At 32.3% G+C, this 144,179-nt stretch overlaps 7 protein-coding genes, 3 long non-coding RNA genes and 1 pseudogene across 12 annotated transcripts in view; 6 read left to right on the plus strand and 5 right to left on the minus strand.

Moving 5' to 3' along the window:
* The first annotated feature begins 9,715 nt into the window (after positions 1 to 9,715).
* LOC108480996 (diacylglycerol kinase 1-like) lies at positions 9,716 to 17,043 on the plus strand. Of its 3 annotated transcripts, none has more exons than XM_053030535.1 (13): positions 9,716 to 10,282; positions 11,472 to 11,679; positions 11,765 to 11,887; positions 12,049 to 12,177; positions 12,703 to 12,788; positions 13,475 to 13,598; positions 14,163 to 14,211; positions 14,849 to 14,931; positions 15,319 to 15,386; positions 15,847 to 15,921; positions 16,016 to 16,103; positions 16,192 to 16,308; positions 16,430 to 17,043. In XM_053030535.1, exons 2-13 carry the CDS (start codon positions 11,482 to 11,484, stop codon positions 16,757 to 16,759), a joined length of 1,470 nt encoding a protein of 489 aa, XP_052886495.1. In that variant the 5' UTR covers positions 9,716 to 10,282; positions 11,472 to 11,481; the 3' UTR covers positions 16,760 to 17,043. The 3 variants fall into 3 exon arrangements, with proteins under 3 accessions (XP_052886495.1, XP_017639643.1, XP_017639642.1); XM_017784154.2 differs by having other exon boundaries at positions 9,716 to 10,255; XM_017784153.2 differs by lacking the exon at positions 9,716 to 10,282 and having other exon boundaries at positions 11,461 to 11,679.
* A 30,666-nt stretch (positions 17,044 to 47,709) lies between these two features.
* LOC128290200 (uncharacterized) lies at positions 47,710 to 48,881 on the minus strand. Its single transcript, XR_008279844.1, has 2 exons — positions 48,846 to 48,881; positions 47,710 to 47,882 (listed from the first exon to the last, which is right to left on the minus strand). It is a non-coding gene; the product is annotated as an uncharacterized LOC128290200 (long non-coding RNA).
* An 18,424-nt stretch (positions 48,882 to 67,305) lies between these two features.
* Positions 67,306 to 68,047, plus strand: LOC108482184 (uncharacterized). Its single transcript, XM_017785299.2, has one exon. The coding sequence runs from the start codon at positions 67,551 to 67,553 to the stop codon at positions 67,848 to 67,850; it is 300 nt and encodes a 99-aa protein (XP_017640788.1). The 5' UTR covers positions 67,306 to 67,550; the 3' UTR covers positions 67,851 to 68,047.
* A 12,319-nt stretch (positions 68,048 to 80,366) lies between these two features.
* LOC108480749 (uncharacterized) lies at positions 80,367 to 81,353 on the minus strand. The gene is made up of 2 exons (XR_001870680.2): positions 80,963 to 81,353; positions 80,367 to 80,662 (listed from the first exon to the last, which is right to left on the minus strand). It is a non-coding gene; the product is annotated as an uncharacterized LOC108480749 (long non-coding RNA).
* Positions 81,354 to 91,285: 9,932 nt separating this feature from the next.
* LOC108480184 (vesicle-associated protein 4-1-like) lies at positions 91,286 to 94,269 on the plus strand. Its single transcript, XM_017783083.2, has 7 exons — positions 91,286 to 91,782; positions 91,875 to 91,945; positions 92,230 to 92,311; positions 92,398 to 92,516; positions 93,366 to 93,443; positions 93,542 to 93,661; positions 93,744 to 94,269. Exons 1-7 carry the CDS (start codon positions 91,530 to 91,532, stop codon positions 93,801 to 93,803), a joined length of 783 nt encoding a protein of 260 aa, XP_017638572.1. The 5' UTR covers positions 91,286 to 91,529; the 3' UTR covers positions 93,804 to 94,269.
* A 4,754-nt stretch (positions 94,270 to 99,023) lies between these two features.
* Positions 99,024 to 100,404, plus strand: LOC108483110 (uncharacterized). Its single transcript, XM_017786324.2, has 2 exons — positions 99,024 to 99,371; positions 99,443 to 100,404. Exons 1-2 carry the CDS (start codon positions 99,234 to 99,236, stop codon positions 99,632 to 99,634), a joined length of 330 nt encoding a protein of 109 aa, XP_017641813.1. The 5' UTR covers positions 99,024 to 99,233; the 3' UTR covers positions 99,635 to 100,404.
* LOC108483109 (cyclic nucleotide-gated ion channel 4) lies at positions 99,842 to 107,355 on the minus strand. The gene is made up of 7 exons (XM_017786323.2): positions 106,525 to 107,355; positions 105,632 to 105,847; positions 104,410 to 104,723; positions 104,206 to 104,314; positions 102,193 to 102,429; positions 100,660 to 100,746; positions 99,842 to 100,567 (listed from the first exon to the last, which is right to left on the minus strand). Exons 1-7 carry the CDS (start codon positions 107,173 to 107,175, stop codon positions 100,052 to 100,054), a joined length of 2,130 nt encoding a protein of 709 aa, XP_017641812.1. The 5' UTR covers positions 107,176 to 107,355; the 3' UTR covers positions 99,842 to 100,051.
* An 11,674-nt stretch (positions 107,356 to 119,029) lies between these two features.
* Positions 119,030 to 119,862, minus strand: LOC108482752 (uncharacterized). The gene is made up of 2 exons (XR_001870931.2): positions 119,615 to 119,862; positions 119,030 to 119,352 (listed from the first exon to the last, which is right to left on the minus strand). It is a non-coding gene; the product is annotated as an uncharacterized LOC108482752 (long non-coding RNA).
* Positions 119,863 to 135,327: 15,465 nt separating this feature from the next.
* Positions 135,328 to 140,410, plus strand: LOC108481881 (double-strand break repair protein MRE11-like; annotated as a pseudogene).
* Positions 140,411 to 140,709: 299 nt separating this feature from the next.
* Positions 140,710 to 142,015, plus strand: LOC108483044 (chlorophyll a-b binding protein 13, chloroplastic). The gene is given in 5 exon segments (XM_017786228.2): positions 140,710 to 141,001; positions 141,066 to 141,168; positions 141,171 to 141,226; positions 141,302 to 141,616; positions 141,618 to 142,015. Coding segments are annotated over 5 exon segments (786 nt in total). The 5' UTR covers positions 140,710 to 140,884; the 3' UTR covers positions 141,813 to 142,015.
* Positions 142,016 to 142,037: 22 nt separating this feature from the next.
* LOC108483042 (myosin-2-like) overlaps positions 142,038 to 144,179 on the minus strand; it is an 11,783-nt gene continuing 9,641 nt past the window's right edge. The window contains exons 21-25 of the mRNA XM_017786227.2: positions 143,954 to 144,083; positions 143,615 to 143,728; positions 143,415 to 143,530; positions 143,038 to 143,253; positions 142,038 to 142,833 (exon numbers count right to left, since the gene is read on the minus strand). Of these exons, the coding sequence (XP_017641716.1) occupies positions 142,390 to 142,833; positions 143,038 to 143,253; positions 143,415 to 143,530; positions 143,615 to 143,728; positions 143,954 to 144,083 (1,020 nt within the window). The 3' untranslated portion in view covers positions 142,038 to 142,389. The remainder of the gene's footprint in view (positions 142,834 to 143,037; positions 143,254 to 143,414; positions 143,531 to 143,614; positions 143,729 to 143,953; positions 144,084 to 144,179) is intronic.

The following is a 144,179-nucleotide window of genomic DNA, read 5'->3' on the forward strand; positions in this document are numbered from 1 at the left end:
CCAGACATATCCTAACATGATTATACAAAAACATCTTTGAATTCATGGAGTAACTCAATGACGATTCACTTTGCATAATCCGATATTTACCTTTTGTTCACAATGTCCACTGACTCTTTGTGGAGTAGGATCTGTTTTTCATTTTATTTTACCATCCTTAACAAATCAGGAAATAAGCTACAATCTCTGTCATCTTCAAAGTCTTCAGATCCGCTTAAACACATATCTTACCCCAAAAGGGAGTCAGTTACAGCGCTGCTCATGTCGTTGATATCTAGGGACCTATTGTAGATACATAGGCATATTTCCAAAGAATAAATGATTCTAAGGATGATTATTTGTATGATATGATTATGAATGAAGAATAAAAGCATATTTAAAAGATAGTCGAAAGAACAAAAGAATATGTCACGAATGAAAGAACATTTACTAAAAAGGATGCATTTTGATTGAAATAAAGATTTTGAACACAAGCCTATTTCACAAAAGGGTTCTTATTGCCCTTAGGCTTAAAACAACAAGCGTGTCTTGAATATTACTCTAGATTAGCTCTAAAAATACAAGGATCTCTTCCATAATCCCATTATTCAAAACACCCCTAATTACATAAGGGTTTGGAAACTTCTATTCCCTGGTTTCCTCTTCAGATATATCATTCAAATTCCCTGATATTCCTTCTAGGTTTTGGACTTGTTAAAGGCATCGCAACTCTTTCACCCCCACTTTCAAATATTGCATTTACTTTATTGTCAGAGCAATTGGGTTCTGAGGAATCGTCGAACTTCATAATTCCTATTTCAATGAACCTTTCGACCAACTTTTTAAATGTAGTGCAGTTTTCGATTAAGTGCTCCATTATTCTCGCATTGTACTCACATTGAGCATTCTCATTATACCATTTTGGGAATGGAGGTTGCATGGGTTCCGAGTAGAACGGAGACACCACATGCACATTAAAAAGGTTCTAATACAACCCCTTATATGACATCGGGATAGGTGTAAATTGGAGCCTTTCTGTATTTGGCCTTGAGTTAAATTTTTGCCTTGAAGAGCCTCGATAGCTAGTGGTTATAGCCCTTGACTGGTCTATGTTGACTAATTTGAAAGGCATGCTCATGATGTTCACTTCATTCTCTTTATTTCTCGGGGTTGACCTTGTAATGCTTTCTGCCACATCTATCCTCCCACTTCTTACCACATTTTCAATCATCTCACGGGAGATTATTATATTTGAAAAGCTCAAAGTAGTGCTTCCCAACATCTAGTCAATGAACGGGGCTTTCAGGGTATAGATGAAAAGTATTGAGGTCTCATTTTCCAAGAGAGGCGGTTGGACTTGTGTTGCTATCTCTCTCCATCTTTGGGCATATTGCCTGAAGCTCTCACTTTGCTTCTTTTCCATAATCTGTAAAGTGATCCTATCAGGAGTCATATGACTATATTGTTTCATGAAAGCTTGTGCTAGATCTTTCCATGAATTGATTTGAGTACGGATCAATTGGTTGTACCATTTGGATGTTGCCCCGACCAAACTTTCTCATTGTTGACATAGCCTGCCATTCGTCTGAAGAACATAGTGATATAAGCTTCGGGATTGCTAGTCCCGTTGTACTTCTCAAACTCTGGAGTTTTGAATTTGGGGGGAAGCCCCAAGTATGGAACTAAACTCAAATTCTTAGCATCAATTTCATAGTAATAGTCAACACTTTCCATTGCCTTGAACTTTTCCTCTAACCACTTGCATCGGTATTTTAACTATTTCGAGAGCTCCACCATTGTCTTTTCTGTTTATTCATCGAGATCGGAGACAATGGGATTAATTGAGTTATTCTTCGGATTAGAGCCTGAGCCGTCTTGGTAATTTAGAGGCGCTGAATCACCAGCCTAAAATTGTTGGGGCCTAATTGTAATAGATGGCCTTCATGTGTACACCTCAGTTTGTGTCTGATAATTTGTCAGCGTAAAATCCGCGGGGTAAGGAAGCTTCTCATTGTCTTCTCCAGCATTGATCATGGAGCTTTTCCTTTTTTCTAGCCTCTTAGTCAACAGTTGGGACAACTGATTAATCATATTCTTTTGAGACTCTAGCACTTGGTCTCTCATATCTTGCCGTACCCTCGCTAGTTGCTCTTGCATTTGCCTTTGTAATTGGTCTTGCATCTCTCTTTGAAGTTGTTTAAGTCTTTCCAATCTTTGGTCCATATCTTTTATCTTAGCACGGGTACCGTAACGACACTTGGTTGATAAGTTCTTATCGGTTTTCAGATTAACTAAAATATTTCAATTAATTAAGGTCCTTTTTTGTGAAAATCAAATGCAAATGATGCAATGATGCAATGCAATGCAAATGCATGGAATGGATACAAAAGAAAAAAGGTGTTGATTCTAAATTCAATTCTATTGGAACAAATTTTCTAGAAAACAAATTCCTTTACATAAAAAGGATTACATATGTAGCCTTTCCCACATGTTCCAAGCGAAGACACCGATTTTCTTTCTTCGTAAAAGTCAAATCTCACGAACTTCCAATAGATGCCTCCACTAACTCCTTTTTGCTTGATCCAGACCGCGACTTATTATCCTCACGATGTTGATTAGCTCCTTTAAGAAAGTAGGGATTCGATGACTCTCGAACAATCTTTATCAGCTTGAATCTTTAGGCAAAGTCTTATTTTCCTCCACGAACTATGAGCTTTCTTTCGTTGTGCTTACTTGGACCATATTCAGACAACCGTATTATAGTTCACTTTATCAAGAAATCCATTTTCTCATGACAAACTGTTCTATTTAGCAATCAAATATGAATCAACACCTATTTTCTATGATGATGTAATGCAATGTAGTTATAAACAAAACAAAAACAAAGCACGTTAGTACAGAAGGAATAAATAACAAATAAAGCACCTATTCGGGTGACCACTAAATTTAGGCATGGCTTTACCTAAGGTGGGTTCCTAAGTCTCTCTATATGCAGTTCAGTTCTTGAGAAAGGGTACCTGAACCAGCAGATTCCTCAATCCTCACTTATTATAGGCTCATATGAATCAAGTTCAGTTCAAAGGAATACATTTTCCTATGGTCATGCGGAGGTGAAAACCTCACGAAGACATAGGTACGAATGTATCCCGGAAGCAGTCCACTAGTCCATGCGAAGGTGAAAACCTCAGAAGGCATAGTTTCTCACTCCCACTTAAAAGGTGTGACCAAAATGGTCATGCAATATGCAATGCAAGAGTATTCTAGCAAACATAGGGATCACAAGAAAATATGACAAAAGAATCACGATTTTTAAATCAATTTTCAATTTTCGACAAAAGGACAGAAAATAATCAATTTTACGGCTTGACTCTCTTATTGGTCCCCAGTGGAGTCGCCAAGCTGTTGAAACCATTTTTATTTTGGAAAACGGGGATTGACTTTAAAACATGGTAAGGAGTCACCACAAATCCTTTTTATTTAGGTGTGATCGGGTCACCTTGTGATCAATCATTCTAATAAAGCATTTTGGTTTATTAAAACAATATTTTTGGTCTATGAAAAACTAGAAAATGGGTTCGGGAGTCGGTTACGTGCGAGGAAGGATTAGCACCGTCGTAACGTCCAAAATCGATACCGTATTGATCAATTAACGTCATAATGTTGAAAATTTGGAAATGATTTTAAAATACAATTCCTTTAAAAGCGTTTAGATAACTTGAACTGAATGTCGAGATTCTCTCAGAAGGAATAACATATCATGTCTAGCACGATTGGATACAACATTTCAAACCCTCAATACGAGATCATCCCATAATTTCTAAAACTCATGCATTTGAAATTTCAAAAAGGATATTTGGCTATTTGGCCAAACGGTAAATCAAAACCCAACACGATTGGGCATGATTTATCGAACTTTCAAATACGAAATATTGCCTCATTTTAATTTAAGAAAACATGAATGAAATTCCAAAAGGATATTCCGTATTTTAGTCGAATAAAAAATCGAAACCCAGCATGATTCGACACGATTTATCGAACTTCCAAATACGAAATATTGCCTCGCTTTAATTTAAGAGAACATAGACGAAATTTCAAAAGGATATTTTGTATTTTAGTCGAATGAAAAATCGAAACCCAGCACGATTGGGCACGATCTCTCAAACTTCCAAACACGAAAGATTTCCTTATGTTGTGGGGGGCTCAAGTTAACAATTATAAAAACCGTATCAAAATATACTTGTTCGGTTTGTTTGGAAATAAAAGACAATCGACATTTAGAGAATATGAGAATCATAATCATGATGCATTAACAAGAAATACAAACATAATTACTTGCATGAAACAAATATGTAACTATAATATAAAAACCAAAAATGACACATAATACACAAAACAATATGAAAATTTGGAACCGACATAACACAAAACAATTTAAAACCTATATGAAAAAATTTACAAAGGAATAACACACGCTAGAATTCAAAATACCTCATATGTACATAAAACCGATAATATATAAACGATTATTAAATTATATAATATGCAAGAAGAAATTAAATAAATAACATACAACATAATTTCAAATAAAACCAATTAATTTGACCAAGATATATATGTAAAATGAAAAAATAAGGTAAATAACGATATATCTGAAATACTAATATATGAAAGTATTTAAAATAAACAAAATATACAATAAAAAAGATTCCTAAAAGAAAGTCAAATTGTACATAAATAAATTTTAAAGAAAATATATATAATAAATCTAAAGAAAATATTTACATACAATAATATGAAAACGATAATGTATATAGAATAGAACTAATTTTCATAAATTATATGCATGTAACATATATAAGAGTATATAATATCATACAAAATTTTTAAACAATATTATATAAAAGGAAATTTTAAAATAATAATTTTATAACTAAAACAAAAATAAATAACAACGAACTTATCAAGGTAATTCAAAATGTATACATAAAAAAAATGAATGCCAAATGAATTTAAAGAAATGATGACTGAATTGTAAAGAATATAAAAACATGAATTTTAAAGAACTCAATGGAAATAAAAACAAAATTAAGGGGATAATTTGTAAACAAATAGAATTCCTAAAGCGTAGACAAGAACTAGAATGAAATGCGCCCAAATGAATAGGGATTTAAAATACAAGTATTCCAACTCACAAAAGACAGTATTTAAATGAGGAGCAAATTGAAACGATGCGCAAATCCTTCTAAATAAAAACCGATATTCAATCGCTGTTTTTGTATTTGTATTTAGTATCTCCTCCCTTTTCCTCCAAAAAAAAACCCCCTTTACAATAGTTTTGAATCGCTTTTATAGCCAAATTTTACAACTGATTGCCTCTTTCTTTTTGTAAGCAAGTGGAGTAATGGAGTTAGTAGGGTGGTTTAGTGGGGTGATGGAGTTAGTAGTCGGTTTAGTGGGGTGCTAATTGGATGGTTGGTGTTTTGGGCTCTGCTTGTTGGGCCCGGGCAAAATTTGGTCTCTACATAAACATTAAAATAATGTTAAGATGACTATATAAAAATTTTCAATAAATAAAATATGCATAAAATTATTAAATATTAATATATTATAATATAAATATTTTTAAAAAAATTAAAAATAATTTGGGTGGACCTAAAATGGGTTTGGGCTAGTCTTTTGCAAATATGGGTGGGTTTTGGTAGAATTTTAAAGCCGTATTTTAGGTCGGGCCGGGCTCAGGCAAGCATAAAGTATGTTAATATCATAGTTAGGCTCGATCCGGCCCATGAACACCTCTAGTCACATGGAAATTGAGTTTCTCGACACAAATTATTTCTTATTGTTTAGAATTAGTTTATTTACTTTTATTTATTTAAAATTAGCCTCTTTATTTTCTGAATTGTTGATTTTCAATTGTTTGGGTGACTTTCTCGATTAATTCAATTTAAAAATTAGGCATAATCACAAATTTAGGAATAATCTCAGAGTGTTTCATCATCACACATTAATAGAATTCAAATTTAAGGACCAAATTAGATAAATTTTTGAATACATTTCCACAATATTATTTTATTTTTTTACAATGATTATTGATAAATAAAAATAAATACCACAAGCTTTTCTAAAAACATTCTGGTCCACACAGTTCATTTCAATAAGGGACTAAGAATTTATCAAATATAATTGTATTTATTATACATGCAAATTTTTAATTAATCTAATATATTTATCATATCGATCTAAAAATTGTATATTTTAATATTTATTAAATGGTTGAAAGCTTTTACATGAAACAAATATTTAGAAAGTTTTAATTTATGTCACATTTGACATACATGATTTAGTATGGATGGAATATAAAATATGACAGTTGAATCGTTAAAATATTAATCGTATAAAAATATATGAAATGGTGTAAAACTAATTTAGTTTTACATAGTGTAAGTGGAATCCTCCCATTATTATTATTATTATTATTATTATTATTATTATTATTATACACTAATAAGTGAAACTAAAAAAATCTCAAAACTTAAAATAAAAAAATATAATTATAACAATATTTATTTTATTATTTTAAAATTAATTTATCTAAAATTCTACCTATTTTAATTTTAACCATCCATGTTTGACCACCCTATATTTTGTCTCCTTCCAATTTTCACTCAATGAATGTGTTATTTGTATTTATTATTAAAATCCCATTGACTAAAAATTTAGGGGTTGATGGTTACCTTTAACCTCCTTATTAAATATGTATGTATGTAAGTCTATGTCTGTAAGCTGACATGCTAAGACTCTCAATTAAATTAATAAAATTCTAAATTCAACTTTAATACCCAATTATTGTTAATTATTGTTTAAAAGGTGGGTTTAGTTTAATTTATATTATTTTTAATTTTTAATTTAATAATTTTATGTATAGTTATTTTAACATTTTTAATGTTTACATTATATTAATATTATATACTATAAACTTAATTTTATGAGTTATAAATTACATAATATATAATATAAAAACTTTAAAAAAACAAGTAGGGCCCCTGTTTTGAATGAGCCTATTTTTTTATCCAAGCCAATTTTTTGAACTTAAGATTTTTGTCCAAACTCATCCAAAATTTGGGCAAACCTTCAAGCTTGGATAGGTAGCAGGATTCATGAACAGACTTACTCTAAACATATGTCCTCTTTTTGGATGTTCATGGGATGAGTCATGGGCTCCTGCAAACACATAAATTGACATGTACTTCTTAAGTTATATGTCACCTCGTCAAGATCTTTCATTCAGCATGATGGTGGATCAATCAGCCTTACATGTGGCGTGTAAAGTTAGACAATGTTTTTACTTGTAGTCTAATGGTGAGTCTTTCAATGAGATGAGGCGAGGCGAAATTTGGTGAATTTTAACAAGATGTATAACAACATCAACAACAACAAAATATTGAGTGCAGTATTAAGATAAATTACAATTATAATGAAAGAACTCAAATTTAAATCCTAAAAATAACATTGTTACGAAAATTAGACATGAGCCTCGAAAAATAAATTTTCATTAATGAAATGGAGGATATCAATTAATTATAATTTATTTTCAAAGAAAAATATTATATTTTATAAAGAAAAAATGTCAATATCAAACTGTTAAACCTAGCTATTTCCTTTAAGACTAAGCAAGCTTAAAGCTTGTCTTTAACTGAGACTTTAGTGTATGATTATAATAATTTACTAAAACAATTAACTCAAAATTTTTTAAACAATAATAATCCTACCTTTATGTATCTAAATTTTGGCACATACAGAAAATATTAATTATTGGTTAGAAAAAGGAGTTTATTCCTTTTAATTATTTGTAATATTATATTCATTAGGTAAAGATTAGTCCAATGCATGGAACTTGCTTCCTTATCATTCCCATTTGTAAACAAAGACTTGCTGATGCACATTGGCCAATTATTCAAGAGAAATATATATATTTTTGTCTTTCCACTGTATATATTGTCCTTCAAAAAAATAATTTCAAATTGTGTTGGTGGGATTTTAGCATTATTCTAATAATTCAACTGGGATTTTAGTATCAATATAATAATTCAACTGAGATTATTGGATTTTGGATAAAAGATATCAAGACTTGATTGATCCAAGGAAAATTTTGAATGTACCAAAAAAAATTATCATTAAAAACTGTTATTACCAATAATAGATAAGGAATAACAATGAATTACTTGGCTCCTTGAATGAAGTGTAATGGAAGGTATGTAGTCCAAATTTAGAAGTGTTCTCCGCTGTAAACCGAGTTTATACCTCTAACTTCAAAAATAGAGAATGGTTTTCATAGTGCTTGAATCTTAAGCATGTCAATACTTTCAACATGATGGTTACTATATTGTTAGGTATTTATTGGAGTGAGCTTAATGATTAATTATCAGCATTTTGTAAGTCTTTTAAAAAAATAGACATTGACTACGAGTTTTAAAGTTGCTTCATATTTAGGGTGAAAATTGAATCATCGACCACTGGTTAAGGTAAGAGAGACATTTACCATATCACCTAATCCCAGTGATTTTTTTTTCATATTTCTTTCATTAAAAAAATGTCACGTGTATTCTTTTTTAAATATTTATTATTTTTAATATTTTACTATAACTCTATCAGACACTTGTCAATCCTTTGACCTTGTTTGTGGAGTCTAAAAGATCCATTGGTACCAAATATTTTCCAATAAAGTTTTAGTTGAAATGATAGAAGACAATGAAAAATATGATGTTTTGGATGTAGATCCCATAAAGCACATTTTCTAGATTTCACATGATTTAAAAAAAAACAAAAATATCCCTACAATAATGGTTATTATTTTATGAAAGAATGATTTTAATAATTGCTCAATTGAATTGAAATATGATTGAAGGGTGACATTAACTTATTAACTCCTTAAATATAAATAGATAGATTTTAAGGGCATTTTTATAAATAACTTGGATATCACCTCAAATCCAGCTTTCATCAAAAACCCAACAAAATCTTTTTTTAAAATTTCCCCCATCGGAATCCGATTTCGAAAAAAACCCATCGAATTTGTTTTGTTTTTTTTTTTTTTTTTATCCCTAGTTAAGTCCAAAATTTCAAGATGACAGTCAAATTCAATATATGAACACTTTTATCCAAAAGTTTGGAAACAAATAGATTGGGCCATTTCTTAGATAGAGAAAAGAGGCTTATCTAACAAATTTATGGGCCCATCGTTGGCTCAAATTGAAGGGATCTTGAAAGTGACAACCATAAACAAAAAAAAGAAAATGTAATAACAAGAACGAAGTCGCCACTTCATTCCCTCATTTCAGATTTTCGGTTAAAATCAACTCAAAACTACACTACCAGAAAATGTTGTATGAAATCATTGCATTATCTTCACAAAATATCATTTATTTCTTATAAAAATTATTAATGAATTTTAAAATCCCAAAAATTTGTTTAAATCATTTTATTATTTATTTTGAAAATCTTAAATTCCACAGATAAAATTTAAAATGTAACACATACTCATACTAAAATTACAAAAGGAATAAGACATGTGATAATATTTTTATTTTATTTGTAAAATTTAAAAAATCGATAGTAATATATCAAATATTAACCTTAAAATAAAATAATATATTTAAAAACTCAATAAATAGTTAAGACTTTTTTTTATGACTTTTCTTAAGAATATGAATAAATTTTTGAATAGGAAAATGGCATATCTGATATATCCTAACGACTTCATTGGATGTTTTTCCAATTCACTCTGCCTACCCGTTACTGTCCCAAACTAAATCAACCAATCATCTTTCCCGATTTCCGCCCTTAGATGACGCGTCACTCTCCCGTTCTCTTCCTTTTCAGTAAGTACTGGACCCGGCCGCATCGAATCACTAAGCGTTGGTTAACGACTTAAATGGTCGTACCCCGGGGTCGTTCCATTTTGTCAGTTGGCCAAACACATTTGAAATGGTAAAACGTCTAAAACGACGACAATTTAAGACAAAAAAGGACGACGGCTGCCACTGGAACGATAGGGAAAACCGAAGCTTCTCCCTTCTTTGTTTGTAATTTCTTATTTATTTGCACTTTAGTTATTTGTCTTCTGATTCACACTTGATCTCATCTCCCAACCGATCCGCGTTTCGAATATTTGCGATTAAAAAAAGTTTCAAAAAGACGATGAAGACTTGTTGATTTGCTTTTTCAATCTCCAGCTTTGATTGATTCCTACGGGTTATCTTCCTTATCTTCCTCTGCAGTACGTTACTGTTTCTTTCTTCATCAAGTAAAGCATCATTGCTTCTTTTTTCTTTTTATAATTTAAACTTGTGTACATTTATTTGTATGAAGAACGTAGATATTTCTTGCTTTGATTCTGTTTGATTTATTTAAAACCAAAAGTTAGAGCCAAAAGAAGACGTGTATTAGATATTTTCCTCTCTTTTTTTGCGTTATTATTACTATTGTTGAAGAGAGAAAAAAAAAAAAGGAGGGAAAAACAGGGGAAGCACGCATTTGAGAATTTTGAGCTAGTTTTCGTATATGTTTCATGATAGAAGAGAGGGAAGTGAAGGAAAAGCCAAGAGAAACAAAGAATTTTGAATTTTGAGAGATTTGAGCTTTCTTTAATTGTTTTCTGAAGGAGGAGTTAAAGAGCGAGCCAAATGAGCGAAAAAGAAATGCTTATTTGAATTTAGTTTTTCTTTTTTTCTTTGTTTTGAAGATTTTCAGTTCATTTATGTGTTCTCTTTAGCTTATATCAGCTGGTTCAGTGTATGATAGAGAGAAAACTGAGGGTCAACGAAGTGGAACTAAGCATAAATTTAATGATTTACGTTTAACTTGTGTTGCATATTATAGTTTTGTTTTCTCTGATCCTTTTTTTGTTTGAGAAGAATGGCATTGATTAGAAATTTGTCATTTTTCCCTGGAAAGGGCTTGGTAGAATTGTCCTTGGAATCGCAGCTCATGGCTAGAGATATTCGTAGTTTTTTTTCTAGAAGGTTTAACTGTTGTTTGTTGCTAATTATTAATGCATATGATTTAATTTAATTTAGTTTAATTAAGTTAAAGTGATAGTCGGGTTTAGATTCTGCTCATTCCATTGTTTAGATCAGCGCATATTGGAATCTTCTCCCTGTTTGATTGAATTCCCAAATTTAGTTGATTATGTCATTATCTTTGGTGCAATGCAATAAGAATTGCATGCTTAGCTATATTTGTTTTCTAGTTTTTATGCATTTATCTTTCCCACCATAATTCTATCTAAGCTAAAAGGAGAAAGGATTTTCATGGCAGTTCTAAGGTGCTCAAAGAGTGGCATAAGTTTTTTTGGCCTATCGATATGTTTTTCAGCAAGTTTATGTTGCATAGCTTTTGATACTGATGCACAGGGTTGATACACCAGCATGATAACTGTGTACTTGTAGCAGTATTCTAACTTTTTTATCTTTCCTTACATATATGACCTGCAGTTGGGACACGATGATGGGCGATAGTATGTTGAACCATATATTGAGTGCATACTACATCCCAAATTATATACTTGTTCCTGAATCAGAAGCAAAGAAACCACCGTGTGTACCTTCTTGTCCAGTCTTAGTCTTTATCAACTCCAAAAGTGGTGGACAGCTTGGAGGGAATCTTCTTTCTACATATCGTTCTGTTCTTAACACCAACCAGGTATTATCTTCCTGCCTTAAAGGATAATGCAAGTGTGACTATAAAGATCCACCTTTTGAATTAAACTCGACTGATTGATCTTCAGGTTTTTGATTTGGGAGAGACGAAACCTGATAAGGTGCTACACCAAATTTATGCCACTTTGGGATCACTTAAGCAGCGTGGAGATGGTTTTGCTTCAGCTATTGAGAGCAGCTTGAGAATAATCGTGAGTTGACATGTTAAGTATATTTTTATGTTTACTGTCAGGTTTTTTGTCTGCCTTTACTAATTTACATGTTACATCACATACATACATGTGTATATGTAGAGTGTGTCTATGTTATACATGGCGCAGTTGATGTCTAAATTGCTTAGGCTGTTTGCTAGGTTGCAGGTGGCGATGGCACAGCTGGCTGGCTTCTTGGTGTAATATCCGATCTTAAACTGCCTCATCCACCTCCAGTTGCTACAGTGCCTCTGGGAACTGGAAACAACCTGCCTTTTTCTTTTGGTTGGGTAGGATGATGCTTACTTGACTCGTCTAGTTTATTTTATTAATTGTTAGTTCACATCGGTCTTGAAGATTGTTTTTTTCTTTATCTGTTGTTGCCTTTCGTTCTAATGATATCATTTGACATGTGAATCACGAACTGTTTCTGGTTGTTGTCATATCTCTTTTCCATGAACAAGAATGCTGGTTTTCTTTTCTGCTTCTTTCCCTGTTTTGTTCTCAATCTCTCATCAATTGTTATTACCGTATTGGCCGAAAAAACAACAAAATTTACAATCCATAATATTTTGAAGCTGAAAATTTTACATCTATACTGCTAATTTTGTTCACTTAATCGTTGTCAGTGATGCCAAACTGTCTTTTCAATCCCCTTAAAAGAAAGGATTAGTATAAGTGGTTGCCATATGTTTTAGTGATCATTACTAGTATTTATTGTTTCCAAAATGTTTGTTCCACATTTGACAAACAGTACTAGAAGAATTGGTTCAATTGAGTTAGATTTTCATGCCTTTTGTTCGGTTAATTTGCAGGGAAAGAAAAATCCCGGCACAGACAGACAATCCGTATTCTCATTCTTGGAACAAGTGAAGAATGCAACCGAAATGAAAATAGATAGGTAATATACTATTCAACAGCCGTCTCTTTGTTTTTATGAAGCTAATTAGAAACATAGACACACGCTTCTATTTACCTATCTTTTACTTCCTGATAAGCAAGCAAGTCATGGTGCTTTATATTAATTAAGGTTCAGGAAGGTGCGAGACTGTGCCTCCTCCTAAATGAAAGAGAGTTTTTTATGGCATTGGTTTGCTTGTTCACAGAACTTGATTACTGGAGATTGTTGTTGTGTTGCTAGTGCTACAGTTGTTAGTTGTTATGAGCTTTATTCTTCTTGTTTGCAATCCCCCTAAACTATGTTTACTGGACCACTCAAAAATTTTCCACCAAACTATCTCCCTAATGGTTTTTGTCACACTTTAAGCTCTTACCCTTTTAGACTTCTCTTATAGTCCTCTCAAGCCTTAGTGCTCTACACTGGTGTGCGGTGCTATGAGCCTGACAAGAAGTTCATGTCTGCAAGAACTTGTCTATATTCAAGATGAACATGGAAAGGATTTTTTTCTTGTTGAAACTAGACTTAAATGATGGAGTCATTTATACTAGCATTTCTTCTTTTCCTTGCGTTTTGATCTGGTTCACTTTTATCATGTTGTAATGGAAAAGAAATTCAGTTGCTTATGTGTTGTAAGTTTTAATTTGCTTTAGATTATTAATGCTACGACTCGTTCGATGAAATTTCAGCTGGCATATTATCATGCGAATGAGGGCTCCGAAGGAAGGTTCTTGTGATCCCATTGGGCCTCTTGAATTACCCCATTCTTTGCATGCATTTCATCGCATCTCTCAAACAGACAAACTGGGTATGGTATGTTTCTGTTTTCTCCTTTATTGCCATTTTTTTGCTGAACTACTTTTTCTTTTTGTCTTCTCCCATCTGTATATATTCTGCCTACAGTAATTCCTGAGGAGTTTTTAGATAGGTCAGTTGTATGGTAATACTGCTTCTGTACCTGTTGGTTTCTTTTTCTTCAAACTATTCTTGACTTCTTTGATATTTGGTGGATGATGAAATTCTAAAAACGAGCAATCCTGAAAGGCATTTTATTTTTGTTGCGTGATGGCCTCATCAAATGAGGTTTACATCTCATCATTTGCCCTGATCCTCTAGTTGTCAGTTTAAATCATTTTTATTTTAAGATAATTGGTGCATTCTTCTTGCCATTTTACATAAAATCATTTTGTATAAAATTTATAGCGAGATCTATGGAAGTGGTAATATTGCCAGTCAAAGGTTCAAGCTGCTAATATGGGGGTTCAAATCACCATTTACATGTTTGGGTTCCGATTTAATGTTTACTTGCTTCATATGAATTGGGGTTGCTTTATATGCTTATTGGCAAAAATTTAAATGGGTGTTCTCTCTTCTCAGGATGGTTATCACTCATTTCGTGGAGGATTTTGGAATTACTTCAGCATGGGTACGAAATATAGTTCCATGCAAGAATTTCACAATTTGCAGCATTTTTTTTATTATAAAAGAACAACTTTCTTATTTGTTTATGATATGTAGATACAAAGATAAGTATCTCCGTATTATTACTCACTCAAGCATTTAACGAGTAGAAACATAGCAGCGTCACCGTGATTACCTATCTGTTAATATCTTCAAGATAGCTCTTGAGTCCAAACATAGCAGTTTTCCAAGTTAACCTGATAAAGATCCATCACATATCATTTTGTTCCTGACATGATGGTCAAATGTTGCCTGGCCTGTTAATTATATTGAAATGGTTTCCCCACCATATATTTGGTGCAGTTGGTCGTTTGAGGCACATTTTTGTAGTTAAGGTGCTAATGGGAGAGAAAGTGATCGAAAAATTATGCTCACTTAATTGAACCATGTTTTGCCGTTCTTATTTAGATTTTTTAATGCAGATTTTTCCATAGAACTGGAAGTAAGCCTAATAGCTGTTTTGCATTTACATATGATTGTTAGTAGTTGGTTATCTCGATATCTAGATCTAGATCTTAGTGAAGTAACCTTTATTCTGAATGCTATAATGAGATCTTAGTGCAGTAACTTTTCAATTCACCAATAAGATTTGTTTTGGTCAGGAATGGATGCTCAAGTATCATATGCATTTCACTCTGAGAGGAAATTGCATCCAGAAAAATTCAGAAATCAGTTAATTAATCAGGTAAATATATCTTTTCTGCTGTGATAATGGCTGAAATGTGAAATAATCTTAAAGTTGTCCAGAATTTTAATTGTGTTTCAGCCATATTTAATCCTATTTTGAGTTGGAAGTTCCTATCTGGAAATAAAAAAAATCCATACTGATTGTACAAATTCCCTTCTTCCTCTCCCTATATGTTCATGTATTGGATTGGATATAGCTTCATAGGTGTTTATACAAGTACGTTACCTTTCATGCACTATTACCGAAAATGTACTTGTCTGCTAACAATATACTGTTTTACATAATCTTTTGTTAAGTTGTCTCCATGGTTCCTTTCACTTGTATGATCATTCTTAAGTTTGTTATGCAACTTACACGAGTGTTTCTTTATTTATGGTGAAGCAGGGTACTTACATAAAGCTTGGATGTACTCAAGGATGGATGTTTGGTTCTCTTTTTCGTCCATCTCCAACGTGAGTCTACTTATTGATGTTTGGTAATATAAATTCCTGTCCTATTTAGACGAATATGTATGATGACTTCATCTTTCACACACCTCAGCTGGCTAATTATATTTTCTTTAAATTTTTTGGTAGTGCTTTGATTAGGGAAATTAATCATATCGTATAAAATTCATAGGAACATGTATGATGGGTATCAATTTGTGCTTCAGTCTCAAGCTATCCATTTTTTAATGTTAGACTAACTACTTATCTAGTAAACAAAAACCTGGTAGATTTGCTCCATGAATTTTGCTTATATGTTATAGATTTGTGGTTTTCTAGCTCGTTAGTCATATCCTCATTTTCTTAGAGCTCTATTTTCATATGCCTGATTCCAAATGGATTGTTATATTATGTTTTATTTCCTGAGTAAAGCTTGTTGAGCCATCTGGTTGCCATTGTATATGAGAATGTCTCGGTGTCAATACAGGAACATAGCTCAAATAGCAAAGGTTAAGGTTATGAGGAAACAAGGCCAATGGGAAGACCTCAAAATACCTAGAAGGTCGAAATCATCTATAACCTGGATGCATATTTAAAAGATCATATAATCAAAACTTTGAATTTCTCATTATAATTGCACTTTCTTCTTAATACAGCATAGGATCTATCGTCTGCCTCAACTTGCCTAGTTTCTCCGGTGGATTCAATCCTTGGGGAACACCGTATAGGAAGAAATTTCTTGATGTCCGTTCTTATTTCCTTCTTCATTTTTTTCTGCTGTAACAAACTGATTTCTAACCAGAAGATTTTGATTGGGGATTCTGGTTTACAGAGAGGCTTGACTCCTCCTTTTGTAGATGATGGCTTAATTGAGATAGTCGGATTTAGAAATGTCTTGCATGGTCTTGTTTTGCTTGCTCCAAATGGACATGGGACTCGTTTAGCACAGGTAGAACAAGAAGGTTCACGACTTTATGACAAAAAAACAGTTTAAACCATTTTAGATATCTCTTCTCATATCCTTGTATTATTTCCCGATTCGATCCCGATGTTTCTGTCTGCAATTTCAGGCCAATGCAGTCCGATTTGAGTTTAAAAAGGGTGCAGCCAATCACACATTTATGAGGATAGACGGAGAACCATGGAAACAACCTCTCCCGGCAGACGATGAGACAGTTGTTGTGGAAATATCACACTTTGGTCAAGTATGCATGCTTGCTACCCCATTATGCCGCTCCCGAAGCATGCACGATCCCTCTTCGCCAACTGCTTGCTACAACGAGGATAACAATAGTAGCGACGAAGGAGACTCTCCTGATGATTTGGAAGAAAAACGGAAGTTCGGTGCAGCTGACAGTTTTAAATTCCCAGATGAATTTGATATATCTTACCTCAGTTAAGCTCCTTCCTATATCCAATTCTGCCTTGCTTTTTTACCTTGTTTGATATTAGCCATTCTATTCTCGAGTTGCATCTCAATGCTGCAATCATAGATCTCTTGCCCTTAGAATAGATCGTTTTATCAGATCATCAAAGTGAGTGATGTTTTGTTAAGGTAATTAAATTTCCATAAATTTCAATTTTCAACTATTAAAAAGCTTGATAGCTTCTTTTTTTTTTGTTAATAGTGGAGTGACTTTTAACCAATTCTAATGTAAATGAAAAACCCTACTTAAGTTTGAAACTTTATTCTTTGATTCATGATTAGATTATAACTGATAATCAGCTAGTACACAGTCCAAGCTCAAATGCCTCTTCAAAAGACAAGGATTTGAACAAAAATATAAATTTAAAAAATAGGTTTAAATAAAAAAGAATGTCCATTTTCTTGATAGGCTGGGCCTCAAGTAGGATTTTTTTTACTCAAGTCTGTCCTAGCTCAAATCATTATAAACTTCTTTTTTTGTTGCTATTTTACTAATATTTCGCCATTACGTTACTACTATTTTGTTGTTATTATTTGGATATTGTATAACTCTTGTTTTATTGTTAATTTTCCTACTATTTTAGAGGCATTTGCTTAGTGTTATTCAAGTATAAAATTTTTTTGCAATGTATTTTCAATTTGTTGGTAAATATGTATTTTAATATTTTTGGAGTATTTGATGTATTATATTTTTAAAATGTTTTTATATAAAAATAATAATCTAAAAAAATTTAATACTGACGGACCAGGTTGGGCTCGAGTTTAGCATTTTTAATTTGGGTTTGACTTGTGTAGAATTTGAGGCTCATTTTTTTAGTTGGGTCAGGCCTAGAAAATTGGCTTAAATATTACATCGACTCGGCTCAAATTTAGCCCGACTCATAATCAAGTGTATTCATGGTAAAGCAAATTGGTAAGTGTTTTGAATTGTGAAGCATTTGTAATATGTAAATATCTATTATAATAACATTATGTAGGCCTAGTTTTTCAGAAAAAAGTTTTTTAAAGTATTATCCATTAGATAGTCAATTGAACTCAAACAGTGTCAAGTATTGACCCCTAATGGGAGGTTTGTCCCCTATACTTTGCCAAAAGCTAATGTTTGAGAGTACGTTAATTGATGGATATACGACCTGTAAGATCACTTAATATATCTCATTATTGCTCAGAGTTTGTTTGTTCTCAACTATTTTAATTAGGATATAATATAATAAGAACATGAAAATTTAAAAGGTATAATGTTAAATTTAGCCTTTAATGTTTACATCTTAAGTCAATTTGACCCTTATTCTATTTTTTGTAGCTAAATTTGAGCATTAACATTTTAAAAAAAAAGTCAAATTACTTTTTTAACCAAAATGTTAAGTAAAATATTAATTTTTTAACGATGTTAGTGTCGCAACCTATATGGTAGCCCACGTGTACTTTCATGTTGACATGATACTATTTGTCTTATATGCAATATCAACAAATAATTTTAAAAATAAAAAATAAAATATTTAAAATTCAAAAAATATACAAAAAGTTCATAAAAATTCAAAATAAATTAACACGAAGTACATGTGAATTGTCATTCAAGCTACCTGTTTAAAAATTTAACATTTTAGTTAGTATTTTTGTTCAAAAAGAAACAATTCAACTCTTTCGATACGTTGATGGCCAAATTTAAATTTTTTTTTAAAAATTAAGTGTCAAATTTAGCTCAAAAAAGAATAAGGTTCAAATTGATAAAATTATAAATGTTGAGGGTCAAATTTAACATTATTTTAATTTAAAAATTAAAAAGTATTATATTTCATTAAAAACCATTAAAATATATTTGAAATATGATAAATGAATGTGAAGAATAAAAAAACATAGATAATAATATTTTAACTTCGTTGTAAAATAAATCTAAGTTAGTAAGAAAATAAGAGGAACAATAAAATATAAATAAATTCATGAAATTGTTATATATGATCAACTCACTCAAGTTCAAGTCAACTACTTTGACTGTAAAAAAATAAAAATAAAGACTAGCTCACTCTACTTATAATTGAGGGGCTGCCTCAGTCAAAAGTACTCGGTAAAATTTGCATGACCACCATGCCCCAGCTACCTCTTCCATCAACATGTATTTCTTGCGAGTTTGGCATATAAACACTCATCCAGGACCATAAGCCTCCTTATCACATCTATGTGTATATGTGAGACATCATGATTCAACCACAAGCTCGCTCTCATAAGACGCCATTCTAAGGATTCACTTTAAACCTTTTTTATTTATTATATCGTTTTAAAACACATTTTTTTATAATCCACACTATATTATTTATCTTCTCTTTCTCTTAAAGAACTGAATTTACTTTTAACGGCTCAACACCTCTTTATGTGAATGTAGGAGCAATAATTGAACATCTCATTTCCTAGTTGCATTACCATTTCTTTTTTCTTGCAAGAGGATAAAAGAAAAAGAAATCAATGATGTAATTGACATTAAGAGTGTTTAGTCGATTAACTGATTCGAACTACCATTAATCAAATTAATCAGTTTTTTTAAACCTTCAATTGTTAACCGAATAGAATTTTTTTCAAAAATAATTAACCAAATTAACTGAACTTTTTTTTTGTTAAAACAAGTATAAAACATATAAAAAAAATTAACCGAATTAATCGACCGATTAATTTATACTTCTAAAAAATTAACCGAACTGACCAACCCTCGATTCACTTATATATTATAATATTATTTATTAAGTTCAGTTAATTCAATTAACCGACCAATTTTGAACTGAATTAACCATTAACTGAATTTATAAAAAATTATTAATCGACCCTAAATAAATTAACTTGATTAACTGACTAAATTTAATTTCGATTTTACCCGATATTTGCACATCCCTAACTGAGACGGTTGTGAATTGGATGTGAAGGGTTCATCCTCGTATACAAAGGAAGCAGAAAAGCTAAACCAAAATCATTTTTGTCCTTTCTTTTCATTGTTTAGTATTATATAATACCACTAACCAAATCCCAATATACTACACTATTCAAGGTTGATTTATTTGCTTACATTTTTTAACTCATTTCATTAGTCGAATAATGAACAAATTTGCTTTGAAACCATAGGTTGTTTCCTTTAGTTTGGGCAAAACCATCTCTGGTTTCCTAACATTTACCTCTATATAAGAAACCCTTATCCACCTCTCCCGTTATCAAATTTAATTTGACTCATCGTCATTATGGGTTCAGTTATATCATAAAAATTTAAAAACTCAAGTAAAATCGATCTATAAAAAATAGAAAAATATCATTGTTGAGTATGACTTTTATTTCAATCAAATTTGAGAAATAATCTTTCAGTTAAACTATGTTAATTTGTTTCAATCAAACTCTAATTAGTCTAGATTATTTTATTACTATTTGACCTATGAATTTAGCCTATAAATAGGCTATTTTACAACCTTAGAAAATACACCCATTAGAAATTAGAACTCATAACACATTTAAAGAATTTTGTGTTTACATTTTGAGGGTTCTTTGTTTTCAGATTTTTGGGGTTTAGTTTTTATCTCCATCTTTTGTACTCTTCATTCTTTTTCCATTATAGTAAAATTATCTTTGCCCGTTGTTTTTTATCTTCTTTAGAGGAGTTTTTCCACGTTAAATTTGTATGTTCAATTTCTCAATTTGTTCCGCTATTTTTTATACTTGTTGCTTAATCGGGTTGATCTCAACAAGTGGTATAAGATCTAGTTCAATTTTCATAGATCAACCCATTCAGATATGGCAACAACAAGGTTTGAAATTGAAAAGTTTGATGGTGAGACAAATTTTAATCTGTGGCAAGTTCAGATGATGGCAATTCTAGTTCAAACCAGCTTGAAAAAGGTTGTTACCGGGAAAAAGCTTGAGAATCTAAATCAAACAGGATGGGAAGATCTAGATGAAAAGGTATTGTCTGCAATCTAGTTGTGCCTCGCGAATACGGTATTGCAGGAGTTATTGATGGAAAATACCTCATCCGCCTTGTGGAAAAGGTTAGGAGCTCTTTATGCTACTAAGTCTCTAGCTAACCGGCCGTTTAGTGTTGAAACAACGTCTTATGTTTCGCATGAACGAATGTGAACCTATTAGAGATCACATCAGTTAATTCATTACTCTTTTAAATGATTTAAAAAATATTAAGGTTTATATTGACGACGATTGATAAACCATAATATATACATATTTTTACCCCATGCTTGGCATATTTATGGATGATTTTTCCTTGGTTTTAGTGAATTTGATGCTCATAATCCTTTAATTTCATGTTTTATACTCAGGAGAGCTTAGGATAGCAAAAAGTGCGAGAAATGGGCCAAAAACGGACAAATGGTGCCTAATTCAGTGTTTCACACGGCCTAGGCACTTCCACATGGGTGATCCACACGTCCGTGTGTGACACACGGGAAGATCACACGCCCGTGTGTCATGACCGTGTTGACACAAAACCAAGTCAAAATTATACACGGCCTGAGCACATAAAGTCTATATAAACATGCTAGAAGAGGATTGAAGGCAGACACGGAGAATAGAAGGCAGAAAATACTCGAGAACATCCATCGGAGTCAGCTCAGAAGGAGGATCTACATCAAGACTGAAGATTTCCATCCAATTTCTAAAAGTTCTTCGGGTTTCTTTATGTTTTGTTGTTTCCCAAGTTTTGAGATATTTTCCATTATTATGAACTAAACTCCCTAAATACCTAAGGGAGATAAAACCTAAGGCGAATCTTATTACTCTTTGAATTATGATCGTGTGATGTGATACATGCAATAAGTTTTATAATTTATGAATGTCTGTTCTTGAAAACTAACTATTATCACGACAAAGGCAAGCGCACCTGATCGAACAATAGTATAGCTTATGGCAAGACCGGGATGTCGAACCCAAAGAAACTAAAAGTACTAGTATTAACTTTCTTTTTATTATCTAGCATAAAAATAAAGGGGTTTGCTTTATCTAAACTAATTACTAAACTAAGAATGCACAAAAAGTAAATTGGGGAAATAACTTTTGGAAAAACTGAATGATTTGGACAATACCTAAGGGAAAAATCCATCTAGACTTCACTTGTTATTGACTCTGAATCAGACAATTTATTCACTTAACTTGATCCATAGAAATCCCTAATTTATATTATTATCTCTCTCGAGACTAACAACATCTAACCCTAGGTTAATTAATTGAAATCTCTTTCTAATTAAAACCCCTAGTGTTGCATTAACTCGATCTATAAATTCCCTTATTCTGGCAAAATTATGTCACCCTATCTCTAGGCGTGCAATCAACTCTACTTAATTATGTTAGATCTACTCTTAGATAGGGACTTTTGCTCCTCTAAATAAGCACATCAGTACTTGAATCAATATCCTGGAATATTAAAACAAGAATTAAGAACTAGTAATTAAGAACAAGTCAAATATTTATCATATAATTCAAATAATAATAACAAGATTCGTTTTAGGTTTCATTCCCCTTAGGTATTTAGGGGGTTTAGTTCATATTTATGAAAGAAAACATCTCAAAAGAATAATGAAAACAAAACATAAAGAAAACCCAAGAACTCTTGAAGGGAATTGAAGGGATATCTTTAGTCTTGAAGGTGAATTCGGCTTCTAAGATGGATCAATCGACTTTTTTCGAGTAATTCCTTGCCTCTTACTCTATGTGTGTCCTTTAATCCTCCTCTAGTATGTTTAAATAGGCTTTAGAATGCCTAAAAGCCCTCCAAGGTGGCCTTTTCCGAATAAAACTCAACTTGGGCTCGACAGGGACACGCCCGTGTGACACGCCCGTATGCAATTTCTTCAATCAGTGTTCAAGGCTGTTAAATAAACACGGGCGTGTGGTCTACCCGTGTAAGGAAGTCCAGGCCGTGTTGATTTTCCATGTTGGCCCATTTTCTCTGTTTTTGGCCCGTTTCTCACTTTTTTTACTCTTTTATGCTCACCTAAGTATAAAACATGAAATTAAAGGATTAGGAGCATCGAATTCACCAAATCTAAGGATAATTCATCTAAAAATATGCTAAGCATGGGATAAAAATATGTATAAATTACAATTTATCAAATTATATGATAAATACTTGTTCTTATTCTTAATTGTGAGATTTAACCCTTGCTTTAATATTCTAGGATATTAATTCAGGTTTTTGATGTGCTTATTCAATGTCCCTGTTTAAGAGTAGATCGTTCATAATTAAGCGGAGTTTCATGCAATTCTAGAGATAGGACGACATAAATCTTCCGGATTAGAGTCAAATCTAATAAAGAAATCCATAAATCGAGTTAATGCGACAATAAGGGTTTTAATTAGAAAGAGATTTCGATTAATCAACCTAGATTCAGTTGTTTTAAGTGTCGAGAGAGATATTAACATAAATCAGGGATTCCTACAGATTAAGTCAAGTGAATAAATCGTCTAATTCAGAGCTAATAAGTGAAGTCTAGGTGAATTCTTCCTTGGGTATTATCTTCTCCATCGGTTTTCCAAAAGTATTTTCCAACTTTAATCTCTGTCGTAATCTTAGTAATTAGATAATTAGTTTTAGATTAAAAATTCTCTTAATTATTAGGCTAGATAATAAAAAGATAGTAATTACTAGTACTTTTAGTCCTCGTGGATACGATATTTCTGGTCTCACCATAACTATACTACTATTCAATAGGTACACTTACCTTAGTCAAATTTTTATTTAGTTTCACAACCCATCAACGATGAAAATCAGGCTATGCTATTATTATGCTCTTTACCCCATTCATACAAGTCTTTTAGGGAGACTCTGATTTATGTCAGAGACAAACTCTCATTCGAAAATGTGAAGGGTCATTGTTGAGTAGGGACAAACTTGACAATGAGTTTGGTTTGGATAGCAAGGCAAATAAGCAAGCTTCCATTTTGGTAGCATCAAAGAAACAAGATAAAAGGTGTCGCTATTGTAAAAAGTTAGGTCACGTTAAAGTAGATTGTTATAAACTGCGAAATAAAAGAGTTTTTGAGAGTATCAAGGAAGATATAGCTAGTGCTAATTTGGCCGATGAAAGCAGTGATGATTTCTTATTAGTGTCAAAGAGCGATAACTCCAAGCTCAAGTCTGAGTGGATCCTAGATTCGGGATGTTCTTTCCACATGTATCCCAATAGAGAATGGTTCTCCACATACAGTTCGGTTGAAGGTGGAATTGTGCGCATGGGAAACGATTCATCTAGTAAGGTAATTGGTATCAGTACTGTTAAAATTAGGATACACAATGGGACGATTAGGACACTCTCAGATGTCAGGTATGTACCTGATTTATGAAAGAATCTCATCTCCTTGAGTATTTTAGACTTGAAAGGATGCAGAATCAACATTGAGTCGAGCAACATCAAAGTATCTCATGGAGCTCTCGTTTTGTTAAAAGGTAAAAGAACCAAAAATCTTTATATTCTGGAAGGTTCTACAGTGACCGATGAAATAGGATGTCCCTCGTCCGTTACGGAGTCAAAGTCAATTCGTTTAGAGGGGAGGCAACTTGGTCATAGGAGGGAAAATGGTATGACTGTTTCGTTGAAGAGAGGTTCTCTTTTGGATGCAGGTTTTAAAAAGTTAGGGCACTGTGTTCGTAAAAATCAGACCTGGTTAATTTTGATTTGGCAGTATACAAGTCGAAGGCTAGAAGTCTTCCAGTTTCTAAGCACAAATTTGACTCAGTTAATTCCCTGCATAGTTCAAGATAGGCTCGTGGCGAGCTTCGGTAAAGATGGCATTGTAGAAATATGAGTCAAGGTGGAGATTTGTTGAGTATGACTCCTATTTCAGTCAAATTTGAGAAATAATATTTCAGTTAAACTATGTTTATTTGTTTCAATCAAACTCTGATTAGTGTAGATTATTTTATTATTATTTGACCTATGAAATTAGTCTATAAATAGGCTCTTTTACAACCTTAGAAATACACCCATTAGAGATTAGAATTTATAACATATTTAGAGAATTTTGTGTTTACGTTTTAAGGGTTCTTTGCTTTCAGGTTTTCAGGGTTTAGTTTTTATCTCCATCTTTTGTACTCTTCGCTCTTTTGCCATTATAGTAAAATTATCTTTGCCCATGGTTTTTTATCCTCTTTGGAAGAGTTTTTCTAAGTTAAATCTGTGTGTTCAATTTCTCAATTTATTATGCTATTTTTTTTACCTGTTGCTTAATTGGGTCGATCCCAACAGTCATTTTAAAAAGAAATTATCATATTAGATCGATTTTTCAAAAAATTATGGGATTAGGTCGAAAAAATGAAAACGCTTCCAACTAGAAACATTTTTCATTACGGCTACCCCATCCAACGGCTTTCCCAACCCAACAACTATTTAAATAGTCGTTTAAACCCCCTTCCCCCAATGGCTAAATTATTTTTTCCTGTTCAAACCCCTAATTCCATCCATTTTTCAATTCAAATTTCAACTCATCTCTCTCTCTTATTCTCAAATCTCTTTCAAATTACTCTTAATTCCCTCTTAATTTCTCACTCAATTTTTATTCCTCTCAACTCTTTTTTTTTAATTAAATTTGCATTAAGGTTTTTAAATTAATTTTTATATTACAATTTATTTCGTATTTATTGAAATTAGTAATGGCAAAATCTTTAATTCGTTTGGATGGCAAGCACATTTCAATCGATCAATTGCAAATGGTAAGATTTTTTATTATATTTAATCTAATTTAATTTAAATATTTTCTTATTATACTGAAATTTAATTTTTTTTATGTTTTTTATATATAGTCGGAAGATCAGATTTTAGAGACGTATATTTGTAATCTACTCGCTCCTCCATTGTCTTTAATCGAACCATACTTGATAAATACAAGATTTTTGCACGTGGCCCGTATGGGTAAGGGGTGTAAATTGGACCCTATACTTGTAATCGTGTTGGTGGAAAGGTGGAAATATGATACGCACACATTCCATCTTCCATGTAACAAGTGTACTATCATACTCGAGGACGCGCAGTTACAGCTCAAGTTACCGATGGATGGGCTGGTAATGACTGGGTCAGTTGTTGTAGCTGATTGGAGAGATGTATGCGAGCAACTTTTATGAAGGTTCTGGACACGATTTATGGAGCCTGAATAGATATAAATTGGTTGAAAAGAAATTTTGGTGGGCTAGATGTGGAACTGAGTGAAGTTGAAAGAGAACAACACATTTGGACGTACATCCTTATGATCATTATGTGTCTCTTAATGCTCGATAAATCACAAAATCTTATCCATTTAAGGTGGCTCCTAAAACTCGTAGACTTTAGAGAAGTGGGCAAACTCAATTGGGGTTAGTCGTGTTGGCGACGTGGTACCGAGAGATGTGTTAGGCTACAAAACCATAGAAATTTAAAATCGGTGGTTGCATGCTACTGTTGCAATCATGGGCATGGTATCAACTGTTATTTTTACGTCCTTGAGCGAACTACCCTTATACATTCTCACTCGTAAAAACGTAAAATTCATTATATAATATATTTATCATAATAAAATTATTTAAAATTTAAATTATTGTGTTAACATATTATTTTAATAGGTGGAACCATGAGCCAAGTTATGTGGGACTACTGGAAGAGCTTCAAAATATACGACTTCTGTTAGATCAACGATTGAAAGTGGATGTATGTATTTTTTAAATTTGAATTATATAATATAAACACAATTGATTTAAATATTAATAGTATATATAATTAAATTTTTTATTATTTTAATATAGTTTGAATGGACGTCATACTTCTATCTGAGAATTCAAAAATGTATCCTATCCGAATTCTTGATGAATCCCAACATCTGGCACGTGAAGGTTCCATTAGTAGTGTACGCTACTGAGGAGATGCACAAATCAAATAGAGTTAAGCGGCAGTTTGGGTTTAGGTAAACAATTCTGTCGGTACCCCAAGACATCGAAGATCTACAACATATTGACTTACAGGGGAGAACCGATGAAAATTAACCTACATTCCATGTAGAATATATCAACATTTGGAACCATAGGTACGAGTTTTTACCTAATCACGAATGCATTATCGCTCTGGAGTTAACCTACGATTCGTAGTACTTGCCATGGTTTATACACCATGGCAAGCCATATCTACTAGCGGAAGAGGCGAGGGGTAGACAACGTCATATGAGAAAGCCATGACGGGTGCTTAAACATCCAAGGTCTATAGCAGCTGGCAAGGCAGGTCTATCATTTACACCAATACTAGAACAAACATCAATGGTTGTACCAATGTAACACCCCCTAACCCTAAACCGTCGCTGGAACAGAGTTACGAGGCATTACCAAATAATCAAACAATTTATGATTAATCGAACATATTATATTATAAAATAATTACAAAGTCTCTTAATTGGACCCTCAAGGCCCAAAATACATATTAGAGGGGAATTGGGACTTGTTCGTGTGCTCCGAGGATTTTTTTTTTTTTGAACTCAATATAACCCCTTTATAAATATCTAACCTTCCCTGCAATTTCAAACCAGAAATCCAAAACCAATATTTCAACGAATGCAATTTCATGTTTAATCGTATTAAAATCATACCTATAACATTAATTTGATAATTTACTTTATGAACATTTATATTACCATTAATAATTAAATTAGAATTTCATTCATTCCATTCTAAATTTAGCACCAATTATACCATGTACATCATATAAAATTTCATACCATTTCTTCAGTTTAAACACCAAAATACCAAATGCCATTCTTTACAACAAAAATCATATAGCATTTTAAAGTGACCAAAATAACACCTATGTACATGCCACTTTTTCCAAAAGAAGAATACATCACTGAGTTTTGCACTGGAGTCGGGATCGCCTGAATGCTGAACCGAGACTCTAAACACCTATTAACCTACGCACGAAAATAACCGTACACTGAGTATTTTATACTCAGTGGTATTACCATAATTCAAATTATAAACATAATAATCATATCGTTAAATCATATAACTTTTTTTTTATTTCACGTTCCATTTTCACATTTCTTTCAATGGCTCAATCAATTCAGTTTATTCAGTTTAGCATTTCCTTTAATTACCCCTATTAACAGACTCAAACTTTAGCGTATACATGGATCCAACCAAACACTTCAGTATGGCACCCAGTGCCTCATCGGATAGTTCGAAGCTAATAATTGACACCCAATGTCTCATCGGCCAAGCCGAAGTAAGTTGGTACCCAGTACCTCATCGAATCTATCCGAAGTAATATAGTGACACCCAGTGTCTCATCGACTCGAGGTCGAAGCATCTCTGAACTCTTCCAATCCTATGTCATGCCACCTATATCCGACCTAGTCTGAGTAGTTAATAGGGTATTCAAGTCACATATATACCTCAATTCAATTACAATTTCTCACATTTTCAATTCAATTATTTTCCACCTTTCAACCAATATTCAATTCACAAATTCACACATTTTCACAACTCAATACATTTTCATTCAATTTAATATCAGCCACAATTTGATCCAAATTCACTCCCGCTTTCAATCAATATACAATTCAAATACCAATTCATATCAACTATTCAATTTAATTCCCACTCATCTCAATAATAATAATAATAATAATAATATTTACCTCATATTTCATTTACCATACACATAAATTAAAATTTAACATTTAATAATAAATAATTTGAATTATAGTAATACAAACCTGAATTTATTCGGTTACTCCTCGACAACTTTTTCCTTTCCTTTCGATGCCGATGCCTCGGGTTCCTTGTTAGCTACGAAAATAATAATAATTTTCACTATCAATTACAACATTAAATTATGACAGATAATTTAATTTTTATTCAATTCATACTTATTCCCAATTTAATCCTAACTAAATTCACTAACTTTTGTAACTCAATTCATACTTCTTTTCTATTTAATTTTTGCTATATTCAACTCAACTATTCAATTTTCACAATAAAACCCTAATCTAAACTTCTTTCAATTTAATCCCTTTATCACAAAACTTATAGTTTTTTTACAATTTAATCCCTTTATCACTTTTAACTTGAAATTCATTCAATTAAACCCCTAATTCATATTTTTGTTCAACATGAACTATATTTGAAAACCTATGAACTTCCAAAATATTAACTTAATTTTATCAAAACCTTATTTTAAAAATTCAAAAAAATCAAAATTAAGTAAAAAGAACTTAATTGACTTACCTTTTCAAAACTTAAAGCTTCAAATCCCTAGTTTTTCCTTTTTCTTTTCTTTTTCTCTTTTCTTTCTTTCTTTTTTGTTTGCTATTCTTGTAGCACCCCAAACCCGGCCCAGAAGTTATGGTCGGATCCAACATGCCACATCAAAAAAAGTAAAAAAAAAATTTCCATTCTAAGTCCGTAAAATCGTACTTGATGTTAAAAGATTAATTCATTAAGGGTTAAAGTGAATGGAAGTCATGCACCGTAGGAAACCGGAAAGAGGTGGTGAGTCCATCGGATCGCTATACCAAGCTCCCTTCGGATCCAATCTTAGACATGCATACCGCCATTTCCACACCTTAACGTCATGGATATTTCTAGGAAACCGATTCGATTAAGTCATTTTAGGAAAAGTGATTAATTTTGGAAAATACTTTCATTGGAAGCTTTGCTTGTTGTCGTGTTATTTTGAAATCAACTGTTGTTTTTGAAAACGCGCCTAAAGCTATCCAATTTCAACAGTTAAAATAAGTATTACCTATCTTAGTAATACATATTAAAAACCATAAAAATAAATAAGCGGCCTTATTACATTTAAAAGCCCAAAACCTCAAACGTAATTAAAAGGATGTCCAGTTCACCGAAGAAAATCAAACTTTCAGAGCGGGTGGCCACTCAATTCCCTCACGACTCCAAGCCTACTATGGTTGGGGATTTCTGCGTGGATGAAAATAAAAGGGTAAGTTTGGGGAAACTCGGTGTGTAAATTAACCCAACCATAGCTGTGATCAGCTCAAACCACGAAATAGAATAAGTTGGCCTTAGCCTGAGCGAATTGAGAATAAAGCCCATAGGCCCATAATGAGCGTAATGCAGATATTACATGTTTATGCGAAACCCAACCATATCCAACCGTATACACCCCAGTACAAACCTTACACCGTGTGGGAGACAACTCGACCCACCCAACCGCTACACACCACGAATTTGCAGCATGGCTGCTGAGCGAATAATGTGACAGAGTCACCAGATACAGATAATCGTGGCAGAGCCACCAGAACAGATATATGTGGCAGAGCCACCAGATCAGATATTTGTGGCAAAGCCACCATATCAGATATTTGTGGCATAGCCACCAGAACGCTTCCTCCATAATATAACCCATGTCCCCATGCAACAGATATATAATCATGGCATACATCATACAGAATCAGATCGCTATGCTTTTCAGTCAAAATTAACCCTACGGATATAACGGTAATTTTGCACCTAGGGGTATAACAAGAATTTTCCATACATAGGGGTATTATAGTAATTTAGCTACTTTTAGAGTTTTCATGCATATCCTAACTATTTACGTACTATCGAACACTTACACAATACTTACGAATTGGGCCGTTGGGCCATGAACCCGATCTTTGGCCTATTAAGCCCAAATTATCAAAATGTACTGAAATCGCAGCGTCTTGCAGTTTATTACTTTAGATTACCAAATATACAAACCCAACTATCTTACGAGCATTCGCACACTCGCAAATTCCCAAAATACGACTTTTCGGCATTTCGCTTTTCGCTTTTGCCAATCTAGTCTATGAGAGGGTGTCGATTACACACATTGTTTGTGACGATATCTTGACGAGATCCACACTCGAACCGCCTACAATTGGATTACTAACACGTTAATCTAACTATTCAAATACAAACTACGTATTAACCCTTACAATATTCGGCCAACCACACCTACAGATCATAGTAAGCTTATAAGAAATCAATAAGCAACTCATTAACAAATTTTTGTCAATGTTTACCACATAATCATAATTTCACTGCAAGCTGTTTTCCTGAGCAACAGTCACTAAATCATTTATAACTGGAGCTACGAAACTCCAAATCAAGTTCTGTTAATTTTTCCTGAAAATAGACTCATATATCTTCTATCCATAAAATTTTCAGAATTTTTGGTTTATCCAATCAATACCAGATTTTTCTCAAAGTTTCCCATGTTTCACTGTTTGACTAATCTGACCACTCTTCATTACGAATCAAATTTCTCATTGTACAGAATTCAAAATATGTTCTTGTTTATTTCATTAGAAACTAGACTTAATAAGCTTTAATTACATAATTTATTCAGCTTCTAATTCATCTCCCACAATTGATGGTGATTTTCCAAAGTCACATTACTGCTGCTGTCCCAAGCAGATTTATTACCAAATCACTCTTTCACACATACCTTGCATGCATGTTATTTAAACATGTATATCACCAATCAATCATCACATATCTATGATTTTACTTAAGTATAATCTCCATTTCATCATTTTAAAGCACAACATGTTAGCCGATTTTTCCCTTTAGCATCTAAGGCACATGCATGTTCATTTGTTTGGCTCAACTTCACCTATCTTTCATTTTTCATCAAAAGAACATGAAATAACAACCATTTCCTTCATTTTAATTCATGACTAAATGCTCACAACACAACTAAAAATCAAAATATACTTCAAGAGTTAAGGTAGAATCAAGAAGAACTCATGAACCTCAAAATAGAAGCAAGGTACCAAGAACTTACCTTCAATTTTCCTCCTCCTAATGACCGAATACTCAAGAGCTTTCTCCTCTCCTTTCTCTTCTCTAACTTTCAGCTATGATGAACAAAGATGGACAAAACTTTGTTCTTTTCACCCCTTTTCTTTTAATAAAACTTCATATTTCATCCATTTAATTCTTTAATACAAAAGACATGAAATTCTTATCATGAAACATTTACCTAACCCATTATCATGGAACATTTACCTAACCTATTATCAGTTTGTATCAATTCGTACCATAAATTATGGATATCAAGTGCACATTTTGTCTACAACAACATGATGGCTGGCCACTTCATGTAAAATGGGAAGTTTGTCATGCAAATCCTCCTATTTTGCACTCCTATTTATTTGGCCACTTCAATTTAGCCTATAGCATTTTCAAACATTTTCACATAGGTCCTATTTCATAATTTCACTCCCTTTTTCTTATGGAACAAAAATTAACTAAAATTACCGGGTTCTATCTTAAGCTTGGGCCTTCTAGAGGCCCACTAACATAATTAAACCTATGCTAACATTCATAGGATTCCCAAAATTTGGGGCGTTAAAATTCTGTTCTTTCTTTCCTTCTTTGTTTCTTTTCTTTTATGTTTAATATATATATTTATTCTTTTATTTTATTAATTAACTTATTATATTATATTATAATAACATTAAATATATTTTATATAATTAATCATATACATACAAATACACACACATATATATATTTTACTACATTTGTACACCATCAATACCATACAATTGTTATACTTTTAATTTATTTACTAATAAAAATCTCCTACTATAATTATTTAATTAGTAATTATCTTTTACTTAATTTTCAAATAAATAAATAAATATAATACAAATGTATATATTCACATTATTACAAGTGTTACTATCTATTTTATTCATTACACAAAAATCTTACAATTTAATTATTTTATCTAATAAAACTTTTACTAATTAAATAAAAAATATAACAAATGTATATATTTCTATTAAGACACTTGTATTAAATCACTACCATACATTTATCTTTATTTAACTTATTTCATAATATAATAATAATTAATATAATTTATAAATTAATTTAAAACATTAAACATATAAAAATCTAATAAAAATATTAGATTTTATCTAAGTTTGCCGCCTTATTTATAGTAATTTGGCTTAATTCCTTTTTGGCCCTTTATACTTTCTTTTAATCTATAATAAACTTTTACCCTTTATTCAATTTAGTTCTTTTTGCTAATTATTCTAATTTAAGCTAAATTCACCTAATTAAAACTTAATGAAACACACTACTAGACTCATAATTACTCCTAATAATTATTTACAAACCCGGTTTATTAAGACGGAGGCTCGATACTTTACTTTTTTGGTGCCCGTGAATCTTAGGTCATTACAACCAACCTCCGATCAGTACGGCTTGACTTATTCTGGTGCTTTCACTAACACCGTTATTTTTACACAACCACCACATCTTGAACCACATTTTTCTATTTCTACATCGACTCTAGGTATTATTTTCAGACTGCCACCTCCATCCCTAGCATATTACATGCTGATGCCATTGTCGTTTCAGATGACGATGGCATATAGGTCCTCTATGTTTGGGGCATCGATTGGAAGTCTAGTTATTTTATCATCGGCATATGAGGCATAATATGGTGATACGCCTACGACGATGGTGTTGTAAACACCTCCGGGATCATTGTTCTGACAATGTGGACTATCTTTGCAATTGCCTATTCCTATAACAACGAATTAGCACATTGCAATCAACCATGAATGAAGGCGAAAAAGATTAAAGGCCGAGACCACAACCTATACCCGAAGGCAGATGTAACAATAAAGACGATGAGGTCGATATACAACTTAAACGAAGAAGAAATCTATCTTGCAATTGACGACCACCCCGTTATGGCACACATTCTGGTCGATGATATGATTTTTTTTTTTTTTTACTTCTCATGTAAATCTTAATTGTTTAGCTAAGTTGCAGTCGATAAGATTGTACCGATATTGGATACGAAATGTTTTTAAATAAATAATGTTTTTGAATCAAAATTGATATTCGTTGTCATTTTATATTGTTAAACCAAATTAAATTCGGTTTGCACTAGAAAAATGGAACAAAGTTTTATATTAAAAACTTATAGTTACAAATTACAAAAAATTTAAGTATGAATGAAAGAATCAACAAATGGATTTTAGTTAAAAACTTAATAAATAAGTTAATAAGGTGTTGTCCTTGTAGTATCTTGGTGTAAACATAACAACATTGTATGCCCTGGGTTCCTACAAAACCCGCATGACCTTGAATGGTTTGTCTTCTCTCGAATATCCATGTTGTCGTGTATCTGAGTAGATTCCGATCGACCTTTTGATTTGCGGCTCAATGAACTATTGGGTAACAACTTGAATGGAACACTCGATACCAATGGTTAATATGTTCATCTAGGACCGATGGGAATTCATATCTTCGAATGTTATACATGTGTTGTAATTTGTACATTTCGTCAACAAAGCTCATGTTATCCAAACAAACGGAAGAACATGCTATAATTGCAAGAGCACATGGAAAACGAAGTGTGTCAAATCTCCCACAGTCGTAGGTTTAGTTTGTCAAGTGTATATGGTATAGGGTTAAATGAATTATAGCAAGCGGATCGGTACCGAACGAATGTATGAAATTAAAGTCTATATATCTAGTAGATCCGTATAGGCGATCATATAAAGAGGATGATTTTAGATCTAAGCAATTTGATGAATTCCTTCAAAAAGTTCATATCAAAATAGTACTAGTTGATGAGAGTTACTCCGGAAACAAAAAAAGTAAAGTCGAATTTTTTTGGTTATTCTCTCAATTCGAATAAAATGCAACTGGATCTAGTATGTATCAGTTGGCGATCAGAATATATAGATAGAATTTATAGTGGGATCTCGAAAAATAAGGAATTTTTGCACGCTTTCTCGACAATTCCTTAGTTGGGTCTGTAATGGGCCAATTTTATACGAGTCCGAACCCAAACAAAAAACCAAACAAAAAATAAATAAAAATTCCAAAATATTAAAAGTCCAGTCTGGTAACAATACTAGCCTAAATTGCAGGCCCAAAATTACAAACCCCCAACAGCCCAAATAAAAAAAAAACCTTAATGGCCCAACAAGCCCAAAACCTAAACTGTTTAAAAAAAAAAGAACAGAAACCCTAGCTATCGCACCCTAAATCTATAGCCTCTGCCACTGCCACTCCTCCACCTGCTCCACTAACTGCTCCTACAAAGATTAAAACAGTAGACAAGTATTAAAAAATATGAAGAAATCGGCTATAAAAGTCAAATCTAAATGTATTGGAGAGGACTTTTTTTTGGGAAAAAAAAGAAGAAAACTAAAAAAATACAAGAAATCAACAACAAGAGGTGATTTTTTCTTTTTTGAATATAAATATAAATATATATACTAACTGAATATAAAGAGAAGAAAGTTAGAAGCTTTTTACCTTTTTTTTGGTCGGTGATCGCTAGATCTGGGTTCGAGAGACCGAAAAAAATAGAGGGAAATTTTGAGTTTTCTGGCCACCATGGACGACCGCTGCCACTGTGGACCGCCTCGGCGGCGCCGATGGCCGGACCTTAGGTCATTTCAAAGAAAAAAGAGGGATTTTGGTTTTTTTTTCTTTCTGAAAGCTGTTAAAATGAATTTTTTTTGAAGTTATTTTTACTTAAATAGAGGGCTAAAACGACGTCGTTTTGGCCTGAAACCTTAGACCCCAAAACGACATTTTTTGGGAGGCCGACCCAATCCAACCCGACCACTCGACCTAGGATCCGTGTGTTTTTTTAAGAAGGGATATTCACGCTTACGGTCCTTCTGCCTTCTTAGTTATTTTATTTAGATCCCAATTCTTTTTTTTCCTTCAAAAATTATATTGTTTAATTTTTTGCTTGTTTCAATTTAGTCCTCATTCGTCTGGCCCTCCCGGGAATGACATGTGTCCCAAGGGTTTGGGATAACTTCCCTTTTAGTCCCTATTTCTTTTCACTTGCTTCATTTTAATCATTTACTCTTTTTTTAATTATTTTTTATTTACAATTTATACCCTCATTTTATTTTGATTTCAATTCGATCCTTGGTTTATTGAACTTCAAATTTTTTCTTACAAACTATTTTATTTATTTATTTATTATTTCTTTATTTACTTTTTTTCTCTTAAAATCAAAGTGTTTATACCTTTTTTTATTTGTGCATTTGTTATTTATTGTTGATTTTATTTTTTGTCTTGTGCACTTGTTATTTTATTATTTTATTATTATTGTTAATATTTTCACGTAATGAACCGAAAGTTACGGTATCGAAATCGAGTCTTGAGTATTGTTTCGTGAAATTAATTCATGAATATTTTATTAGAAATATTTATGAATTATAGTTGAGTGGTTGATTAATGTTTGATTAAGTTAAGTAGCTTGAATTTAGAATAAGGACTAAATTGCATAAGGTATAAAAGTTTAATTATAGATTAAAGATTAGTAAAGGGACTAATCTAGCAATTAGACCCTAAGTGACATGTGTGTGTTAATATTGTATAACATGTGTAATAGTTGGTAAAAATATTGAATGTGTTAAAGTAGTTTTTCTTATAGATTAAGTTATTTTATTAGAATAATATTATATTATTAATATTATTATATTGAATATAGATTTATGAATAAAGGAAAAAAAAAAGAAAGAAAGATAGAAAGAGTTACAGAGAGTAAACGTGAGAAAGAAAGAAAGAAAAAGAAAAGGGAAAATTTGAGGATTAAGGCCCTAAAGCTTGATTGGTAAGTTGTTTTAGCTCATTTTTTTGTGATTTTTATGTTTATGGATGCCTAATTCAAAGTTCTACATGTATGAGGTTAAAATGAAGAAAAATAGTGAATTTTTAGATGTTTATTAAGTTGATTAAATTGAGGATTATGGGTTAAAATGGTAGAATTTTAAGTTAGAAGTGATTTGTTAAAGGAATTTTTAAGTTAGGTTTAACTAGGGACTAAGTTGTATAGAGCTCAAAATTTATGTTTTATGATGATTTTTTTTATGAGCTTGAAATTGTTAATGAGTTGATTAAATGAAAATATGATGATTTAGTTAAAAAAAAGATTAGTAATGGGAAAAGGACGAAATTGGAATTTTTGTAAAAGTTTGATAGAAAGTGAAAATGTGTTTAATGAATTAGTATATTGATGATTTTTAATTGTATGGTTGTTTGTAGCTAACGTAGCACCGAATACGTCATCAAAGAAGGGAAAAGAGAAAGTGAACGAAGATATCGATTAAATTCGATAAATAGTGGTTTGTATTTCTATAAACCGAGCTTAATCGTTATTGCTATATTTGATAATTATATTGTGTGAAAATGTAAATGAGGTAAGTATTCTTACCATATTGAAATGAATGTGATTTTGAATACCCTATTAACAGTGTCGAGCTAGTCGGATATAGTTGACATGTCATAGGAATTGGAAGTATTGGAATATTCCGACATTGAGTCGATGAGACACTATGTGTCGACTACTGTTAAAGTTCCGGATTTGTTCCGATGAAGTACTTTGTGTACTATAATGTTAAAGTTCCGGATTTGTTCCGATGAAGTACTTTGTGTACTACAATGTTAAAGTTCCAGATTTGTTCCGATGAAGCACTATGTGCTTATCCCGGAGTGTGAGTTGGATCCGTGTATCCGTCAGTGTCCGAGTTATGTTAATAAGGGTAAATAAAATAAAGATTATTAAAGTACTAATTGATTGACTGTTATTGAAATGTGTTTGAATTACCATGTTTTAAAGTTGATTAAGCTATTGTTTATAGAAATACCACTGAGAGTATTCTCAGCGTATGGTTTGTTTCCGTATGTAGGCTAGGTACGAAAGTATAAGGACTCAAAGATACAAGTCGATCCCGAACTCAAATTGGTGAAGTTTCTATCTTTTGGAAAATGGCATTGTACAGGATGTCTTTTGGTCATTTTGAAAGTACCTAAGTTGTTAAGTAATATTTTGGTATGTTTTGTAAATGTTACCAAAACCTTAAGTATGGTATGTTTTTGATATGTAAGTGAAGAGAAATAAGAGGAAGTGATGGTAAATATTGTAGAGAGAAGAAATGAAGATGTTATAAACTTAGTTATCAACATTTTATACTAAAACAGATTTGGACAGTAGCAGTAGTCCAACTTTGAAAATACACCAAAAATAGTATAAAGTGAATTATATGATGAATAAAATATGTAATTGAAGCGTAATGGATCTATTTTTATATGGAAGAAACAAAATAGGTAAAAGAGTTGTATTTTATGAGATATTTACGTTTTGGTGAAACAGGGTTAGAGCAATTTCTGGATTCCCTGTTCTGCCTTTATAAATTCACCATAAATTGTGTATAAATAATTAGAACTCATACTTTATATGTATGGATTCCTTATTGAGTCTATTTTTAACTAAAATAAACGGCATAGTCATTGGACTTCTGTATAGGAAATAAATTTGATTCGTAGTGCACAGGGGTTAGAGTAGCCGAACCCTGAAACATGGGAGACTTTTACTAATAAACTGTACTAATTGGCCTGACCAAAAATTATAGAAAAATATTAGTAAGTAGATATATGAGTCTAGTTTTAGGGAAAATTTACAGAATTGGATTTTGAGTTTTGTAACTCGAGATATGATTTTTTAGCGACCGTGATGCAGATGGATAGTTTACTACGAGAATTGTTTAAGTGCTAAAATAAGTTTAGTAATGTCTCATGCTCGACTCCGGCGACGGTCTCAGGTAAGGGGGTGTTACATTTCATGTTATTTTATTTATCCTTTTTAAACATGCATTTCCCATTTTCATATTTGTTTTAAGTTACTTTATCGTTTTAAATACATATCGTTTAAATATTACACTTGTTATTATTCAAAAATCTTCAAAATAAGGCAATACTCCGTACTTGGAGATTCGAGAATCGTACCCTAACTTACGGGGTTTCGATTTGTCTCGTTGAACCTAAATGACTGAATACCCTTTTAAAATTAAAATACATGAGATTAAAAAAATAAAAGGCAAGCTTATTCTCAAGGGTTCAAGGTGTCGTGTCTTAACTTACGGGATGTGACATTTTGTTATCTCGAGATGAGAGGGTGTTTAACGTACGTTTTGATTTATTCAAGCAATTTTTAAAGTAAAAATAACATTAATACAAAGATGGATTGTATTTTAAATTCTTTTTGAATTTTCAACTTTCGACATTAAGACATTAATTAATTAATTAGGTACCAATTTTGGGTGTTACGAGAGTGCTAATCCTTCCTCGTACGTAACTGACTACCGAAACCTTTTTCGAATTTTTGTAGACCGAAAAATATTGTTTTAATAAATCAAATCTTTTATTAAAAAGATTAAAGTATGAGGTGATCCGATCAAAAAAAGGATTGATGGCAACTCCCATTTTTGTTTTTTTAAAACAAAAAGTCGATTTCAAAAAAAATGATTTCGACAGGGTCTATCGAACTTCGTAACCTGAAATGATAAGTCTTCGAGCGAATAACACACTGGATGCATGCAGTTGACTCGTGTTGTAGCCTTCCTTCATCTCTCTTTACACCAAATGTGGTCACCCTTATCTGTTCAACATATTTTTCCGCTTGCTTTGGAAATTGTGTTGCTAAATGAAAATATGTTTATTTCACAACTGAGGTTATCAGTAAATGACGCGTCCCCTTTAATACAGAATTGATGCATTCCGTCAGGTTTGTCATCATGTGCCTATATCATAGACCCCTATTATACGATTGTGTCAACTGGTCAAAGGGTGTGTTAGAGAGGTAGTTTGCACCTTCCTCTCTAATGACCCACAAGTTTTCCATCATTTCATGGAAACAATGTTTGACAAGCTTGTACCTTATCAAGAAAAATGAATAGTTTATCCATTAATCCCAACATTTTTTGACCGGTTAAATATTAGACAATTGAAATAGTGGCGAATACATACCTATGTTAATCACTAGTGTGCACTGTGCTTCAGATTCATGCTGCCCATGGTAGTTCACCGCAACATGTCTTAAATAATACCTATGGTGTGTAATTGCAGCTAGTATTCCAGGTCCCCTGTCGAAAATGACACATATATCGGGTTAGGGGAAAATATGTCTCCTTAACCTAGACAAGAAAAAATCTCAATTATCTATTTTTTTCTTGGCATTATTGCAAAGACAATTGGTAGGATTTTTCGATTTTCACATTTTCCACAGCCAACAACAACCGATGCGTATATATCCCATACATAAAGGTGCCGTCAATTTGTACCAGTGGCTTACAATACTAGAATACCTGTCGATATTGCTTGAAAGTCCAGAAGAAACGATAGAACACTCAGCATCTATGGACCAACCAATCGTTGTAGTACGTAGGCATCATTTCCAGATCAATAATGCAACCTGAAACGTACATCTCAAGTACCTGACACCACTACCGAAAACTATTGTACGATGCGTCCTACCCATTATGCATCTTTTCCAATGTTTTTTGCGTTGCAATCCACACCTTGCAATACGACAGTGTGTAATTCTATTGGCTACGGATTTTTGCAATTAAAACTGTCATAGCAATTGTTGGACTCGCTTTCGCCATAAGTAGTATTATGTTCGCGATCATATCTAAATCCAATTGTAGATGACCCTGTGAAATACCTGTAACAACACGAGTACGTTAAAATTAGGAATTTAATACCCCAAATGTAAGATAGTTTTGATGCATTACCCGCACCAACACACATATTGCTAATACTCTAGAATGACATATTTTTATGTATTAATTATATGTTTATTTGTGAGTATGATCTTACTAATTTAAGCTATTTATGGCTTTTTATCTTATAGGAACTAAATTGAAGGTAAAAAAAATTTGGGGGTTAAAAGCGTGAATTTAAACATAAAACTGGCCAGCATACAAGAGGTGGTGCCAAAAATACAAATTGTGGAATATTTGGGGCAAAAGTGCAAAGAAGAGATTTTATAGCACAATACTCTATTTAAATTCCAATTATGTTAGGATAATTATTAAGGATTATTATTTAGATTTAATTTTCGTTTTTATCTTTATTTATCCTAGCTTTTATCTTTATTTATTTGTATTTATCTTTTAGAATTTAATTAGGAATAGACTAGGTTTCCTAGTACTATAAATAGGGGATAGAGTAACACAAATTTCACTAATCTTTTTCTGTAAACAATCCCTCTCCCAAAAAGCTCTAGCCTTTATTCTTTTCTTTACTCAATAAAATTTCAATTTTATTACATTTATTTCTTTTTTCCCCAAAAATCATGAATCACTAAATTTATCTCATCAAAGGTTGACGAAAATCCCAAAAAAGGGTTCATGAGGTTTAGAATTCGCACTTAGCCTTCTCAATGAGTATTTATCGCTTCTCCACACTACTGGACTGACGCTTTCGTCCATGTCTTTTCAAAGGTGATCTTTTCATCTTATGCAAAGGCATCCGCTTTGTATGTTTTGGGAAGGTTGCACAGTCGATTCATTAGCTTATTGCGTCAGAGGTTGGCGAGCTCAAGAGACAAAATGGCGTGGCATTCGCCATTGAGAAGTGATGATCTAGCACAAGATGGTCCCACAAAAGCAATTGTTGGCTAGAGTCAGGTTCCTCTAAATCGTAAGTCTAAAATCTTGGAGCTGGTGGTCATATGCGTCCTTTTCCACTATAACTGGCTTATTCTATTTGAGAAGGATTACCTAAAAGCCGAGGATTGAACCTAAGGCGGATCGAGGCAACCAGAGGCTGGAATCTCTCCATAATAAAAACTCTCTTACTCAACTCTGTCTTTCGTTACAATTTTAATTTTAATTTTTGTAATTTCAATTCAATCAAACTTTAAATTCTATTTTTTTATTTTTTTCCCAGGTACGCAGGTTGTCTTAGGCACGACTCTGTCCGGGATTTCTACGAACGAGAACTTGTGCAAATCCAATCCCTGAGGATTTGACTCCACTTCCCTTATACTATTCTTTTCATTATTTTATAGGGATAGAATATTTTTTGTGCTCTCAACGACTCATCACGTATGCAGGAGCGATATATTTCTTTATAGTCTACAAACTCATCTTCTTTGTAACAGAAGCCATGATTTTCCATGCACATCTATTGTCTCGCATTTAGCCTCGAATTTGTCAAGTCGAGATTTAACAACATGGAAGTTTACCCCATTCTTTATGTTGTATCACTTCACTACAACGACAAAACCATTTTTAGAGGAAAACTCATTCTCCACTTCTAAATCATCTTAGGCTTAGTTTGGATGGACAGTGTGTTTACCTCCGGTGAGGTTAAAAACAGCGGTGGTAGTGATATATAATAGAAGTTTTTTTAAATTATTTTACTTTTTTAAAATTATTAAAATATGTAAATTTATAATTCATTTAATAAAATATTGAAATGTATCTTCCAATATTTTATTATAAATATTTTAATGAATTAGATAAAATGATAATTATTTTTAATTTTAATTTTTATAGTTAAATATTCTTTTATAACAATGATAAATATTATTTTCACAAATAGTAACATTATACTTGGATCAAATTTTGAAATATTTAAACGGATGATTTTAATTAAAAAATATAGTAACATAAGACATAACAAGTTTCATTATTACTAGAAATTAGGTTATGATACAAAATATTATTACAAATATGGATTCATTAAACTAGTTGCAATGGTTTCCCTTAACATCGCGATTTCAAGGTCACTTTCACTGTTAGAAGAACTCGATTCACCTCTATCAAAATGGCCTGAAAAGACTTGCATGTCGGGAATATTCTAAATTCTCGAAAATCCTCATCATTTGACCAAGCATGTCTTCGAATGTAATTATGCAAAACCATTGTTGCAATAACTATTAAAACTTGCTTGTTGAATGAATAACTTGGAATATCTCTTAATATTGGCCATTTTTTTTCCACACTCCAAATGTTCGTTCAATCACAGAGCGTAATGAAGAATGGGCATGATTAAAGATTTTTTTTTCCCAGATACTTGATGATTACCTCGATGAAAATCAGGTAAATAATATCGTTCCCCCCTATATGGACCTAGAAAACCTGCCATTTGTGGATATCCTAAATCCACAAGATAATATTTTCTTACAAAAAAGTAAAACATAATATCAAGTTTAAAAATAAATTAAAAATTTTAATATTTTTTTATGTAAAAATTAATTAAAAAATTAAAGTTTAACTTGGTGGAGGGTGTGGAAACTTTAATTCTTGTTTTCTAAGTGCTTGCAAAAAAATTCTACTATCATGTGCTGTTCTTTCCCAACCAGGAAATGCAAAAATAAAGCACATGTTGAAGTCACAAACTGCCATAATATTTTGAGTTGGTTCACCTTTCCGTCCGATATAAGGTATTTGACAAAAAGGCAAAATGCATGCTTTTATGTATGTTCCATCTATGGCCCCAATACAATCCTTTAAAATAAATACAAGTAATGAGATAAAAGTTAGAAATAATTTATATTTTAAATATATAAAGATTGTGTAAATTTTACCTTAAAGTGAAGCCAATATCTTGTATCATGTCGAATATGGTTCGGTACTTCCTCGAATTAACCTTCAGTGGGTTAAATCGTGTCTATTCCCATTCGAGCAAATATATATAATATATCAGTAAAAATTCGACTAACAGTTTCCCCAGATCGTTGAAATCTCTCTGTTGCATTTGAATTTGATTCTCTATTTCCAAGAATATACAATGATAATGATAATTTCTCCATCGCCGATACTTTCCCATGCTTTAAGCCATAATTTGTTTGCAAATCATGAAGCTGTGAAATACATTTTTTGGCATCCTAAAACTATTCATGCAACGATCATCATGCCCATTTAATACTTCGTCCACCCACATTTGACCTATATAATTTGAATCCATACGCAGTTGCATAGTGAAATAAGTTTCATGATGTACCAATACACTGCTTAACACATATTCTTCCTCTTCATGATAATTGTTGTTCTCAACTTGGGTAACAATTGTGGCTATTCTTCGTTGAGCTTCTTCACTTAATTCAGGGGTATCATAATTCATATAAAAACAATTATACATATTATTAAATTCATCCATAACCTGAAAAAGTAATCAAATGAAAATAAATTAATATTTTGTGACATTCTATACAACACAGAAACTTGAATAAAAGCATAGCATAAAAATACCAAACATAAAAAATATCATACATTAGTTTTACATATAAAAAAGTAGTATAGTTATATTACAAAAATAATTCTAAGAAGCTTATGGTGGAGGTGGTTGATGGTATGGTTGGAAGGGAAATGAAGATGTTGCTACCAAGGATGAAAATGATGCATGTAGCGACGTGAAAATTTTTAACTTGGTCGCTAATTGTGGCGATTTAGTGAAAACTTGAAAACTGAAGTTTGATTTGAAATAAATAAAAAAAGGGGAGTCGCCACCGATCCTTTTTCCTAAGTGTGATCGGACACCTAATAAATAATCTTTTTTTTAAAAGACATTTACTCTAAAAAAATGAAGGCCAAATTTAGGTCTACGTGAAAATCTAAAGAAAAATTAGGGTTCAGGAGTCGGCTACGCGCGAGGAAGGTATTAGCACCCTCGCGATGCCCAAAATTGGTATCTTATAAACATGTGTTGTCTTGATTTTAAAAAATATGAGTTTAATGTAACATTTAGTCGTGATCTAATTGGAAAGACGAGAAATTTTAGTTTTTGGTTTTTTAGAAGGGTATTCCGTCTTTAACACGAGCCGACAAATTCCATCCAACATAGCGATGAAATTCGATGACTTAATGTTAAATCGGTACATTGCCTTGATTATTGAAATTAGTTAGAAAATACAAATGGGATTTTCGAAGTAATGTAAAACAAATTGAGATGAAATAAATGGAAGAACTAGAAATATATTGAAGCAAGTAACAAATATGACAATAATATTAAAAACACTAACAAATGCATGCAAGATTAAATGTAATTATATTATCAAACACGAGAACACAACGAATATACATATGTAAAAAATAACATTAAGATTATATACGTAACAATATATATAAATATTGTATTGAAAGCATACATAACGTGTATAAAAGATATATGTAATATGATACATAAGTATATTAAATTCACATACATAACCATAATATATAAAAATATTACAATAAAGTTGAAAGTGATACTATGTGCAAATATATATATGTATACATATATAATAAAAATATACACTAATATTATATAACAAGTAATATTAAAATGATGATATAATATATATAAAAAACAAATATAATATAATAACAATATTAAAATAAAGTAATTAAGATAATACTATATATATATACGCACATAATACAACAAAAATACATATACATATATATATGATAAAGTATTAGAAAATGCATACATATATTAGGGATAATAATAGTAAAAGAAAACCATTAACAATGCAACATAAATAGACGTAGAGTAGTGGTATATACAAAATATTGCATTAAGATATTTACATAGTATATGCATATAATATAGTTATTGAAAATATACAATATATATATGGCATTAAAATGTACATGATAGTTATTAAAATATATACATGAAGTAACATCAAAATATGCAACTAATAGTAAAAATATTAAATAAATAAGAAAAATACATGATATTTAAATACATACGATATACATATTAGAAGTGATAAAATGCTCAGACGATACATAAATACGTATATATATAATAATGACGTAAGAAATACTTAATATATATTATTTGAAATATATGCATAAAAATATAATGTTAGTAAATATACATAATATATAATATTAAAAAATAATAAAAAATATTGACAATATTTCAAAATATATAGGTATACACTAAAATGCACATAATTATATTGAGATCATATGTTTTAATATATGAGAAATATATATATAGAATACAATATTAAAATATTTACATAATATACATTTTAAAAGAACTAATAATAATGTTTCATAAATATATAAATATACTAAATATATACACATATATGTACATAATACAATATACACCACTACATACATAAAATATAGTAAATATAATGCAAATATAAAGATTATAATTAATAATAATAAATAATGAAAATGAAAAACAAATAATTTAAAAATAAAGCAAGAATATAACAAAGGGACTAAATCAATTAAAAACAAAGTTTGGGGCTAATTTTAAAGGAAAGCAAAGAGGAAAGGACTCATTTGAATGCGCATAAAACAGTGAGGGGGCTAAAAGAGCAATTTCCAAAGCCTTTAAAACGATGCGCATCATAGAGGATCAATTTGAGAATCATAACAAATTTCAGGGCCAATTTATAAATAAATAGAAACTGAATTGTAAAACGCCTAAAAAACGGAAGGACCATACACATAAATATCCCATTCAATCAAAAACACGCGGATCCTCTAGGGGGTCGGGTCGGACGGTTCGGGTCATGCTCAAAACGACGTCGTTTTGCGGTTAAAAGGCAGCCCCCAAAACGACGTCTTTTTGGAGGGCTATAAAAAGCCCAAATCCTAAAAAATAAATCAGTTGTGCTGGTAGGAAGGAAAAAAGAAGAGGGAGAGAGGAGGGTCGTTTAAGTTGCGTCGGCGCCGTGCCACCGTATTACAGTGGTAGGAGAGGTAAAATTTCAAATTTTTTCTATTTTTTTATTTCGCTTGTTTATCTTATTATTTTATTGTATTTTAATATGTATAGGTGATTAAAATAGGTTTTAAAACGAAATAGAAATATAAAAAAAAATCACATTTTGGTCTTTTAGCTTCTGATTTGTTGATCTTTGATATTTCGTTTGCTTTGAACGTTGTTATTGAATCTAAATGCTCAATAGACTGCCATTTTGATTCTGGATTTGAAATAATTTTCTTATTTCTTTGTGTTTTCAAAACTGCCGAACCCTCTACAATGTTTTTGAATCGGGTTTTATAACCCTTTTACATCCTTTTTTACTGCTTGTCATGTCTTCTGTTTTGTCCTTGCAGGGGATGGGCAAACGGTGGAGCAGGTGAGTCAGAGGGTGGTTGGCCGGTGGTGTCAGTGGTTGCGGCGCAAGTGGGCAAGTGGGGGGTAGGTTCTGCTAGGGTTTCTGTTTTTTGACTTGGGCTTAGGTCTGGTTGGGCTAACGGGTTGGGGTTTAAATGTATGGGCTGTGTAATTTGTTGGGTTTGATGGGTTAGTGGGTTTTAGGGGTTTAAGTGGGTCTGATAAGTTTGTATTGGGTTGAGGGTATTGATGGGCAATAGTTTTGTAAGGTTAGTAGGTAAGGGTTGTAATTGGGTTTGGGGTTAGCTTGGTAGGTTGTTTTGGGATTAATGGGCTAATGTTGTAAATGCAAGTGGGTTTGATATAAGTGAGTAATGGTTAGTGGGCTTCGGGTATCTTGTAAAGGGCCCAAAATTGGCCTGTAACAGTTGCCCCTCTTTGCTCGTTGTCGTGTAACGAAAATAGAGCAAAGACATAATGAAAGGTGTAACACTCCAAACCCGGCCCAGACGTTACGACCGAATCCGACGTGTCACATTGAAGTGTTTTTCGAAAACCATGTTTTCATTGAAAACCCTTCTTGATGTTTAGAAACTTTTACCGTTTAAACTTGAATAAAACCTTAGCCTTATTTTTTTTTCTAAAATGTGATGCATTGTAATAATCAAAGCATTGTTAACAACCTTGTAAAATCTTATGGGAAACTTTGAAAACTTGTAAACCTTTGTAGTGGCAGAAACATGTTATTTTAAAACAGCTTAAGTATCGAGAAATCAAACCTTCTTTGTTATGGCTTAAAGTGAATGGAAGTCATGCACCGTAGGAAGCCGAAAAGAGGTGGTGAGTCTATTGACCTGCTAAGTACCAAGCTCTTCATGGATCCAATCCTAGACATGCACACATCCATTGCCACACTTAAAGCATATTGTTTGTCCACGAACAACAAATTAAGTTTAAGTCTATTTAAAATATTTATTTCCTTTGAAAACATTTACGTTGCGGAAGCTTTGCTCGGTAATCGTGATATTTTAAAAATAAGTAACTTTGATAAAACGCGCCCTAGAGCTAACCAATTTGATAACCCAAAATATTAAAAATAATAAAAAGAGCGGCCTTATTACAACTTTAACCAGAATAAAAATAATCAAAATAATAAATGCAAAACTTATTTTAAAGAAAACAAAACTTAATCTTCGTGGCCACTCTGAATCCCGCCCAGCTCCAAGTCCATCGATCTAAGGCTCACCTGCAAAGATGGGAAAAAGGGGGGGTGAGTTTGGAAAACTCAGTGTGTAAAGTATCCCAACCAGAGCCCAAATCAATTCAAGCTTTACTGGGCCTAAGCCTTATTCAGAATTTAGTGTTAACTGAGCCTTAGCCCATATCAATATTAATCTGGGCCATAGCCCCTTACAGTAACAGAGTATACTAGGCCTAGCCCATATCAGTATCAATCTGGGTCGTAGCCCTATTACAAGTCGAGATATATTGGGCCTTGCCCATATTAACATAGTTGGGCCCATTTTAATACAGTTGGCCCATAATAAAACAGTCTCATATGATTAATGCATGATAACCCCATCCAACCCTGCACTTGCCTCCGTCCATCCCTACACTTCCTGTGGGGAATAAATCACCCACGCCATCCCTACACTTACAGTGTTAGCACCGATTATGCACTAACTATAATCCGCAAAAAAGTCGCTTATATCGTAATATGTGGCACGACCACCGTAACAGGTTCTTCCTCCATAACAAAACCCAACCCCATGCAATGATATACATGTCATGGCATATAACAAATGTAATCGAAATATCATGTATTTCACCAAAATTAACCCTAGGGGTATAACGGTCATTTAGCACCTAGGAGTAAAACGGTAATTTTCATACTTAGGGGTAGTTTAATAAAATTTACTATTCTAGAGTTTACATACATATTCTAACCATTAACACATTAACAGAGGCACTTACCGAGCGTTTTTACAGAATTGGGCCAATTGGCCCACTAACCCGTTTTCGGCCCATTAAGCCCAAATATATCGAAGTGCACGAAATTGCGCACTCTGCAATCATACTGCTTGCGATTACCAAAATTAACAACCAAACCACCTCACGAGCGCTCGCACGCTCGCAAGATCACAAATGCCGGTTTTTTAGCTTTTCAGCTTTTGCAGATCTAGTCTATGAGTGGGTGTCGTTTACACACCTGTTTGTGACGAAACGCTGACGAGTTCCACACACGAAATGCCTACAATCAATTACTAATACATTAACTATGAATCCATAGCAACTTATCTGCAAAACTCCTTACTAAAAATCGACCATTAACACTTTAGGCACTAGTGTTCTTACCTTTGCCGAAAAAAATAGACTAGATCTATTTCTGGTCGTTCCAAATATCCAAGCCTTCGATTAGTAGCCTTTAATCCACACTATAGGAAAACAAATCAGATATCACCACTAAACCTTTTGAGTACAATCAACAGGCACCCTTTTCATATAGGGGTTTTTCGGCTTTTACCTTAATTCATGAATAACGAAAGAAAGATTCGAGCGTTTACCTATATTGTTATGACACTACTCCCAATCGATTGTAGATCCAACTACCGCACAAGAAGGGAAAAATACTCAACCAAGGGTTCGTCCTTTGTAGTACCTCAAAGTAGTAAGATTTCGGTTTTGAAAGAAAAGATACGAGGATTGGCTTCAATGGAAATTCGGCTAACCAGTTTGTTGAGGATTTAAGAGAGAAAAGAAGAAGAATATGAAGGATTTAGGTTGGCAAAAAGATAGGATGAGAATTAAGAGGAGAAAGAAAAGAGAAGAGGGGAAGAGATGAGAGAAGGATAGAAAAGAATAAAAAATAGAAGAAGGAAAAAAAATAAATCCTAAAGGCCTAAAATATTCGGCACTCTTTAGCTATGGCCGAATGAGTGCATTTCGGCATAGGAATTCTTTTTAAATTTCAATTTTCTAATTTGCTCCTTGATTTTTGGCCAAGTTTGGAGTTTGAATTTCATTCAAACTCCCCAACCGATCAGAGCACCTTATCCACCTACTTGCACCGCTTGAAGACGCTGCTAGGAGTCCCGGTCGACTCAACTCCTTCCCCATGCGCAGCAAAACCCACCACTCAAGCGAGATGAGGCTCGAACTCAGGACCTCGTCGCCCATGCGCCCACACCGAGCTGCCAGCCACTGCACCACGCTTCTCCTTTAGTAATATATGGTCATAATTAATTATAAACCTTACCGCTTGATTCGACCCACTTAAAAAATTAAATGAATTCGCTGCATCTGAGACTCGAACTGGGCCCTTTCTATATGCCCAAAGACGCTACGACCATCGAGCCACAGACGCTTCTTGTGACATAACTCGTCGCAATTATTCTTAAACCTTACTTTAGTGCGATCGGCTTATTAAAATAAAACAAGCCTTTGCGTGTGCCAACCTCGAACCTAGGCACTATACCACACTCCCAGCCTCATCACTGGGCCGAGCTTCCTTTGTGTTACCTTTAACCCCAACTTTATATAACACTTCCTGCGTCTTTCCTCGATATAAAGAAAAAATAAAACTCTTTTGCACATGTTGGGAGTCGAACCCCAACTCTCCTTCCCACTACCTAGCATGCTTAGCCACTAGGCAGTGCTCCTTTATGCTAAAACTCATTGAAGTTATTAATAAGGCCTCATCGCCTGATTCTCTTAAGAGGCAAAATTTGAAAATTTCGCTAAAGCTATGGGTCGAGCCTGGACTTTTCCCATACTATAAGTCATTCATATTTTATTTAAAACTAAAATAATAATAATAATAACCATAATAATGAAAATTTCAAATACGATAATATATATATATTTTTCCTAATAATAATTATAATTTCCATAAATCAATAAAATAGATATTGTAAAATTTTCTAATAATATGTTAATTTAAACACTAAATTAACAACAATAATTTTATAAATATATTTGTATCTAATAATTATAATGATAATAATTTTCATAAAAATTAAAATATTAGTAATAACATAAATATTTTATCAATATATATATATTTTTTTAAACACTAGTAATATTTAAAACTTCTCAATATTCAGGTTTTCTTCTATCCGAATCCCAGACTCAAAGCCCAACTCTTCTAGGCCCAATTTTTGGGGCGTTACAAAAGGCCACAAAAAGAATAGTATTTATATTGAGCATTACTCTGGAGAAGATTTAGAAACTACAAGGAGCTCCACAGCAGTCTAATTGTTCAAAACAAATCCAGGAGGACAAGGGCGTATCGTTGAAACATCCTTAATTGCATCACTTCCTTTGTCAATGACATTTATACTGACATTCTGAAGACCCCTTTCAATGTTTAACAATGTGCTTCGTGGATTGTCTTACTCGGGGTATATCATTCCTGTAGATGTAAATGTTTTTAACAAATGAGAGTACGTCATGGGCTCCCATTCTATTTCTCGGCCTAAGGTTCTTGCGATCCTTCTTTCCTGATCTCTCTTCCATTGTTTTCTTCTTTGACGTATGTCTAGCTGGAACCCCAAACCGTATCGGGCCATGTGGTGTACTGGCTTTAGAGCCCTGACTATTCCTTGCTAAAATTTTCCCAAACCTTTCCTCACTCGGGCTCATCTCCCCACGGTTAGCTTGATACCCATCCTGGTATTTCTCGATAGTTTTGGTACGGAAATTCTGTTTCCCTCAGCGATGAATGTGGCATTGACAAATTCAAGAGATCAGAAAGAACATTCCATAGCATATTTACTCACTTCAATGTATGGTGCGTCGGCGGAAAGAGATGCTACAATGTCTTCTTCTCCCTCGACAGTGACCAAACAACCATCCATGATAAATTTCACCTTTTGATAGAGGGATGACGGAACTGCTCCGGCAGAATGGATCCAAGGTCTTCCCAAGAGGCAATTGTATGATGGTGTAATGTCCATGACTTGAAATTCAACATCGTATATATAAGGGCCCACTTCTAGAGGGATCTCAATCTTTCCCATGACCTCACGCCTTGTCCAATCGAACGCCCTTACCGTGGAATGATAGGGCCTTAAATAGGACAAATCCATCAGAATTCTGGAAAGTGTGGACAAAGGCATGACGTTGAGTGCCGACCCATTGTCGATGAGCATGTTCGGTATTATATAACCCTTACAACGGGTTATGATATGCAATGCTTTCACTGAGCCTCTACCATTGGGCGGTATTTCATCATCACTAAAAGAAATAAAATTATCCGCATTCAAGTTATTCACCCACCTATCCAGCTTTTCAACAGATATATTGTTTGCCACATAAGCTTGATTTAACACTTTCAGCAGAGCATTCCGGTGTGGTTTTGAATTCAATAGTAGAGATAATACCGAGATTCGTGCTGGCTGCTTACTCAATTGTTCCACCATATTATACTCACTATGCTTGATAAATTTTAAGAACTCCTGTGCCTCCTCCTCGTCTACAGGCTTTTTAGCTTCTTGTTCAGGCATAGTTTCATGCTCATCTTCGGTCACGTGCATAGGTGCTTTTCCTTTCTGTTTCAAGTCACTGTTCTTCTTCACTGGTTCGACCTCTTTCGAATAATATCTTTCACTACGAGTGAAATGACCTACTTTCCCAATGCTTCTAGTCATGGCTTTGGGTTTCTCATCTTCAGGTGTGATGATATTGATGTCGTATTTCCATGGTACTGCTTTATTGTCCATGTAGGGGAAAGGAGATGGTACATCGATTATCACTTTTGGTTTCACCGGCTCCTTTTTTGAGTCATAATAAATTATTAACGGTCGGTCAGTGCTATAAGGGAGACCTGATGATTGGCTGTCAGAGGCACATACTTCTCTTTCGTTGGCCTCTTCCCTTTTGTTAAGGACTTTAATCTCTTTATTATCCATCCGGTCTTGAAACAACCTTTTAAATTCCTTACACGATTGAATGTCGTGTCCTACAGTTCCATGAAAATCGCAAAAACTTTGACCTTCTTCTCCGAGAATTCTGTCGGGGTGACAGAGCAATCCTTTCTTAACTAATACCTTTCAGATTTTCTACAGAGGCGTCCTTATTTCCAAAACATATCTTCTGACTTGCTATCCGTCCTCGTTCCCTACTGCACTTACATTCCCTTCGGTGTGGTTTGGGAATGGGTTTCTAGCCGTACCGCTAGTACCATCAAATCGCAGAATGCCCGCATCGATGAGTCCTTAAACTCTCCTTTTGAATGTAAGGCAGTTTTCCGTAGAGTGCCCCTGGTTCCCAGCATGGTATGCACAACTAGCATTTGGATCGTATCATTTCGGGTATGGAGGTTTAAGGGGTGCCATGTAATGGGGAGATATTAATTGCTTCTCCAAGAGTTTTGGGTACAGTTCCCCATACGACACGGGGATAGGGGTAAATTGCGGTCTCTCGGGATTGGGCCTTGCTAGTCTTGGTTCATTTCTGGGTTGGATTTGAGCGGGTAGAGTGTTTTATGGGAATGCGGTGACAGGCCTTTGGTTGTTTGTGGCGTATACAGGGTAGGAATGAGGTTATGCTTGGTAGTAAGGGGTCTGAGGAGGATAATAGAAATTTGGAGGAGGATAATTTCGAGGTCGGGTTGGTTTGGATATGGATTAGGGGTATAACGGCTTCCCATTCCCACCATATGGGCTTCTGGTTTTTTCTTCTTCATGGGCGCTACCCTTTTTGAACTTTCTGAACCTTCCATCCTCCCACTTTTGATGGCATTCTCAATAAGTTCTTCGGATATTACGATATCCGAAAAATCCTTCGTAGCACTTCCCACCAGCTTGTCATAGAATGGTGCTCTTAGAGTATTGATGAAAAGGACTGTTATCTCAGTCTTAGTCAGTGGAGGCTCCAGTTGGGCCGAGATATCTCTCCACCTTTGCGCATACTATCTAAAGGTTTCTGCTGGCTTCTTTTCCATCATTTGTAGAGTCATTCGATCAGGCACCATATCTAATACATGCTTGTACTGCTCACAGAAGGCTGACGCCAAGTCCTTCCAGGATCGGATCTTTTCCCTATTAAGTTGGTTATACCACAGAAGAGCCGATCCTACTAAACTATCCTGAAAACAATGTATGAGTAGCTTATCTTCGTTCACATAACCCGTCATTTTCAGGAAAAATATTACAAGATGCGTTTTTGGACATCTTGTCCCATCGTACTTTTCAAAATTAGGCACCTTGAACTTTGGAGGCAGAACCAGATCAGGCACCAAACTGAGCTCTTTGGCACTCAATGCAGAGAAGGCTTCAGTACCTTCTATCGCTTTGAGTCTTTCTTCCAAACTCCTATATTTATCCTGAACATCGTGATCATCCATTTTCAACCTGGCTATCTCTGCTGGATCGTCTAAATCTGGAACGAGCGGATCAGCAGGACTAGCCCCCAGGTTTGATATAAACACTCCCTGTCCCAAATTAGCAGGTGGTACAGGTCGTTGCTCCAGGCCTGTAGGTTCTCCTTGAGGGAGTTCTCTTTGCATTACATGTGCGTAAGGTGGAGTGAATCCTGGTGGATAGAGCGGATCTTGATCGAAGTTAACCCTTGACTGCGGTTCCACGACATCAGGGTTCATAGGTCCTTTTCCTTTTACTAGAGCTGACATCATTTCCATCATCTTGGCCATTTGGTCCCTTTGTTCGAATGATTCTTCTCGAGATCTCACCATTAAGTCTCTTGTCTCTTGCTGTGACTTAACCAGTTGTTCTTGTAATTCCCTTTAGACTCTTTCCATCATTTCGATTCTTTCATTGAACTCAGCCTCCAATAGTTGTACATGCAATGAATGAATGAGTGCATAAATGAATTTCAATCATGAAATAAATGCAAGAAATGGGTGTTGATTTCAAGATAGCCCCTATTTAGGCATTTCATTCATCAAAAGAGTTCATTACAAAATATTTTTCCATTTTCGATTCAACCATTACACAAACTTCCTAGCTATATCGCCATATTTCTTTACTCGTGCTATGAATTCTGATATGTTCGATCTTCGACTTGGAGGGAATTGGCAAATGAGAATTTCAGCTTCTTCCAATAGTTGTACCACGTGCATGGCTACTTTATGAATTTCATTGATCAAATAGCTAAGTTGCATTTCTTTTTCTTGGAGGCCCTCTTCGTAAGCACGAATGACTCTATCATATTGACTATTCTTTTCTTCCAAAGCCTCCAAGAGAGTATCTAACTGTTGTTGACGATCTTGCAGCATATCTTCTAATTCCCGTATTCTCTCCTTTAACTCTCGGCTTTCGGACTGACTAATCGTAAGTTCAGCAGACACAGTTTCATATTCGGCGTTCTTCCTCCTTAGTTCAATCATAGCCCACGCAGCCTTTTCCTCCTCTTTCTTCGCTTTTCCTTTCCAAAATTCCATCCTGCCTTTAATGTTGCTTATTTCTTCTTTCCATTCTGCTGATGACTTGCCCAGCCCACTGTTTTTTATTGTGCCTCTTAACTTTTTATTTTCCAGATGGAGGTCCCTTAAGTCATTTCTTACGACTTCAACTTCTTTTTGCACTTTCTCGGTTCTGGATCTTTCAATCTGAACATCGATTTTCAATTGGTAGTTTTTCTCTTGAAGAGCACTAAGGTCCCGAGACATCTTGGCCTTTTCTCGTTCAAATTTTTGTCTTGCCATTTCTAGCTCAGACGACATTTCCTCCGAGAAAGGATTCTGGGCAGTGTAGCTTGTTGACTAGATTTGCTGACTATTCACCCGTAGCTTCCTCCATATGTCGTAATCTTGGGTGAGGGTATCAGCATATAGAGTCAATTCTATCAGATAAATTCTCTTCCAAGACTTTGCGGTTTCTCGGACCCTCTTCATATATCCCTCGCCCGCAAAAGCAAACTCAGACTGTGCTAATCCTCCTGTGGCGGGTATGAATTGTCGCGAAGAAAATTGCCTTTGGACTAATAGCGGGGTATATCTAACTCCTCCCCATAACCCGAGTAGTGGTACCCAATCTTGATTTCCAACCTTATATAATAGAACCGAAGGGCGGATCCACGGTGCTCTCCACGTTATATCTTCGGTGCGAAGGTTCTGAAAAACTGAGACCCAATGCTGTTCAGTGACTTCCTTTGGCCATTCTTTCTTAAGATAAGCTTCCAACGGGGAAAATGTTTTTGAAAACATATGGAACGGTGTGCGCTCTACTTTCCAGAAGTGGCTCAAAATCCAGACATTTAGTAACTGCGCGCATCTGATAAAGCGTCATTTCCCCATTTTCCTACAACTGTTTAAGGATCTAAAGGTCTCGGCTAGGATAGTCGGGACAGGGTTGATTCCTTGTTTTAATTTTTTGAAAAAATCCACCACCGCAACTTCTATGTGTCCAAGAACTTTCGGGAAGATAATCAAACCGTAAATGGACAAAGCAAATAGATTTACCCTTTTCAACATGTCGGGATGGTTCAGAACCAAATCTCGTCGGGAAGACCATGGAATGCAAATAGTTTCATTCTTCTTCTTTATCTGTTTTTCGGCCCATGCGTCAGTCATGTTTGTCAATCTCACTAACTTCTTCTTGAAGGTCATCGGTTTAGGCTCCTTCACATATACTTTATAGAATTGCGCATTTTCAACACGAAGCAAAGCAACGTACTCCTCTATAGTCAGAGTCATATCTTCATGATTGAAGGTAAAACATTGGTAAGCCGGATCCCAAAATCTGACCATGGCTTGGATCAATCATTCGTCTACGTTGACAGCAATCAAGTTGGCTATGTCCCATATCTTTCAATGAAGATACTCCTAGTGTCCGAATCCCACTGATTCTAAACCCGAACCAAATCTTCAAGGTTATTCTGGTGAACATTCACGATTACGTGCTCGGGCAGATTGGCAATACATCCCTCCACTAGACTATCCCCTTTTTCTTTCTGAGTTTTAGAGACCAGTCTCGAACCACGACATTCTTCTCGGTTGTTTGTATAATTGACTCTTCCATTAGAAACCCATTTTTTGGCAACCAATCTCTAGTCAACACCTTCCTAATATGATGCCAATAATGCATGATGGAAAATAAGAACACAGACAAATATCTTGGTTAGTACAACAAATATGAATTACGGAAAATCAAAATAGAAAGTGTAAATGTCAAACAAAAAAAAAGGGAAGAGGCGTTTCTCCCATGTATTTATTTTGGTGACTATTAACGGACGGAGGTTCGGCATGGCTCTAATTAGGTGGCTCATATGGTTCACTATATGCGGTTTCGGTTCTAGAGGGTACTCGAATTATCCGTACTGTCATCTACTAAGATTAGTACGAAGCCTCGGTCGTAGCCCATCACAGGTTCACGAGTTCAATTCGAGGGATTACATTTATTTATGTCTGTGCGGAGGGACAAGTTAACTCACGAAAGCATAAGTCATATGTAACCCGAAAGTATTCACTAGCCTGTGCGGAGGGACGAGTTAACTCACGAAGGCATAGTGTTTACTTTCACTTAAACGGACGGAGCCCAGGTATAGAGCTCATGTTATGCAAAGATGCACGTGCACGGTGTGTGGGGAGAAACTCGCAAACCTTTGCGTGTATTTAAAAACTAAACTACAAAAGCTAAAAAAGCTTAGAGCTGAAAATCAATAAGATAAAACAAGTTAGAAGGATATTTACAACATGATACGAATGCATGATTTTTTTGAAAACAATATTTGAAGATCGCGGCTAAATATTAATTTGAACAAGGAAGTTCAAAAATTTTGACAACACGTGTTTAACTCAACTCGACTCTCAAAAGTACGTCCCCAGTGGAGTCGCCATCTGTAGCGACGTGAAAATTTTTAACTTGGTCGCTAATTGTGGCGATTTAGTGAAAACTTGAAAACTGAAGTTTGATTTGAAATAAATAAAAAAAGGGGATTCGCCACCGATCCTTTTTCCTAAGTGTGATCGGACACCTAATAAATAATCTTTTTTTTTGAAAAGACATTTACTTTAAAAAATGAAGGCCAAATTTAGGTCTACGTGAAAATCTAGAGAAAAATTAGGGTTCGGGAGTCGGTTACGCGTGAGGAAGGTATTAGCACCCTCGCGACGCCCAAAATTGGTATCTTATAAACATGTGTTGTCTTGATTTTCAAAAATACGAGTTTAATGTAACATTTAGTCATAATCCAATTGGAAAGACAAGAAATTTTAGTTTTTGGTTTTTTAGAAGGGTATTCCGTCTTTAACACGAGCCGACAAATTCCATCCAACATAGCGATGAAATTCGATGACTTAATGTTAAATCGGTACATTGCCTTGATTATTGAAATTAGTTGGAAATACGAATGGGATTTTCGAAGTAATGTAAAACAAATTGAGATGAAATAAATGGAAGAACTAGAAATATATTGAAGCAAATAACAAATATGACAATAATATAAAAACACTAACAAATGCATGCAAGATTAAATGTAATTATATTATCAAACACGAGAACACAACGAATATACATATGTAAAAAATGACATTAAGATTATATACGTAACAATATATATAAGTATTGTATTGAAAGCATACATAACGTGTATAAAAGATATATGTAATATGATACATAAGTATATTAAATTCACATACATAACCATAATATATAAAAATATTACAATAAAGTTTAAAGTGATACTATGTGCAAATATATATATGTATACAAAATATACACTAATATTATATAACAAGAATACTAAAATGATGATATAATATATATAAAAAGCAAATATAATATAATAACAATATTAAAATAAAGTAATTAAGATAATACTATATATATATACATATATAATACAACAAAAATACATATACATATATATATGATAAAGTATTAGAAAATGCATACATATATTAGGGATAATAATAGTAAAAGAAAACCATTAACAATGCAACATAAATAGACGTAGAGTAGTGGTATATACAAAATATTGCATTAAGATATTTACATAGTATATGCATATAATATAGTTATTGAAAAATATACAATATATATATGGCATTAAAATGTACATGATAGTTATTAAAATATATACATGAAGTAACATCAAAATATGCAACTAATAGTAAAAATATTAAATAAATAAGAAAAATACATGATATTTAAATACATACGATATACATATTAGAAGTGATAAAATGCTCAGACGATACATAAATACGTACATATATAATAATGACGTAAGAAATACTTAATATATATTATTTGAAATATATGCATAAAAATATAATGTTAGTAAATATACATAATATATAATGTATTAAAAAATAATAAAAACTATTAACAATATTTCAAAAATATATAGGTATACACTAAAATGCACATAATTATATTGAGATCATATTTTTAATATATGAGAAATATATATATAGAATACAATATTAAAATATTTACATAATATACATTTTAAAAAGAACTAATAATAATGTTTCATAAATATATAAATATACTAAATATATACACATATATGTACATAATACAATATACACCACTACATACATAAAATATAGTAAATATAATGAAAATATAAAGATTATAATTAATAATAATAAATAACAGAAAATGAAAAAACAAATAATTTAAAAATAAAGCAGTAATATAATAAAGGGGACTAAATCGAATTAAAAAACAAAGTTTGGGGCTAATTTTAAAGGAAAGCAAAGAGGAAAGGACTCATTTGAATGCGCATAAAACGGTGAGGGGGCCAAAAGAGCAATTTTCCAAAGCCTTTAAAACGATGCGCATCATAGAGGATCAATTTGAGAATCATAATAAATTTCAGGGCCAATTTATAAATAAATAGAAACTGAATTGTAAAACGCCTAAAAACGGAAGGACCACACACATAAATATCCCATTCAATCAAAAACACGCGGATCCTCTAGCGGGTCGGGTCGGATGGTTCGGGTCATGCTCAAAACGACGTCGTTTTGGGGTTAAAAGGTAGCCCCCAAAACGACGTCGTTTTGGAGGGCTATAAAAAGCCCAAATCCTAAAAAAAAATCAATTGTGCTGGTAGGAAGGAAAAAAAAAAGAGGAAGAGAGGGGAGGGGGAGAAATCTGACCATGGACCGGTCATGGTCTGTCATTGGACCGTCGGCGGCCAATAAATACAAGCCATCGTACACCTGTGGTAGGAGAGGTAAAATTTTAAATTTTTTCTCTTTTTTTTTTTATTTCGCTTGTTTATCTTATTATTTTATTGTATTTCAATATGTATAGGTGATTAAAATAGGTTTTAAAACGAAATAGAAATATAAAAAAAATCACCTTTTGGTCTTTTAGCTTCTGATTTGTTGATCTTTGATATTTCGTTTGCTTTGAACGTTGTTATTGAATCTAAATGCTCAATGGACTACTATTTTGATTCTGTATTTGAAATAATTTTCTTATTTTTTGTGTTTTCAAAACTGCCAAACCCTCTACAATGTTTTTGAATCGGGTTTTATAACTCTTTTACATCCCTTTTTACTGTTTCTGTCATGTCTTCTGTTTTGTCCTTGCAGGGGATGGGCAAACGGTGGAGCAGGTGAGTCAGAGGGTGGTTGGTCGGTGGTGTTAGTGGTTGCGGCGCAAGTGGGCAAGTAGGGGGGTAGGTCCGGCTAGGGTTTCTATTTTCTGACTTGGGCTTAGGTCTCGTTGGGCTAACGGGTTGGGGTTTAAATGTATTATGCTGTCTAATTTGTTGGGTTTGATGGGTTAATGGGTTTTAGGGGTTTAAGTGGGTCTGATAAGTTTGTATTGGGTTGAGGGTATTGATGGGTAATGTTTTTGTAAGGTTAGTAGGTAAGGGTTGTAATTGGGTTTTGGGTTAGCTTGGTAGGTTGTTTTGGGATTAATGGGTTAATGTTGTAAATGCAAGTGGGTTTGATATAAGTGAGTAATGGTTAGTGGGCTTCGGGTATCTTGTAAAGGGCCCAAAATTGGCCTGTAACAATGCAAATGGGTTTTGTATACTCACGTCGAAGCCACCAAACCCTAAAATCTGGATCTAAGTTCAAAAACACTTCTCGTTTCACCGATATTTGGAACATTTTAATGGCAAAATAGTACAGTTCATCTTTTTTTGGAATTTCATCTCCCAAAGCACGCAAAGCATCCATTGCATTTGAAATAGTATATTGAGAGTGAGGAAAAATAATTTCATTCACAGACTTCCTTGGACTAGCCATACTATCACACAATTTCTCGATCTGAGTAGTTAATGTATTTCTTGATGATTTTCTACTTGAACTTGATTTTTTTCCTTTACCGTGTACAACCCCAAGTGTTTGTTTTCTTTGATTAGGAGTTTCTTGAGAAGGGTTTTATGGCACCTCATTAGGAGGAATACCTTCATTCTCATTACTATGTTCATCTGAATCACCAAATCCCTCATTAGGTGTATCATCTCCCATAGGAACCCCACTTGGAAGAACACCAGACGAAGGTGCCCATGCATTCTCTTCGGTGGCTACAATGCCACCAAACATTTGCCACATTAACTTATTCAATCGTGGTGCAATTCCTTTCTTCTTAAATCCTTTAAAATCAGGATTTTCCTACATAACATGTTAAATGTTAAATGTTATACTAATAATTTTATAATTCTAAATTATTAATTTCAATAAACTTTATGCATTAAAATAATGATAAATTTAACACTAACCTGTATTTTTTCAGACCATCATTCTTCGGCAGCATCGACCGTCTTCTTAGATGGACACCATCCAATACCTGTAGATTCCTTAAGCAACTCCCTCCATAACCTCTATTCCTTTTTTTATTGTATCCCACTTATTTTTCAATTGAGGTTTTCCATAATTTTTTTGTGTTTTTACTTGAAAAAGAGCAATGACATTTTCCCATCCTTTTGAGTTTAGATGAGTTGTCGGTCTATTACCAGTATTGACTTTATTCACGCAAAGTTCACAAAATATCAACGTCAGATCATCATCCCAAATAGCTTTTGTTGTTAATGTACTATCTCCCTCCACAAAATTTCATGTCTTTACCATTTATTATTATTATTTTGATTTTTAATGTCAAACGATATAAAACCATAAATATATAATTAGATATAATAATATAGTTTCATAAAAAATAAGAATAATACATCACAAATGGATGAAAGCCAAAAGATGAGCACTAAAGAAAAAATTCTCAAAGATCTGTGGTAAACAATAACGAGGATATAGAAAGGATAATTGATTATGACTATCTTTTCAAAATGAATAAAGGCATTTTTAGAGATATTAAATTACCTCTTACTTTTGGATGAATTTAGATAGTTGCTCTTGTCGCTGCAGACATTAAAATCAAAAAGGGGAAACATTAGGATAAATAAAGAAGAGACAAAAATCACTAACAGATGTACCATGTAACAATAATAGATTTAACAACATATGACCACTACAATTACAAGTTATGATACTCTTTGGTTTTTTTTTTCAAAAGAATATTTATTAATTCTAATTTCCTCCTTGCTTACTTAAATCGGATCAGCTCTGAAAATTTTGGAAGGTAATAAATGAGTTTGAGAAAGCATAAAAAGACTTGATGAATCAAATTAAGCATTCGGCTAGGGAGAAACATGAATAAGATTCAGTAGTGTTGAAGCAGTGTTAATATTGTACAAGGAAAGCATTTTTATTGGAAAAAGAAATTGCATGTGCATGCATGTACTTGTCATTTTCTGCAAAAAGAAAAAAAAAAGGGTTTGCTAAGTTGAATTTATAGTTCAAGAAATTAATATGAGATGGCAAGTCTTATGTTGGATATGACTTTCAAACTTTTGAGCCAATCCGTCAATAGTAGGGAAGCCTACTCTGCTTCAAACTTCAGCAGCAAGGGGCTTCATAACTATATGAAATATAAATTAATTATTTTGGTTAAAAAAACCCACTTTAAATTCATAATCTTTGAAAATCTAAATAGCATATATGGAGGAATAATATAATAAATAGTAATGGAGGAATAATATGGAGATATGATTTGAAAAGAAAGGACTCCTTTGGCCATAAATATTCCAAGTCCTAGAAAATGCCAATTGGAATTCTCACCTTCCAGAATCTCACTTTGTTTCAAATGCTCCCTATCAACTTCCAAGTTTGAGAAAAGTCTGCTTTTTTTTTTGTCAATATTTTCTTCAATATTAAAATAAGCTATTGGTGCATCATCTTTACGGTAGGGTAAGAAACATGCAGAAGAAGAAGAAATCATCCTTTTGTGCATGCGTTAAACCCGCAACTAAAGGAGATCATAAATATATACCTTTCTAGATTTGTTGTTTCACATATTTCTTTTGTGACAGAGGCTTCATTCTATACTTATAGATTATACCAATCTCAGAGAAAGAGGAAAGAACTAATTCATTACCTGGACTTGGCAGTTTCGACGGATTTCGACACGGGATACAGATCAGATCCTGAACAAAATGGTGGACACAGTGGTGGCTGATAACTGAAGAGAAAAAGAAAAAGAAATCGCAGATATGAAAAAGAAGAACCAGCACAAACACCCCATACAATGGTAAAATAAACAGTTGTTTTCTTCCCAAATCTAAAAACAAATGAGGTTGGGAAAGAAATCAGTTTAACTTTCAAGGATAAAATGATAAAATAATAAATAAAAGTATGGGTATTTTTGTCTGTTAAAAATACCCACTGCCCCAATGCCCTTAATGGCTGTTGAAATCTCCAGCCCCTTTTCAGCACAGCAGTGAGGTTGAAATTAATTTTCACTGAACTGTAATGCTGAACTAAACAGCATATCAATGAGATTAAAAGCATAAACCTACCCCAACTGCACCTCACTGGTGCTAAAAGTCAAACCAAATGAGGCCTTAATCCAATGAAGAACTCACATGGTATGATCTTTTGTGTAGGAATTCTACAACTTTCAACTCTCATTCTGCTAAAAAATCCACATTGTGGGTCGGAGGTGAGTAATCCTTGAACAGCAGATCTTATTCAGAATCTTTGCTTAGACCTTCACTGCCTGAACCTTCATTTTCTGGTTCAGTTGAAATCGGCTTTTGTTTAGAAAATAATGCAATTGTTGAACCATCAACCCCTGGCTCCAAGATTGGACCAACTTCAATTCAGTACCCTCTTCATTCTTAACTCCACCAAAACCTTTAGGGTTGGATATCCCTTCGCTGATGGACGTTATTAGGAGTACATCATCCCTTATAGTATATTTGTCAAAACAACCAAAATCATCTGCTGATTGTCAACCGCTGGAACTTGATGTCATTCCCCTGTAAATGTTCCAGCATGAACATCGGTTGATCGAAGTTCAAATCAAAACCACAACTGAGTGTCGTACTGGGATCCAATATTTTGGGTTACTACCAAAACCTGACTGTTGGATGTGTTGCCTGTCGCAGTTGAAATCTAAGGCTAAACCGATGAGTGTCTTCCCATTGATGATTATGAGATATCATAATAGAAACTTTCTAACAAAGAAGTGAGCCACCGCACAACTACGTTGTTAGACTCTTAACTTGTTCTTCTATTCCGACCTCTCAAACTGGAACTTATGTCAACCTTTAATCGCCTTCATCTGTGATTTCAAACTTCACAATAACTTGAGTATTGGTGATCCACTAACAATATGCACTTGCACTATCGCCTCCATCCCCCTTGCGCCTCTAATTTCGAAAGCGTCATATTTGACAAGGTCAACCGAAGCACAGAATCGATATTTTAATAAACATACTCTCATCTGGTTGGATCCGACGATTTTTTACCTAATTCTTACATGTAGCTCCGAAAATTGTACGTTAGGGTTGAAATGCAACCACATTGTGTTTTCTGATTTAAAAAAAACCCTATTATCGATGTCACAGACTTCATTATCGTAATAAACAACATTAATTCGTCCACTCATTTTCAATGAAATAACTTGTTTCACATGTTCAAAACAAAAGCATTATGCAAAAAAATAGAGTTGTAATTATATATGAATAAAAAAAATCAAACCTTACTTGATGTAATTACGTGTTTGCTCCAAATTATGCCTTAGAAAATGCCTTGCAGTTCCTCTTCTTGCGATTCTTCTTGCCATTTTGTTTGCTCGAAATTGTCTTATAGCACACAATGCTGAAAGTCATCCTTTTATAAAGTCGGGGTGAGTGGCAATTGATTCAGAAAACTTTCTTGGGTGAGTGGGAAGTTTGCACGTGTTGAATTTGGTAGAGGGAAAACACTCCACATAGGGCGCATTTTTAGTGACATGTCAGAAATATTCATTGAAAACGCGCCCTACGTGGAGCGTTTTCTCACTACCACTTTCAACTCCTACAATTTCCCACTCACCCATTAGGTATCCCGAGATAATTTTTTTTGAAAAATTCTGGTGGACTTTAACTTACCGTAAGTTGCGAGTGATCAAAACTCAGTTGCATTAAAAAAATCAAAAAAAATTACAAACTAAGAGTTTTGATTAGTTCGAGTTTCGATTTTGAATCGAATTAAATTTCACAATTCGAATATACGATTGTTGTAAATACTCTTTTAGTACCTGTCATTTTTTAAAATTACACCAAATTTGGCAATAGATAATTTCAAATTTTAAAATATAATATTAGATATTTTAAAATATATATTTTAAAATAACTAAAAATTATAAAAAGTCAAAAAATTATATAAAAAATTAAAAATATAAAAAAACCCTAAACCCATAAACTCTAAAACACTAAAACATACAAAACCCTAACCCTACCTTAACAAAAATCAAAACTCTAACCCTAAAATAAAATAATCCTAACAGAAGAAAAATACTTCCAATTGGAAGTGTTTTTGTCTTTTCAGCCTAATCCAATAATTTTTCAAAAACCGGCCTAATCCGGTCATTTTTTTATAAAATCAGCATTTATGAGAATTTTAACCAAATCTGGTTTTATCTTTCTTTTTTTCTTTTTTTAAATTTTTTAAGAATTTTAATTATTTATTTAATTATTGTTAGACCAACGATTGAATTGATCGAACTGGTTGAATCGAGAACTGGTGGTCTATCCTATTCAACCATGGGTTCAATTATTAAAACACTAAATATGACACTTTGAGATTGTACCATATCATCATCATCTAATTTTTTTTCAAACTCAAAGTGCCACATCACTAACCTTTTAGATTTTTCAAGTTTAAGGATCAAAATGAACTTAATTGTCAAGTTCAAAATGGACCAAAAAAAAAGGTACATGTACCAAAATGAACCTAATTGTCAAGTTAATGGGCCAATATAGACCTACTTGCCAAGTTTAGGGGCCAAAAGTTACATTATCCCCTGTTTTTTCACTGTCATTAACAGAATGGGCTTAAATTAATAACTAGTTTCAAGTTCAAAGGTGAAAGTGGATAAAAAAAATTCAAGAACCAATGTAAACCTACTTACCAAATTCAAAGGCCAAAAGTTATAATACCCTTTTAATTAAATAAGCTTATTATTTTTATTAAAATAATTAATATCATATTTTAAAATTAAAAAAAATTATTACCCGTTGAATTTAATGTTATTGTTGTTGTTGAAGGTAGATGTAGAACCCATAATTACAAGTAATACATATAACTACAATTAGACTCAATATAAGGCACAAAATTATAACCAATATTGTGGAAAATTTTATTTAAATTCACTCATATTTGTACAATAACTAATCTAAGCCTATATTATTTTTTAAAATTTAAAAAATATTTATATTTATATTATTTATAATTTATAATTTAATCATTTTATATATTTTTCAGTTATTGAAATTTTATATATAATCAATTTGACATTTTTAATGTTTAGATCATAATATTATATATTATCATAAATTTAAATTTCATGTGTTCGAAATTGTATATTATATAAAAATAACATAATATAATATTGTACAAACTTTAATAAACGACCAAATCAAATTAAAATTTAAATATTAAAACTCAAACTGAGACCTGTTTATGGGTCGAGTTACTTGTCTAGGCCCAAAGACCCGCCTGAAATTTGAGAAAGCTTGACAAAAATATCAGGTCCGAGGACTTGGGAAAAAATTAGGCCCATTTAAAATATAGTTCGAGCTCAAACTTAAACATTCAAGAATTGAGCCTAGCCAACCCGCTTTTAAGTTTATAATACTTTATATTATATTATTTTTATATATTTTATAATTTAGAACACAATAAGAAATAAACTTATACTAAATATATAATATTACTCTAATATAAACATTAAAATAATTAAGATGACTTTATAAAACTTTCAATAAATAAAAAATATAAATTTTTATTAAATATTAAAATAATATAATATAATTTTAAAAAATTTTAAAAATAATATGGACGAGCCTAAAATAAGTTTAGATTAATCTATTGCAAATATAAATAAATTTAGACAAAATTTTATATACATATTTCGAATCGAATCAAACTTGAACAATCATAAAATATGTTACTAAGCTCAACTCAACCTAACTTATAAACACTTTTACTCAAACTCAATCCGTATTTTAATAATTTTTTTAGTCCTAATATTTAATCTAAAACCCTTCCAACTTTCCAACGAAATCCTGGAACTTAAACAGAGACAGCCGTCACATGATGAGGTCGAAATACATGTAATAAAATTTAAATAGGGACGCCAAGTGAGGATGGTTCCTAGAATCTTTCTATAAAGTCGATTCCAAGACAGTCACATGTTCAAGCCATCAGTTTATATTTTCCAACGCGTAAAACTCAAGAATCTCCTATGGCATAACCCACCCACCCTTCAAGCCCCTTGGTTTTGTCTCCCAAAACCATGGGTCCTGTTCTTCCCCCCACCTTTATATATAAAACCAAACCCACTTTCCTATATAAAACCAAACCAACTTTCCTTTCACCAACCAAAAATCTCAATCTAAACCTCCAAGCAAAATCCCATCAAAGACCCATTTTTGAAGAATGAGCAGTGGAGCAGTTTCAGCAAGCAAAGCCTGGATTGTGGCAGCCACAATCGGAGCAGTTGAGGCATTGAAAGACCAAGGCATTTGCAGGTGGAATTACACCATTAGGTCACTGCATCAACATGCCAAGAACAATATCAGATCTTCTTCTTTCTTTTCTTCTTCTTCTTCTTCATCTTCTTCTGCTGCTGCTGCTGTTTCAAATAAGTTGAGGGAGGAAAAGATGAGGAAAGCTGAGCAGACTATGAAGAAAGTTATGGATTTGAACTGTTGGGGTCCTAATACTGTTAGATTTTAATGTTCTATGCATTTGGTTCATACAAATTACTACAGTTTTTTTCCTTTTTGTTAGAGAAAAAAATTTATAGAGAGAGATGATCTGAATTGGTGTAAATCAGCCTTTTCAAAAAATTTTCATATTATGTTGGATCTTGTTGTATTGGGGATTATCATATGAAAAAAATTTATGAAATACATCTAAAGTTGGGTTGTAAACACTTTCTTTTCTCTGAATTTCCAATCTTTTGGTTGGATTTTATACAGATTGAATCTCTAAAATCTTTTCTTTTTCTTTGTTAGTTGAGGATACAGTTTTGTACTCCATTAGAAATATTAGTACTCCATTAGAAACTATGGTAACTGTTGTATATTATATACTATTAAAGTTTTATATTATTACATCAATCATATATACATACTATGTCTATATAAAATGGAAGAAAGAAAGTAATTGAAAATAGGTGTCTCTATATGTAAATAGACATGATAACTATGTAAATAGACATAATATAGCCATAGATATCTCTTGATATTTTATATGTGAAAAATAAAATAGAATAAAATAAATAAAAATAAAGAACACATAAATTTTACGTGAAACCCTTTCGGAAAAAAACCACGGGCGAGAGGAGAAGAAAATTCACTATGTCGAAAAATTTTTACTCAAATACAAGAGGAATAGACTATGTCTATTTATAGGCTTGCAAAGCCATATTCTAGTAGGATTGAAACACCTTATCCTAATCAATATAAAATAGATGGAGTTTAATAAGGTTTAAAACTTTATTCTAAAATAAAATAAAAGAAGTCTAGTTCTATATGGATTTTACTTTTATTTTATTTTCCATCGTATTTTATTTAAATAAGAATTTGGGTCACTTAATTCTAACAATCTCCACCTTGACACAAATTCTCAATGAACAAGTTCTTCATCGCGAACTTTCAATAAACAAGTTCTTCACCTCTTCCAAAAAACCCTTAAGGGTTTAACTTCAACAATGAACACCAACCAAGTCTAAGCAATGCTCAAACTTGGTTATAGGAAGTGACTTAGTCATCATATCTGCAGGATTTTCATGAGTGCTAATTTTGCTCACAACAATATCACCACGAGCAATAATATCACGAACAAAATGATACCGAATATCGATGTGTTTTGTTCTCTCATGAAACATTTGATCTTTTGTAAGAAAGATGGCACTCTGACCGTCACAAAATCTGTGTCTGATTTGAAGGTCTTCATTGAGTTCACTAAATAGTCCCTTCAACCAAATAGCTTCTTTACAAGCCTCATAATCGCCATGTACTCAACTTCATTGGTAGACAAAGCGATCGTAGTTTGCAAAGTGGCTTTCCAACTAATTGCACAACCTCCGATTGTAAAGACGTAACTCGTGAGAGATCTTCTTCTATCAAGGTCTCCAAGAAAATCAGCATCAACATACCCTATAACTCCATCTTTAGTTCTTCCAAACTGTAAGCAAACATTAGTAGTGCCTCGTAAGTATCTTAAAATCCATCGAATCGCTTTCCGGTGTTCTTTACCAGATTCGCCATGTATCGCTAATCTGACTTGATCGCATATATGATAACGGGACGTGAACAAACCATAGCATACATGAGAGATCCTACTTCACTAGAGTATGGAACATGTGACATGTACTCAATCTCATTATCGATTGAGGAGATAAGGCCGATGAAAGTCCGAAATGGTCGCTAAAGGAGTACTAACAAGCTTAGCACTCTGCATATTGAACTCGCAAAGAACTTTCTCAATGTACCCTTCCGACTTAGGTACAATTTACTTGCTTTTCTATCTCCGAGAATCTCCATACCAAGTATCTTCTTTGCTGGTCCTAAATCTTTCATCTCAAATTCTTCACTTAGTTGGGCTTTAACCTTTCTTATCTCTCTTTATCTTTTGTTCTATCAACATGTCATCAACATAAAGAAGTAGATACACAAAAGAACCATCACTGTTTTTCTTAAAGTAGACACAACTGTCAAAACTACTTCTTTTGAAATCATGAGAAGTCATAAAGGAATCAAACCTCTTGTACCATTTGTCTTGGTGATTGTTTCAAACCGTAAAGGGACTTTTTCACAAAGCAAACATAGTCCTCTTTTTCGAGACTATAAAACCCTCGGTTGTTGCATGTAAATATCTTCCTCAAGTTCTCCATGCAAAATGCGTTTTACATCTAACTGCTCAAGCTCCAAATCATGCATGGCAACAATACCAAGCAAAGCTCGAATCGAACTATGCTTAACAACCGGAGAGAACACATCTCAGAAGTCCACTCGAATTTGATCAGTAACCCTTTGCAACAAGCTTTGCTTTATATCCGGTTCTTCAACTCCTGAGTCCTTCTTTCTTTTTAAACACCCATTTACAACGAATGCCTTTTTACCTTTAGGAAGTTTTACAAGATCCCATGTTCTGTTTTTGTGGAGTGATTCCATCTCCTCTTGCATAGCAAACATCCACTTTTCTCGAGTCTTCACACTAATCGCCTCGAAATAATTAAATGGCTCTTGATTCAGCATCTATATCTTCACCACATTTAAAGCATAAGCAACTAGATCAACCTCGGCATACTTCTTTGGAGGTTTAATTTCTCTTCTTGTCCTGTTTTTGGCGATAGAGTATTGCGGTGAAGAAGCAACTCTATTCTCAATTTTTGTACTTGGCTTGAGGAGTTGATTCGTATTAATCGATGCTCCACCGCTTTTGGTTTTCTTTATTGGAAGAGTCTTTAAGAGATAAGTTAGGTAGCATAGCGGTTTCATCAAAAACAACATCTCTGCTAATCACAACTTTTCTATTTTCAGACACCATAACTTATAGCCTTTTACACCACTTTATAACCAAGAAAACGCATTTAATGGATCTCGGTTCCAATTTTCCATTATCAACATGAGCATACGCAGACACTCAAAAATCTTTAAATCGAATAATTAGCGGGATTACGGACCATACCTCTTGTAGAGTCTTTTTCTCAATGGCAACGGATGGAGATCGGTTGATCAAAAACATGCAGAGAGGTCGCTACGCCCAAAATGACTTGGTAAGTTGGCATTTGACAACATACATCGAACCTTCTCCATGATCGTTCGTTCATTCGCTCGCAACGCCGCTTTTTGTGGAGTATGACGAATCGTCAAGTGTCTCATGATCCCTTCGACTTGCACAATCTATTAAACTCATCGAACGTAACTCTAAGCCATTGTGCATGCGGAGGTATTTTATCTGCTTTTCCGTCTGCTTTTCAATCATAATTTTCCAAGACTTAAATGTGGAAAACACATCGCTTTTACGCTTCGTGAAGAACGCCCAAACTTTTCGGAAAAATCATCAATAAAGGTTAGCATATAATTAGCTCCACCTCTCGAAGGCACTCTGGGCGGCCCCCACGAGATCGAATGGATATACTCCAACGTTTCCTTCGTGTTATGGATTCCTCTAGTGAATCGAACTCTCTTTGCTTCCCAAAACACAAGTGCTCACAGAAATTCGGTTTGCAAATTCCTTGCCCATTAAGAAGTCCTCTTTTGCTTAATTCGCCATGCCATTCTCACTCATATGCCCTAGGCGATATGCCAAAGTTTAGTAATATCATCATCGACAAGGAAGAGGAAGCGACAATTGCATCACCAATAATATAGAACCTCAGAAACATATAACTTGGCAATCTTTCTTTGCCCTTTCATCACAACAAGGGACCCTTTGAAATCTTTAAAACCCCACTTTCACCGTGTGTATCTGCCCTTTTGAATCAAGAGTACTCAACGAAATTAAATTTCTTTTCAATTCGGAACATGCCGCACGTCACTAAGTGTTCGACAACTCCATCAAACATCTTAACTTTAATTGTTCCAACACTGCGATTTTACATGAAGCATTATTTCCCATCAAAACAACACCTTCGAATCTTCGTTTCATAAGTTGTAAACCAATCCCGATTGGGACTCATGTGGAAGGTGCAGCTGAATCAAGTATCCACTCTCGCTTACTTTAGAATCATTGATGAAGCAACTAGAAGTTCACCATCGCTGTAGTCTTCTACAACATCGCCTTCACCGAATTTTCCGGTTGTTTTCCCTTTTGATTCGCACCTCCCTTTTAATCTTATTTTGTAGCTTATAGCACTTTCAGATTTAATGTGCCCTTTCTTCTTGCGAAGTTGCAAGTTTTACCTCTGCTTGAAGATTTCGATCTACCCTTAGATTTACCACGAGGATTCCGTTCTGTGTTCTACCACGATCATCATCAACATTCCGGTCTTGTCTCCCACGAACAATGAGACCCTCTCCCGAGTTGGGTTTAACCACAAGATGCTTCATCTTATCATACGAGGTTAAAGAATCATAAACCTCATCAACTGTGAGAGACTCATGGCTATATAAAATCGTGTCTCTAAAGGTTGAATAAGACGGGGCAACGAACAAAGTAGAATCAACCCTAGATCTTCCTTATCATCTTGAACCTCCATGGCCTCCAAGTTTGAGAGAATTTCTTTAAACACCATTAAGTGTTCGTGTCTGACGCACCTTCCTCCAAACGATGAGTATAAAGACGCCGCTTCATATGCAACTTGCTTGTTAGAGTTTTCGACATACATATTTGTTCTAGCCTCTTCCATAATGCAATGGCGGTTTTCTCTTTCATCACATCCTGCAAAATTTCGTTGGACAAATGCGATGTAATTGTGTTAATGCCTTTCGATCCTTACGCTTCTTCTCTTCATCTTAATGTCGAAGGCATCTTATCTATCCCTAGCGGGGCATCCTCTAGATCCATCTGCAAGAACCGCTTGCATCTTAATTTGCCACAACGCAAATCGGTGTTGCGATCCAACAATGAATTTCATACTTCAAAGACGCCATTACCGTGATCGAGATGAATAACCCTAAGCTCGATACCAATTTGTGAAAAATAAAATAGAATAAAATAAATAAAAATAAAGAACACATAAATTTTACGTGGAAACCCTTTCGGAAAAAAAACCACGGCAAGAGGAGAAGAAAATTCACTATGTCGAAAAATTTTTACTCAAATACAAGAGGAATAGACTATGTCTATTTATAGGCTTGCAAAGCCATATTCTAGTAGGATTGAAACACCTTATCCTAATCAATATAAAATAGATGGAGTTTAATAAGGTTTAAAACCTTATTCTAAAATAAAATAAAAGAAGTCTAGTTCTATATGGATTTTACTTTTATTTTATTTTCCATCGTATTTTATTTAAATAAGAATTTGGGTCACTTAATTCTAACATTATATATATAAACACTAAAAATGAGAATTGAAATATGAAATTGAATTATAAGAGAAGGAAACTATTAAAGTATTTTTTGTTCTTGTATGTAATTGGATTTCATTCTTATTTAGAATAATTTTTAAATTTATTTTGTTCAAGTAAACGTTTTATATCTGGAGAATAATATTTCTTGATTTGTCTGCACATGGAGGAGAAATAACTGTTCTTAAAATAATTTTTAAAAATGTCTAACCTTTACAAATATTAATTTCGGATCCAACCAAAATTTTTATGTATCTATCAAAATATCTAAGGATAAGCTCTTAGAAATTTTAATATTTCATTGGAAATTTAGACAAAAGCTTGTAAATACGGATTTTGGTACACCAAAAATTTTAATGAAATTTCATAGAAATATTGGTACTCTGCTAGAAATTTTGATATAAAGTTGTAAATCCAAATATTAGTATACCAAAATTTCTAACAAAGTTTTATAGAAATATTGGATTCCATTAGAAATTTTGGTATATATCAAAGTATGCTATGAGAAATATTAATATTTTGTTAGAAATCTTGGTAAATGCTTGTAAATCCGGATTTTGGTGTACCAGAATTTCCAGCGAGGTTTCTTAAAAATATTAGTATTCCCTTAGAAATTATGGATATATCAAAATATCTAAGGTTAAACTCTTAAAAGTTTTGATAAAACTTGTGTAACATGATTTTGGTATACCAAAATGTCTAATCACCTTCCATATAACTATTGATATTTTCTTAAAATTTGTAATATAATTCAAAATATCTAAAAAGTTACGCTTAGAAATTTTAGTAATTCCTTAAAATTTTAATATCCTTAAAATTTTGGTATTTAACAAAATATTTAATCATATAATCTTAAAAATTTTGATATTTCATATTTGGTTCATCCCAATTTTTTTTTTTTTGTTAGAGTTTATGTGACTTGAATCCCATCACTTGTTGAATAAATAAATACAGTAGCAAAATAAAGGGATTTGTGGGATCGAGAGGTCGAAGGCCATATCACACAAGTTGAGTTCATATAGAACTATACTTCTAATATTTGACTTTGATTAGAACAGGTTTTTCAACCCTTAAATAGATATAGTCGAAACTCTTTTTATATAATTCGTTTTTCAACATTAGTAATTTCTTCTTCTCTGCCCGTGATTTTTTTCCCGAAAATATTTCCATGTAAAATATAATATGTGTATTCTTATTTTATTTTCTTATTATTTTATAATCATTCTATTGCAGTTATGAACATTTATTATAACATTTTCATATAAACATAATTGGTTATTTTAATTAAATTTTTTGGGGTCGTTTGCAGGGATGAAGTACAAAACCCACTCGAAGGAGGTCATAGGGTTGGCCAAACATTATTAACATCTCATAATGTCAATTTTAATGTCAATAATCTATGCTAATGCCTTAACCATGACTTTCTTTTCTTGAATATAATAAACTTGAAAATGTAAAGGTTAAAATATGTCATAAGTCCTTCTATTTTTAAAAGTTTGAAATTTAATTTTTATACTTTTTAGATTTTAAAATTTAAGTCTAATTGTTAACATTACTAAATATTTTTGGTTAAATTTGTTGGTGTAAGATTTTGAAATAAAAACAATACACTATGTAACTAAAAATATGATATTGTAATTAACACAAATTTAACTAAAAATTAACTATGTTAACAGTAGAATATAAATTTTAAAATCTAAAAAGTAGAGATACTAAATTCTTAAAACAAACATATAAGAACTAAATTTCAATTTTTAAAAGTATAAAACTTATGCCATATTTTAACCAAAAATTGAGTACAAAATCTAAATAATAGGAGTCACTTCTTCAACTCCAAAAAAAAAAAAGGTTTGATATATAAATTTACTCTTGAATGTGGTAATGTTTCTTATTTTGGGACTTCGCATATTATTTTAAATTACATTGGTACTTAAGGTTGACTATTATTACACAAGTTGATACTTATGACTAACATCTATTTTTTTTGAAAATTTTGGGTGACATGATCTAAGAGAGTAATGTGTGAATTATTCTTTTTTTTTTTTTCAAATAACAATTCATTGAAGGAAAAAGGAAAAAAAAACTCAATCACTATACATAGCAATTAAACATAGAACAGAAACCAAAAAAACTTAACCAAACAGGGCTAGTAGACCATCCTTGTCCAGAATATGAGCCAAAGAAGATAATGATTGGCGCAACTAGTAAAAAATACACATCTTCTTCTTATAATAAGAAATCACCCAATCAACAACCAAATTAACGGATCTTCTTACAAACTCAAAATGCACATGGAAATCCTGGCCAAGACAGAGCCCAATTTCTACAAGATAAGCTTGAGTTTCTAACTACTGCGATTATCCCTCTTCAAAATCTTCTTACACACAATCAGTGAGTTTGTAACTAAAATAATTTTTTGATATCCTTGCTTCAAAGCAAAATCAGCTCTCAAGATTTATTCTTTTTTTTAATTATAATAGTTTTAAAATATAAAAATTCAAAATACATAAAAAAATAAATATATATATAAATAGTTACAATTTTAGACAATTGAAAAAAAAATAACAGTCGAAACCATTTTTTTCGTTTTTTTTTTCGATTTAAAAATGATGGATCGACTTTTTGGAAAGCGAAAATGGAGTCACCACCAATCTTTTCTTGTTTAGGTGTGATCGGATCACCTAGAAATTTGGGTTGTTTTAATAAAACATTTTGGTTTACTAAAACAATAATTTTGGTCTACAAAAATATGAGAAAATAGGCTCGGGAGTCGGTTACGTATGAGGAAGGATTAGCACCCTCATTACGCCCAAAATTGGTACCAAATCGATTAAATACTGTCCTTTTGTCTAAAATTAAAAATGTTTTTGAAATGTGGTTCTTGTTAATAACATTTGAATAACCCGAGTTCTTTGCCAAAAATCTTCTTGTTTCGACGTTCGAAAATTTATAATTCGAAAATAACAAAAGGATGCCCAACTATTTGGTCTAACGAAAAATCGATACCCAGCTCAGTAGGGCACAATTCCTCGAATTTCCAAATATTGACCATTGTCTCACCTTGGAAGATATGAGTGAAATTCCGAAGAGACATTCGATTATTTTGAACAGACGGGAGATTGCAACCTAACACGATAGGGCACTATTCCCCGAATTGCCAAACATCGAACATTTCTTTCATTTTAAAGAGTTTTTAGAAAACGTGAGTGAAATTCCAAAGGGATCTTCAATTGTTTTGAACAAATGAAAAAGCGCAACCCAGCACAATAGGACACAACATTTCAAATCCTCGATACAATATCATTTTATAATTTCCAAAACTCAGGATTTTGAAATTTCAAAAGGATATTTAGTTATTTAGGTTAAACAAGAAAAATTGAAACCTAGTAAGTTAGGGTACTATTTTCTTGAATTTTCTAAATTCGGAATATTGCCTTATTTTTAATTTGAAAAAAACATGGATGAAATCTCGAGAGAATATTTATTTGGTCAAACAGAAAATCGAAACCCAACACGTTAGGGCACAATTTCTCGAATTACCAAACACGAAATATTACCTCGATTTGAACTTTTATTTTTTTATTTTTTTATTTTTTTTAAAAGGGAGTGATTATGGAAACAAACTTGCAACGTATTTATTCGATTCATTTGAAGCAAAGAAAATGAAATAAATAATTTCAGGCAAATAAGTTGATTTCAAGCAAATAGGTTGGTAATCTCAATCATAATATAATACATGGGGATGCAAAACAAAGTAACAAATATGGAAAACATATATCAATAATATATTATACAATTTTTTGAAAACTACAAACACGAAAATTGAAACATGCCCAATGATAATAATCTTACCAGATACACTATTTAACGTTTCTAACTAATGGTTAAATAAAAATCTATTTTAAGAAAAATATTTTAAAAGGTAATAAAAATGTTAAAACAAATAAACTTGGAATGAACAATTTAAAAGTAGCTAAATTATATATATATATATATATATGCATAAACAGATAATACATACAAAAAATTTACAATAGATCGTAAAATAAATAAAAATAAAAATAAATAATACATAAAGTATATAAAGTTTAACATATAAATGAGCTTCAAAATAAGTATTATAAGAGGAAATTTAAAGTTAGTGTTATGCAAAATAATTTAAAATCAAGATTCAAAAATGTATATATGTATATAATATATATTATGTGCATAGCAATAGTAATGTGTACCTATATAAAATTTTAAAACGAATAATGTACATATTAACAAGTTGTAACATAGATGAATTATATAAATGCAACTATGTAAGAATATACAAAAGAATATAAGAATGATGACTATATAATATAAATCAATAATTATACAAAATAATTTGAAATAAGATTTACTTACCAACAATTAACAAGATACATAAAGCAAAAAACTTAATATAAACATTGTATATAAAAAAAATAGTAATATAGACAAGTGCTTGAAATAAACAAAGTATAATTTAAAATTGGGGAATAAATGGTATACATAAATAGATTTAAAGAGAAAATATAAACATGTTTGCAAGTGAATTCAAATAAGTAATTCAATTAAATTATGTGTATATATATATATATATATATAAAATAAAGAAAATAAAATAAAATAACAAAAATGAAAAATGAACAAAGGGAATACAAGAAATTAAAATCAACCTTTTTTTGCTTTGGATTTTTGATCTCTATGTGAAAATACAATATTTTTTTTTATCTCTCCTTCTCCTTTACATTTGGTTTTATGATGGCTTTTATAGCCTTGTTACAACATTTTTATTATTATTTACTATCTTTTCTTTTTATAAGTGGTAGACAAAAGAGGACTAGGACGGCGCTTAGGGCGGCACATAGGGTGAAGAGGTTAGGTTTTTTTTTTTTCTTCATTTTTTTATTTTTTTATTTTTATTTTGGGTTTTAGTTGAGTTTTGGTATTTGGGCTGTGATTTTATTGGGCCCCGGTCAAAATTTGGGTCTTACAATAACAATAAAGAATTGACAAGCATTAGATCAAATGTTGACGGAAATTGACTGATCAATTTTTTATTTTAAAATATTTTGATTTTTTAACTCTTTATTTTTTTCAATTTTGTTTGTAGTTCCATAAAATTTTAGCTAAAAGCTTTTTATTTTTATATTTTTGAGTAAAATATATATTCAACTTTTGAATTTTATTTATTTAAAATAATATTATAACTTATTTATATTTAATTTCAAGCTCTTTTTTTAATTTTGTAATAATTAAAGAGTAATCAACGTATTACCTCTTTATGTATTATTCATCCATGTGATCAAAATTTTAAAAATTTATAAGTATCAACCTTTTTAAAAAAATTAAAGTACGAACTTAAAAATAATTATCAAGTTCATAGATTAATCTATATAATAAATCAAAAGAAATAAGAAATAAATAAACAATAAAATATCCCAATAAAAATAAAAACTAAAGTTGCCAAACCTACAACCTGCGTTTTAAGCATATTTTCTTTCTGATTTAAAGGTTAGGAGGGTCGTATGTAAAAGTACATAATTTTATTTTGAAGATAAATCTTAAAATTACATATTAAAATCAAAATATTATATGTATATTTAAAATAAAATCAAATTTCAGTTATCAAATTACACGTTAAATCAAAATTGACATCTAACATTTTATTTTGTCAGCAAAACCGGAAACAGCCCTCAGATTTCTTGTTTTCGTCGGCAAAAACCGAAAGTGAGTGAAAAAGTTAGCATTTGGTTTTCGTCGCCAAAACCGGGGAATTTCGATCCGCATATCTGGCTTCAGTCGCCTCTTGATTTTGGGATTTTCCCCACTCTTTTCACCTATAAAAAACCCCAACCTCCATTTCACTTTCTCAACCTCAATTAAAAAATAAATCAACAATGAGTAGAGCATGGATTGTGGCAGCAGCAATAGGTGCAGTGGAGGCCCCTAAGGACCAAGGGATTTGCAGGTGGAATTACACAATAAGGTCGCTTCATCAACATGCAAGGACCAATATCAGATCATTTGCTCGTCATTCCAACATCCTTTCTTCACCTGCTTCTTATAAACTGGTGAATAATAAATCTGAAGAGAATATGAGAAAAGTAATGGATTTGAGCTGTTTTGGTCCTAATACAACTAGATTTTGACGTTCTATAAATAAAATGTTTAACAGAGTATTTCTTTCCCTCTCCAATTTATTTTTTATGGTTGAGCTTTGGAATATTCTCAACTTTTTGATGCAAAACATGTTTAAAGATTTTTGCCAGAGATGAAATCAAATTGAATATAGTTGTGGATGATAAACATGTTTGCAAATCTAAGATTTTTCTGAGTTACTATTTTCATTTGATCTAGTTTCTAAGGTTGCAGGCATGAATCAATAATACTTTTCATAAGGAAAATGTTTTATTTCCAAAGGCATTTACATAAATCTTATTCCCAAATCAGCAATTTGAGTTGCAGATTGGGTTTCAAGAAATAAAATATCTCCAAGTTGTTCTTCATTCCATTGAAAACACCCCAAATTTCAATTGCCAAAATGGTTTAGGTTGAGGTGATACGTGATAGCAGGGTGTAGCTATATATTTTAAAATATAATCTTATTTTTATATTTTATATTTTTATAAATTTTAAAAAGAATTAAATCAACATTCTAACATTTTTGGGAAAGACAAATTATAATTTTATTATATATTAATTTAAAACTTATGAATTTTGAAAATATAAAATAAATAATTTTTCATTTTATGGGGTAGGATTCTTCTCAATCCCCTTCCTTTGCTCTAGTCGCTCTGCTCTCTTTACAAGGGCGAAATTCTAATGGAGAGTTTAGTTTTAATGAATATGACAAAGATTTATCTTCAACTCAATATAACCTGTGATCATATAGGAAAAAAGTTTCTTATTGCAGTTGCAAGCTCTGAGCAAGGGGGAATCTGTCGGGCTAGTAGGTTCTCTGCACATGGAGAAATTTTTATTTTTTATCTTTTAAATTTTTAAAATTTTAAATTAATAATAATAAAATTATAATTTGACTTTTTTAAAAATAATAAATTTTTTATTTAATCCTTTAAAAATTATATTTTTCTATTATAAAATTTATAATTTAATTTTGCCCCTAAAAAAATTTTCTACCTTCGCCCCTTGCAACGAGAAGAATGCCAGTAAAAGTTGTAAGGACCAATTTTGGCCCGGGGCAAATACAAAACCAAGAATTATTACAAAAATAAAAACTATTATTATGATAGTCCATTAAACTGTCCAAATACATAACCCAAGTCCCAGACCCAATACAAACTAATACCTTACAGCCCAATATCAAAGACCAACCCAGATTACAAGCCCGATAGGCCCAATGTTTTTAGAAAAGACACCCTAGGGTTTCCTCCTCACAATTGCGCCGCAACCGCAGGCGAGCCCCAGCCCTCGCGCCGTACAACCGCCTTCAACGCCTCCGTACACCCCACGTCGAGTGCCACATATCCCCACAGCTGGCCCCGTACCCCTGTACCTGCGAAGAAATGGACAAACGACAGCAGCAAAAAGCAAAAAGATTGTATTTTGATTTTTGATTTTTCCTTTTAGTTTCGGCTATAAAGCCAGGAATGGATCGATTGTATTTGGTTACGCACATTTACGAACGCAACATAAACACAGAGATACGCACCAAAAAACAAACGAATATCAAGCAATCAAATAGAGAAAGCAAAGATTTCAAGGTTGTTCATTCATCGTTTTTCTTTTTTATTTATCTCCTATTTATTTTTCTTTATCTGTGATACGAGTATAAAGAAGGGGGAGGATCTCTTACCTGTCGATCGACGCCGACTTAATCGACAGTTGCCTCTCCGTCCAAGGCCAAACGGATCCTTGGGGATCCGGTCAGAGCTACGACGGATGATGAAGGCGCGCGTGGTGCCGTGGTAGCCTGCAAGTCAACCAAAAGGGCAAAGGGGACTGGAAAAGCCACAGAGCTGCGGCGCCGAAACCCTAGCAATTGGGTGTTCGGTTTTGTGGCTGGTAAAATGGCTGATTGCCATTTTTTTTATTGTTTTAAGCAAAATACGAAACGGCGCCGTTTCAAAGGGGAGGGTCCCCGCGTCAACCCGCTCCAGGACCCGAACCCGTAGCTTAGCGCAACAAATGGGTTACTTGCGAGCTGGGTCCTCCCCATTCCCGTGCGCATTCAATCGCGCCTTAGCTGATCCGTTTTGTTTTCTTAAATTAGCTCATTAATTTGTGCGCGTTTGCACTTTAGTCCGCAGTGCAGTGTTGCGTTTTGGAGGTCTGGATTATTTTCACATCTAGTCCATGTGCATTCGCACTTGTTACATTCTAGTCCCCTTTGTTATTTTGGCAGTTGTTTTCATTTATACTTTGCCCCTCTTATTTTAATTATTTTTAATTGAGTCTCTTTTCTTTATTTATTCATTTTATGGCTTATTATAGTTTTTTAAGACACATTCAATATTTTTTATCCGTGTTCACTTATTTTTTCTGTATTATAAGTTATTTTGATGATTTGATTTCGTTTTTTTTTAAAATCACTTTTGTAATGTTTTTTTACATACGCTATTATATATAAGTATACTTTGTATTGAAGTTAATTTTATTGCATGTATATATTATTAACCTTATATTAATTTACGCACATAATTTCTTTTAAATTTATTCTTTTACTTTATTATATAATCGTACGTAATATTTTTAGCTATTAACATATATGTATATACGTTTATGGATATCCGTATTTAATCTATAAGTTACTAAACCCGCATATTTTATACATATATTTTTCTTTTTACGTATATAAGTATGTTCTTAAATCTATTGTGTAATTAATTTAGCCCTATACATATTATTGTTTCTATGCTAATTTACACATACTTACTTTTAGATTTATATGTATATATATTAATACACTTATTATTTTAATAGATTCTTTTTTAAAAAAAAACAGTCTTTGCTTTATGATGTGTCAAGTATTTTCTTTATGTGCATATATGAAATAATTTTAGAAACTTCATTTTTTGCAATTGTAAAATTATTATTTTGAATATATCTTTATATTATATTGTTTTTGATGTTTTATATAGCCTATTATTTAAACGTTTGATATAAGGGTATGTATAATTTTAGACTAACTTAAAATTTATATATATATATATATATATATATATATATTATTATCTCATTCTTTTTATAAATTTACATGTACATTTTTATATATAAATCTATTTTGGGTGTTATGTCTTGTCATGTATTTTTATTATTCTTCTATACATATTTATTTAAATTATCATGTATTTTGTAAACCTTTAAAGGAGTTTGTGTTTAAAATATTTACATGCAATTTGATTCAAAGTTTTATTCTATAATATCTATTTCAATAATTATATATTCTTATTTTCTATGCAAATTTGTCAACTTATACATTATGTGTTTTAAAAATATTCATTCTACAATATATATTTTAATAATTGCATGTGGATATTAAGCTTGTCTTTACAAATGTTTTTAAATCCATCGATTCATATAGTGTGTATCGCGTACTTATCATTATTTTAAAATAATTTTATACCATATTGCTTCTTTGATTTGCATTTCGTTTTGTGCATCTAGTAGTAATCATTTTATATTATGTCATGCATGTTGTTGTAGCATATTATTTGTTCATTGTTTTATATTGTCATGTTAATTATTCTCCATGCATAATTGAAGTTGAGTTATATTTTCAAGTTAGTTATACTTAGTTGCTTAAATGTTTGTTAGTTGATTAAATAAATTGCATTATCTTCATTCTTCCATTCTCGTACCTCTATGCATACATATTTTATCCCATATCGTTGTTTTTCACATGGTTTACGAAATGTGGTTTTACAAAATCCAACCTTTTTGATTAATTTCGTCTTATTTCGAGTCGTATTAATATGTTTTAAGCTATTTTTATAATTATTCATTTAAAAATTCCTTAAAACGAAGGCAATACTCGGTGTTTGGCAATTCGGGAATCATGCCCTATCGTGCTGGGTTGTGATTTCTCGTTTGTTCAAAAAAATCAAATATTCCTTTAGGATTTCACTCATGCTTTTAAAAATTCTCCAAAACGAAGGTAATGTTCGATGTTTGACAATTCGAGGAATCGTGCCCTATTGTGCTAGGTTGCAGTTTCCCGTTTGTTCAAAACGATCAAATATTCCTTTAGAATTTCACTCGTGTTTTCCAAGGCGAAGCAATGTTCAATGTTTAGGAAATTCGAGGAATCGTGCCCTACTGTACTGGGTTTCGATTTTTCATTGGACTAAATAATTGGGCATCCTTTTGTAATTTCCACTTATAAATTTTTGGAAGTCGAAGTTTATCGTGTTTCCGAGGGTAACGGATAGTGTCCTATCGTGCTGGATGTGATGCTTTATTCCTCTGAAACAAGAGGATTTCAACGGCCAACTCGGGCTTTTCAAATCTTTGTTCAAAGAACCACATTTCAAAAACATTTTTAAATCTTAGACATAAGGACAGTATTTAATTGATTTGGTACCAATTTTGGGCGTAGTGAGGGTGCTAATCCTTTCTCATGCGTAACCGACTCCCGAACCCGTTTTCTCAAAAAATTCGTAGACCAAAATCGTTGTTTTTGGTAAACCAAAAATGTTTTATTAAAAATAACCAAATTCTTAGGTGACCCGATCACACCAAAAGAAAAATATCGGTGGCGACTCCATGTTCTATTTTCAAAAAATCGATTCCCTGTTTTTCATTAAATTTAAAATTTTAAAATAAAAAGATGGTTTCGACAAAAGTATTATGGAGGTCTTTGTATTAGGTGTTAGATCACATTTTACTGTTTTCACTAAAAAAAAGGCAAATTAGTCTCTATACATTAGATCAAATAGCAAATTAATCTCTTTGTTAAAAATTTCATTTGTTTTAAAGTTAAAATTAGTCATTATATCGTCAAAATGAGGTACATATAACACATCACATGTACCTATCTAGTTAACTTGTTAACCTAATTTCTAAAAGTAAAATAGATGATTTTTTATTAAAAATATTATTTTACTCTTTAATTTAACAGTCATTTAGTAAATATGACATTTGTTTATCACTCAAATTTGATGTTTTAAAATTATTATTTTATCTTTTATATTTATATTTTTAAAATGAAATGAAATAATATCTTTACCATGAACCCTAAGATATTTAAGTGAGATCTTCCTAAATTATTCTTTGTATTTCTATATCAAATGAACATTAAAATTATTAATAAATATAAAATGGGTGGAGCCGAAAAATTCAAATAGGAGCGAGACAGATCATGCTGATAATAGAACGATTATGGATTTATAATATCCAACCCACTTTATTTCATTTTTGAAGAAGTTATTTAAAATCCCATGTAGAGGAATATTATTTCTTTCTTTCTTTCTTCAAGACGACGTGCTTATAACCTGATTATTAGCAAGGGAAAAATTAATCACCTATGAAAATCAGAGTCATGGAATAGACAAATTTCCATATAAATCACTGAATCCAAAGAAAGAAGAAGAGAGAGGATTAAATAGAAAACTGTGCAAGTTAATATGACCAAAGATAAAATTATTCCATCTTTTAACCTCAACTACTAAAAATACACGTACAAAGTAAACCTAGAGACATCCAAATTCATAACATCCATTAGTTTGAATATATTATACACATGTAAAAAAATAAAAATAAAAAAAAAAATTATCCCACAGCATCTTTTCAATTGAGCTTCGATTCAAGTTTTGTCTAGATTTAATCTTGGATAGATGCATATTACTTTAAAGGTAGTTGAGATTTGATCTTAAAATTAGATTTAAAGTGATGCTTGTTTGAAAATTTAATTTGATTTAGATTTAATGGCTTTTGAAACTTGATCTTGAATTACTGAATTCTATTTCAAAGGTCGTGGAGACTTAATCTTAAAAACGAGTGATGGAGATTTGATCCAAGGGTCTTCTAGACCTGACCTAAAATTAATGTGGTTTGCTTCAGGGATCTTCTAGACTTGATTTTTGGGAACAAAATTAAACATTTTTAAATAAAAATTCAATTTGGCCCATAATTCAAAAATATAAAATTCTATTTTGACTCCCAAAAATTTAAACAAAATTTGATTAATATCCAATTCAATTCTAAAATCAAATTAAATAGTTGGTTTAGCACAAAAAGCTCACATAAGCCTCTATCCTAATAAAATCAAAGCTTAATAAGTATGCAGTTAAAAATCCGGAACAAAATTAAGTGCTTACATAGAACAAAGCAAAAGAGGGAATGAAAAGTTGACAATAAGTAAAGAAACATTGAAAATGCAACAAGAAACTTACAAAAGAAAGAAACTTGATAAATTCTGAAAAGAAATAGAAGAACATTGGAAAGCAAAAATGGCTAAAATTTACTCAATAAATGCAAAAGTGAAATTCCCTACAAAACCCCTAAGATCCCTATTTATAGAAGAAGATTTGGGCTTGCGAAGCGATGGAAAAATAGCGAAAAAGGTTCTCAAAGTGTTGTAACTATGGGCCAATAGACTGATGCCATGTCAAAATTGAGTAGTCACACCTTTTAGAGATGATAATTTAAAATTTTGAAACAACCACGAAATATTAAGTAATTTCACTATGAATAGTTCAAATGATAAAGGCTTCTCGTTCACAAAGTGACATTCCATTGTCCTAGAAAACACAATCTTAAACAAGTTTACTTCATAAATTTCTGTTTAATGAGGACCAATTGTTGTATCCCCGCAAATGGATACTTCTCATGCCATGAACACTCTTCCATATGAAGTGAGGGTATCAGGATGTCATCAAGGACAACCAATTTATTAGATTTAATCTCATTAATATTTTCAACTTCCTAAACTCATTATTTTCGAAAATGATCACATCAAGGCACCTCTAAACCATACCCTAATTAAACTGTACTTTATCAATGACGTATTCATACAATGAGAATAGAAGAGATTAATAATATTGCACGCTACTCAACTATTGTCGTAGCTCAAATAACCACTATCCTTAATGACTTTCCACACCCTCTATAATATATATCATTATTATTTTTAATGACTCTTTACACCACGTGAACCATCATCATTTTCTATCTCAAAACCTAATATAACTTTTTAATTATAACAAATCTTAATTTGAAATAAGTTATAAACATATAGGTTTGGGTACCGAATAAGGAAGTGAGAAATATTATATAGTAATAGAAGGTATAAAATATTATGTGCTATAGTCTGAGTGGTCCAAAGCCTTTAGTAATTATTATTTATGTATATGAAAGTACATAAGCCCATGCTGACATTCAACACAATAAGGACCCAACAACCCAAACATAAAATTTATTGAAGAAAACTATCATAAATAAAGAAACCGATTGATATCTTTATTGTTCGGTCTGATAATTGAAGAGATTTATGATGTGTAACTAGTTTTTCACTCTTCCCATTGCATCAATTGATTATTTGTGTAAAAATTTAAATGTTAATTTTTTTTATAATTTTTATTTAACTCCTTAAATTAAATCAATATTCAATTGTTAATGCAATTAAATTTACTTCTATTAAGTTTGTTGATATGACATATCAAAATTTGTTGAGTAATTTTGTTTTGTATCTTATTAATAGAGTATTTGGATATTTATACATGCTAGCCGTTCCTAATACTGACACTTCGTGCGGGCTTCAGGCCTACTAGACACGTGTCTCACTTTGGGTTCCTAATACTGACATTACGTGCAGGCTTGAAGCCTTCTGGACACGTGTTTCACCCTAGGTCGCCTGCAAAGCACGTGGTCTCTCTTCTGCGAGCTCCTTGAACACATGCTAATTAAGACCGTAGCCTTCTCTTGGTTCGTGCGAGCTAGATCCGAGAGCTGGGTCCATGAACACCCTTTGTTGTTCTTTCGCGATTCGCCTTGCACTCAACCATCTGGTGGGACCTATCTGGATCACGAGTAGGCGACCCAAATCCTATCTAAGACTCGAGTTGGTGATCACCGATGTATAACAAAATTTTTATTCTTTTAATTAACTCAATTTTTTTATAATAAAATTTTGTTTAAAATGAAAGCGAATTTGGGTAATGAATTTTTTTGGCTTAAATTCATATGCATTATGAATCAATATCAAATAATAAATCTAATACTTGAATTTGCAATATATAAATCCGTAAAAATAGATCGAATATTATGGAATATTTGATTTTTTTATTATACTATAAATTAGGGATGATTGTGTTATCGTTTTCAATTATATTATGGTTCTAATAATTTTATCATGGTTAAATTTGAGATTTAATTATTTTACTTTTATTTTGGTATAATTTGTGTTAGGTATAGAGTGTTTTCAGTCATATTATAGTTTTGATTCTTTTCTATGTATACTTTTGAGATTTAATTCTCATACTTTTGGGGACAAAATTTGATTTCTATATTATTATAATGATATTAGTTTCTCTAAATAATTAACACTATTCATTATTTTGATTAAAATGTTAAAGTGGATTTGTTCTAAAAATATTCACTCAAATTTATCTTGATAAAATAATTTTATTAGAATAATATTTTTTAAAAAAATTGGAATCAATATTTAATCAAAATAGTTAACATTATTGATTGTTTAGACTATTAATGACATCATAAAAATACAATTATAAAATTATATCAAACATTAAAGTATAAAAATCAAATATAGACAAGTTGGGTCAGTTCGGATTTATCTTTCTTAAATAGAGTTGGACTTGGATAAAAAATAAACCTATTTTTTAATCGAGCCTAGACTAAAAATTAATTTAAATACCTTGTATGGATCCGATCCGATCGATAAACACCTCTAATTTAAAGAATAAAATATCTTAATATTTGATTAATAATAAATAGTTGTGCTAAAAAAATCAGTGACAGTTCAACTGAAATAAATGAAATTCCATATCAGTTATTAATTATGGTCTTAACCATAAGGTATTTTTTAGTACAATAATTTAATTTTCTTGGTCATATAATTTTCAAGTTAACTTCAGTTAGGTGCGTGTATATGGAAGAGTAAAAATAAAGCATGAGAATACTGGTAATGCAATGATAATGCATAATGTGTTTTTTTTTTTTAACCAATGCATAATCTTTTTATTCATTAATATTTTTAATTCAGGAAAAAATATTTCCTCAATAATATTTTATTTTATTACAGAAATCATTCATCGAAATTATTTTTGCTCTATTATTCAATTCAGATTATATTTTTTTTACATAATGTTTAAAATTATTAATAAATAGGAATACGATGTACTTCAACGCATTCAAACTTACATTCTCTTACATTAACAAAAATTCTTATATCAATTGAGTTGAGACTCAATTAACATTTTTCATTATATTATTGAATAAGAAAAGAAGTATATGAAAACTGGTATAAGGTATAGCATTTATTAATTTACTTTTGGAATAATTGTGAATTATCCCGTACAGTAGAGACAAGCGGCATATCTTATCTTTGTTCGCTGGCCAATTTGTTGGCCAACAAAATGTTCCATTGCCAGGTAGGCAGCCTCAAACCTACAACTATTCCATCTAACTGAGTTTCTCTTCTTTTCTAATGTGATTTAATAAATAGAATTTTGTAAAGAAATATAGTTGAATTTAGGGATGAATCCAAAAACTCTGTCTAAAAGGACTAAAATAAAATTCTAAAATTTTAAGGGGGTTCAAGCTAAAAAAATTATTTAAAAAAAGTTTAGATCATATAATTAACTCTGAGAAGCGTCAAGAATATTTTTTTTTCATATATTGAAATGACTGAAAAACTTCAATTAAATGATTAATACTAAGAGGGACTATTAATGAAAATTTCCCACTTGACAAGGGGTCAATGCTGAATTGCATTCAATCTAAGTAGAGACTATTAAGGGATGACGGTGGATTTTACTAAATGTGAAATCAAGATTTTGAGAAACTTTTAATTTTTGGATTGGATAAACCTTATTTAAAGTTGTGATAATAATTTATTTGGAGTTCTAATTTTATAAAAAAATTAATTTAGTCCTTCGTTTAATTTTTCGTATATTTTAACTCTTGAACTTGTATTTTTTATCAATTCACCTCAAAATGGATGAAAAAATTAATTTTTATTAACTTTTTTGATGTGGCATACACATGGATGACATGTCAGCAATTAATTAAATTTTTAAAAATTTAAAAATATTTTTAAAAAATATCTTTTTAATTTTAAAATTTTTAAAATATTATTAAAATGTTGTGCCATTCATGTGACGATCCATGTGAATGCCATGCTAGCAAGTTAAAAAACATTAACTTTTCTATTAATTTTAAGTGATTTGACAAGAAAGTAAGTTCAAAGGTTGAAAAAAAATGAAATATTAAATAAAAGGCTAAAAAGATTTTTTTGTAAAATTAGAGTATTAAATAAATTATTTTGACTTTAAATTTTAATATGTATAAGGTGTATTTGAGGGCTTTTTTTCCATGTGTAAAATGGCTATAAATAATTACGGCTTATTTATATTCATTTATCAAGTTAAATACAATAATACAAAATAAATTTAAAGATTCATTTATTAAACAAAAACAAAAATGAATGAGATATGTTCAATTCTTTTCCTTTTTGTTCACAGACAAACTTGTTTGTGAATCATTTTAAGCTGTTTTAATTAAAACTAAACCAAAACTCATTTATTTTTTTTTATTATATGTGTTTTATTTGTAATTTATTTATGATATAATTATTAATACACCTACAAAATGAGTGCTTCTAAGTCCTAAACATATAAATAAATAGCCTTTTATTATGGATTTTTTATAAAAATGTATTTTCTAATTCAAAATTAAAAGATGAAATAAATAAAATTAGCAATTTTATTTTGACTTTAGAGTAATTTCTCAATTTAATATTAGTTAAATTCGCATCACTCATCAATTAAATTTATATTCAATTATAAAATTATAAAAATTATCATATAAAATCTAAAGAAAAATAGAATTTCGACTCAAAACATCTATAATAATTCATTTTACTATTTTAATTAAAATTATATTTAGTTTTTTATATATTTTTAAAATTATTACTTAAATATTTACATCATTATGCCATAATATGATATACTTTAAAATTGCACATTTCAATTTACACTATATTTTTTTTTGGTAATAATTTGTTTGCATAACTCTAATATCAAAACCATGAGAAAAAGAAACTCTAATATCCCAATTTAAGAAAATAATCTCACATTGTTTAAGAATAAGTTACAAATATATTTATGAGTCTATATATACATATATCTCATATCCAATATTACTTAAGAAAACAACAAAAATGAGACTTTAAGTTTATATAAGCTTTTTGGTAAGTTTTATTTCCACATCAATAGTTGACACAAAAAATAAATAAAAAATTTTTTGGTGCTGCCACTTTAGTACTGATGATTAGAAGTGTTGTTTTGTCAATATACTAAAAATTCTTCTAGCTAGGAGCTTTTTATCAAAATTGACCCATTCTCATAAATTTTTAAAAAATTGATCTATTTTTGTAATTTAAAAAATGACCATTTTTTGATAATTTAGTCCATAAAATCAAATTTTAAAATTAGTATATTAAAAAAGGTCAGCTATTCAACTAATCCCTAAAAAACATTAAAACAGTTCCCATGTTTCATTGACTTTGTGTAATAAGTACAAAACTATGTTAGGAAAAAAGTTAAAACAAATTATAAAAATATTATTATACTAAAATTTTCTGTTTTACTTTTAATTTGAGAACTTATGATGGACAACTATGGTTTATTTTACAAGTATTTCTATGTTTTTTTATTTAGAAATAAATTAATTTAATAATTTATTCACCTAATTAATTCCTAACTTCCCAACTAACCTATCCAACAAACAAGCCGACGTTTGTAAATGCACCTCTTTTTCCTTCTTTTTTTTTTTTTTTTAACTTTCACCTAATTTAATTAATCCATAATTAATGACCTTCGAAATGGAATAATAGTTTGTACTTTGAAGTGAAGAATACCCTTGAAACTTTAACTTAATTACATGAATGCCCCCCATGGTACAGTCACGTCAGCGACGGATGCCAAATTGCAATTAGTTGCAACTAGGTAAAGATATCAAATCCGACCTGCGTTTAAATTCGCCGAGAATGTAGCCATTTTGCATGCCTAAAATCCACAGACAAGAAAAAAAAAAAAAAGAGGAAGAAATTTAAAAATTAAAATACTTTTTAAAATATAAATATTCAATCCCTCGAGTATTTTTTTATTTTCTTTTTTCTGCGACGATAAAAAAGCCACGGTTACTTTCCATCCACAGTCGACGGGCTGACTTTGCGGCGGCCCATGGCGATCGTCGACCGGCATCAGCGGAGCTCCGAAAGAAAGATGTTTAGTCTTTGTCCCTTTTGGCAGACTTCGACCACGATGAACAACTCTTCCTCTTCTTCTTCCACTAAAAATCTCAACCACAATGGCAGTCGACACTCGGAGACGGTTGCCGCCAAGCGCTCTAAATCCGTCTCATCCATTGCTAGATCGCTTCTCCCTCCACGGCGCCGGCTGCGCCTCGATCCTTCTAATAAACTCTATTTCCCTTGTACTAACCTCACTTTGCTTATCCTTTGACTTTCGTAGAGCTAAATTGGTGTACCTTTTAATTTGTCTTTTATATATATTTTCTAATTGTAGATGAGCCTGGAACTCAGGCGAGAAGTGCGATCAGGTTGAAGAACACTAGTAAATCTCACGTAGCTTTCAAGGTAAAAATTGAATTTCTAATTTTTATTTACTTCTCTTGTCTCAAAATTTACTACAATTTGCAATTTCTTTTCGTTTAAAGTCATGATTTGTCAATGAATTATACTAATTTTGTTTACAATTTCTTAATGTCCATTGAAATGAGGCTTCATGCGACAGTTATAACGGTTATTTTCTGAAATTATCAATATTTACAATTAATATCATAACATTTGTTAATTACTTTGAATCATATGGCTGTTTTTATTAATTTAATTAACTAAAAAATTTTGTTTATTATTTATAGTTTCAAACTACTGCGCCGAAGAGTTGTTTTATGCGTCCACCTGGTGGTATTTTGGCGCCAGGGGAAAGCATTATCGCAACCGGTAATAAAATTTCCGCCCTTGATTTTGAGATTTTATTATGATAATGTTTGTTTGATTTGGTTTGTTTAATGTTTTTGTTTTGACAGTGTTTAAATTTGTAGAGCGTCCGGAGAATAATGAGGTGCAGGTGGATTTAAAGAGTAAAGTTAAATTTAAGATAATGAGTTTGAAGGTAACAGCTGGAGTGGATTACTTGCCTGAGCTTGTAAGTTTAGTAATGTTACTTATTCCTTGTATATTTGATGTTTTATCTTAAAGTTCAGTTCAGTCGATGTTTTTGTTTTTTATAGGATTCCATTAGTATGGATGGATGTCGAATGAATTTGAATGCGAATTTTCCTATATTTGAAAACATTGAAAAGGAAATACTTGTAAAGTTGGTACTGAAGTTGATTGTTCATATTTGGGTAAAATGAAATTCGCTTTAAGGGTTTTTCAGTTCAGTAATTGTTCTGTAATCTTACGTGGCGGTTTGACATGCGGTGAGGAATTGTGGTTAGAAAACACAAACTTCAACAACTTGTCTGTTTGGGATCCTATTACCTGATGAATTCTCTCTTTGTGGACGCCATTGCCCTTATCTCCTTACCATTGCTGGACTAGAGCCTAGCTTGGGAGAAGCGTTATGTGTATTCATATTATAGCTTTTTTTTGTAAGGGCTTTCTAATATGAATTTAGTCACAAATTATTGCAGAATAATGTGGTTTTTGGTAGCATTTAATTGATTGTGTAGTTATAGGTTAGAGTTCATTCATGTGAAGTGCCAGACATTTAATTCTTCTGGTTTTGTCTGAAATAAAAATTAGATAATCATTAGTAGAATGCCATGTGAGCTGGTGTAGGCATGTGCAATTGATCCTTCAAAAATATAAGATATTCCTTAGACTATTTAAAGTTTCCTAATATTACGTTTTATTTAATGCTTACTTGCTTGTTGGTTATATGTTATTTTTATTATAATTTGATTGTGTACCATTATTGGATGTAAATCCCTGCTAAACTTGAGATGCTGATGCCAACACAGAGCTTTTGATTATGCCTTCTCTTTTACAGTTTGATGAACAAAGGGATCAAGTGACTGTAGAAAGAATTTTGCGGGTTGTATTTCTAGATATAGGGCGGCCTAGCCCTGTAAGTGGCAAATTCTACTAATATTGTTTTGCTTTCTGCACTTAAGGGGTCCATGGTTTAGCCCTTCAATGGTTTAATTTTTCCTCTTGTTCCTTAAGGCATTGGACAAACTTAAGCGTCAGTTAGCTGAGGCCGAGGCTGCTTTTGAAGCACGCAAGAAACCTGCCCCTGATACAGGTCCCCGTGTTGTTGGCGAAGGTCTTGTAATCGATGAATGGGTAATTGACTGTCTTTATGTCTGAAACCATGCTCCTTTTTCCTTTTCTTCCTTCTTATTTTACTTGTATTAAATGAATTCAGAAAGAGCGAAGGGAAAAATACCTGGCACGTCAGCAAGTTGAAGCGGTAGATTCAACATGAAGCGGTGTTTGATCTTGCTGTGAGTGCTTTCTTTCTTCTTTGGTTGAATCCCTCAATTTATGACTTCTTGAGAGGAGGGAAGGTGAAGAGATGAGTTGACGGAGCAGTTCATGTAGAGGAGAACCGTGTGTTCTCATGCCATTACTCAGCATTATGAACAATGTAATGGCCAGGTACCCAACTCTTGGGCTAATGCCATCTTACTTGTAGATAATGGGTTTGGTTTTGTCATGAAAATAAATGCAAGGCACAATGCATGATCCTATTTGGTGTTCTTTTCGAGGTTGGAGTGCTTATATATATGTTTAGCCTTGTTATCCTGTTGAAATATTTGATTATAGCCATTGAATTCACTAGGGTTGTACTTTACACTGCTACTGTAGATGAACAAGCATGAATTTTGCTCTGGTTTGAAGTGGTTTATGTTTTTTCTTTATTGAATGATCACCTGTTCTTACCATGAAAAGGTAATGGTGTCAGATTTACTTGTATGACACTATGACATTGGTTACCTCCAGTAATTTCCGGCCGCTCAGCCGGCATCCTTTTTCTGAACTCACACCTCATAGATTCATAGAGCAATTGCGGGGTTTATCTCATTCATGTTTGATTCTTTTATTTATTTTTTCCTTGGATGTGCAGAAATGAGTGTACATTTACTTAGTGTGGAAATGGAACTTAATTGAAGGGATAAAAGCAAACGATTTAAATAATTTGGGGCTAAAATTTTATGGTTTTGATGAGGAAGTCATATTCATCGGATCTAGGATTTAGATTACGTTTCTTTTTGTCACATCCAAACAACCTTTTTGAGAAACACATGTTTGAGAAAGAAAAGAAAAAGAAAAAAGAAGCAGCCAAAGTTCATTTACTTTTTCCCTTTTTCAAGTTACTGTACTTGAGGCATTTCAACATAGTTTGTCAACATCAACTAGCCACTAATGTAATGGCATAAAAATTACGTTGTCTAGTCTTGCATTTCAAATTTCGAATTATCTCTCTCTCTCTCTTCCTTATAAAACAAGTTTTAGTTACGGGTAGGTAGATGGAAGAAGTGAAAATGAATTTTTTATTTTAGATATTTGAATTGATTTCGAATTTTGAATTTATCATTATTGAAGGAGTTTTATTTAGATACTATTTTAGTTCAAACAAAATTATTTTTAGATTGTAAAACCGAAATTTTACTAAACAGAGATTGATAATTATAATTAACATGAAATCTGAGCTATCGATCGAGAATCCATAGTGTTGGGTTTTATAAAATGAGATAAAAAGATTTGTTCAAATTTATATAAAGATCAGATAACATGGGTAAAATCAAAATAAGTGAATTGGCTCTTTATTTTCTTTAGTGAGATCAGTTTAAAAATGTGCTGTTTCAAATATTGGAAAGGGACTGCCACCCTTATATCTGATCATCTTATTCAATCCAAAAGAAACTAATTAAATTCCATTCTCATAAATTTTGAGAACCCTTAAAAGAAAAACGAAATTCTAATCTTAGTTCAGTAGTGCCTATTAATCTCATGTCATGAGAACACTTAATAAAAAAAAAGTTAAAAAACTGATTTGGGGAAATGGGAAAATAATTGATAACATCAAAAGTGAAATTAGTGGAACTGATAGGGACCAGTTTCTAGGACACTGCTAAAGTTAATAAGGTAGAAAAAAACAAGGTGACAAAAAGTGGGATATTGACACGACAAGAGACAGAATCGATTTAGTCCATGTTCACTGCATTGCTAAAATTCCTTTACTTGGCCTTCGTTGTTCATGTCAGTTTCAAAAAGGAAAATCTTTCATCAAATCATCGCATCAAAATTGAACAAAACTTCCTTTTTAGCGTTTATCACCAAACAAAACCTGCAAGTTTTTCTTTCTTTTTCTTCGGTATTCATGCGTGTTAGGGATAAGGATGCAATTTTCTATTAAAGAAGATAGGGTTTCAACAGTTCCATGTGGGGGGTTGTAAGATTCTTTTATACTTCCTAATTGGAAAAGGAGTGTGCAGAATATGAGCATAAATCTTGTTTGATATTATGATTACAAGATTTTATTTTTATTTTGTGTACAATTATTTGTTTCATGGGGAATATTTGGAATTTTTTATTTTGTCATTTGAAAGAAATTTAATTTTATTGGAATATCATTTCCATCTAAACATAATTAATCTGAAAAAGAAAACCTTATGATTAAATAAAAAATTTATCCCAAGTTTTGGTCATTTATACTCACTGAAATTTGAAAGGAATAACTCCTTATTCTTTGTGCTCTCATTGCTTACCACTAAAGCTTTGTATTCAGATAGTGATTGCCTCCCTTTTCCTATGAAATTGCTGCAGCTTGTTTTTGTTATTAAGTCCAGCAAAATTCGATTCGATTTGAAAATTTTGATAAAAAATTTAAATTTTGAATTAAATAGTTAAGTTATTTGAATCAACTCTAATAAAAAAAATTAAACTTTTCGGTTTAACTGGAATATGAATTACACAATTCAAGTTATTTGAAAATCTAAATAAGAAAAGATAAAAGTATACCGTTTTGATAAATGTTTACCTTTTCTAAAGTTAAAAGTCAAAACCATTAAGTTAAAAGGCAAAATTATGTCGTTTTGATAAATGTTTACCCATCAACTATACTTATGTAATTAAATAATCTTGTACTTCATCTATTAGTTAAATAATCGATTCATGTAAATGCAACATTGAGTATAAATAATAGGATTCATTAACTCCACTCAACTTGACTCGAAAGTTTTTGACTCGATTCGAAAAAATTTTAAATTGAATTCAATTACTAAAATAAGATTCGTCAACTCGAATTTTAACTTGAATTGACTCGACTCGACCAAATGCTCACCCCTATTTATTAATGGTTTTTATATCTGTATCAATCAACTTGAATGTTTTCTTTTATAAACGTAAAAACATAAAATTAAATCTAATAAAACTCACATAAAAGATTATTTTTATTTTATAGGGATTAGCTTCAAATCACCCATATATCATGGGTTCAAATAATATATATAGAACACCACTCACCCTTTTGAAAGTTGGAAAGAAGCACTTAAAGTCTCCCAAGGTTTATTTACTAAATAAATTTTAAGTATAATAATAATTATACTCTTATTAAGCATGTATTTTTATTTATTTATATTATTTTTCTCAATTTTTAATAAAAATAAAATTTTAATTGCTTCAGAATTATTTGTAATTACTATAAAATTAAATTATATATTTTTAATATTCACATTATAAGTTTTAATCATCTTTGATACACTACCTAGAATTACATATAATCTCTCCCAACTCATAAATAGTAGAATAATATGCTTCAGCGCACTCGAACCCTTATCTTTCTGCATTGACAACAATGTTTATGCCAATCGAATTAAGATTCAATCAACAAATTAAATTATATATATATTTTTATAAAATAAACAAAGAAATTTACGTAGAGAATATCATAAGCATATTATCAAAAGAGTTATCATCCTTCAAGATCTCTTTAATCTCTAAAGGGGATCCTCGAATAAGTTCAATGATACAGCACTTCACAGAGCCATTTTAACCAAAGCATCATCTAACCGATTGATCTCTCTGGGTACATAGTTCAAGGACCAATTCTCTTCAAAGGCTAGAATTTGTTAAATACTCCTTATTAGAAAGTTTTTTGGACCACCGTGCTTGCTGCCACTAATAGAAATTACATTCTCAGAATTGTCCGATTGAATAATAACCTCATTATAGAAATTATATTTTAATTCAAGTAAAATTTGAACATTTTAAAAATTATATGTGATTCATTTATGTATTAACATTGAGATAAGTACATTAAATTATTTACATTTAAAACAATTAATAATAATTTTAAAGAGCTTTAATGATAAAAAATTTGATTAAAAATAGAAATATAATAATGACAAAATAACAAATATAAAGAAATAATTATTATCAATAAAGTCTTAATTTATAGTGGTTAAATTTATTATAAGATATCTATTTAACACAAATTTAAATCGTGTTACTTTCATCCTCCTATCTCAAAATTGTCTAATAAAAAATTATTATCAATTAAATTTATCGAGCCTTAAATTAGTCGGTATCATTACAACTTCAACATAACTTTGTTGTACTCTTTTCTGGATTGGTGTATTTTTTCACTTTTATTTTTAAAAAAAATAAAATAAAAAAAACGTGCGATTAACTTGATTTCTAAGGCTCTAACCCAAATTTATGAGGTTGTGTCTTTTTCAGACATCTTCTCGAGGCTTTGGTCGGTGAAATTTGGCCTTTTTTCCTTCTCAATTTTGTTTCCAGAAACTTTGACATGATGGATATTAGCATGTTTCATTTTTGTGAAGTTAATCAATCCTTTACTCTATATTGTTGGATGCAAATGGCTTGGATTTTTTCCCCATTTTGTAAAATATTCGAAGTCAAGTCAGGTTAGATTTTTAGAGGAGAGAAAAAATTTTCAACGTTATGAATATTTTATTTAACAAACATCAATTTTTTTACCATTCGACCATAATTGAAGTTTTGTATTTGTGGCATTGACAATTAATGAACTGATGGCTCCTCTAATTTCTTTCTCTTTCAAACTACACAATCAGTGGAACTAGGAGTATCTTTTTATGGTCCTTTCATAATCAAATGGGTTTTTTTTTTTCTTCCTTACACTTTTGATTTGTTTCCTTATGAAAAAGACATGAATCAGCAACGTATATACAGATGAATATTCCCAAACCAATGGCTAAAATCTTGATAATTAAACCTAATGTATAATGTCAAACAACAAAATTACCTTAGACTTCATACTTCTGACAAACAAAGAAATCCCTAAATGGCTGATGAACTCAAAAAAAATTATCTTCTGCATTTTTCTGCAGACTAGTTCAACAAAGATTACCTTATTTACTTTAAATCATGCTTAACCAATAAACCCAGTATCTCATTAACTGTTCATAAATGGATTAATCTTCTGGTTCACATCACTTACAATCCCATCCTCTAAACTCTTTCCATAAGTAGACAAATAAATAGTATCTCCTAGCCACAAGGAGAACTCCATGTGTATGCACTAAATTGGACCACCATGGTGTTGTATTTTAGCATGACTAACCTAAAACCAACCCTCCCTATTCCCTTGTATTCCATGAGCTGTTCTCCATAGTAGTGGCACACTGTAACAAAATCTACAATCAAAAGGGTCCACTAGTTTCTGGTTCTGCACTACCAAATGACTCGTCAGCATAAGTTCCATTGCGTGGTTACCCTTTTATTCCCAACTCAAAATTTTCTCCACCACCACTTGTATTTAATCCATATATCGCAGTATAAAGAGAGCTTTACTTTGCTTCACTCTATCAGCTGAAAGCTTTCTTCTTCTTCTTTTTTTTTTTTTTTTTCTGTTGCAGGTTCAGGCATGCTGGAAGGCAAGGCAGTCGTCGGAGAAACCGATATGCTTCAAACCATGCAGCAGGTTGCTCTGGATGTAGCTGCTAAAGCCCTCGATTTCTTCGATGTCGCCGAGGCTACTGAAATCGCACGCTTCATGAAGAAGGTAACAAATTTCGAATTGTTTAATGATGTAATCCACAATGTTTGTGTGTTGATGTTTTGTATTTCATTCAGGAATTTGATAGAGCATATGGAAGTGGGTGGCAATGCATTGTGGGGACTGATTTTGGTTCATTTGTGACACACTGCTCTGGTTGCTTCATATATTTTTGCATTGGCAGCCTTGCTATTTTGCTTTTCAGGGGCTCTGCTGCCACTGAACCTGACCCACACCCCCTTTCTGATTTAGAGACACTCAAAGCTTAGCATTTTACTTTCATTTTCTCTACTTTTTTTGTACCAACTTTAGTTTTAGTCCTCAAATTTAATGAAAATAACAAAATTTGGATATGAGAGAGTGTCGAATATGAACATACGATCCGATATAATTTATCTTATATTTAGTATCTAAATGTGCATTCAATATAGATAAATGAACCTAATTCATCATTATTGCAATAAAATAACTCCTAATTCACATGAAAGATACCATATATATATATAGCTGTAGATACAAACTTTTTTTTTTCTTTTAAAAACAAAACTACAGGCTGAGTCGAAGTAAAGAACAATGCTCTCGAACCAAATACGAGGTACTTACAAATAGTATTACAGCAAACATTAATTCAGAAAACTCAAGGACCATGGGAATTCCATGTAGCATCATTTTAATTTTTTTTATTTTCAAAAATCAAAATCATCTTGATTTGGTTTTGGTGAAGTTAACATAGCTGTATAAAGCCTGAGTCTGTCCTCCCCCAATGAATTACTTCTCGACAACGGCCTCCGAGGCCTAATGAATGACAACGACGTAAGGGTTAACCGGTGTTTGTACCGCCTCCAAGCCAATTGAATCGCCACCGCAGCCCAAGTCCGCCATCCGGGAGAATAATACCGAGCACTCCTCTTGACCCTTTCGTTAACAAATGTGTAACGGAAATGTTGTGTGACGTATTTGACATCCTCAGCATCGAGGCCAAATGCCTCGGTAGTTTCAAGCGTTACGAGGGTGGAAGTCGATGGTGGGAGCCTCTCAATGAAGGGTCTTCGAAGACACCATGACAAGAGCTCATCGCCACTGAAATTTCCGGGCCCTAACATGCAGCAACTTTTCACACCATCTCTAAGAACTTGGCTGCTTTGGAGATGTCCCCTTACTACAAATAGCATTCTTTGTACTGGGTCGCCTTCCCTTGTTATCTACAATGAGAATAGTTTTGATCTTTTTTATTTTTCTTGAAATATTTATCCTCAATACTGAATCGATAAAGAAAATAGAAATTAATACTTACAGTTTCTCCTTTGGTGAAAATTAGAGATTTGACACGATCACAAATGTTCTCTAGGACCAAATCATCCATGTGTTGAAACAATGGTACCTGAAACCAACTTAGAATTATATTAGGAACTAACAAATTCATAATATTTAAATTAATACCACAATATATCCTCAAATTATAGTTTAGTTTTAAATTAATCATCCATGTCCAGTTGCTAAAATGAAAATAAGTTTTTAATTAAATAAATTTAATTTAGACTGCCACGTAAGATCACAGTTAGGGAAGTAGCGGAGCTTAACGGTAGAGTAACCACTTCGTAATAAAACGATAACGTATGCAACTAAAATGTAACATTTCAAACATAAATAACTAAAATATAATTTGAGATAAACAAAAATAACTATTTTTATAATTTACCATTTATTTTAGTTGTAAATTGGTTTGTTTTGAAACTATTTTAGTAGATTTGTTGGGCTATGGACTGTCGGCCCAATATATTTGATAATACGATGAAAGTTTAACTGTTTAATCTACATTTAAAAAAAAGTATTTAATTTGTACCAGTAAGCTAATTACTATTGAAAAATAAAATAGTAGTTTAAGTATGATTTAAAGTTATATAAAGAAAAGTATAATTTAGACAAATAAAATAAAACAAAAAGTAAAAACTCAGTTTATACAAAATTATAAATTATATTTTTAAATAAAAATAGCATATTTATGGGGTTGGGTTAGATTCGATTCAACTCGATGCATGAAAACTTATAGATGAAATGGCAATAGATTTATGTTCAAGTATTTAGATTTTGTATTATGCATAAGTTGTGGATTTGGTCCATGTAGCTTATTTTGATCATTTTTAGCCATTATACTTTTCGAACTTTAAAATTTCAATCCTTACTAAATCAACGATAACTATTAAATTCATTAAGTCCTATTCTTTTTAAATTTCAAAATTCAAAAGATAGAAAGACAAAGAAAGTAAGAATGTTTCAAGCTAAGAACATAGATTAAATCTACAACTTTACGTATATCCATGACTAAAAATAGAATCTAACCAAATAGATTTTATTGTTACCATTTGGCTTAGGATTGTAATTTTAAATTTCAAATGTATAAAGATTAAAATTGATCAAATTAAAATGTAATTATTAAACCTACAACTTACACAAAATATAGGGACTAATAGTAGAATTTCACCTATTAAAAGGGGAAATATTCTTTTACATCCATTACTTTGGCTGTTATATAGCTGGGGTCCTAGTTCTTAAATTATATATCAAAAAATAAATTCTTTTAACTTTTCTTTTTATGATATAGCTATTTCAAAGGATTATATGTCTCAAATACACATGGTCTAGTACCTCTCAAAATCTTATTCCTTTGGCCCTATCAAAGATTGGAATTTTGTGCAAAAAGTTTTTATTTTTCTCATTTAGGGTTCATGTCTTTTACTTTTCCTTGCATTTGAGTTCTTGAATTTTGTTTATAATAATTGAAACCTAACTAAAAGTATAATAGTAATTTATAGTGGTAAACTGGTACCTGTCTAACTAAATCCAGGCAAAGATGGTACTTGATATCTCTCCGGAGCCCCTCGGGGAGGTTTCTGATCATCTGGCATTCATCGACACCGCGCATGGCCGCCCACCGTTGCCGCTCATAATTGCGGACCCTTTGCTTGAATCCAGAAGGCAGGCGCCTCTTCCTCATCCACCACTCTATGTTCCTCATCTTCAATTGCATTGCTTGTTTCTTGGACGTTGTTGCATGCAAAAACACCTTCGTACCCACCCAAAAGAAAAAAAGAAAAAAGAAACATCAAACACAACAATATTTATATATCTTTGTTCTTCTTTTTCATTACAACATTAAAAGCAGCAAAGATTATGGGTATGGTAAAGGTGATAATTATATTTCAGTTTTGGGTCAGTGGCAGGATTTACGTCAGACATATTGGTGCGAAAAGAGGAAAAAACCAAACGAAGTTTGTCGTGTAAGTTGTATGACATGAACATGAGACTTATTGAATGAATAAATAAATATATGTGATGGACAGAGAACCTTTGATGGGTTCCACTCCCCCAACCCCAACCCTTTGGGAATCAACATTTTTCACAAGGTGTTAGTGAGTGCTACATCCACTTTCAACTTCACGCACTACTGTTCCATGCCAGAATCAATCACTATTAACATTACTTTTTGTGTTAACCCTTTCAATGATTTTCGGTATGAAAAAAAAATTATAACTAATGAGCACATAAGTTGTTCTTAATCACGTATTATTCATCAATTTACGGGTTTTAAAAAGGGCAGCACTAATGGAAACTAATAGGGTTTGAACTTTGTAAAATATAAAATTTTATTTTGATACTTTAAATTTTATAAAATTTTAATTTAGTAAAAATTAAATTATACTTTTAACTTTCTAAAATGAATTATTTATAAATTATAAATATATAAACTATTGAAATTTTGAGATTACATTTTAACACTTAAAAATAAAATCAAACAAGATTTAAAAAGGTGAAATATGATTGTAAATTCTACTAAAAAATAAAATAATATAAGTGACATATGATAAATTTTAAAATTTTCTTATGATATTAGAAAAAAGTTGTAGAGTCACTATATGAAATATAATCATTTATATGAGTCAATAATCTTTAAAATCCCTCTATTATAGTTGGCAAACATGAATAATAATAACACATTCATATACCTATGTTATTAATGATTTGGTCACATTATTGTGAAACGACATATTAACTCATTTAAATTGTGTGTAGAATCCTATATTAAAAAGAATGAGATATTTATCAAACTATACAAAATGTCAAAGTGTAATGCTACATTATCATATATATTAATTTAAAATAAGTCATATAAAATAAGTCATATCAGGATTAAAAGTGCTCATTTTAAAAAGTAAAGGGAAAATAATAATTAAATTACAATAGAGAAACTAAATCCATTAAATCCAGAAAATATAAGATTATATATACAATTTAACCGAGTTAATATGTCCTTTCATAATAATTTTTTTTACTTTTAATTTTTTCAAGATATATATAATTTTATTACATGTTTAAAAAAAGTTACGTTTAATTATTTGATAAAGAAAAAAATTGCATTAGGATTGAAAAATAAGACAATCAAATTATAATAGAGAGATTAAATCCATTAAAAACATATAGTAAAGGGACCTTTTCATAGAATTCGACCTATTAACTTATAGTAAAATTTTAAAGGATAAAATTTCATTTAATATTAGAATTCATGACACCAAGTGTTGAGTGAATTTTTTAAATAATTTTTATTATTTTAAAAATAAATCAAATTTTAAAAATTAATATTTTGAGTATTTATTTTATTAGCTAAAAATAATATAAAACTTATTTTTAAATAAAATAAAAGACTTTTTTTAACAGATCAAAAGATCTAAACATCCTTCCCTTTATATTATTATTTTGGTTTTAATTTAGGTTTAAAATTAATTATTATTTTGAACTTTTAGAATTGGTAAGTCAATATATATATAGTATAACATTACTATACCTTGATGTTACCAATCAACATTGTGACAAGAAGAAGTCCACTGGTAAGAACAATGATGTTGAAAACAACCTCCAGCCATTCTGTTGTGCTCTCCAAGTTCCCAAATGTGCTGATAATATATACACACACACCAAAAGGGGGGGGGGTAAGAAGCAAATTTTACCATTTGAAAAATTAATTTAAAAGGAATGGCAGGAGTGAAACCTGAGAGTCATAAGACCCCAAAAGATAGGAAAAAGTATTTTCTCGAGACGACTATCGTTGGTAACTAGCTGAACGGTCCATTTATAAGCTCCATAATCATAGTTATCAGGGTTATCAATGCAAGTACTCCTTGCTCGATTGGTTTCTGCCCAAACCAACCTTGCTCTATCCCTTACCATACTTCTTGTTCCATAGTAAATTGGGTCTTTGCAAGCCAATAATCTCAGGTCACAATTCTCTATCCCTCTACATTGCTCTTTCAAGCACTTAGCCGATCTTTGAATCCCTAACAAGTACCAACATGCCCCCGCCGCCTGTCAAAATAAGAGCAATCTTTACCTAAAACCATTTACCTACCGCATGAATCACGAAATAGCTGAGGACAATTAAAATATATATATTTTTTAAAGTATTAGTCATAAGATTTTTTTAACCTTTATGAAACTTTTTTTTTTTCACTTCCTTTTGTCTCTTTAACCTTTTTTTCTTCTATCTTTTGGAATAATCCAAAAATTAGTCTGTCACTGCTGCAAGTCTTGACTACACAAAGACTTTATCGACCTTCGACCCATTAGGCTTCAAATTACTTTTTGTATATATCACTGTTCATCTTAAAAAGCACTATATGAGTTTTTGAGAATATTCCTTTCACAGTCACTTCAACTATTTATGTTTATCTTTTTTCTTTTCCCTACTTTTTGTAATTAGTGACCCAAAAAAAGGTTAACCAGATAATAATATATTATAGAAAATATTTAAAAATGAATTAAAGTGACATTATTATTGTGTCAAAATTTGGTTCGTTAATATCAATGTGAGGAATAAGATTTTGAGGTTCTTTATGGGGTTTTCTTTTCAGCTCTTTGGTGCTTTTAGAAGTTCAATGGTTGTTTTTCTGTGTGTTTATTTGTATTTTTCTTAAATTTTAACGAAACAACATGCAGAATCTGGGCGTATGTAGGGGCAGCTTCCCCTAAAATAGAAAACTTTTATTTAATCCTTTAAAATTTTTAAAATTTTAAATTATTAAAATTAAAATTACACTTTAACCCTTTAAAAATAATAAAATTTTAATTTAATTATTTAAAATTATAAATATATAAAATATTAAAATAAAAATTTAATTTCAACTCCTAAAAAAATTCGTAGTTTCATCGCTGTGCAGAATCATATATGTATAAATAATCAGTGCATCAAATATAAATATATTAAACAAACTTACGTGTGAGGCGACGAAATAAGCAATCAAATTGAGAGCAATCCCCCACCAAACAGTGCCGAAAATGTAGCCGGAAAGGTTCTGCATTCGACGTAAAAGGCAGACGGAGTGGTAGATCTTGGGGAGGTATTGGAAGAGGAAGATGATCAAGAACACCGTCATTACTAGCGTTACCGATCCTTTTTCCAATAATGATGGAATTGCCACCCATAGTACAATCTTGGTTCCAAATCAAAAGATTCAGGTTAGCCCATCAACAATATTCCATGTATTAAATATAATTTTTAATATACATAGACTCAATGATCATGTTTTTATTTGTTTAAATCATATTTGTATAATTTATTATATCATAATCATAATTAAGGTGTTTGGTGTTTATGATGGAAATTGGATTCTATAAAGGGCTATATTCCTTTTGAGTGTTTAATTTCTAGCCTTACTAATTACAATAATGTCCAGTGAATTACGATCCAAAACCATAAATAAAAACTGACAAAATATAACAACAAAAGATGATAAAATCCTTTCAACTTTTGAATCTTCCCATTATACCCCTTTTCCTGAAAATGCTAAAAACGACATGGTTTCATCACATGTTTGTTACACTGTCGAAAGGGTATCCTTTGCATGCAACAAAATGACTAATGATGACATTCTCTTCTCATCTCTTCTAAAACACTTATATGTAGATAATAACAATATCAACTTTCCATAATTTCACACATTATTTAATTTTTTTTTTAAAAAAACTCACTTTATTTTTCTTCAAATCTGGTTCACTAATAACACTATCATTGAATTAAATATATGTAAGTCCAAAAATTAAAAAAAAGCGTATTATAATCTATGTAAATTAGGATACTGACGTGGAAATGATTGAAAAAACAAATTACCTGTGGCAGAGGGAGAATTACCAATAGGTCAAAGAAGAGTCCCTTTTTGGCTTTCAAGCATTGGAAGGCCAGGTGGCGGCCATTCGCAGCACGGGGTCGGTTGCTGCTTCCTTCTCCGCCGTCACCCCCTTCGCCTTCACTCTCACTCCCACTCCTCTTGTCATTGCCGCGACCGTACGACGACGATGATCTCTTGATCATTTTGAGCTGGAGGCACATGTTCCACACGTGCAACGCGTCAGTCATGCACCGGAGCGCCGTCACGGTGATGGCGAACCACCCGTCCACGAAGAGGCACATGCACGTGTCGCTAATGGACAGGGCGTAAAAGAACAATGGGTCCACGAACAGTCCCGTCGCGCATACCAGGAGGAAAACCCTATTCCATTCTTGAACCCATTTGGCCCTCGGGTCGAAAAAAACTTGCCCCAGTGACCAACTTTTAAGGCGACGCCCACCGCCGCGGCGACCGCCGCACATCAAATACAAACTCCTCCAGTCACTTGAATTCTCTTTCTCTTCTTCTTTGCAAACTTCGTCGTCCGTCGATTCTTCTTCTATTTCTCCTCCTTCTTCTTCTCCTTCGTCTTCATCCGTAAAGTATTGCATGGGCGTTGCACGTGAAGGATAAAATTCATGTTCACTTGCCATCGCAAAAGAAAAAAATGTTTGATTGGTATTTTTGGGGGCTAAGGAGGGATGGCCATTAAAGGTTTGAAGAAGAAGGGGAATATAAGTTAGAATTGTTTAAGAGGCAAAGATTGATGAAATATGTAGAAAGGACATAATAATTGGAGACGATAGGAAGCTAGTAGGGAAAGACAATAATATATGTACTGACAAATTATTGAATGTACATTAATGCCCTTCACCATTTTTGGAATTAAGTTTCACTCTCCTAATAGAGAGAGTTAGTTGAACCAAAATATTCAAAATTTTTCTAATTCAATTGATAATAGGATATAAATTCTAGCATATTTATACTTCGTATTGGTTATTAGTGTAATAATCTGAAGGAAAATTTTATTTATTATATATGAATTGTAATAGTTAAACATAAAATAAAAAAAAGTAAACTATTAAATAATCACTTTTGTTTATCTCATGTTATATTTTAGTCACTTACGTTAATGTGTTGTAATATTTTAGTCACTGTGTGGCACGTTAAATCATTATTTCAAACAAAAAATTTTAGGTTAAATTATATAATTGATCCCATATTTTTTTGTTTTGAGCAATTTAATTTTTTTCTTTATTTTTCATTCCCTTCTGGTTCTTCCTTTGTTTTCCTCCCTTCTCCGTCTCTTTTAATGTAGTTTTTTTTCTATATTTTCCATTCGTTAAAACTAAAAGAGAAGAAGAAAAGGAAAATAAAGAAACAAAAAGAAAAATTAAATTGTTCAAAAAAATAAAAGTATAGGGACTAGTTTAAACAAATGAAAACATAGAAAGACTACGTTAAAAAATATGGAGAAGGGAGGAAAACAAAGAGAGAAGCAAAAAAGAATGGAAAATAAAGAGAAAAAAAATTAAATTACTCAAAACGAAAAAAATATGAGGACCAATTGTATAATTTAACCTAAAATTTTTGTTTGCAACGATGAGTTAACGTCAGCTTACCGTTACACCGTTAATAGCAATTAATGCTTGGTGACTAAAATGTTAGAACACATTAACATAAGTGACTAAAACATAACATTTCAAACATAAGTGACTAAAATGTAATATAAGGTAAACAATAATGACTATTTTAACAGTTTACCCAAATAAAATATAGATAGTATAAATTTAAACTTAAAACATAAAATATGAATAAAAAGTCTTATAAAAAATAAGAAAAACTTTTCCCTCCGCTCTGCTAAAATACGAGTAAAAACTATTTGTGATTGCCCTAATATATTTACAACTTGCGCTTTTTTGTTTCATACATTTAAGACCTTAGGTGGTCCACATGCAAGTTTTAGTTAGTGAAAATGCAGGTAAATATAATAATTACACGATTCCCCATTGGTGAATTTTTAGAATAATTAAAGGTTTGAATCAATGATATCCAGGGACTGTGGTTCAAATGATTGAGGGTTTTTTGCTTTCTTTTTATTTTCAATGATTTTGCATGGGGGAATAAACCCTAAAACTACTTGAATGTCCTAGAAGATCAAAGCATATGTCATGTTTTTTTTTTAATGCTTGGAAAACATATTCTGTAAAAAATTAGAAATAAAAGGAAGATCTTCCATAATCAAAACCTATCACTTATCAAATATCACAATTTTAAAATGGGAATTTTGTATAATTGTTTAAAAAATTAAATTTATAGTTTGAATTACACATACTAAAATGTTTTAACTTATTTTTAAATTTAGGACTAAAATAAAATTTTAAATTTTAGAAGTTAGAAATTAGATATTTATCTCATTAATGAAGTGTAAGTTTGTGGTTAACTCACTATGGATAAGAGAGTATAGCAAATATTAATTCATAATAAAATTAAATTTGATTTCATGTAAATAAACATTTTGACCTAACAAGTTAGGCATGAGATTCGATTAGGACATAAAACTTTTCAATTCAAATTTATCTAATATAAACTATTATTTATAAAGTTAACAAATTCAAACTAAAAAATTGGACCACAATTCATATTTCTAAATTATGACTTTTACTTTAATTTGGTGTTTATTACAATCATTAATTTAGTCATTAAATAACATTTCAAATTTTATGTAGCTAAATTTAAAATAAAATTTTAAAGAAAAATACAACGTACAAGCAAAAAATATAGAATGAACGATAAAGGTTCTATTAAAGCTTTAAAAACTTTAAAACTAATATATGTAAAAACATTCATTTTTCTTAAATTTTTCATTTTCAAATTATGTCATATAAGATTTGATGTTGTGCAAATAGAGTAAAAGAGAGTAAATTATTGTACTAGAAAACCACACTCTATTCAATTCTCGAGAAAATTGAAGGGATCACAAATGGTCCCGCTTAAAACCCAATCTCCTAGGCAGAATCTCCATACAATATAATTTAATAGCACAATATATTACTATAATTGTACCCTACAAAATATTAAAAGATAAATAAAACAATAGAGAACACCATAAATTTAACGAAATTCAAAAAAATATGCATACATCCTCAGACGCTACTAAATATATTTCACTGCAAAAGATACAAGTAAAAAATTACAAATAATAGGAGAGAAATTTTGCGTTAACGCAGAAAATGACTACTTTTGGGATGATTTAAAAAGTGGAGAAACCTCTTCTATCTATAGTAGTGCAAACACTTCACAACTTTGTATTTTTTAAATGTGAGATTATGTTATTTTAACATCTGATGTGTCATTATTTAACAATTAAATTAACGATTTTAATGACGAAAGAATCTAATTTATATAACCTCAATACTTAAAAAATGTAATTAGAAAAGTGAGATTCATAATTTAGGAATATTTACTACTTGCTACGTGGTTTGAATTTAGAGCATGTTAGTGTGCTGAACCTAAAATATCTTGAGACAATATTTTACACTTATATATATGGGGCACTATCATATGAAGGTTCTTAATTTTGTCTAAATTCTATTGCTTTAACAACTCTTTTGAAATCTAATTTACTAAATCCATTCACCAAAGGCCACGCAAAAGCTCAACAAGACAAGAAAGTGAGTAACAAAAAAACAAAACACAAGTAGTAAGAAGTGTAAAGTGAACGTTGAGAACTTACTTCTTTTGTGTATGCATATCTTTGTTGTTACAATATATCCAATATATAATAATATTCCCTTTTTAACTTTATTATTATTAGTTATTATTTTATTTTTAATTTTGTTAACGTAATTTCAGGTACCATCCATGGGGCATCTCGCTAAATATAAAAATTATTGAGGACCCACATTTTAAAATTTGTAATATATAAAGTTACATAAGATCAAATAAATGTGGTCAGACATGAATGGTAACACAAATATAAAGTAATCAAATTCTCATAATTTATAAAATATTAGAATTATATTACCTTATACTTATTGTGTGTGTGACTAAAAAAGTTTTTGCCTCACACCTATAATCCAATATATATTATTGCCAATATGGTCAATTGCAATTCTAATTACAACTCATCTTTGTATTTAACGGACTAATTTAACTTGTCATATTTGATTGACATTTTTCTATTAAAACGGTTGGGTTTTTTAAAAGTTTATTGTTCAAGATTTTTTCCATCACGAAGAATATCAAGTTAAGTAATGATGTTTTGAAGGCTTCCAATGTGGGTTTTCTTTTTTAAAGATATTCGTATTCTTTAGAAGACTACATAAAGGTAATTTTTATTTATTCCATTCTCTATTGAAGAGTTTTTTCGAGCTGATTTCAAGGGAATTAAATATTCATATTAATTGCAATTGTGCAAGCCATGTTTATTTAAGAGAAGGCTTGTCATTATTATATATATGAGATTGAGAAAGAACTTATTTTAATGGAAATATATTATAAGCAAATATATATTGTTGATCAGTTTACAATTAAGCTGTTAAGAGGAAAATTTTAGTGGAAAAAGTGATCTAGCAAGCTGGGCTTAAATCACATCTTGTATATATTAATTTATAGTGGATTAATCTCATGGTAAGGCCACAAAGCCGTAAAAAAATTTGAATAATATAATCAAACTTTTGTTGATATCTGTAATCTTATAATTCCTAGTTAATTAATTTAGCTGCAGTTAAACGTGCACAAAATCAACTTCTTAATATATACATACAAAATATTTAAATTATTATTGCTTTTTTTTATTGCAAGCTATGTCTTTTAGCTCGATTGGCATGGGCATTGTTTTGTTGTCAATGTAGAAGAATGTAGGTTCGACTGCGCTGAAGCGTATTATCCTCCTAATTTTGTGTTGATGATTGGTTATGGGTTGTTTTAGGCATTGTCTTAAAAAGAGCATATATGATCAAAATTTATAATAAAATTGTCAAAAAAGTTTATTTTTCAAAAAATATTATATAAAAATATTGAAAGACATAAATACCTTTTACATTAACATTTATTATTTAAAAAAGTAGCTTTTAATATGTGGTTAATTAATATGATACTAATTTAACTCATGACACTATTTGAGTTAAAGATTTTATACAAGTACAGATGTAAATAGATAAATTATTAACAAAACAATAGTTATGTTATCATATTTGTTCCTTTTTATATAATGCTTAGAACTACCCATAGTCTCTCTCTAACCTTTGAATAGGAGGATAGTACGCTTTAGCACACTTGAACTTACATACTCCTGCACTGGCAACAATATCGATACCAATCAAACTAAGAATCAATCAACAACATTAAATATCCTTTTAAAAAGTGAAATTTAACATCGACCACCAAATACTAATAGGAATGAAAATATGTTTTATAAAACAATGAAAGAGAACATTTAAGTAGGGAGTACTTTTATCAACATTTATTGTCCTCATACTGTCTGTCAAACATATACTGGTCTGGAATATCAAGATATGGCCATTGTATGGTATAAGAGTATTTTGTAGGATTGGATTTTCAGAATAGAGAATTATTTGCCACACCTAAATTGTTGTCCTTACAACATTACATATTGCTTTCAATATTCAATGCAATTAACTTCTTCTTCCTTTTTTTTTTTTCTCTTTATTGGAATTTTAAATATTAAAAATAATAATAATAATTCTGATCTGGCATTTGGTTGAGCTTCCTAGCTCTTTCCTCTATCATTCTCAACTCTTGAATGATTAATACATTTAACATGTCAAAGAGATAATGTGTTGATATACATCTCATATATTAACGTATGAAATTTCATATAAATTTATAATATTTTTATAAATAATTGTGATTTATTTCAATAAAATTTTGATTTAACGGTCGGCAAAATTATATCATGCATAATTGTTATGATAATGTATTGATCTCCAATTTTATTATATGTAACCATCATAGATGGATTATATTTAAGTTGTTCGATCATTTATGCTTTGTGTTGATATATTATTAAATAAATATATTTAATTTAAATCAAATTCTAATTAAACGTGGTTAACAAATATAAATCAAATTTGAAATATCTACAATTTGTTCTAAACTTAAATTATTTTTATAATTTCTATAGAAATATAAAAAATAAAAATTCTCATAATACTATTCATTTAAATAAAAATTAATGTGGAATTAATTTATGATATTATAAATATAACCTACTCTCACAAATTTTAATTAAAATTACAAAAAAACAAAAGCCCCTCAAATTCTGAAATGATGATGATGGGATTATGAAATGATATGTATAGACTTATCTCTAATTATGTAACAAAAAAATCAAAGTTAAAAAAAAAAAAGAACAATAGGTGTAGAAAAATAAGGGAAATTTTCTAGAGAAACAAACAAAACTAAAAATTATATGACTAGGAAGGGTGGATTTGGATTTGAACACTTGGAAGGGTAATTTTAAGAGAGAGAAAGGAAAAGACATAAGAGATAGGGGGTGGAGGAGAGAGAGAGCATTTGGTACTATTCACATGTAAGTCCAAGAATCAGAGTTTCCATGCAACTTCCTATCTTTTGTTTTTTTTCTTCAGTTTTTTCATAATTTAATATTTTATAAGCTTCTCAAATATCTGTATTCTGCATAGGGAAATTAGTTACTTCAACACTTCATATCCTCTCCAGTCTCCTCTCTTTCTTTTCTTTTTCTCCCTTTAATTTCTTTTCTAATGATTATTAGCAAAGAAACAAAAATAATAATGTATAAATAATCCTCCTTGTTATACATATGTTTTTTACAAAAGTATGGAGTTTAGTGATGATTAGTAAAGTTGATTATTTTAAACTAAGGCAATCAACAGGAAAGGAAGGTTCTTGATTTAACCCTCTAGCTAGCTATAGCTATCTAGGTTCTTGCTATCAATCATTGTTGTTTTATTTGTTTCTGAAAGAATAAAGATATTTTATTTTTTAAATATTTTTGTTGATATAATAAATCAACAAGAAAGGAGATAAGAAAGAGAAGGTCGTAGGGGTTGGAATGATTCATCTTTATAAGGTAGAGAGTCGTTCGTTAATAGTGAAAATGAGGGGAGAAAGTATAGAAAAGTGTCTTTGAAAGCTAAAGAATGAAAAGAGGAAGACCACCTAAGTGAGACCTCCTCGACCTCAATCCTAGAAATTAAATCAAAATATTTATGTATTTTTATAAGACACTTACTATCATCTTTAACTTTATTTGTGATGTCTAAAAACTTCATTCGCAATGTACCAAATATTTTTCTTTAAATTAATAATAAAATATCAAACATTTATAGTATAATGATTTTTTTAGCCCTCCAACTCTACAAAAAAGTTATTTTAGCACTCCATTTTTCATCCTTTTTTTGTTATTGAACTTGTATTGTTTGTCAAATCAAAAAAATTAACATTTTTAATTTTGCTTACGTGGAATACACATGGATTGCCATGTATATGCTACGTTAGCACTTAGTTAATTTTTAAAAAAATAAAAAATATATTATTTCTTTTTATAATTTTATACTTTTTAATACATATTTATTTTTAAAATAAAATTTATAATTTTTTTGAATTTTTTAAAGTTTTAAAAAGTTTTAAAAAGTTAATTAATTGTCGATGTGATATCCATATGGCAATCCACGTATATGTCATGTCAGTAAAGTTAATAAATGTTAACTTTTCTATCCATTGAGATAATTTGACAAACAACATAAGTTTGAGCTAAAAAAAATAAAAAATTAAATAAAATGTTAAAATGACATTTTAGTAAAATTGGAGAGCTAAAAAGTAATTATGCCAACAATTATTATAATCTTACTATTTAAATAATTTTATATACATATTTTTCGGTAAATGGAATTCTATTAATATAATCATCATTGCTTGAAACAAAATTGTATCTAAGACCCAAATCACTAATTTAATGTACGACCAAATCACGAACAAGTCAAAGGCATGCATTATGTGAGTAAAGGTCATTAATATAAATTATTGTACCCAATTTAAAGTCTTTTTGCAAATACTTTTTTATGGTTATATATTTCCAAATCTTGATGTTCACGTGAGTGATTCAGTATGGGTTTTAGATGGTGGGTTTAGTTAATACTCGAATCGAATTATCATTAATTGAATTAATTGAAGTATAAAAAATTTTAACTGTTAATCGAATTGATTTTTTTCAAATACATTCATCGAATCAAAATATTTCGATTAATTCGGTAGGTTAACTAAATTAATCAAAATTTATATATTTTAATCTTTTGGTTAAAATAAGTATAAAACATATAAAATATATATTGTTAATGTTCATATTTTAATAATTCAAAAACTTAAAATAGATATGAAAACAATAAATAATACATTAAAACACTATATAAATCTTGAAAGTTAACAACCAAACAAAAAGTTAATAATAACAGCATAGAAGAAGTCTTAATATATATTATTTATTTTAGTTAATTACTCGGTTTCGAATCGAATTAATCGATAACTGAAATTCTAAAACATTATTAACTGACCTCCGATCAAACTAAATTCAATCACCAATTAATTAACCAAATAAAATTAACTCGATCGATTAATTCAATTTTAACTTAAATTCATAGCAACAAAATATACATTGCATACATACATAGGGATATTACTGTTATTGAAGAGCCATATTTATATTCAAAATAAAATCTCAAAGAATTTTATTCTAAATAATATTCAAGAATAATATATGTTTTTATTTATATGACATTTTTATATAAATTCATTTTTCATGTACAATATTTCCCCCTAAACCTTCTTAAATAGTGTTGCACAAAATAATAATGTCATATATATGTATATATATATGTATATATGTAGTATGTATTTATTGGGGCTAAGAGCATTATCATTTGTACAAGTTTTGGCTGCATATCTGACTATTGCCGCGAGCCATTAATCCTCCCATGTGAAATCCTTCACGTTCCATTTGCATGATTGAGGCAAGGATTCTCCTTATTCTTATCTCTTTCAAATAAAACAATCATAAATATATACATATTATATTTTGGAGAATGTTTGGTAGTTTATATATACACTAACACACATAAAATCTTGTGAAAGTATATATGCTTGATACTATTTATTATGAAAATAATTGATATTTTGTTCTTGATGTTCAGAACAATAATTTAATATTTTTATGTTATTTATATTTATTTTAAAGTGTTTTATTAAGTCAATATCAATTAGATATTAATTTTAAATTATAAGTGTGTTTTTATCTTTTTACGTAATAAATCAATAAAATTTTAACTATAATAAGATTTAAATCCATAATACTTAAAAATTATTTTATGGGCCATTCCTACCATATCTTTTATGGTCATTTTTCAATTATTTAATGTCATTTCAATAATTTTTCCAAGTCATTGATACATAATTTTGGTAATATTTTTACTTTGAACTCCATACCTCAACTCTAAACTTAAATCTCAAACTCGAACTTAAAATCCAAACTAGTTTAGGGTTCGAGGTTCAAGTTTGAAGGATTTTAAGTAAAAATTTACTAAAATTATATATCAATGATATAAAAATTTATTAAAATATCATTAAATAATTAGAAAATGACAATAAATAATATGATGAGAAAGGCTTATAAAATAACTTTTCCATAAAACTATATATGATAAAGGATAAAGGATAAGCAATTAATTTTATAGTTAAAACCAAAGTATTCATTGGTTTTTATATGAATTTTAATAAATATAAAGTTGTTTAAGTGAATTTTATTACTTTTCTTGTGTAAAATAATGGAATTAATTCCTAATTCGTGAAAGCTATATTTTTATATTAATATATTAAAATTTTATTGTATATTTAAAAGATTGTACTTGCATATCCCTATCAATAATGAAAGAAAGGACATTTTTCCAATGAAAAGTTTCGTTGGAAGATTTCTATTTCATTAAAAATACTTAGGTCATCCATAATACTTTATTTCTTTTCTTTGAAAGACTACCGCAGGATTCATCTCTTGACATGAGATCTTGAAACAACCGCCAATAATCCTTTCAAAGATAAGGATGATGAGATTTTAGATCGAGTTATTCCTCTTTAAAACCGGATACAGGATAAGATTTTTTTTTCTTTTAAACAATATATATAAAGTGATTATGATAATTGTTTACTTTACTTGTGTTACTTAATTATATGAAATTATATTTTTATTTTTATATTTATATTTATTAAAAGGTAAAATATATAATGTATTTTATGTTTAAATATTTATTCAACTTAATTTTAAAAATATTGAGAATGTTAAAAGATAAGTAGTAAAAATGAAATTAAAAGCGAAGTCGGGTATGATAGAGATAGATACATCTAATATTTAAAAAGTGATAATAATTTTAAAATTATATATCCATAATAAAGCGAGACAAGTAATTGAAATAAAGCATAATGATTATAAAGCAATGATAATTTTAATAATATCTGCTTCCCTCATGTTCCATTGTCATCTCTAACCCTAAAATAAAAAAACAAAAAAGCTTAAATACAAGGTTCACACTCAAAGAAAGATAACATAAAGAAAATGTAAAAGAAATCCTATTGTTTTTCGATTTATCGAATAAAATAGTTACACGATAAAACCCAATCCATATAGGCACACGTTTTTTCCCTTGAATCTTAGTTTTCTAATTCAATAAATAGATAAATATATGAACTTGTATAATTGAATTATTAGGTACCTAAGTCTAGAGGTGTTCATAGGTTAGGTCTAAACATGATATTAATATGTTTTATAGTTGTCCAAGTTTGGCCCAGCCTGAATTTTAGATCTAAAATTTTATCAAAACCCCTCCATATTTATAAAATACTAACCTTAGTCCATTTTAGACCTACCCATATTATTTTTTAATTTTTTTATAACATCTATATTATATTATTTTAATATTTAATAAGTTAATACATCTTTTATTTATTGAAAATTTTATATAGTCATCTTAACATTATTTTAATGTTTACATTAGAGTAATATTATATATTTAATATAGGTTTATTTCTTTAATATGTTCTAAATGATATATTATATAAAAATAACATAATATAAAGTATTGTAAACTTAAAATGGATCGGTCGAGTCAAATTTGGCTCAGACCTTAAATATTAAAGCCTGAACCTAATCCATATTTTAAACGATCCTAACTTTTTGTCAAAGTCCATTTTTCAGACTTATATTTTTGTCTAAACTCTTCCAAATTTCAAACAAACATTCAAGACTAAACGAATAGCTCGATCCATAATAAGTATACCTAAACCCTAACCATGGATACCAAAAACTTATGTATGTATATAAACATATATTCATATGTTTCAAAAGAAAGGGACAGGTAATTAAACTGTAACATGTGAGATATGGAGGACCACCTAATTAAAAGCTTGAGTTGGAGGTTTTTTTTTTTTTTTTAGGGGGGGGGGGTGGTTACAGCTACCCAATAGTTACGCAATTTGGCTTTTACTTCCTCTGAATTTTCTCGGAAAATGCTCTGGAAAATCGCTTTCAAAAGTTGGTGCTACTCTCATTTCATCTTTAATTCTTCGAATATGGGGAGTGTTGCCTTTAACATCCGTACAAGTTTTCAATCGTATAAAGAAGACAAATCCCACAAGGCTTCTCCCATTATTTAATCCAACATTTTTTATTTTTTTTATTTTAGAAACGAAAATTTGTGGATTTAAAATTTTAAAAAATCATTTTCGTTTTTTATTTTTGACAATTGATTTTCTAAGCATCCAATGATCAAATAAGTGATACTGATGGGATAAAAAGGAAAATAGGGTTTTTCCATTACAAATGTCGGTACTTTTAGAGTCAAATTTTTAAACATAATCTTTGTAGGTTAACTTAGGGGTAATTAAGCCTACCATGCTAAATTAAAGAAAATATCTCTCAACTTAATTGATATGGGTATTGTTGTAAATGTAGATAGATATGAGTTCAAGTGCGTTAAAGCGCATTATTCTTCTATTTATTAATTGGGGAGAGACTATAAATAATTCTTGAGATTGTGTCAAAAAATACATATATAATCAAGACCTATAATAAAATTATTTAAAAAATAATAGTAATAAAATAAATCTCTGTTTTAAAATGTGGATATTTTTATTTGCTTATAATGATTTAAACGAAAAAAAATGAGGAGTGTGTGGCGTAAGACTTTATTAACTGGAGCTAATTAGCATCTGATAAAAACTTGAATAAAAAAGAGGAGAGATTATATTTTACCCAAAAAAGAAAGACTATCCATTACAATTTTGATGTTCCTTTGTCTGTCAATTAATTTTGGCATAATGTTAATATTTACTTTTTTTTAATCAATTTTGTTCCTATTTTTTTAATTAAAATTGATCTTTAATTTTTAAAAGAGTTAAATTTAACTATTAAATTAAAAAAGTTAAAATAATCTTTCTTTAATGAGAATACTAAATAAATAAATAAATAAATTCATCATTATACCCTTATTATAAATAAATTCAATTTTCTTAAAATATGTGTTAAGCCCAATTTATACCCAGGGCCCAATACTTTTAAAACCCAAAACAATTACCTAATTAAACCTAACCTAATCTCTAAGCCCAATACACCCAATAACCCAATACCCCAAAACCCACCTAAACCTAATGAAAAAACCCTAGCAGCAACATCTTTTCAGCGCTACACACCCGAAGCAGCCCCCCTCCCACACGCTGCTACCCACCTCCGTATCGTACGCCGTTATTCGTGCAATCCACGGCCTCCGTGATCCTCGCCATACCTACAAACGTACAGCAGCAAAACATTTGTAAAAAGGGCTATAAAAGCCCTCAAAAAACACTATAAAGGGGATCTTTTTTTCGAATATAATAGAGAATATACAAAGTCAAGAGTAAATCGAGAATCGGGACTAAGGTTCGAAAGGTGATTTTTCATTCTTTTTTGGAATTTTCTCTTGATTCAGATTTCGTTTGTTCTTTTTCTTTTCCATTATTTTTCAAACGGTTTAAAAAAAAAATAAGAGAGGGAGAGAGGGGACTTACCGGTGAACTCGCGACGTCGGCTGCCTCGGCACGCCAGATCTCCGATGAAGGTGGCACTGGTTGAAAAGGAAAAGATTTGAGAGCTTTCTCTTTGTTTTTTAGGAAAAATAAGAGAAATAATGGATAAATTTTATTGGGGTTTTCTAAAAGGTTCTTCAATGTTTTAAAAAAAATTTAAAAGGAATGCTTCATTTGTTTTTATTTTTTATTCTCCAAAGCAGAGACTGGGGAAGGGGAAAAGCAGGCTGTGCATTGAATATAGGCTGGAACTGGGCATATTTCTTTTAAATGGGCAATTTTCGCGACCAGTCCCTTTCCTCTGCGCCTACGTTCAATCAAGTCCTTATTTTGTTTTCTTTAAATGCTTTCAAATTGCTCCTGAAATTTGCGCTCAGACCCCTCCCTCCTTACTCGCGTGTACATTTTGGTCTCCTTATCTCCTTTTATTATGTTTTCACCTCAGAATTTCATTTTTTAATTCAATTAAGCCCTATTTCGATTATTTTGGACTTTTTTACCATAAAATTAATTATTTTTAGTATTAGAATTTTTATTATTACTATTTTATTATACTTTACTGTTAATAATAATATTATTTTATTACTAATATTATTTATTATATTCTACTATTATAATAGTTCGTACTATTTGTTTTTATTAATATATTAAATAAATATTTTTTCTTATGTATATAATTTCTTAGAGTTTTACCATATACTTATATTTCTTTGTTTTAAAATCACTACAATATTAAATTCAAATACTTTTAAAATTATTTTTATATATGTACTTTAACGTTATTAATTGTTTCATATATATATTTTATTATTGATTCCATATTATTCTACTTGTATATTGTGTATTTATTATTTATTTATTATTTTTTAAATTATTTTCCTAATTATATGTATACAACTATTATTTTTGAAGATCCGTTTTAAAATTATACTTTGTTTGTTTCGACTATTTTCTTATTATTAATATGTATATTATTAGGAATCCTTTTCCTATTATCTTACATTTTATATATTTATATAATTGTTTTATTTCTTTTGTTTGTAGTATTATTAATATGTTACCACTACCATTTTATTATTTGTCATTAAACCTTTTTTGCTACTATGTTTTATTGTTAATATGCATCGTTTAGTTTATTACAGTAATGTTATTTGCATGTGACATACCATTATTTTCGTTTTTTTAAATTTTAATTGCCCAAATTCATTTATTCACAGATTTATTCTCAATTGTTTTTAAAATAATGGCAATGTTCGGTATTTAAAGAATTCAAAGGATCGTACCCTAACGTACTGGGTTTCGCTTTCTTTGTTTGTTTTGAATATCAGAATATCTTTTTACCGGTTCACTCTCAAAATTTTTCAAAATAAAGGCAATGTTCGGTATTTAAAGAATTCAAAGGATCATGCCCTAACGTACTGGGTTTTGCTTTCTTTGTTTGTTTTGGATATTCGAATATCCTCTTAAAGCAAAAACACACGTTTTAAAGGCAATATCACATTTGAGGGTCAAAAATATTGTGTCCTAACGTACTGGATGCAATGTTTTACCTCAAGGTGAGATGGTATTTAATACACATTTGACTTACCAAAATGTTTTAAAAGCCAATAAAAGGAGGATCGCGTTTTGAACCCTGTCCAAATCTTTAATTTTCGACATTTAAGATACTAATTAATCGATTAAGTACCAATTTTGGGCGTGTCGAGGGTGCTAATCATTCCTCGTACGTAACCGAATCCCGAACCCGTTTTCTTAAAATTTGTGGACCAAAATGTTGTATAATGTGGCCCAATTACACCTCAAAAAAGGATTGGTGACGACTCTCAACTTTCGTTTTCAAAAGTCGATTCCCGTTTTCAAAAAATGGTTTCGACAGCTTGGCGACTCCACTGGGGACAATAAGAGAGTCGAGCTGTAAATTGATTATTTTCTGTCTTCTTGTCGTAATTTAAAAATTCGATTTTTCTAAAAATACACGATCCTCGCTTTGCATTTTCTGTGTCATTGTTGAGTTTGGTTTTTTCCGTTGAATTTCTCTATATACTCTCGCATCATATCGCATGACCGTTGTTGTCACACCTCTTAAGTGGGAGTGAGAAACTATGCCTTCGTGAGGTTTTCACCTCTGCATGGGCTAGGGGATCGCTTCCGGAATACATCCGTACTTATGCCTTCGTGAGGTTTTCACCTCCGCATGGGCATAGGGAAATGTATTCCCCTGAACCGAACTTAATCCATATGAACCTATAATGGGCAAGGATCGAGGAATCTGCTGGTTCAGGTACCTTTACTCTAGAACTAAACCACATATAGTGAGATGTAGGAACCCGCCTTACGTAGAATTACACCTAACCCTAGTGGTTGCCCGAACAGGCATTTGATAATTTCTTGATTGCTTTGATTTCTATGCTTATGCATGATTCTGACTTATGTTTTTCCTTCTTTCTTTAATAGTGATTGCATAACATTTTCATCATAAAAGGAGGTGTTGATATACGGTCCGGTTACTAATAGAAAGTTTTGCCATGAAGAACGAATTCCTTGATGAAGTGAAAGACAACGCGTTTGTCTAAAGATGGTCAGAGAATGCACAGTTAGAGAAAGGTGACAGTTTGACAGAGGGGTACATGTCAGAGTTATGGGACTTTACCCGTATTAGTGTGGTTCAGAATGATCTTCAAGAGCTGAAAGAATTATGGAGTCACTGGGATAAGGAGATGAAGCAGCTCCTCTACTGTAATTATGGTGATATTTCTTATCTCCTCGATATTAAGGTAGATAGGTATTTGTTCCAAGCCATGGCTCAATTTTGGAATTTCGCCTACAATTGTTTTACTTTCGGAAAGATGGATCTAGCACCTACTGTCGAGGAATATACAACCTTGTTTCGTTGTCCGAGGTTTCAAGTTGATAAGATTTATTCTAGAACTGTCAATATCCTAACCTTTGTAAAGAAGTTGATGAACATCACTGTGATAAGTGAGCAGTGGATTGCAACTCGAGTCCAGCAGAAAGGCAATGGAAAATACATCTCTTGGGAAAATTTGAGAGATCTGATCCTGACACACCCTGATATGAATAAAAGAGTTGATGTGTTCGCCTTGAGCGTTTATGGTTTGGTTATTTTCCCTAAGGCTTTAAGGCATGTAGATGAAGCAGTCGCCGATCTATTTGACCGACTTGGTAAAGGAACCACTCATGTTCCTGCAATCTTGGCCGAGACTTTCAGATCTTTGAGTGCATGTCGAAGGGCAGGTGAAGGCAGATTTATTGGGTGTGCACAACTCTTGTTAGTATGGTTTCATAGCCACTTTTGGAAGGTAGAAAATGCCTCTTACCGACCTTTTCTCAGAGATTACTCACCTTTGAAGGTGATAGTGACCATATCAAGAAGAGATGACATAACAAAGGAAAAATAGATAGTGATACTTCAAAATCTCCAAGAGGAGGATATCGAATGGAAAGCCCCTTGGATGGTTTCCGAGAAGATTCTTTATCGATGTGGGAGTTATAATTGGGTCCCTTTGTTGGGGATTTGGGGAGCCGTTGGATACGCCCCTCTGCTTGTATTGAGGCAATATAAATCGAGACAATTTATACCGATAACACATGGGCTAGCTTAGAGTGGGTACTCGTATGGGGAGAAAGACTCCAAGAAAAAGAGCCGCGAGATTTATAATGCCTAGAACCAAACCTGCCGGATAAAGGGAGTTGTTGTGAATTTAATGGTGATTCTTGAGTATAATGAATGGTGGAGTAGAAGGGTTAACGACAATATCCCGAGGCCAAATTTAGAAGAAGCTCGACCGATAGAGGAATATCTGCGGGTGGTCCCCTCCGAATTGGAAATAATAAAGCAAGACTTCGAAAAGAAAACCTTAAAGTTAGAAAAGAAAATAGAGTAGTTGGAGGAGGAAAAAGTGTACTTAAAGCTGGATGTTGATGTTCAAATATTCGAAGCTGAGAATTTGAGAAAGAGAAAGAGAGAGGTTGAGGAGGACCTGGACAGTCTGAAGACTAATTACAAACAGCTGCATAAGTCAATGAGAAATGCTGTCTTGGGTAAAACATCTGAACAGTGGAGGCAAGAAATCCAAGAGGAAAAGGCTAGGACTGATTAGTGGGAGAGAAAGTTCCATGATGAAAAACAGATGTTAAGAGCTCGGGTGACAGAGTTAGAAACGGCACTACAGCAACATCGGAGTCATAACTCAGTGATTAAATTAAGGGCTAGCCTAAGTAAGATCGAGCATTTGAAGGGGAAAGTAGAAGAACTTGAGACTACACTTCAGAACTGTGAGTATCAAATTGAGTCATTGGAAGTAAATAATGAGCAACTAGGAAAGCAACTTCACCGATCTCAAAATCAGGTCCGAGATAAAGATTACCTCATAGAGGAAGCTATAGCTCAGATACGAGAGGTGGCTGATCATTTACAGACCTTGGCGGTCCAAGCAGATGTGCTAAGAGTCAAATATGAGTTAGAGTCAGATCGGAGGCGAGAGTTAGCCTGCTTTCTTAGGAAAGTAAAAGCTTTGGGTGTTAAGGCAAGACCATATATGTAGTTCATTTTATGTAAAAGATTTTGTTTTTCAGTGAGTTTTCTAAATGGAATTGAATTCGAATCGACGTCTCCTTTTTGCATTCATGTCATGCATTTGCATTGCATAGCATATTAAACATTAAGTTGCATAAAAGAACCCTATTAATTAGCGATAATTTATCTAGTTACCCTGGAACATCGCTACTATACACGAAGAAAAACAAAGGATATGGATCAGAGGTTAGAGAAGTCAGAACAAATGCAAAAGGAGATGCAGGAGCAACTGCAAGATCAGATGCAAGAGCAGCTGGCTAGGATCCAGCAGGAGATGAGGGATCAAATGCTGGAGTCCCAGAAAAACATGCTGGAATCATAGAATAATATGATAAGCCAGCTGACATAGCTGTTTAAGGAAGGGTCTGACAAATGAAAAGGCCCTATGGTTGATACTGGGAATGACAACGACAACTCTGCTTGTCCTACAAGCTTTGCCCCAGTGAATATTTAAGCACAGCCACCAAGTGTGTCTGTTAATGTTAAACATCTGTATCAAACTGGTACTTCAGCACCAGTAAACTTCCCAACGAGCTCGTCCTCTAACCCTAGAGATAATATGGCAAATCCCACGGTCCCGAATTTTGATAAGGTTGAAGAGGAAAAAGTAAGGGCGGAGCTCTCAAAGCAACTCGAAGATCGGTGTAAATGGATAGAGGAAAAGTTAAAGGAGCTAGAAAGTGCTGATCATTAGTGCGGAGTTGACGCAAAGGAACTCAGTTTGGTCCCGGACTTAATACTTCCTCCGAAGTTCAAGATGCCAGAATTTGAAAGATATAATGGAACCAGCTGCCCTGAGGCTCACATTACAATGTTCTGTCAAAGAATAATGGGATATGTCAACAATGACCAATTGTTGATTCACTACTTTCAGGATAGCTTGACCTGGGCTACAGCCAAATGGTACAATCAGTTGAGCCGTACTCAGGTCAAATCATGGAAGGGTTTGGCGCAGGCCTTCATGAAACAGTATGGCTATGTGACCGATATAGCACCTGACTGGATTACATTACAGAACATGGAGAAAAGGTCAGGTGAAAGCTTCAGGAAATAGGCCCAGAGGTGGAGGGAAGTCGCTACGCAAGTCCAACCACCACTGCTGGAAAAAGAAACGACTATGCTATTTATTAATACCTTGAAGGCCCTTTCATTAATCATATGTTGGGGAGAGCAATTAAGAGTTTCGCAGACATAGTGATGTCTGGCGAAATGATAGAAAATGCAATAAGGTGCGGGAAGATAGAAACAGGGGAAAGTACGAGAAGGTCAGCCCCGAGGAAAAAGAAAAACAAAGTAAGCAATGTGAGCTCAGACGATTCAAAGCCTGTCACCGTTAATCAATCGAGAACGGTAGTCACAGGCCAACAAGCTTCACCAAGGCAAGAGCCAAGCACCAGGAGAGATATGGAGAAGATACAGTTTACCCCTATCCAGTGACATATAAGGACCTGTACAAAAGCCTATTCGATGCACATGTTGTAGCACCATCCTATCTAAACCCGTTGCAGCCCCCATATCCCAAGTGGTATAACGCAAATGCTCAGTGTCAATACCATGCGGGGACTGTGGGGCATTCAATAGAAAGCTGCATCTCGTTTAAGAAGTTAGTCGAGAAGCTCATCAACATGGGTGTTATGAAGTTTGATGACGCACCTGTGGTAGGTAAGCCATTACCCAGCCATACTGATGGTAGGGTAAATGAAATAATCGAGAATGTGGGGAGGAGAGTTAAATTGAACGTGGATGAGGTAAAGACTTCATTCAGGGGAGTTTGAAAGAAAATACTGAAAGTGGGGCTGATCACACAAAGTTCAAAGAGCAACTCTCAGGAAGTGAGGGACTATTGCGAATTCCATAGCGAGAAGGGCCATGAAATCCAGAGTTGCAAGAAATTTAGAGCCTTAGTCTGGGGCTTAATGGAGAATAAAGAGTTAGAGTTCTTTGAGCTTACATGAGAAAAAGACGTATGTGCTTCTGAAAAGAAGTAGATAGAGGAGGTTAGTCATCCAGTGGTCATCATTTCACGGCAAAAAATCAGTGAAGCTGAAGCAAGGGTGACACCAAAGATCGTTATCCAAAAGCCTAGGGCTTTCTATTTTAAGGATAGTAAAAGGGTGCCTTGGAATTATAACGGTAGTGTGACAGTTTCGAAAAAGGAGAGTTCGGTCGATACACTAAGCACAGAAGCCGAACCTGTAAAGAAGAAGTCCTTTGTGATCAGACAAGGAGAAAGGATGACAGAACCACAGGTTAATGAACCAGTAATGGAGAATGAACCCAAGAATTTTTGAAGTGTTGTAGAATAATTACACAAGCAGCCGGCTCACATATCAATATTGACTTTGCTTTTGAGCTTGGAGACTCACCGTGATGCACTAATGAAGGTGTTGAACGAAACTTATGTCGCTGACGACATTTTGGTAAAAAAACTAGATCGTCTTGTCAGCAACATAAGCGCTGACAACTTCATTTCCTTTAGTGACGATGAAATACCACCGGGGGCATAGGATCTACCAAAGCTTTGCACATTACTACTTGCTACAAGGGGTATACGTTACCGGAGGTGTTGATTGACAATGGTTTGGCACTGAACTTCTTGCCTCTGTCCACATTAAACTGATTGCCTATAGATAACTCTCATATGAAGACATGCCAAAATATAGTGAGAGCATTTGACGGCACTGAAAGGAAGGTAATGGGAAGGATAGAGATACCTCTTCTGATCGGGCCAAATACTTACGAGGTAGATTTCTTAGTAATGGACATTAAACCTTCCTATAATTATTTATTGGGGAGGTCGTGGATTCATTCAGCAGGGGCAGTACCATCATCGTTGCATCAGAAATTAAAGTTGGTGATGGAGGGCTGGCTAATAATAATAAACGCTGAAGAGGACATTATCACATACGTTGCTAGTGATGCACCATACATTGACAGTGATATCGAAGGGGTTGAATGTTCATTTTGATCATTAGAGTTCGTGAATGCAACCTTCATCACTGAAGGAGGCAAGATCCTAGTGCCCAGACTCTCTAAAGCTACGAAGATGAGTTTACAACTGACAGTAGGAAAACGAGCATTACCCGAAAGGGGATTCGGGAAATATCTCGACGGACGAGTAGAAGTGCCAATTTTAGCAAGCAAGTGGAACCGTTTTGGCTTGGTGTATGAGCCAGATGCACAATAGAGAAAGAAAGAGCTGGAGAGGAAGCATGAAAAGAGAAGAGCAAGATTAAGCGAGGCAGAGGTCAAATGGGAGCCAATGACCTTTCCCTAAATATCCAGTACATTTGTGGCAGGAGGAGTTGTACATCCTGAATTGAAATTCGCAGATGAAGGAACAGCTGAGGGAATAATGAAGATTCTGAGCATCAATGCCGTGTTAGAAGAAGGATCGAGAGAAGCAAACCTAGTGGGCGTTTGCCCCTATGAGCCTGGAAGTGTTCTAAACAACTGGACTGTAGAGAAACTTCCTGTAGTTTTTAGAACTAATACAGAGTAATGTTCAAAACACCCTTATTGTTTTTAGCCTGGGAACAATAAGAAATCTTCTGTGAAATAGGCCCATGTTCAAATCATTTATGCTTTCAATAAAGATTCATTTTTCATACCTCATCAAGCAATTTTTTTCCCCTCTTCATTCTGTTTATACCACACAAATAAAGTTCTTAGATATTCTTTCATACCTACAATAGGTACCCAGATGTCGATGTCATGAGCAATACTGCTATGAATCCAGAATTCTCTTTCGAGCAAGACATGTGCCTACGTGGATCACAGGTTTTTGAAGATGACGAAGATAGTGGTTTATCTTTGGATTTTCTAAGGATGGTAGAACGGGAAGATAAGTAAATTTTGCCTCACAGAGAGACAATTGAGATTGTGACCTTGGAAGGAGGGAAGGAGGTGAAAATTGGCACTTGTATTAAGGAGGAAACCAAGCAGAATCTCATTAAGCTATTGCAAGAATTCAAATATGTTTTTGCATGGTCGTATCAAAACATACCAGGGTTAAGTGCTGATATTGCGGTGCATCGCATCCCCATAAGAGAGGAGTGTAAGCCAGTTCAACAGAAGCTCCGAAGGATGAGACCCGATGTGGCAGTAAAGATAAGGGAAGAGGACAAGAAACAATTTGATGCTGGTTTCTTACAAGCGGTTAACTACTCAGAATGGGTAGCCAACATTGTCCTTATTCCTAAGAAGGGTGGAAAGGTACGAATGTGCGTAGATTATAGAGATTTGAACAAGGCTAGCCCAAAGGATAATTTCTCGTTGCCTCACATTGACACCCTAGTAGACAATACGACAGGGTATTCACTGTTTTCTTTTATGGATGGGTTTTCTGGATACAATCAGATTAAGATGCACCCTGAAGACATGGAAAATACCACGTTCATAACCCTATGGGGAATGTTCTGTTATAAGGTGATGCCCTTTGGGTTAAAGAATGCGGAAGCGACACACCAAAGAGCCATGGTAACCTTATTCCATGACATGATGCATAAAAAGATTAAGGTCTATGTAGACGACATGATCGCAAAATCCTGGACAGAGAAGGAGCACGTTCAAGCTTTGAGGAAATTGTTCTCGAGATTGAGAAAATTTCTGCTAAAGCTTAATTCAACCAAATACACTTTCGGAGCCAGGTCAGGAAAACTACTTGGTTTCATGGTCAGTGAAAAGGGAATTGAGGTCGACCCAGATAAAGTCAAGGCTATACAAGAGCTGCCTCCGCCCTGCACTCAAAGAGAAGTGCGAAGTTTCTTGGGAAGGTTAAACTACATCGCCCAATTTATTTCACAGCTAACAGAGAAATGTGATCCCGTATTTCGTCTTCTCAAGAAACATAATCCAGGCATGTGGGACAACGAATGTCAAATGGCTTTTGACAAAATTAAACAGAACTTGGCTAATACTCCGGTGCTAATACCACCCAGCCTGATAAGCCTTTGATTCTATATTTGACTGTGTTTGACAATTCAATGGGATGTGTGTTGGGCCAACATGATAAGACAGGAAAGAAGGAAAAGGCAATATATTACCTCAGCAAGAAATTTACAGAGTGTGAAATGAGATACTCACCAATTGAGAGAGTGTGTTACGCCTTGGTCTAGACGACTCGGAGGTTGAGGTAGGACATGTTGTACCACACGACTTGGTTAATCTCGAAACTAGACCCTCTCAAGTACATGATGCAGTCGACTTCCTTAAATGAGAGAATGACCTGATGGCAAATTCTGCTCTCCGAATTTGACATAATCTATGTGAACTAGAAAGCTGTGAAGGGGAGCGCAATAGCAGATTTTCTAGCCAGCAGAGCTCAAGAAGATTATGAGCTCTTGAAATTTGATTTCCCCAATGAGGATCTAATGTATGTGGCGACTACTGAAGAAGGCATGCCCGAAGATTATTCTTGGAAACTGAATTTTGATGGAGCATCAAATGCCATTGGTAACGGAGTTGGGGCAGTCTTGATATCCCCAAACGGAGATCATTATCCATTCACTTGTAAGCTGGATTTTGACTACACAAATAATATGGCAGAATACGAAGCATGTATCATAGGAATTCGAGCAGCTATAGACCACAAAATCAGGGTGCTAGAGGTATATGGAGACTCTGCATTGGTGATCTATCAATTTAAATGTGCATGGGAGACGCGAGATCCCAAGCTGATCAGTTATCGAAAGTTAGTTCTGGAGTTAATTAAGTAGTTTGGTGACATCAACTTCTTTTATCTCCCATGTGATGAAAATCAGATGGCCGATGCCCTGGCTATATTAGCTTCTATAATTAGAATAAATGAACAAGAAGATATGAAGCTAATCCAGATGAGTATTTGTGAGTCTCCGGCTCATTGCTGTAATATAGATGAAGAAGAGGAGAGAGATGATCATCCTTGGTATCATGACATTCTACAATATGTAAAGAACCGTGAATACCCAGAGCAAGCAACTAAAAATGACAAAAGAACGTTGAGAAGACTCGCCAATGACTATGTTTTAGATGGGAAGATCTTGTATAAAAGGAGGAATGATCAGATGTTGTTAAGATGCGTTGATGCTGTCGAAGCGAAAAAAAATCGTAAAAGAAGTTCATGAGGATGTTTGTGGGATGCATGCCAAAGGTTTTACAATGGCCCGACAAATCATGAGATTCGGGTATTAGTGGTCCACGATGGAGGGAGATTGCATCCGTTACGCCAAGAAGTGCCATAAGTGCCAAATTTATGGAGACAAGATCCATGTGCCTCCTTCACCTCTCCATGTTATGACTTCCCCATGGCCTTTCTCAATGTGGGGCATGGACGTCATTGGGCCAATTTCACTAAAGGCTTCTAATGGTCATCAATTTATTTTTGTGGTCATTGATTATTTTACCAAATGGGTTGAGGCCGCTTCATACTCTAATGTCACAAAGTCGACAGTTAGCAAGTTCTTAAAGAAGGAGATCATCTATCGTTATGGTATGTCGGAAAGAATCATATCTAACAATGCGTTGAATTTGAATAATAACGCGATAGTGGAAATCTGCAGCCAGTTCAACATTAAGCACCACAACTGGTCACCATACCGCTCGAAAATAAATGGCGCGGTTGAGGCAGCTAATAAAAATATCAAGAAAATTATGGGGAAAATGACTGAAACCTACAAGGATTGGCATGAAAAGTTGTTGTTTGCCCTTTTTGCCTATCGAACTTCTGTTAGGACTTCTACGGGGCCAACACCTTTCTCATTGGTTTATGGGATGGAGACAGTTTTACCCATTGAAGTCAAAATCCCTTCTCTTCAGGTTTTATCAGAGCTAAAATTGGACGAAATAGAATGGATCCAATCCCATTATGATCAACTAAATTTGATTAAAGAAAAGAGGCTGATGGCTATTCGTCATAGTCAAATGTACCAAAATAGAATGATGCGAGCTTACAACAAAATAGTTCGCCCCAGGGCATTCCATGAGGGGGACTTGGTATTGAAAAAGATTCTCCCCATGCAAAAGGATTTCAAAGGGAAATGGATGTCAAACTGGGAAGGACATTATGTAGTGAAAAAGGCCTTTTCTGGAGGAGCATTAATGTTAGCCAAAATGGATGGCAAGAGTCAGCCTAACCCAGTGAATGCGGACTAAGTCAAGAAGTACTTCTCCTGAGGAGGAAAGGGACCAAGGTGAAAACCCGCGAAGGTCGCCTTGAGTTCAAAAAAAAAAACAGAGAGGCCAAGGCGAAAACCCGCAAAGGGCGCTTTGAGACCAAAAGGGCTTTGAATTGAAAACCCATAAAAGGGCAATTCAAATGTTTGATGAGAAGTGGGGCATGCGCTAGCCATCCTGTACCTGAGTTAACAATAATGAGATATGCTACATCTTAAAGGCATCAACAAAATACTACAGATCTCCTAGACACATGTTGAACTTAGAGTGGTCTTCAAGAATTTCATACAGAGAAGCTCAGCTTGAGATATCTGGGACACCAGTTTCACTTTCCCATTCTTTGTATTTTAACAATATTTGCTTTCTTTGCTCAATCCATTTTTTACGGATTTTATTCATAATAAACTTCAGTCTTATCCATGTTCTATAATCTTTTTCAAGCATTTCATATTGAAATAATGATTAATGAACTAATAATGCTTTTACAAAAGAAGTTTTGCATATTACTCTGAAAGGTCTCTGAATAATACAAGAACCTGAAATAGGACAATTATTTAGAATTCACCAGGCTCAAAGGGCTGGAAACGTAGGAGAGATAAAGGTCTGACCACCTCTCCAGGTTCTCTACTATTAGTTGAACGAAAAAGCATACGTTAAGGATATTACCTTAGCAAACAGGAAACAAAGACAAATCAAGCGTTAAAATGGATCATTCTCATGTCATCTTGCATTCTTTCATCTAAACATTCATCATACATTTAGTTAGGAGTATTTGATTCATTCTGATCATGGCATCCTAATCATTTGACATAAGCATAGGCCCTAGGAAATCACTTTTACAGGTAGATTCCCCAGTGGACAACGTAGCAGGATTGACTAAAATTTCAGCAGGCTTTAACTCCCTAAGCAATAGGGTAACAAGCTAAAAATTACAGATCTTATCTCCCTAAGCAATAGTGGGGCAGATCGAAAATAACAGGCTTTAACTCCCTAAGCAATAGGGTAACAAGCTGAAAATTACAGATCCTATCTCCCTAAGCAATAGTGGGGTAGATCGAAAACAGCAGGCTTTAACTCCCTAAGGAATGGGGTAACAAGCTGAAGATTGCAGGCTTTAACTCCCTAGGCAATATGGTAACAAGCTGAAGATTACAGATCTTATCTCCCTAAGCAATAGTTGAGCAGATCAAAGATACAAGCCTTAACCCCCTATGCAGTAGGGCAACTGGCTAAAATTTACAGATCTGGGCTCGCTGAGCAGTGGTGGAGCAGGTCGAAGACCCGCCTAAACCCCCTAAGCAGTAGGGTAACAGGCTAAAATTACAGATTTTATCTTCGCTAAGCAGGAGCGGAACAGATAAAGTTTCAACAAATCGTATCTTCATGAAACAGCTATGAGGCATGTGGAAGCAATAGGATGCAGTGGGTTGCGATAAGGTTACACTAAGAAGCCAATATCTGACAGGACCAGGCAAAATTGGCCTTTGTAATCTTTGCTTCGTTCCCATTACATGACAAAGAGCAAAGAGGGGCAGCTGTTAAGCCCAATTTATGCCCAGGGCCCAATACTTTTAAAAACCAAAACAATTAACTAATTAAACCTAACCCAATCTCTAAGCCCAATACACCCAATAACCCAATACCCCAAAACCCACCTAAACCTAATGAAAAAACCCTAACAGCAACATCTTTTCAGTGCTGCATACCCGAAACAGCCCCCTCCCACACGCTGCTACCCACCTCCGCATCGTACGCCGTTACTTGCGCAACTCACGGCCTCCGTGATCATCTCCATACCTACAAACGTACAACAGCAAAACATTTGTAAAAAGGGCTATAAAAGCCCTCGAAAAACACTGTAAAGGGGATCTTTTTTTCGAATATAGTAGAGAATATACAAAGTCAAGAGTAAATCGAGAATCGGGAGCAAGGTTCGAAAGGTGATTTTTCATTCTTTTTTGGAATTTTCTCTTGATTCAGATTTCGTTTGTTCTTTTTCTTTTCCATTATTTTTCAAAGGGTTTTAAAAAAAACAAGAGAGGGAGAGAGGGGACTTATCGGTGAACTCGCGAGGTCGGCTACCTCGGCGCGCCGGATCTCCGATGAAGGCAGCGCTGGTCGAAAAGTAAAAGATTTGAGAGCTTTCTCTCTGTTTTTTAGGAAAAATAAGAGAAATGATGAATAAATTTTTGGGGAGTTTTCTAAAAGGTTCTTCAATGTTTTAAAAAAAAATTAAAAGGAATGCTTCATTTGTTTTTATTTTTTATTCTCCAAAGCAGAGCTTGGGGAAGGGCAAAAGCAGGCCGTGCATTGAATATAGGCTAGAACTGCGCATATTTCTTTTAAATGGGCAATTTTCGCGACCAGTCCCTTTCCTCTGCACCTACGTTCAATCAAGTCTTTTTTTCGTTTTCTTTAAATGCTTTCAAATTGCCCCTAAAATTTGCGCTCAGACCCCTCCCTCCTTACTCGCATGTGCATTTTGGTCTCCTTATCTCCTTTTATTATGTTTTTACCTCAGAATTTCCTTTTTTAATTCAATTAAGCCCTATTTCGATTATTTTGGACTTTTTACCATAAAATTAATTATTTTTAGTATTATTATTTTTATTATTACTATTTTATTATACTTGATTGTTAAGAATAATATTATTTTATTACTAATATTATTTATTATATTCTACTATTATAATAGTTCGTAATATTTGTTTTATTAATATATTAAATAAATATTTTTCTTATGTATATAATTTCCTAGAGTTTTACCATATACTTATATTTCTTTGTTTTAAAATCACTACAATATTAAATTCAAATACTTCTAAAATTATTTTTATATATATACGCTAGCGTTATTAATTGTTTCATATATATATTTTATTATTGATTCCATATTATTCTACTTGTATATTGTGTATTTATTATTATTTTTTAAATTATTTTTCCTAATTATAATGTATACAACTATTATTTTTGAAGATCCTGTTTTAAAATTATACTTTGTTTGTTTCGACTATTTTCTTGTTATTAATATTTATATTATTAGGAATCCTTTTTCCTATTATCTATTGTTTTATATATTTATATAATTATTTTTATTTCTTTTGTTTGTACTATTATTAATATGTTACCACTACCATTTTATTATTTGTCATTAAACCTTTTTTGCTACTATGTTTTATTGTTAATATGCATCATTTAGTTTATTACAGTAATGTCATTTGCATGTGACATACCATTATTTTCGTTTTTTTAAATTTCAATTGCCCAAATTCATTTATTCACAGATTTATTCTCAATTATTTTTAAAATAATGACAACGTTCGGTATTTAAAGAATTCAAAGGATCGTGCCCTAACGTACTGGGTTTTACTTTCTTTGTTTGTTTTGAATATCAGAATATCCTTTTACCGGTTCACTCTTAAAATTTTTCAAAATAAAGGCAATGGTCGGTATTTAAAGAATTCAAAAGATCGTGCCCTAACGTACTGGGTTTTGCTTTCTTTGTTTCTTTTGGATATTCGAATATCCTCTTAAAGCTAAAACACACGCTTTAAAGGCAAGATCACATTTGAGGGTCAAAAATGTTGTGTCCTAACGTACTGGATGTAATGTTTTACCTCAAGGTGAGATGGTCTTTAATACACATTTGACTTACCTAAATTTTTTAAAAGCCAATAAAAGGAGGATCGCATTTTGAACCCTGTCCATATCTTTAATTTTTGACTTTTAAGACACTAATTAATCGATTAAGTACCAATTTTGGGTGTGTCGAGGGTGCTAATCATTCCTCATACGTAACCGACTCCCGAACCCGTTTTCTTAAAATTCGTGGACCAAAATGTTTTATAAGATGGCCCAATTATACCTCAAAAAAGGATTGGTGGCGTCCCCAACTTTCGTTTTCAAAAGTCGATTCCCATTTTCAAAAAATGGTTTCGAAAATATGGTTTTACAACGCGTGCCAGGGATGGGATTTCACATTACTCAGCCAGGTTCCTCAGTTGCAACATCCCTGATTGATGGAGAATCAAAGCCAAAGCATGTGCTTCTTTTAGAAATTAAGGTTCTACACCTGAAAGATTGGATTTGTCATTTAATCAAGCAGTATCGGTTTCTTATATATATTTTCACACCATGGCTTGCTACTATTGTTTAGGGCAATCAATATCGTCCAACCAAAATACCTTTGACAGCAGTGAGACCTTTTGAATATATAGAGGTAAAGCAGTATCATTGTTAAATACTTTTGAAACTATTTATATAAGGCAAGAAATTGAGAAGAATTCTTTTGTCATATTCAATGTTCATGATTTAGGTTGTGTTGAAGGATGAACCTGACATTGATCCCAATGATTGAAATTCAATTCTTGAACATTTGGACAAAGTGGCAAGTCTCTTTCTTTTATGAGATGATTTTAAACTTTATCTAATAGAGAAGTCTAATGATTAAATCTTTTAAGCATTTATGGTGAGAACAAAATCCTTTATTGCCTTTATCGTAATAATTAAAATTCCGTTTTAGGTTTCTGATCTAATAGAGAAGTCTAATAGGAAGGCTGTCAATGGATCAAAGCCCAAACTTCCATTAGTCCGAGTTAAGGTGATTTCAGCCTCTGCTTTGTTAACAATGCTAATGCTACTATGAAAGCTGATTATTGCATACATGTTTCACTTTTTAGAGGTATAGCAGCCTGCCCCTTTCCCCTGCATTCTTATGTTTCTATGTCATTTTCAAAGGAAATCGAAGAAAGACTGCTACAGATCTCTAACCTAACTAAGGCTGACAAATCCTTTTCATCCTTAGTTTTATCTTCAGCCATGATTCCTTTCATGCATTTGTCTTTTTAATCACCTCTGTCCTTTTTCAAAATAAAAAATAATATTTTTTTCTTTTAAAGTTTTATTGACAGAAGTGTGTGATGGTGATGTGGTGACTAGTATTAAGGATTTCACTTGGAAACTCCCATGCTATCTAATGAGTCATATTTCTAAAATCTCTACTACATTGGGAAAGTTTTCAACATGGATCTTTGTTGCTAGCAAGTTGTCTTTCGGAAATTGCTTACACATCTTGTTAAACCTTTTGTCTGAAATCATCCATCTAGTATGTTGGATGTAAAGCATCCTTGCCTTCGCTTTTAATGAGACCTTTTATTTTGTCTTTTTCTCTTTCATGAATTTAATCTTTCTTTACCTAGTAGCTTTATCATTTGAAATTTTCTGTACTGATCTAGTGTGCAATTTTTTTTTTTGAAAAAATTTTACTCTATTCTTATCTTGAGAATGTAAGTCATTCATTTCCCAAGAGAGTGTGTCTAGCATATGGAGATAACTATTTCAATATTCCATTTGACATTATAGGTGGATTACTCTGGATTCATGACAATAAATCTTCAAAGGTTGGGACAGAAGTATGTTGGGAAGGTATCTTAAGGCTATTGTTCATATTGTATGAGGAATGGGTATATGTATTTTTTTTTCTCATTCAGACGCAAAATAACTAGAATTCAATGAATCCAGGTTGCAAATCCCCAAGATATTCTTATATTTCAAAGGCTTCTAGAAGGAGTCAGAAAGAAGGTAATTTAATCATCCAGGCTTTATAATGCACTCAACTCTGACTGCTTCTAGAAAATTTAACTGTTTACTTCTCAGCCATACTTTTTAAAAAAATAAAAAAGAAAAGGAAATTATTTTTTTGTTTTTGGAGGGGGGAGTCGCAAACAAGAATTTGTACAACATGCAACATTGGTTGCTCTATTTGCAAATATAAATAAGCTTTTGCCTGCTGAAATTAATCGCATAAACCCCCTAACTTTTTTAGGAAAAGAAAAGATAAGAATAGGTGGCCAGTGAAATATTCTGTTACGAGGTTCACGGGGCAGAACTCACAAATATATACTGAAACAGCTGTTGGCTTGGAAGTTTATTTTCACTTTTGAAAGCTATTGCATAATAGATGCTATTTGGAGTAATATTTTACTATAAACATAATAGCAGCATCTGGATTGTCGAAGCTCCTTTATTTTCTTAATTTTATCTGCTTGATGTTAGCTTCTAGAAACATGGTTGAACAAAAGTTTAATTTAACTGTCTTTATGATTGTAGCCAAAATTGATGATTCTAAAAGACTTCATCCAGAAGAACTGAATCAACAGAATATATAAGCATTAGTCGCTGAAAACAATTTGGTATCAGCATTCACTGTTTCCTTCTCGTCTTGATTATTTTACATATGTCACTTAATTCTTATTTTAGTGTAGTCCGGAGGGTACTACACAACTTGTGTAATGATTTTAAAATATTGTTCTCACAGAATGTGATATTTTTTATTTTTTATTTTGCAAATACTATATTTTCAATGCAAAACAAAATTTTGCATGATAACTAAGCTTTGATCGAGTGCTTCTGGACATGAAAATTGTATCAGATTCCTGTTTTCTTTCAGTTATTAGACTGAATGGGGACTCTCATGCTGGGATCAAATATTTATAATGAAGTTTTTTCACCTTTAGCCCCATCCTTATCATGTTGCAGAAAATGGAGATCCTTCCGGTCAATGACTTGGATGTTGCACTGCACAATTTTGTTAATAAGGATGAAAAATTAGCTTTCTATAACTGTGTGCAATACAATTTTGAAGAAACTCGAGTAAGTATTTTATAGGTTAGAAATATTTAGTTAAAACAGTGTAAACTATAATGTTAGAATGAGGAGGGGAAGACCGAAGATGACATGGGCAGAAAGTACTATAAAGGACCTTACTTTTACTGGTTTAACTGCAGATATGGTCCTAAATAGAGCTAAATGGCTTTATCTGATCCATATAGTCAACCTTGCATTTTGGTTAAAGGCTTCGTGTTGTTTTAACTTTAACTTTCAATTCTTGTTTTATTTTATGTCGATTGAAGCTTCCTGTTATAAAGTCCTTTTGGGTAATATATTATGATAGAATCTTATGGTTTGCTCAATTGCTCGTATTAGTTTGAGACTTTCTTATTTCATCTTTTTCCTATTTTCTTCACTCTTTTTATTGACAGAACAAAATTGGAAAGGATTCAGATGCTTTGAAATGTGAAGAAGAAGATTTAGTTCTTAAAGTTGGGGAATGCTTGGAGGCAAGAATTTCAAGTTGATTGATATAAATATTACTGCAAACTTTTAATGCTATATTCCCAATAGCAAAAATGTTCCTTAGTCAATCATTCTTTACTGAGTGCCTTCAATGGATGGAAATAGTACACTATACCTTCAATTCATATATTAATTTTGCAGGAACGTGTTAAGGAAAGGTCCTCACACTCTAAGGATACCCTTCAATTCACCTCCAGCGTGCAATCCTTTAAGGTAATCTTACGAATATTCCATATGTTCCACTTTCTATTTGTTTAAATGTTATGTTTTCTTATATAACATTCTTTGCATCTAAACTATTGGTTCTTCAATATTATAGAATGTCTGGAGTAAAAACGATAAAGGAATAGGAAGTGCAGCCTCCTTTAGTGATGATGAAGATACAGCACAGATACTAAGCTCTGCCTATAAAGGCCGGAAAGGGCCACTAACAGCTTCTCGATCATCTGGGGATGCTTCAGAACTTGTTAAAGGTAAAAATTCTACTAGAGGAAGGGGTAGAGGTAGAGGCAGAGGCAAGAGGCAGAGGCTCTAGTGGCTTAAAGCAGACAACTCTTGATGCTACGTTGGGGTTTCACCATTCTCAAAGGTGATACTTCGATTTAACTTGTTGACAAGTAATTTGATTTATGACTAGAGAAATAAGTATCGGGTACAATACAATATCAATTGTAGAAAAATTCAACCTTTTCTAACTGCAAACCCTCTTCTTTTATCGCTTGAATCCTTTTTGCTTTGTAATTCTGGGGCTGTCAATGTTGCTGCTACTTGAAAATAAAACTACTGTGTTTACCACAACAATATTAATTGTTATTTGAAGAATGCATATTCTCTATTTCACTCAAGTTTTATTTTTTAATTCCTTATAAGTATGGATATTTGCATCACTGGGTAAATTTCATGGGTGATTTTCCTAATGCAGGTCTGCATCAGTTTTCGCATCAGCTGCAGTCCAAAGTATTGCTAATGACAAGGAGAACGTTAACTCTGTTTCAAGTAAAGATCATGGGATTAATAAGGTTGACAACAATTTGGTATGAAATACCTCCTAGTCCATTTCAATCCTATGTTGCCACTCTATTGCTTCTCTATGCGACTGTACACAGAAATCACAGTTTCAAGAATAATGTAAATACAATCTGAACAAATGCTCTATATATTTTGAAGGAAAAGGATGAAATCGTTCAGGGTAAAGGGCGAGAGCCGGTCCTAGGGGAAGAGGTAGAGGGTCTACATCTAAGCGAGGAAGGAAATCTGAAGACTCTTTAGTTCACAAAGCGCTCATGAACAAGCATGATGATGATGATGAAGACGATACTGAAGAGATTATAAGGAGATTTAACAAGCCTCAACCTCGGGTTAGTGATTGTTCTTCTATTCTTTGTTTTTGACAGTGTCACTTTCCGCAATTTCTACTTCTAAATTACAAATATTTCCACTCGAAACTTCACCGTGTTGTTGGACTCGCCAACCGAAGTTTGAACCTCTTCCTTCATGTTTCTTAGGTAACAAAAAGTTATGGTGCCTTGAGAAGATAAAAGTCTCATCACGCTTCCCCAACCTTTGAGCATCATAACACCAACCTAGATGATTATGATGATAAATTGAAAAGCAACACAAATCCAGCAGCAACCTTGAGTCGTGAATGATTTTTAAGGGAGAAATAGGTACAGATGATATTTTTAAGTGGTAGGCAGTAAATGATCTGTGGCTGTTTTTGCACATAATGAATATTGGTCGATTTCTATTTTTTCCTCATGCAAAGTCTATATTGGGAAAAGTTTAGCATTAGCAGAGTATAAATTTAGTTTAAATTTTAAGAATGTCCAAATGTAACAAATAATGGGTGTATTGGCGTTTGCTAATTCAGTAATACAACTTTATTTCAGAAAGGTTGGTTTCTTTTGTATTGAAATAAGTTGTGCAGATGAACAGAGTCAATTTGCGGGGATAGCTCAGTTGGGAGAGCGTCAGATTGAAGATTTAAAGGTCACGTGTTCGATCCACACTCACCGCATAAATTTAAAATTTTTCTTTCCTACACGCAGAAGCCCAAGCCCAAACCATAACCATGTTTCGCTTCGTTTATTATTTGGAGGGGGGGTGGACTAATAAGAAAAAAAAAAGATAATATATGTGGATATAAGGATAAAAGTTGGAGATACTTCAAATCCTTTGCAACGTTTTAATTGGCTGATCTCATTTTCATTACCAACCCATTTCTTTCTCTTCTTTCTTTCTTCGTCTCTACATATTTGTATATAAAACATTCACTTCCTTTTCTCTGCATTTTCCTATCCAGCTAAAATCAACTGAATATTTTTTTTAAAAAAAAGAGGGTTGCCCCCTTCTAACTTTGAAAGACAATGGCTTCAATGCTTAGCTCAGGAACCGTCCTTAGGCCAACCCCATTTCTTGGCCAAAACAGAAATGCTAACCCTCTCAGAGATGTTGTCTCCGTGGGCACTACCAAATACACAATAGTAAGGTTTTTTTTTCTTTTATCTTTTCTTAAGCATTTGGTGTGTAATGTAATGTAATGTGTAGGGAAATGAACTGTGGTATGGACCAGACAGAGTGAAGTACTTGGGACCCTTTTCAGCTCAGATTCCATCCTACTTGAACAGCAAGTTCCCTGGTGACTACGGATGGGAACTGTTGGTTTGTCAGGTGACCCTGAGGCCTTTGCTAGGAACAGGGCTCTTGAGGTAAACCTTCTTAGCAATTGAAACTGGTTGCCTCCTTTAAAGCTAGATCCAATGTCATTTTTCCTTGTTTCATAGGTAATTCATGGAAGATGGACAATGTTGGGAGCACTAGGCTGCATCACCCCAGAAGTCCTTGAGAAATGGCTTAGAGTTGACTTCAAGGAACCAGTATGGTTCAAGACAGGAGCTGAAATTTTTTCAGAAGGTGGCTTGGACTACCTGGGCAACCCCAACCTTGTTTATGCTCAAAGCATTCTCGCTATCCCTGGGTTCCAGGTTGTCCTCATGGGACTAGTCGAAGGATTCCGCATCAATGGTCTCCCTGAAGTCGGGGAAGGCAATGACCTTTACCCTGGTGGCCAATACTTTGACCCTCTTGGTCTTGCTGATAAACCCTGTCACATTTGCTGAACTTAAGGTTAAGGAAATCAAGAATGGCAGGCTAGCCATGTTCTCTATGTTTGGTTTCTTCGTTCAAGCCATTGTCATTAGCAAAGGTCCACTGGAAAATCTTTTGGACCACCTTGACAACCCTGTTGCCAACAATGCTTGGGTCTATGCTAATAAGTTTCTGCCTGGATCGTAAATTAACAGCCCCGGATCGAACTTGTTTCATTATTTTCTTGTATCTATCCTCTATGTACCTGTAGATTTCGCATCACTCTGAAATTTGAAACCTGTGTCACTGAGAAGTCAATGAAATTCATGATCAAGTTCGGTGTAGGGTCCCATGATGGCTGGGATTTCCATTCATATGAGAATGATTAACCAAATTTTAATTCTGTCAAATGCAGATTACATGACAAAATAATTTAGGGAAAAACATATGAACAATTATCATTTCGTTTGTATACAAGAACCTAGAAAGTTGGATCTTACATAACTTGACAACATAATATACATAAACTAAACCAAACTACTCGAAGAAGAAAGCAGTATCAACGCGAGGAATCCCTATTTGTCTATGCACATGATAATTCCTCCCAAGTAGCAAAAATTGGTGAGATATACAAATACAATGTCTCCCTCCCTGTCCATGGACTGCCAGAAACATTTATGTTCGTTGCCATAAATGTTAACTAACCGTACCTGAGAACTGATACAAGTAATTTTGGCAACAATTCTCCAATCAATGGAGATGATCATTTCAAACTGGGATTTAATCAGGATCTTGAACCTAGCTTCTCCCACCATTTTCTTCGAGTTTTGTCTGATTCATATCCACGCTTATGTAGTCTTGCCTTGGTTTCCTTCAATCGCAACTTGTACTCTTTCTTCCAAGTCTCGAACCTGCGTTTTAATCTTTGAAATTCATCATCAAGATTCACGTTAGAAGTTGGCTGTGCCATTCTGATTTCAGCCAAGGATTTTGCATCATCATCAAAGGTTTGTCTCCGCTGTTCAAATTCCTTTAGCAGATTGCCCACTGCATTCAAAGATCCATTCTCTCTACCCCTAACAACATCAGGCATATTCCCAACAGGAGTTCGAGATCCCATGGACACATTATCTTCAGAATCATAATACCGAGGTGATACCACATCACCTCTTCGCTGACCAGCATTACTGTCAGCAGCAAGACTCTTTCTAGCTGCAGCAAGACTTGTCTGCAATAAATGCAATCACAATTAGTAGATATCAAGTTATTAAATTATTAAACATGCATTTATTCTAAGTTAATAGCTGCAACCATCAGGATCATAATGGTTTTTCAGTTACTTGCAACAATTATCAAGACCTTTTGTGTTGGTCAACAACAATCACCTTCACGCAAACATGTTTTTATCTTTATGTATAAACATAAAACTCACCTGTAGCGATGCCATTTGCTTTTGCCACATATCCTCCATTGATTTCATCTTTGCCTCATACTCCAAATGCCTTGCTTCATACTGTTGTAGTTGCTCACGTAAAGTGGCATTTTCCTGTTCTTTTTGCCCCAATATTGCTTCTGCATTGAGAACCTTTCTCTGAAGTTCTGCCATTACGGAAGGTACAACTTGAATTTGTTGCTCATGTGGCATGTCCTGGTTAAGCAAAAATTGTCAGACCTAAAGAACAGACTACAGACCATTGAGAAAGTAAAACATGCTCAGAAGCATGCAACTAAGAGAATAAAAATGATTTAGAAAATTTCTTTGAAAAAGGAGTACTTTTAGAATGTTACCGTGTCAAGTGTAGTGAATACCTTTGCTTCAGAAATCTTCCTACCCACCTTTCTTCTAGATTTTACACTTTCAAGGTTCAACTGTTTCAAATTATGCATGTTATTGAAATCTCTGCGGGCCAACCACCCGCGGATTACTGCAATGGAGAAAAACAAGATAATGATAAGAGAATTGTAGACACCTGAAAGCCACAAATTTAACTAGCAAACAAAGATTTTACCGGATTGTAAATATATGACTGACGCCAACTGCTCATCAAGTAAATGAGAAGCATACGATGAGCACCTATTTGCCTCAATAGCATACTTCCTTCGGATATTTTCACTACAAACAACTGCATCACAAAGGAAATATCCGTCAATCTATTCAAAATAAATAAAAAATCAAAGTTGGATGCCTATAATCTAGAAAAGGACTAGTGCCACAAACATAAATAAATCTATACTTCAAGCCTCTGAAGTGTAAAAAGGGTGCTGGTTATTAAAGACTAAAGTCTAAAATATCCAGCAGAAAGCTTAATTTTTATTGGAAAGGAGTTTTGATTGGGAGAAGTTATTACATGATTGTATGGTTTTTGCTCCTTTGTTGAACTCATGGAAAAGGCGACGAGCTCGGTGACCACGGAAGTATTTCTGAACCTGAATTACTCCTTGCAACACTTGTTTTCTTCTATCCTCCAAAGCACCAATCTGTATACCAGCCACAGCAAGACAATAACAGCATCAAATAAATTGTTATGTAATTTAATTATGAACAGAATGAAATAAGTTGGCATGGCATCTCTA

This window comes from Gossypium arboreum, chromosome 1 (assembly GCF_025698485.1).
Source record: "Gossypium arboreum isolate Shixiya-1 chromosome 1, ASM2569848v2, whole genome shotgun sequence".
Taxonomy (NCBI): domain Eukaryota; kingdom Viridiplantae; phylum Streptophyta; class Magnoliopsida; order Malvales; family Malvaceae; genus Gossypium; species Gossypium arboreum.

Excerpts from the sequence above, each read along its gene's own strand:
- LOC108480184 (XM_017783083.2), top strand. The coding sequence starts at position 91,530 with ATGGCGATCGTCGACCGGCATCAGCGGAGCTCCGAAAGAAAGATGTTT. Across the intron at positions 91,783-91,874 it reads TAATAAACTCTATTTCCCTT|ATGAGCCTGGAACTCAGGCG; the intron begins GTACTAACCTCA and ends TTCTAATTGTAG. Across the intron at positions 91,946-92,229 it reads AATCTCACGTAGCTTTCAAG|TTTCAAACTACTGCGCCGAA; the intron begins GTAAAAATTGAA and ends TATTATTTATAG.
- LOC108483110 (XM_017786324.2), top strand. The coding sequence starts at position 99,234 with ATGCTGGAAGGCAAGGCAGTCGTCGGAGAAACCGATATGCTTCAAACC. Across the intron at positions 99,372-99,442 it reads TCGCACGCTTCATGAAGAAG|GAATTTGATAGAGCATATGG; the intron begins GTAACAAATTTC and ends TATTTCATTCAG.
- LOC108482184 (XM_017785299.2), top strand. The coding sequence starts at position 67,551 with ATGAGCAGTGGAGCAGTTTCAGCAAGCAAAGCCTGGATTGTGGCAGCC.
- LOC108483109 (XM_017786323.2), bottom strand. The coding sequence starts at position 107,175 with ATGGCAAGTGAACATGAATTTTATCCTTCACGTGCAACGCCCATGCAA. Across the intron at positions 105,848-106,524 it reads TAATTCTCCCTCTGCCACAG|ATTGTACTATGGGTGGCAAT; the intron begins GTAATTTGTTTT and ends TTTGGAACCAAG. Across the intron at positions 102,430-104,205 it reads TGTTGATTGGTAACATCAAG|GTGTTTTTGCATGCAACAAC; the intron begins GTATAGTAATGT and ends GTGGGTACGAAG.
- LOC108480996 (XM_017784153.2), top strand. The coding sequence starts at position 11,461 with ATGACCTGCAGTTGGGACACGATGATGGGCGATAGTATGTTGAACCAT. Across the intron at positions 15,922-16,015 it reads GACCTCAAAATACCTAGAAG|CATAGGATCTATCGTCTGCC; the intron begins GTCGAAATCATC and ends TTCTTAATACAG. Across the intron at positions 16,309-16,429 it reads ATGGGACTCGTTTAGCACAG|GCCAATGCAGTCCGATTTGA; the intron begins GTAGAACAAGAA and ends CTGCAATTTCAG.